We start from the raw sequence: 141802 nt of genomic DNA, 5'->3' as shown, positions 1-141802 counted from the left end.
TACGGAAGAACTCATCAACTTCCGATCCATTATGATAACGAATACGATGAACACATTACCGATGACACCGGAACAGATTATGCTCAGAAAAACAAGTCCGAATACAATGAAATAAAGTTTTGGATGACATGAGAAGCAATGAAGTGGTGATGCATCAGAATCGAGGGTGCTCATCAGAGTCGTGGTTTGTTCCAAAATATCGCCCGTCAAATTGGTAGCCAGAACCGAGTTTAGCATCTCAGCAGACTTCTCAATAACTGCTGACACGTTGTTAGGATCGGTAATCATTTTCTCTAAAATGACCATTTGAGTACTCTGTAATGAGTTATACTGAATGTATCAACATTGCTTGATGAAAAAGAGTGCGAAGACGGAAGTTGGTTAAGAAAAAGTAGAAAAAACATACAAAAAGCAGAATAAGATTAAATTATTTTAACGATAATTGAGAAGATTGAACAAGAATTTTCAAAAATATGAAGAAACCTTATCCCAAAAACCAGAAAAAGTAATTTAGAGAATGTATGTGAGTTTGATAAATTAAAAAGTTCAAATGTGAAAATGAAGAGATTTCATTCACAATAACACTTTACTAAGAAAAATAGGCGAAGAGGATGGGAAGGCGGAGCCTTCAATGGAGAGCATGGCGTTTGTGCATTCGGAAAAACGAAGCGGTTTACGCGGAGCAGCAAAAAAAGAAACGTGCATCAGGAATTGGGAAAGAGACGATGGGCCAGAAAAGAAATGAAGAAGAATTTCGGAAATTTGCTGCGATCATCTCATCTGCCACTTTTGATGAACGTTTGTACCAAAAAGAAAAATTGAAAAAGATGAACAGAACAAGAGAAAATAGAAATCCGAGCAGTTCAACACTTTTAGTATATCTAGTAACAATGGAAACTCACCCACAGAAACTCATCTCTTTTGACTGTTTTTCATAGAATTTGATTTGCCTTTTAGTGTTTTGGGTAGGCGGCCCTAAGTGTCCTAAGGGAAACTACACCAAATTGCATTAAAAACCGAAATAGGGGGATAGAAGGATATGTGACTATAGTGATTAATACAGCTGAACATGTATCCAAAAAACTAAAATAGAATTTTAGTCATGCAAGACTGCATTTTGAAAAACCAGTGAAAAAGAAAATTTTGAACCTTTATCTTTATTATTTTGAACAAAAACTTTTGCTTTTTTACACAAAAATCAACTTTTCACACTCGATGGATTATTTTCGGTAAATTTTTTCACTGTGAAATTTGATACATGAAATTATCAAGATTGGCAGTTGGCTTTTATTTTTTGGCAAACAGGAACAAAAATAATGTATGGTTGCTTTTTTTTTGTTCCGTAATCTTAGTCTTTGCAACACAAATTTTCGCTGGTCGAGCGTCATACAGAACGAGTGGAATAAATTGGGATACGTGTAGAAACTGATGAGGTTTTTTCTTGGAACGTTTTTTTTGCTGATGTTCAAGACGAAATAAGCGAAATGAAATCACCAGTTTCCTATCCAACGAACTTTTTTCTTGCTTGCTCTTTGCCTTGCCTCTCAATTTTCTCCCTCCCTGAGGATGAGAAAAGCATGTGTTTTGCTTCACTTTATCAGAACAAAAAAAGTGTGAACAAGTTTATGAGCCCTCAGAGATTTTCACTTCGCACGTTCTAGGTTCAGAAACAATCGGAAAAAGTCATACTGTAATATGGTTTTAAAATTAGGAGCTTGTTCCTAAAAATTAGGAAAAACGACTACTACATATGACGTGTATGACGCAAGTGGTTTTCGGTCAATTTTCCAGAATTACTAAGGACCAGTGTTCTTTTTTCTACTGCCCTTCTATCTGCAAATTGAGAAGAAGCTGCTCCAAATGAAGCGCATCTTTCTTCAACTTCACTCCAAAAAACATTTTGTTTGTTTTTTTCGGTCCGTGTGTCAAACTCGGTGAGGTAGATAGACTAAATAGGTTTTTCTTTGAAAACGCAAGTAACAAATATCTAGTGCACCAGAGAAACTTGTTGGAGGTACGCAGAGCTGGCTGTCTGTCCCCATTGGGAATTGCAGTCGCGTGAAATCATTTTTCAACCTTTTTGTAGACTTTACGACCAAAGAATGGTGGTATTGAGTTTTTGAAGAGAAGTTTAGAGTCTTTCAAGAAAAACTCTGGAAAAGCTTAGCGTGAGAGGGGTCTTATGTTATTTTCTGGATATATGTATGGCAGAGACAAAAGGATAAAAAGTAAACAATTTTAGAAAACTGTTTTTTATACAAACAAAATTTCAAGTTATGTTAAGAAGTGAGAGAAAACATAAAAAGGAAAATCACTCAAAACCGTCGTTAAAAACGTGGGAACCTTTCAAAACAAAGTCTGGCTTCCTCTGTTTTCAATATTCAGCTCGTGCCCACTTCTCCCGGTATCCGACTCACCGACGCGTCATAATTATTGTCGTGTCTCGCATATCCTGTCACAAAAACGTGGCCCTTCCAAAGTGTGATTGAAAGAGGGATGAATTGTCAGAAGAAAAAATAATATGAAAACATAAACTTAATTTTAAATTAACATGTTCTGATTTAGTTCGCAGTCAAAAATAAATGAGAACTTATTAGTTTAGATAGCTCTGGTTTTGTTTTTATTCACGCAGATTTTTAATTTAGTTTTCCCACAGTCCAGTTTTCCTAGACAGACGCTTTTTTTGAAATTTCTACCGCTTTCACAAGAAATTTGAATCTCCCATGAACACTGATTATCTAGCTCCAAATTCATTCAGTGTAAAAGAAATGAAGGGAGCAAGAGAATAGAATAAATACCAATAACAAAAACTGTATCAGTGTATCTAGTTTGTTTTAATAACCAGATACACGATTCTGGTTCTCTTAGGTTTGCAGCCACTGTAATAAATGATCAATAAATGATAAATGATCAATCAAAATTAATTTCATTTTTGAGAATTCTAATTTCCCCTTGAACTTCGAACGAAAAATTGTCTCAAGTACTTTGATTTCTCCGAACAATCTACCGAATTAAATTCTATTCTAGTTCTATTTGTTTTCATGAAATATGAAAATCTGAGAAAATGATGACAGTGAGAGATATTTCAAGCATATTTTTATTCTTAGAACAAAAAGTCTATGACAATTCATATAACGCATTCTCTGTAAGACTCGATCATGGTCACTGTAGGTAGGGGCGTAGGGCGGCTAAGTTAGCTACAGCTTTGAAACTTTCAAAGAACGTATATGAGTAAATGTGCAACACATATACACAATATTGGGTCGCAGCTCCGGGTTACTGTAGTACGGTAGGTGCTCATAGGTCAAAAAATGAACTTTTTGAGAATTGATCGGGAAAAGCTGAAATTTTCAGCATTTATTGGATAGAAATAGAGTATTTATTTCACAAAGTTTCAAAGTTTAAAAAAAAAATTTAACCGAGTTATGGCCAAAACACACACTTTTTTGACCGATTTTTTGAAAAAATCTGAAATTAGGATCCTTAATCGGAATTTCCGTATTTCAAAACTATTTTTTTAACGTTTGTTATTATTTTTCCTATCGATCAAAAAAAAATTCATAAAAAAAAACCTCGGCTGAAGGGTTCAAATTTGATCTAGAAAAACCAAAAAAATTTTTTTTTTGAAATTTTAAAAATTTTATTTTAGAAATGCGTAGTCCTTGTGATTTGCAACATTTTTTGTATTGACACTTATGTTTTAACTCTTCATCATCATATAGAAATTTTGAATTTAGTGGAAATCTTCAATTGAGCGGCGTGTGATTTCCAGCTGTCGCGTAAGAGCGGAATACACAAAATAAATGTTTTTGTTTGAGTAGTTTTACGATTGTGCTTTGTTTGACAATAAACTGCTTACTGTAGAAGACAATTCGGTACGTTTTTCATTCACAAAGTTGTGTATCAATTCAATTAATATCTTACATGAGAATCTCTTGCGTTGGGAACCGCAGATCTTGATATTTTTTTGGTAAAAGACATTTCTTGGTCTTACTAAAAAACTCCGAAAGTAGTAGCGGCGTTCTCCCAAGTTTTGCCAAAAAAAATCGATTTTTCGTTTTTTTGGAAAATTTTTTAGTCGACTCACTTTGGCTCTTCATAACTTCTCGCATTTTTAATATTTTTAGAAGATTTTTTTTGCAGATGATTGGTAAAGACATGTTCTTTATTTTTGCTTATTAAACTATAAAGCTACTACCTTGTCGGAATGAGATAATTTAGGAACTATTTTTATTTTGGAAACACGTTCCCAAGAGACCGAGTCCATTTGATCATTTGACGGATAATGCAAGTTCACACACTCAAATGTAGATCAAACCAAAAAATGAGATTTACTTTAAGTTTTAGACTTCTTTACAGGTTATTTAAGTACTACTACCCTACAACCAATTTTTTCGGAATTTTTCATTTTTAGGTCACGTGATGGGAAAAAGAACACTGTGGCCTGATTTCCATTTTAATTTAAAACACTTTTTATGTTCACATCTTTTTCTGAAAAATGACCCAAATCTAAATTTTGGAAAAAAACAGAGGGTCGAACGATTCTTCTGTTCAGTAGAGTATATGTAGGGTAGTAGTACTTAAATAACCTGTAAAGAAGTCTAAAACTTAAAGTAAATCTCATTTTTTGGTTTGATCTACATTTGAGTGTGTGAACTTGCATTATCCGTCAAATGATCAAATGGACTCGGTCTCTTGGGAACGTGTTTCCAAAATAAAAATAGTTCCTAAATTATCTCATTCCGACAAGGTAGTAGCTTTATAGTTTAATAAGCAAAAATAAAGAACATGTCTTTACCAATCATCTGCAAAAAAAATCTTCTAAAAATATTAAAAATGCGAGAAGTTATGAAGAGCCAAAGTGAGTCGACTAAAAAATTTTCCAAAAAAACAAAAAATCTATTTTTTTAGCAAAACTTTGAGAACGCCGCTACTACTTTCGGAGTTTTTTAGTAAGACCAAGAAATGTCTTTTGGCAAAAAAATATCAAGATCTACGGTTCCCAACGCAAGAGATTCTCATGTGAGATATTAATTGAATTGATGCACAACTTTGTGAATAAAAAACGTACCGAATTGTTTTCTACAGTAAGCAGAGTATTGTCAAACAAAGCACAATCTTAAAATTACTCAAACAAAAACATTTATTTTGTGTATTCCGCTCTTACGCGACAGCTGGAAATCACACGCCGCTCAATTGATAATTTCCACTTAATTCAAGATTTCTATGTGATGATGAAGAGTTAAAACATAAGTGTCAATACAAAAAATGTTGCAAATTATAAGGACTATGCATTTCTAAAATAAAATTTCCAAAACTTCAAAATAAAATTTTTTTGGTTTTTTCTAGATCAAATTTGAACCTTTCAGCCGAGGTTTTTTTCAATGAATTTTTTTTTGATCAATAGAAAAAATAATAACAAACGTTAAAAAAATAGTTTTGGAATACGGAAATTCCGATTAAGGATCCTAATTTTAGATTTTTTCAAAAAATCGGTCAAAAAAGTGTGTGTTTTGGCCATAACTCTGCTAAAAAATTTTTTTAAACTTTGAAACTTTGTGAAATAAATACTCTATTTCTATCCAATAAATGCTGAAAATTTCAGCTTTTCCCGATCAATTCTCAAAAAGTTCATTTTTTGACCTATGAGCACCTACCGTACTACAGTAACCCGGAGCTGCGACCCAATATTGTGTATATGTGTTACCGAAGACTCAGAGTACATGTTTATATAACTAACTTTCCCTAGTACCTCTGTTGCTCGAGTCTTACAGAGAACGCGTTATATGTCATATATTCCAACATGACCAGGAACTATCGTCCATTGAGGTGATGAATAGAATAAAGATGTTCTCATTTTCTGGTCTAGAATTCTTATTTATTCTAGATATTGGTTGATGGTGACTTCTGATTCCAGAGAATGAATGAAAATGAAACGCAATCTGTGAGTAAAAAAGCAAAAACGAGAAACAAGAAAAAGAAAACGTTAATGAAAAACCCAAAAACTTTTTTGACAAAGCAGGAAAAAGTGATGAGTGTTTTCATCAAAATAATTTTCTTTTTCAAAAAGTAAATCAGAAATCAAAGACGGATATAAAACGAGCCAATTGGTAATTTCACACATACAAATGTAGAAGTTGGTTTTTTTTTCGGGGAGAAGCAAGAAGCAAAAAAAAATCAAGAAAACATACGCCAGCATATTTTTAGTTGCTCTGTTCATAACGTATTCCCCCTCCGCGTAGCCAAAAAAGGAATCGCGGAAGAAAAACGGATATGATGAGAAGGGACAAGGCAGTATATCCCCAAAAAAAACATAATTAATGTTTCAAAGTGTGAAGACGATTCAACAAAAAAGAAGATTGGTTTGTGACGTTCTCGAAAATGAGATCAAATGGGAAGTATAGAATAGAATAGGAAAAAAGAAGATGTATGAGAGAAGAGATCTAGTCCGACACATTGAAACTTTAAAATTCAATTTTTTTCTCTTTATCAAGTTTATGGTTTGGACAACTAGTTAGATACCTATCACAGTGAGGGGGTGTTGGTCAGTTAGGAATACTGTAACTTGTTAGGTTTCTAGGTCGGCGTTATAAGAATACGGTACCTAGTAACATAAGTGAACATTTTATATGTATATCAGGTTCTGATGTTCACTCAATTCATATAATCTTCACAAAATCGCTTTTTCTTTCTTCTTTATCCACATATGAATACACACTCATTTTTTCTTCTTTTTTTTTGTTCTCCCGATATTGTTGTTTTCAACACAAAAAAACTCCAAAATGTATTTTTGTATTCCGGATGAGCCGATTCACATGGGGTGCTGGAAGTGGAATACAAAAAATAGATCATATGGGTTCAAAATGAATGAGGAAACAAGAATGCAAATAAAGCAATTTTCTCTGAATTTTTATTTAGTTATGAATACTAATTGCACTTAAAGAGTGTTCCATTTAGATTACCTATTAGCATTTATGATGTATAAAGGTATGACCAATACTCGCTTCCGTTGGAGAGCAAAATATTGGAATTGGAAAGGGTACGAGTAGACTAAAGTTTTCTCTTTTTTGCTAAGATATGTAGTCACACAGAAAAGTTATGTTCCAGAAGGTCAATTAGCATCGTCAGGAAGAATGTTTGTGTCCGGATAAAACAGAGAATCACACAGCTTGTTATGTCTGCATTTAGGCGTTTGCACGATTACCCTTGATTCACAGTAGCGTTAAAAAATTTTGAGTATACTCAGAAATTGGGGGAAACTGAAAAGCAGACTGCAAGAATGGATGAACCACTAAAAGTTGTACATTCCCAGAGCAACGAGTTTTCAGAAATAGATAAAAACTGTCTAGTCCAATTTGAGCTTAGCTGGAACATGTTTTGGAATTTGCTCAATATGGCACACACAGAACACGTAGTTCTCCATACTAGTGTTTAATTTTCTACGTGGGACTATCTGACACCAAAATTCATCACAACAAGGGTAAACATCAATACTGTTTTCTTCATAGTTGTCAAGGCCCGGCCCGGCCCGAAGGCCCGGCCCGGCCCGAAGGCCCGGGCAAACTGGCGCGAAAGTCAATTTTTCAAATTTCTTCAATTTTTTTCGAATTTTTTGAATTTTTTCGCGAAAAAGTCAAATTTTCGACTATGATTCAGAATTAGAAGAAAATCTGAAAAATAGTAAAAATGGTCACATTTTCGATAAAAAATTGAAAAAATTTCGAAAAAACATTAGGAAAAAAAAAGGTCATTTTTTGAAGCCGGGCCTTCGGGCCGGGCCGGGCCTTGAAAATTTTCTACCGGCCCGGTCCGGGCCGGTAGAAAATCGGGAGACTCCTTCTCATAGCACAAAGTTACTCAATTCGTGTCGATGCACACGGAAAAACAAATTAAACCAATGAATAGAAATTCTCTTTTCACTTGTTCCTTCTTTTCTAGTCCGAAAATAAAAGTGAACAATTGAATTCCGAAAAAGAAAACACTTCATGCAAAAGAAAAATAAAAAGGAAGAAAGTAAGAGGATGAACCCTTTGATCAAAGAGGTCCCGTCTAATTTTTTGTTTACTTGAGTTGTCTTTCTGAGAATGACAGAAAGCTCGATGGTAATATTGTTGTCGGGAGAGGAAAGGACAGTTATCTTACCATTGTTAACTAAAGATGCTTTCCAAGAAAATAGTTCAAAGAATGAATTCACCCACTTTTCGAACAGAATGGGTGAAACTTCCTCTCAATACAAAGATAGGAGCGCACATCAATCAAACGGTTTTAAAGCAAAAAGGTCATTTGAGGATTCGAAAGCAGAACTAAAAGTTTTCTGAGTAACCCCTAAAATGGGGGCGTGGTGAGATGAGTATAAGTAGTAAAAGTACAGAATATGTTTTTGAGTCGAGCTTAGCACGTGAGAGCATTGCAATTGTTTGATGCTGGATTTGAATAAATTAAACAAGGATGAGAAAGTGTTTGGAATCAGATAGCCACAATGTTTTCGCGCAACTTCGAGAAAGTGCGATTTACTTTGTTTTTCGTGGTTCATTTCATTCCACACGTGACATTGAGTCATACACGAATTTTTTGCAAACACAAACACAATTGCAAATGAAACATGACAGATTTCAGAAGATGCTCCTCGTAGTACTATCATATGTGCTCCGCCCACTGGTGGTTCAAGACGACGTAGTGAAATCTAAAGATGGAAAACAAATCGTAGCATTCATAAAATATGATATGATGACACAGAAAACTGTGAACATCTTTTGAGTGGGCTGTGTGGAGATTCCATGGGAATATAAAAATATTATAGGAATCGAAACTATACGACAAAACATTCGTCATATTTTTGACTCTTTTCTCAGAAACCATAAGGAAGTGTTGAAGTTGTCCTCGAAAGCAGATCAAATCTTTCTAATAAAACCATAAAAAATTAATATGCCCACGCAACGTAGACACTTAATAATGAGGTATCCTATTCACAGAATACATGATTTTTTCCATCCGGTTTTGGGTAATTCAACACCCAAGTCTCACTTGTCCACTAGAATAGGTAAGAGGGATCAAGAAAAGAAAAGAAACGTGCTACACTTCTCAAAACCAAAAATGAACGCTTCAGACAAGGAAGAAGACGTTCTCTTGGCAACTCTAGAACGATTCAGTGATTGGATTAGGGATGAAAAGAAGGGGGCGGAGACACGGGTAGGTGGAAAATAAGGAGAAGAAGAACATCCACACGTGTTTATCGGACACGGAAAACACCGATTATTTTTTGCTCTCCACTTCTGGAACGTCAAGTGTTCCGGAGGCGTCATCACTGACTGACAGGAACATGGGAGGTCTCAAGTGGTGCTGTATATGAAGAAGTTTTTGACAAAGTTACTTGGATACTTTTTGGGTAAGGGGGTGGGACCCATGTTTTATATCGATAGAGACCCGATGACCAAGTTCTAAATTGAGCTGGGCCTTTCATAAAACGGTTCTCATGTCATAAAACTTCCGTGGGCGGTAATGAAAAATTGGCTCATATCTAAGAATCTTCTTACCATTTTAATTAATTGAATATGCACCAAAACGTTTTCGAATATGAAACGAATGAAAAGTAATGAAAATGGTTTTTACTTTAAAAGTATAAATTTAAATTTAGACCTTTCACCCACATGGGTTACAGTAATTTCTGTGTGAAGAAGTGAGTAATTTTTAGCAAAAATGTATACCATAGAAACGTTCAGAATCACATCATTTTTTGTCTGATCGAGTTTATGTCTAAAACACCTGATCGCTTGGCTTGACACACATCCTTGATTCTGTTGCAATGCAAACGGAAAAAATAAATCAGAGAAGAGCATAGCCAAAAAAAAGTCTGGAGAAACACGAAGAAAAGAAGAAAAAAGAACGCTGCCCACCAGTGGCGAATGAATTTCCGGAGCACATTTACATTTTTTTCAAGACATGCTATGGGAAATGCAATTATGTAGGCTCACATCATTTTTGATTGAGCCTCCGACAAGCTAGAGGGTCCAATAAATCTGAAAGTTTAAGAGTGAGAGCAAAAATATGAAAAAGAGAAGAAAAATAAGGAAATGGTTGCTTGTTACGTTGTATTTATATGAGGAATTCTTTGAAGTGCGTAGAAGGTAAAAATAAATTCCATGATGCTATTTTAAGTACAATGAGAGTCTTTTTCGGGAAGCCTAATAACCGCAAAACATACTTATGAAGAGAGATTTGATCATAACTTTCCCACGCCCTCTGTTTTGAAGTCGTCGTATGTTTGGAGTGAACTTTGAAAAGGGGTAAATGAAGTCTATTGAAAAAAATAACTAGCTCATCAAATGAAACCGGAATAGGGTTTGCATGCTAGCTGTGAGGCTAGTAGCTGACACTATTTTCATTAGAAGAAATTCGAAGACAATGAAGAATAAGAAAAAGCAATCAAGTGTCTAGGAACCAAACGTGAGAAAGCTTTCTAGTTTTTTTTAGTCTGACAAAGATCTAGGTCCTACCTTGTCTAGTAATCTGAAATCAGTTCAAATTCCTTGTTAGGTACAAATGAGCAATAGAACGAAGGATCACTGGGACCACTTCTTTCGTTCAGTCTAGGTTATGGGAAGAATACCAATTTCTGATGGATCACTAAAAAAGTGGAAAAAAATCCACCCGACTACTGGTAGGCCAAGTTTTTTGTTGACGAATATACGAATACAAAGGGTATTTACGGGAGTTTTGTCAAAATGATACATTGGTTATTGATGCTCGGATCACAAAAGAAAATGAGAAAAAAATTGAATAGAGCAAAAATACATATACAGTTTGATGTTTTTCATGTCGGACATCCATCAAGTGTCAGCCTAATTCCAGGCACCAAGAACAGGGTAATTCCATTAGAGCACTTTTTCGAAAATAAGAAATTTGGTAGACAGACGACATCTCGATATTCACAGACACAGACACTCACAAATAAGCGTTCATGGATAGAAAAAGTTGTCTGGGATAAAATATGCAATTTAGTTAGTTTTGAAACTCAAAAAGTATATTCACAGAAAATATGAAGTGGTCAAAAACCATAAATTTAGAAATTCTAAGCCTGATGATAATGAGAATACAGAAAACACTTGAGAATGTTGGTTTTTGATGTCTTTTGATTTTTATTCTGTCTGTCTTTGTTCTCCAAACAAGTATTCATAAGTTCTGAATTTGGTTTGAGAAATCTAATTCTCAAATCTTATTTCATTTCCAAATGAAAAGTGAAACATGATGGAATGAAACGAATAAAAAGTAATTTTAGCAGGAAGAAAATGTTAAAAACATTGCAAGAGGGTAAGTGCGAACGAATGTCAGTTAAGTTCACAAAGTCTTTGCTTTAGATAATTGCCTTCTTGAGCTGACGACTTCTCGAACCTAGGCGATGTAAAAAAAGAAAAAAGAACGCGCAAATGGCATACTGTCATTAACAGGAGAAGACTCGGAGAGTGACATTTGAATGAAAAATTGGCGAAATTGCTCCGCCGCTTTTTTTGTTCTTCTTCTCTTTTTTTTTGCTTGGAACGCATTGATGACAGCTATCTTCTTCTAGTTCTCAAAGTACAAATGAAGTATTTCTTGATAAACGAAGTGAATTGCAAAACTGGAAAACTAGTTCATTCATTTTCCTAAAAAATAATACTTTAGTACCAGATATATCTTCATCAAGAAATACGAATTCCTTCAATGAAATCTAAGAAACTGAAAATCTAACATTGTTGACTAGTCTTCCCGCTTATAATTTTTTGCACTTCACAGACTGACCTCTGAAATTCACAGACGATCCTATAGATAAACAACAAGCCATAAAACATTATCGAGAATTTCGGCATTTTTAAATGTACTCAGAATTGCTCAGCAGACAAAAATTTATCATCTTTGCACATCCGTTCCAGAATCAAGAATGAATGGGAGTAATACCAAGTATGATAAATATTCATTGAAATTCGATGCATCTGTCTATAGAAAACTCACATCTTCATTTTTCTTTTTTGATCTTCAATGTTTAGAGATCCAAATGAGAAAAAATAGATGAAAGTCAAGAAAAAGGGTAAACGAAGAACTTAGGGTGGACAGTTATGGATAGAAGTACGTCCGGTGGTAAAACAATGGGTAATATCAAAAATTGTAGATACTTTGCTGTTCACTTTTCTTTTTTTAACTTTGATTCTTCTGAACAATAGAAGAGCGTCTGTATTTGAAGGATCCCTGATCATTTTTTTTACAATTGAAGGCATGCCCTTTTAATATAGGTTTCACACTATTCCGAAAACCTTAATCCACCGTAATATCCCAAATCAAAAGTATTGTTTCAAGGCTTGTGGTTTTAGATCAGCTGGACTTAAGGGATTTTTCTATTATTGTCTCACACTCTCATTTTTATTCCTATTCACCGTGTTTCTGTTTTCATTAACAATGTTGCCATTTCCTGTTTCTTCATCAATCCTCATCTCGTTTACATTTCTCTTTCACTTTCGCCATGAAAGATATGTTTACCTAGTCGACAAACCTGTGCCTACTTCTTCGGAACTGCAACTAAAAAACGTTGAAGAAAAAAGGGAGGAGGACAACGTCATCGTTCGAGCGAACCTCATAACTCTTCGTCCCATAATATCGTCACCAACGATCTATTCTCCACATCTCATTTTACACTTCGGTTTCTTTTCTCTTTTTCTCCTTCCAGTCATTCTCACTTCTCTTTTGAAGATATCCGATACCAAGTACAATACCTCCTTTCCCTCTTATTCTATCTTCTTTGATTCTTCATTTTAATTCAACCCCGCCCTTTTAATTCGCTTATTGTCAAGGCAATACGGTTTCACTCGAGAAAGAATACTTAAACGCAAGTATTCCTACTTTTTCATTTAGTTTTAAAGTTCAAAGATCCCGTTCTTTAATTTTAACTTAGTTGTTTTTTGTTTTATTTCAGTTTCTTTTGAAACTTGGAGTCGTAGATTATCTAATGAGTTTGTAGAAACGCTGAAAAGAACGTTGCTTTTTTTAGAGGAAAAATTCATGAAAAATACTGCAAGGGGGTTAAAAATTGAATCATAGTCATAAGAAGCTAACTAATTTTTATGCAGAAAGTCAAAAACTCTTTGTTTGTGTATAATTTGTCCTCAAAAAAAATAAAATGAAAAGGTCGAAAATTAATGAAAAATATATCGAATCAATTACGTCAGCGTGTGCCCTTGTTATTATATTACATATTCTTTATTCTTCTCATGTTGTGTATATCAATAGAGATAAAGCTAGTTTGATTGTATGGCATGTGTCTACATGTGTGAATCTACCCTTGGGTGAGGCAACAGGCCCTCTCATCTTTCCACTTTCCCCCCACAAAATCCTTCAAACATGTCAGTTTTTTGTCTCAACTGTACTTCAACAATTTCTTTGAATCGGAATACGTTATTGTATTTTTTGTTTTGAAGGTGAATTTTCCATGGAAACAAATTAAATTTTATTCTTCGGTTTACAACATCCTTCTTTTCATCAATGTCTTTTCAGTTCTCTCCTTTTGGTTTTTAGTTACTTCTTAAGACCGGATAATCCTTCGCTTAAAATCAGAAAATCAGACTTGTTTCGAAGAAAACAGTCGGCGCACATGTTTTTGGGCAGAAGTTTTCCGAAGCGAAAGGACGGAAGTTTGACTTTCACTCAAGCTTTCACCACCGCTTTTTGTTGTGTCTTGGCACGCCTGATCTGGCTTCTGAACACGGTCGGAGATAAGAAAAAAGTGTATTCATTAAACATTGTGATTGTAGATTCACATTCACTTTTTAAACTTCTATTTTTTATCATCTCGTCACTTTCACGCTCTCATTCACCTGACCCCTTACACTTTTCTACTTTTCCATCGTTCCACACCTATTATCAACATGTTTTTAGAAGCTATGCGGAGGATAGCTATTCTAGTCAGCATTCTGATAGGGCTGGCATTGTGTCAGATGCCATATGGACCATCTCAATTAGATTTATACTTCCGCTTGTTGAGGAATCAAAACCTTGGTGGTTTCGGTAACCTTGCAAATGCAGAAAGCAGAATACTCACTGCCGAAAGGCAACAATTCCTTTCTGGTTTACCACCACTTCCAATGACTCACGATGAAGGTATGTATTTATAAAAGCTATGCTTATTTGGCAAATGTGTCATGATCAAGCTTGTAATTACACAACCTTTTTTAATCTCTAAAATATGGTTCTTGTGTCGATGGGTATACAATTAAGTTCTCTGTGATTATAATGAACACTTTAGTTATCCGAGTGCTCACAACTGAATCTCCAACTTCCACCATCAAACCAACTGCTCGACCAACTACTCCACCTCCACCAGTCGCTGACCCTTTCGCAGTTAACAACACTCCAGAAGGTCCGCCTGTTCCAGAAGAAAGGTATTTTTCATTTATATTAATATATTTTCTACGAAATCAATTTTCAGAATTGGAGGAACCTATGACGAGGATGGGAATTTCGTGTCAGCTACCAATTTGGTGACAGAAAGAAAACGTAATTTGGTACGTTGTCTTTTTTTTCAAAAAATCATGCAAATCGAAACATTACAGGCTAGAGGAGCTCGTAACTACCAACTCAGTGACACTGCCACAACTAGACAGTATGGATATGTTGCTCAATTCCATCAACCAGTTCACGTAAGTATTGTAGCGGGTTCTATTGTAATACTTTCTGTTTTCAGCATCCACAAAATCGTGTTATCAGACAACATACTACACCACGTCCATTCACTTTCCCACCACTTGTGTTCAGGTGAGTAGAGAAATATGAAAAAACTAAATCATATATTTTTATTCAGAGCCAAACCACAGCCAACAAATCGAGACACATATCTGAATAACTTGTTGTTGGAAATTGAAGAATACGATGATTTCTTGGTGAGTTAAAAAAATGTATTCTGAAATTGAAATCTGAGAAAGTTTTTACGACTGTAAATTGTTATATTTTAGGACCAAGTGAACCAATACAAAACCCGCTACCCCGGTGCACAAGTTCCAAACCCATACCGTTCACTACCAGAAGGAAAACTCCCTGCTCTTGCACAGTACAAAAAGAAAAAGTAGACTCACTCAACCGCTTGTTGCCAATATCTGTATATTACGGCTTGTCTATGCATTTTATGGTATAATTCTCACTTGACCGTTCAAAGCTTTCAGGCAATTGTTAACACTTTTTTGAAATAAAACATAATTTATTTATTAATCACAGCTATTTCAATCTGTTTTGTCAGATTTGAATATTACAAAAAAGGAAATGGTGATGTACAAACGAGAAATATAGTAAAGCATAATCCCATGGAAAAATTAGAATCTTACAAAGATTAGAAAGGAGATAATAAATTAATGAAATCAATATTAAAACCGATTTGTACAGATAAACATAGTGATAAAGTTGAACAAGCTTAATAAGATGGTGTTTCAGAGAATCATATCACAGTGACTTGCTATTCATCATGATGGCTATATTGCATACAAAATAGAAATAGACTAGAATTGAACTGTCTGGATAGACGGGAATACACAGAGAAATTTTTTGGTTAGTATTGGAATGCTATTAATTGTGATCATGTTTGAGTGGTATCAACATAGTTAACATGAGTATCTTATTGTGCTGCAGCCGTTCGGAGTTCCTCCATGTGAAGAGCTGCTAGGACATGGTTTCTTTCAATGGTAGAGCTCATACTACTGGCAATATTCATCAGCATGTCTTGAGGACTCATTGGTTTCGGAACTGCTACAATTGGTTTAATAGGTGTTAGCAAATGTTGAACGGTTGGAACTTCGGAACCATCTTCCAGCTGAATATTATTTATAAAGAACTATCATATAAATAGGAATTGTATCTATGAACTTACCATTGAAGTAGTAATTGATGGCCGTTTTGGTTGTGGCTGACCAATAAGATCTGCAATATCGAGCGACCTTTTCCTCCCAGGAATTTCATCTTCCAGTGAGGAATAGTCAGAAGACAGTCGGTGTACTTGAGCTTGTCCTTTGATTAAAAGTTGCTCTTCTTTTGCGATTTCCGCTTGCATGCTGTCAACAGCCTGGATTGCATTGCAGAATGTGTCCGCTGCGTTCAAACTGCACAACATTTTGAGAAGAACTGAAAATTAAAAAGTTAAAGAAGTCAATTAAAAATAAAAACTCACTGTTTGGGCATGTTGAGATTCCCTTGAGTTTATCCCTCATATTGTTCATTTTATTGATGATCATGTCAATAATGTTATCCCCAAGTCCTGTGTTGATCATTTCTGCCATTAATTCTTGAGGATTCTGTTCCATTTTCCCCTGATAACTGTTCTCAGAATTCCAAAATGTTGTAGGTTGTGGTGGAACTGTTTGCAGCAGGGAACTTGTTGCAGCAACACGTTGTTGTTGCTGTTGTTGGAATAACTGCGTAGTCACGTCATCTACATTTATTGGTTCTTCTTTTATTGTATTTGTCGTAAAGAATGGAAGTTGCGGTTGTGTGGTTGATGGAGTTGAGAAATTGTTGTTTTTCATGTTCTGACTGATAGCCACAAATCGAGAGAACGTCGGATTTTTGAATAGTGTACCTAAAAATAGTAATTGGTTCACCAGTTGAGTATAGTCTTTTGTGGGACAAATGTTTGCTTCATTTGTTGCTCACAAAAAGGGTTTCAAATGTCACGTGACTCACCTAATGTTGGTTGTCCATCTGATAATTGTGTTTCTTTCTTTGGTACTGTGAACAAACTTGTCGACGCGGTTGGGAACCCAGTGGCCAAATGGGAGAACATATTTTGAGGAATTAGTTTGGTTGTGCTAGACCGTCGTCGACCGCTAAATAAACGGAACGTTAGTTTATTGAAGTCGTGAGCATTAAAAACCTACGATGGATCAGTAGTTGGGTCTTTCGGAGTGATGTAATTTCTACTTTGACATTTAGCTGAGCATTGGTTCGGGTGGTCATGGAAATCAAGCGATCTCATTTCCATGAGAGTTCGAAGGTTGGATTTTCCTATTCTGATGCTTCCCTTCCAGTCTTTTTGCTTATCCTTGCTAGCTCGGACTGTGAATTCCTTTGGACTGATATACTCTGTCTCTCCGTCTATCAAAATGCAGTTTTGGTGAATTCCAGGACATGTGAAAAGCTTTGTTACCATTTTTGCAGTGAGGGTTCCACATTTTACCTGCAACAAATTCATGTTTTTTTTGAATGTTCATTTTCCTTAGCCTAGGAAAAAGTGTTCAAGATCTGTGTATTGTTTAACGTGTTTTTATAAGTGCAGAACACTATTCCTCCAATAACGGTTTAGCGGTGAACAAATTGACACGAGAATATCATGATGTTCTCGCGCTCGTGCACTATTTGCGTCTGGCGGCGCGGTGCGTGACCGTTCTCGTTAGGGGTGGTCGCCGAGCGCCACTATTTTCACGCTGATCGCCGCTGCGGCCGCAGCCGGCGATCAGCGCTTTCCGCACCACCATACAAATCCATACAATTGCGCACCTCTGCCCCGGTGAAAAGGAGTCCAGTTTCAATGCACGTTTTATGCGTTCGAAAGCCACACCCCAGAATAGAAGCAACGTTCCGTCGGGAGGAGAGACTATTTTGATGGCAAACAAATACATGAGCCAATGTCAGCATCATGAGTACGCGTTATTTGGCGCGCTGGCGCACGCCGCGTCCGTTGCGCAAAGAGCGTGTGGCTCGTTTTATTGAAAAGCAGACTAACCGAAATAGCTTGACCATTCGAACTTTGGGTGTACTTTAAATGGAAGTCATTTTTGGATTTTAAGAATGACTGAGGAAGTGGTAAAAACCTGATTGAACATTAATATTACTCAAGATTACCGTTCACCTGGTTGTTCGATTATAATTATGTTTCACTACCTCAAAATAAAATTTCAAGTTTAATGAAAACAAACAGCTAGAAATATTCAACTCGTTTCAGTCTGCCATCCTGCGAAAACATAAAGCATTGAAATTACAGTTTTGCATATGTCCAATTCAATCTATCGCCCTTACTACTAATAGCCAGACTGTTTTGAGCATGCGCCCCTCTCTGGCTGGATAGAATTATCAAAAACACAATAAAAAAGCATGAGAGAGTAGGTGCGCGGACGCGCGAGCGGGAAAGTCTCTTTGCAAATTTGCGTGTTACTATTTTTGGCTCCCCGTTCTTCTCCGCAACCTCTTTCCCGCCAATGCTCGTACCGTCCGTGGCTGACCGTCGCCGTGCTGGACAAATAGTCTCGGGCTCTCGTGTCTCCGAAATCCACATGATTTCTCACGTTTGACTCATTTCAAATTTAGCTGAGAGCTTCTCATCTACTGATTAAAAAAACAATCAATGTTATTTTAAGGAATAGTGGCATCAAAAATAAACTTAATGAATCACTGGCTTATTTTGATAAGAGAAAACAACATACCGTAATAATTGGTGGAAGAGCTACGGTTGGTTCTTTAGCCATAATGTTGACATTTACAGCCATATCAGTTGCCACTTGAATATCTGATTCTTCATCGGTTGTTTCTTGGGGAGAACTATTCAGAGGGGATACATTTTCAGTTTCTCGTGGTGTCGTCTTCAGGATCAGATCTTTCGGGCCATCCGTGACCTTCTCTTCTGACACATCTTTTTTGTGTTCCAGAGGCATCAATAATCCACATTCAGTCATGATTCCTGAAAAAAGAAAACTTTAAAAAATATCTGCACAAAAATTAGGGAAAAAAGATGACGTTACGAGGCGATTGTCAAAAAAACAGAAAACACGTCAATGCAAAAAGAGCAGCTCCCAATAAAAACTGCTCCAATCTAAAATTGAGAAATGAGAATAGTGGGGGCTAAAAGTGGAGGCAAGAAAATGACGTATAGTTGGTTGAGGTTAGAGGAGAGAGTCAACGAAGAAAGGCAACACTGTGTTTGTAAGCGCAAAAACACAAGGCGCACAGTGAGCAACGCACTATCCGAGCCACGCCTCCAAGTCGCAAGCGCCCCCCGCGCAAGAGCTCTCGTTCCACGAAGACGGCCGGCGTTGGCGAGAAAAAGTCTACAACAGCTGGGCAGGAGAAGAAAACGAGAAATCAAGGGGTCATAGGGAATGAGCAAACAGTTCACATGGAAAATTGAAAAGAGGTGTGAACTCAATATCAGGTAGAATTGATCAGAAAGAAAAAAGAAAAAAAAATCATAAATTCTGAAACAAAACTTGAAAACCCTCAAACTACACAAACGGATGAATAATTTTTTTTTAAGTTCACAATTGAAATAAACATATTTTTATGATTTAATAATTCCAGATGCCGAAGTAATCACAATAGTCAGATATTTCAGTGAAGATAATAGTAGTTAGCAATCAGTCATCACAAAGCAACTCGACTAAAAAACTAACATCCGGCACGTGCTCGTTTGTCTGCAACACGATACGTAACACTCTGTGCCACGTATCCATGGACCACCACCCAATTTATCTCACGTTTGACCGACAACTGACGCGTGTGTTTTGTTTTTTTCCTGTCGTCTTCTTCTTCTTCTCCACTTCTCACTTTCACTTAGCGCCGCGGACGTTCGGCATCAAGCTCTCCTTCCGAAAGCGTAAAGAAGGAGGTGTAGAGAAAAACGGAACGGTGAGAAACAAGAAACACACGGAACGGTCTTCACACGCGTGTGTATATGTATGTGTGTGTGTCACGGCGTCGTTGGTGGCGTCGTTGAGGGTGTCTCTACCCCCTTTCCGAAGTAATCGTCAAATCACTGGTTTTGTATTGGACCCCCTGGCTTGTCGGCTTGCGGGAAGCCTCTTCCCGTCAGCATGGGGGCAGTTTTGTCCGACGACCAGTCAGTTCGTATTATTGCGTGCGTGAATGTTTGCGTGTGCGTGCGTGTGGTTCGTGAGTGTGAGATGATGCGAAATTTTGTGTATGTGGTCGAAATGTGGTATGCGGGGTCGAACAAGCCATTCTCTAAACTTGGTTGTTGCCGCGTTATCGTCTCATTGCGTGCTAACGGATTCGAACAGGAACACGAGATGGATGTACTACTGTGCCCTTCCAACTTTTTCCATAAAAATATCATAAAAATAGAATACGTGTAACTCAGAAGTTCTTGCAAAACCGGGGAAACTAATAGCGTGAAAAGTTGCAAAATAATTGCGAATCGGGAAAAGTGTGAAAAGATGTACACGCAACAAGTCACGTGAAAGTTGCGTGTGGATTGAGAAAAAACAAACAGAAAATGATAGAGAAAGGAAGAGTATAAGGGAAAGGGGACAATTGAGAAAAACGTGCTCAAGATCTGATGAAATACACGTTTTCCGTAAAGAGGAAATACTGCAAAACTTATTAGCCAGCTTCGTTATACGGAGGTAATCCTAATTTGGATTGAAATTCATAGTTTACGGGAGTTACTATAGTAACCAAATGATAGAAATCATATCATCCGATAAAATAATTTTTCGTCCATAGAATTGTTAAGAAAATCCACTGCATTGGTAAAAAAGAATTTTGTAATCAATCTTTTTCTCTTTCACAAAAGTTCAAAATATTCCTTTTGGCTATAATACAAAATCAAAATAAGGGGTCTGAAGCTGGAAGACCTTTGATTTCTTGGAAATCTATTCTGACTTCTATAACGACTTGTAGTGTCTCGGCTAGTCAAATTAGTTAAATCTATGAAAAGATTTACAATTTCTGTAACTTTTGTCTTGTACTTTTGATACATTCTTGTAAAATTCATCTTCTTCATAAAAATCTCGTAACTTGAATTAATACTTTTTACAAATCTTTCAGTAATGATTTCAGCAAGAAATTGCCATTGAAATATTTTAAATTTCATGTGAGTTATACAATTTCATGTATTTGATTTTCATATGGCAGATATAGATCTACACAAAGTTGAATAAAATGAAAGTGTATGTCCAGACAAAGTTTAGAAAAACATATTGTTGGCCATAGACACCTCGAACATGAATCTTTATCCACGTATCCATGCGTTTTTTCTGTTCGTCACACCTTCGTTTGCTAATATTTTGTAAAGATGTCACGGAAAGGGTCGAGATAGATATAGAAGACTGTATTAACCATTCCATATAGCTTTGTCGGAAGAAGAACATGAAAATTAAAAAAGAAAACTTAGAGGGGCAAAATCGGATAGATTGAAACGTCAAAGATTAACGTGAAGGAAAACGGTGGAAAGTGAAGAAAAAAGATGAAGGGAGGAAGAAGGCTGATGACTGAACGTCACCAAAACTGCGGGATTGAAGTCGACAAAACGTGTAACCTTTTCTCATTTCGACGGTTTCGTCATTGACGGACCGGACCGACCTGCGTGTGTCCTTTTCATCCTGCAGTTATCGAACTACTGTAGCTGTAGATGCCTGCCGTTGTCGTCATCACAGAGGGGTCCACTTCACTTTTTGTCACCCATACACTATCTAGTCGTCGTTTGTTGTTACCAGGAAAGCAAAAACAGCAATAGAAAAAACACCAATGCAAGAAACACGTACAGAACGTGTGACGTGACTTGTTGTGTTTTGTTGTTAGCTGTTGATGCGTGTTCATTTACCACAAGAGGAAACTACCAGTTGTAATTAAGAATATGTAGAAGGACAAGCAAGAAAACAAGGGACAAATGAAGCACTAGTGAGGACACACGTACGGTTGCATATTTGTAATCAAAGAGAGTGAAGCTAAAGGTACTTGAAGAGATTTTGTAAAATGGAGAAGGTAAGAGTTCTTATGTCTTGATGTTAGAAACATATGAACTGAAACGGAAAGTGTATACATTGACATTTTGAGGAATTCAGAAAAAACGAGCGTCGGAACAGAAAGAAACAAAAGGGTAATTGTGAGCGGATAAGGGCCCCGCTAACATAAAAAAAGAAGATGAAGGACGTGCACAAAATGGAAAAGAGCCGAACACGCGTGGACGAAAGGACGTGTGTTTGCTTATCACGTTTCGCATCGCCCCCCAACGCGTGAACCCCACCCCCTTGCTTCTCATCGTCCATCCTTCTCGTTCTCTCAACCACACGCTCCTCTTTTGTAAGCCTATATTTATTTTATGGAATGTCAAACCAGCGACTGTACACCTACACCTGTTTGAACTATAATCGTCCATCAAAATGACTGAATTTTCAAAAGATGAGAAGGAGAATACAGTTGGAGACGCCGGGGAGAAACTTAGAAGTGGGTGGAAAACTGTCATTGATCACTGCTCAAGGACTTCGATAGAGGGAAAATGAAAAATGGTGATCTACCCCAAAAATAATAGAACGATGTGAACCCTACCGACAATGAGGGACAGTACTAAAATATGAAAAATATCAGCGTTCATCCGGTAATCTCTTGGATACTGAACTGTTTTTAAAATGTTTGAGTTAGGATATTCTTTCACAAAATGTTTTCTCGGAAAATCAAAGCGTTCTTCTGAGATTGTGTTGTAGTCTTTTCTGTTCATTTTCATGTAGTTTGTAACGGTTTATCTTACAAAGGAAATCATATGTAATACCAGAGCTGACCTGTTTTTCGTGAGCTGTTTGATGAATTGGAAACTTGATAACCTCAACGTTTTTATGTTGGAGTTTTTTTGTACTTTATTTTGATTAATAATGATTGGAACATATCATATAGAACTACTTTTCATCTTGTGTGAAAAGCAACGTGATCTTTTTGTATCTCATCTTCAGACCACCCAATCTGTTTCTGTTTTTTTTGTTCACTGTCACCTACATCGTCTGACGTTGAGAACCCGATGTTTATCACACCAGTTCATTTCTTCCACCGTCCAAACCATTTTTTAGCTGGGTATTTCCGTGAAAAGCCACTTTTAAGGAATGTCGGTTTCCAATCGGAACTCTATACGTCTTCCCATGATTAGATGATAAATTACGACCCTGCGTGAGAAGACAGAGAATGAATGATAGTATAGGTCATTGATGTAGTTCGTTGTGATTAGGTGATTTATTAGGGCAATAAGCAAAGAAGCTACATGAGATATGAAAAAGAAGCAAAATTACAGTATTAGGTCAAAAAAGATGACTCATCGACATGCAGGTACCACCGGGATGCAAAAGAGGTAAACACAATAACTTTAAAGAAATGGCAATATGTTATTTGAAAAAAAAACCTCCAATTATTCCTTGCGCTTTTTCTTCATGGACAGACAGCTCCATTGCAAGTTCGGCTTGTCATCGAGCAGGTGTTTTCCCGGATGTGCCAATGTGTGCTGCAGGATTTCGTTGAAGGTCACCGGCTTCTCACATTCAGGTTGCTCTCCTTGTAGAATCACTGTGCCTCGGAGGGACTCGAACAACTGAATGATAGCGTTGTAATAGATTCCACTCTTGAGCCAAGAGATTCTGCTCATCCGAACAGCAAGTCTGCCATTTCTTTCACGTCCAAACTTTGCTGTCCCTTTTTCAGCAAACAGGTCTGGGGTGAGTTTGCTCAACAGCTTGATATGATTCTGGCTGAGATCCATGTTGCGATGCAGCCCATAGCAGCCTGAAAATCATGAAGATTTTAATCCAAAACCCGTAGAAAAGCATAATTGGAAGTTCTTGATAAGTTGTACTGAAACAAATATTCATAATTATTGATGATTATTTTCGGTACTACACAAAAACCGGCGGATACTTTAACACACTCCCAGATAGACTTGTTTTTTACTATGTGTTCCATCAAAAGACTTTAAAAAATATTATAGCAACCCACCTTCAAATGCATATTCGATATCATAATTCTTGAAAGAGAACAAAAGTTTGGTGTAATCTGCTAGAAGAGTTGCAGGCTCCTTCATATCCTCAGTAAATGGGACGGTTATCAGTCGGCCTCTTCCAACACATAATGAAAACTCGTCTTTTTTGATTGAAAATTTGTTCTTTCTTGATTTGTTGTCAGCATGAGCAACTATAAACTTCATCAATTCCGGACAACGCATCAAGTGACTGTCGGTAAAGTCGGCAAGAGATTCTAAACAAATTATTTGATTTTGAATTTTCAATACTGAAAGAAGTTACTCACTTCCTTTGACCAACGGTTTGATTCCATCGTAGAATTCGGAAAAATCTCCGTTTTTGAAAAGCCATTTGATGCACAAACAAAGGAGTGTATCTGGCTCTCCAGGATCAGCATCTCGGAAGTATGCTCGAAACTGTTTGCTGGAGGCAGATGATAGTCCAACAATGGAATTGATTAGGTAACTGATGACTTCTTCAGCTTGGGTCATTTATATTCTAGGGACCTAAATTAGAAGTTGTGAAGAAAAAAAAGAGGCTATTGAGAAAAAGAGAGAGACCGAAGTAAGAGGGAGCATTAAGAGAAATAGAAGTTGACAGAAAATGAGAAGCAGTGAGAAATGTATGGGAATGGAACGAAAGCAGACTTAGAGCATTACTACGAGAGATTTCTGAAAAGCCGGATAAAGAAAAAGACAGATCGGAAAATAAGGAGGCTGTTTTTGAGAAAAAAAGAAAGAGAGAGAAAGAGAGAGAAATAATGCTTCCGTTGAATTATGCAGACGCATTTTTTGTTATGGTATAACAGAAAACATAAAATGAATTATAATTTGCACAAAAGAACAATAACTTTGTCACTCTCAATTAGGTTCTGGTAAAGATCTAAAACAGAGTCAGTACATTTGCTAAAGTACATGGTGAACTGCTCTACATCGTGGGTGATGAAAAAAGCAATATCCTTTTAATTGTGTTTTAGTCGGCGACAAGACACATTAGTGTCCTAATAGACTCTGAATTGGTCCCAGCTGCACATTCGAGAAGACGTGTCTTCTAAACCAAAGCAGACATTTTGAACAAATTAGGAACATTTAGAGGTTGGAATGATAGCACTTGCAGACTACTTGAGGATTAAATGAGGTAGGGGTGTGGAAAATACCAAATTTGGATTTGGTTTGGAAGCTTCTTCTTATATTACAGTTTAGACGTCACAAGAATGGTCAGAAGTCTCTAGTTTATTGAAAGTTGAATGGTATCACATGGACAAGTCTCGGAAAGTGTGTATCCGTTTTGAGTAAAAATATGTAAATTTTACAAAAGTTGCTCGAAATCACTACATTAAAACTCCATTGGTTTTCAGGTTTTAAAAGGTTAATAAAGGTTTTTACTGATAATTCGAAAGTTAATACTTTTTATTGCAAAATCTTCTCTTGAATCAATTTAATTTTCAGAAATAAAAAAGATGTCGTGGTATCATTTTAGAACAATTACGCCTGTCAAAGAGGAGTAATTTTAAACAATAAAGTAAATGACGCTAAAAAGGATACGATTTTCTTCTTTCTTTCGACAAAGGAACTCAAAGAGTTTATCGAAGGTTAGATTTTTTTTGTTTCCAAGAATCAGTGTTTCAACAAAGTGAACAACGACTACTGGCTACAGGCCACAAAATTGAAGAAATAAGAACGCTTCTTTTCCCATTGTTCAACATTTGATCTTTCTCACCTCAATCACTTTCTCTCTTCTTTCCGCTGACACAGAACATACTGTCATCTTTTTTTTAAATCTCAAAAATGTATAGTTTCTCACTGAAAAATATCACCATGCAAGTATCTTTGTCGCACTGAAACTGAATCTTACTAATAGTTTTTCACAATAGTTTTCAATTTGTTTTTCTGCAAGCTTCTTCTTATCAGTGTCTGATTTTTTTCTAATTATGTTAAAATTGAACGTATCTCAATAATCAGCTGAAAGTAAGCCAAATGGAATACTAAATCATTCAAACTACAAGCTTTGCTCTGAATAAAAACCGGTTGATCTGCATAGCAACTACAACAAGGCCAAAACTCAAAAACCTTGAAAAACTACCTGTTAATCTCCAAAAAAGTTTGCGCCAACAAAAAATGAAACAGGCTGACTGATAGAAACAAGACAAAAAGTGAAAGCAAAAAGAGAACTGATGCTAGAACGGAGGAGAGTGAAAAGAAGTGCCAAATATCTTTTTGAAGACATTTAAAAATAGTGTGAAGGCGGTGAGGAATGAGACAAAGTAGGAGGGTCAGACGAAACAACGTTGAAACAACTGAATTGGTTGTACATGTCAGATAATGGAAGTCAATTACTCAGAATTTAAAAAAACGGTTTATGTGGAAATTAAGAACAATTGTTCTCGAAATTTAAAAATCTAGTATGAAAAGCGTGAAAAGTGACAGAGATTCTATAACCACAGATTCTTCACCGTAACTCTCCATCTCGACAGGTTTTTTTGAATTAAATTCACGTGGTAAATAGACGATTTAATATGAATCTCACCTGAAACCTGAAAATTTTCGATTATTACTCTATTAAATAAGCAGTAAAAAGTTTTTAAAGACACGCCCCTCTCCTTCTCTTGTTAGTTGTGCAGTAGAGCGTGTTTGCACTGCAAATGGGAAGCAACCATTTTTCTCGCTTTTTTTCGTATTTTTGTTGCGTTTTCTTGTGAAATCATGTATTTTCTAACAGTTTTGATCAAATAAATATTGTTTTACATGCCGAAATTCTTAATTCTCGTTCAAAAACTCGGAAGATCTGTTCACATTATTTTATTTGTTCTGTTCTGGGTGACCCCCCCCCCCCCCCCCCCAGTCTCCTCTCCGTTGACCCTTTTCCCCGCAAACGACGTTCAATTTATTGATTTCTAACGTGCCGTTTAATTAAATAGTCCATCTAGCTTGTTTCGTTAAATTTCATTATGTGGGAAGTCTTTTTAATTTTATTTCTCGTTGGTCATTACAATTTTTATATTTACAGGAAAAATGACCGAACCCGATGTGATCACTCTAGATGACTCCGATGACGACGATGACGAACTGGAGAGGGACGACAAGGAATACGAACCTACAGATGATGAATATGAGAATCCAGAGTTTATCGAGCTCAGTGATGATGACATGGACACGATTAGCGCATCGATCAATAGAAGATCAACCACTTCGTCTAGTTCCGAACGAGATTCCACACCGGAGAGCAGCTCCGGATCAAAAAAACGACGGGAATTCGGAGGTCTTTGCGATGACAATGATTCCGGGAAATTCCAAAAAAGAATGGCGCAATTGGATATTCTCAATCTCAACCCGGAATATATAATCACCAGAATGGTAACGTCGGAAGAGTTTGGCGACTCGGAAGAGCCCTGGAAAGTTGACAAATCAGTGTGGAACCGACTCCATGAGTAAGTTTTAAGAAAATTATTTTTTCGTGCATGTGAACACAATTGTGTTTTAGCTTCCAAAAAGAAGGCGTTATTTGGCTCCAGAAGAAGACTGATCACCGGAGTGGAGGTATTCTGGCGGACGAAATGGGACTTGGAAAGACAATTCAAGCGGTTGTATATCTTCGATCTATTGCTGAAACTAATCGAGTTCATTACAAGTAAGAATTTAATACAAATTATTCCGATCAACAACAACTGTTTACAGATGTACAGGCCTCGATACAGCTCTTATTGTGTGCAACGTCTCTATTCTATCTCAATGGATCGAAGTTCTCAATGAATGGTTTCCAAAAGTCCGTGTATTCCTTCTCCATAAACATAGCTCAACGGGTCGGAATGAGAATTACGAAAGCGATGTGTTTGAGAAGTTGAAAAGACGGGACCAAGAGTTTCCACATGGGGCAGTTGTGCTGACCACCTACTCCCTCTTCACTCGCTTACAAAAACCTCTAGTAAAACAGTTCTGGCAAGTTGTGATTCTGGACGAAGGTCATCACATTCGGAATGAGGATACAAAGTGTTCGAAGGCTATGCGTCAACTGATGACTACACAGAGGTTTATCCTCACTGGAACTCCATTTCAAAATCGACTTGCCGAGTTTTGGAAACTTGTCGACTTCGTACACCCGGGAAGATTGTCGGACTCGTCAACGTTTCATCGTAACTTTACCCATATCATCAACGCAGGAGCCAATTTGAAGTGTTCACCACAGGCTGCAGCTAAAGCCTATGAATGTCTTGTTGCTCTCCACAGAGCTGTGAAACCACTCATTCTCAGACGTCTCCAAGTGGACCACAAGGATATCCTCAACTTGCCCGAGAAGAATGAGCTTGTGAGTGGTACTAATTAAATTTTTATTTTCCAGTTTCTGTTTTCCAGGTACTCAGCTGCGAGTTATCTCACAGACAACGTCGTCTTTATGAAGAATACGGAAATTCGAGAGAAGTGGCTGAAATTCTTGAGAGACGTCTGAAGCCATTCATTGGGTTCAACAAGATTGGTGATATTTGCAATCATCCGGGCCTCTACAGAGGTGCAATTCCTGGTAGCTCCAAGTTCGGGGAGATCAAACACAGTGGAAAAGTTGCAATGACTTTCAAGTTATTCGACGAATGGTTCAAGGATCCAAAGAATCGAGTCATCTTTTTCACTCAACGACGCAAGGTTGTCTCAATGATGGAGTACTTTTTAGATCAGAATAGGTAGCAATTGGTTACTTACTTTCGACGAATGACGAAAAATTCCAGAATTCGTCATGCATCCCTTACTGGGTCCACCACCGCGGCTGCTCGTCCGAAAATAATCAAGAAATTTGAAGAAGACCCTGACATCAAAGTCTTTCTGATGACTACACGTGCCGGTGGCCTTGGACTCAACCTGACATGTGCCAACAAGGTTATCATCTTCGATCCGGATTGGAACCCACAAGCAGATAATCAAGCGAAAAACAGAATCTATCGTATGGGTCAAGAAAATGACGTGTCTATTGTGCGACTTATTTCAAATGGCACTTTGGAGGACCGAAAATTTTTCAAGTGAGTTCTTATATGCATGATTTGTTAGAAACTGAAAGGATTCCTTTTTTCAGGCAAGTCCAGAAAGAGATGCTTGCCGCCCAACTCCTTCACAATGCCGACGTTGAGCATGTTATTCCGAACAACACGTTACACGATCTGTTCCGATTGAAACCAAAAGGACTTGATGGATCAGAAATTGGTGTTTACATGTCAGGAGAAATTGCTCCAGATAGTTCACTGAGGAGGAACAGCGAAAACAAAAAAGAGCGAAAGGCAGAAAGAAAGATTGCTAAGAAGAAAATGGTATAAATTAATAGTTTTTAATAAGCATAATAAACGTATCACTTTTACAGAAAAACAAGTTGGAGGGATTTGAAGATAAGCAACTGCTGTTGTCTCTTTTTGACGATAAGAAATTGGTGGCAATGCGAGAGCATTCAATCACAGTTCAAAACTCGGCCACAATGAATCGAATCGAGAAACAAAAGATGCGAAAAGCGGTGGATGACGCAGTTGGGAGCTTACTCCACACGTGAGTAATACATTTTTATTCACTTCAAATTTCTTCTTTAACACGATTCATTTTCAGGGAAGGTCGTCTTGCACACACTTGGAAGCAAGAGTTCCACAAACAACTTCGGTGTTCCAAAAATCCAATCAAAAGTGACTACTTTGTGGAAAAAGAACAACTGGATTCGTACTGGGAAACTGTCCATTCCCAATTCCGTGCTAATGATGACCAAAGAGAGGTTGGTATTGACTCTCACACCACTTCTAACCAATAACTGTTTTGTTTCAGCTTGACCGGCTTGTAGTTCTCGCGAAGAAAATGTTAGTCTACTTAAATGGTGTTCCGGAAGCTCGTGAAGATGCCATCCATCGCATGTTCGTAATTGAAGCCGATCGTTCAAATCCCACCCAGCTGTACTTCTTCAAGGAAATACTTTCCACCTTAGCTCGCTACAATCCAGAAACTAAACTATGGAAAATTCGATCCACATACCGGAACGTGGAAGTGGTGGAACCAAAAATAAGGTTGTCGGAGGAACACCGTTTTGTCGAACGAAAGAAGATTAAACTGGCACCTTCACAAAAAGATCCACATTCTTCAAATGGTCCAAACACCTCGTCGGTCTAAAAATTGTTCAAAGTGTTCTATGTTTTCTAAGTTTTATAATTAATTTTGATCAAGTTCTCGGCCCCGTATACATACTTTTGTCACCGTATTTGTAATTCCCGTAATATTTACATTTCTAGCCAAATTCAAATCCCTTTGCACATATTAGCATGTTATATGATTGTTACATCCTGGTGTTTACTGGGTTCTATTGTTTTTAAGATCTCTCTATGATCTCTTGACTTTTTACTTGTTACCGCTGATCTGGTTTAATGTTATGATATCAATAACAACTATGCAGTTTGATTTATCAAAATCGAATTTTCTCCAGTCTTATTTAAAATAATATCATTTAGATAAGGTACAAATTTGCGAAGCGAGTTGCAGGAAAGATGATGAAAACAAGGCGCTACAAATCTTTGACTCACCAATAAATACACATTTTTTGGGCTATTAAAGTTTCTCTAGATGCATTTGGTTTGTCAATTGCAGATTCAGGTAAACAGTTTCTAAAAAATAATTAAACATTGCTTTATTTCGCAATAAAGGACATAAAATAGTGGCGAAACATTTTGGCACAGAGAACTGGATGTGATGGGAATGCAAAACTGTCAAATAATCAAAGGTACTCGGGAAACAAAACTATAAAACAAAAGCTAGCGGCAAGAATTAACAATTGGGTTCTAAAACGGAATTCGCCTATTAACGGTTCAAGTTAGCGGCCTCGTTGTCGAGTTTTTCACGATGAGCCTGCATGATTTGACGGCAGTGTGCGGAGAGCTCGTCGACGGTTTCGAATTTGGCGCTGTCCACTTCGGGGAGAATATCGATGATGCATCGTCCGCCAGTCAGTTTCAACTCAGACTGATTGTAGAAGTACTTGTGTGTGGAGAAGACGCAAGGGACAATTGGGATCTGAAAATAAAAAAATTAGCAAATAATTACGTAATGTGAATAAGTACCTTGGCTTGTTTAGCAAGAATGAAGGCACCCTTTTTGAATGGAAGCAGAGTGGATTCCGGGTTACGAGTTCCCTCTGGGTAGATCCACACTTTTCTCTGGAAATTAAAAAGTTATTTTTGTAGATAAACCACAAAACTCTTACCTTCTTCTCAACAATCTCGGCGAGTGTGCTGTCAACAGTCTTGTGAGCCTTTTCCTTGCTGAATCGATTAATGTAGACGGATTCACAGAGATAAGCACACAGGTTGAAGCCGGGAAAGTATCTCAGACTTGATTTCAGCATGACGATGCAGTTGACTGGCCAAGCGTATGACATTCCTGCAAAAAAATCACTTAGTTAAGAAGATTTTGGTAAAAATACTTACCAAGAACGTCCAATGCACTCTGATGATTGGCGATGATGATGTATGGCTTCTCATCGTTCAGAATTTCACTGTTTCGGATCTCAAACTTGATGCCCATCGGCCATGTCATCGCTTGAAAGATTTTGAACATACGACTGGAAAATAAGGGTGGCTTCTCAGGTTTTATACTTCATTACAAAAACTCACAAGTGGTTATTGGTAGATTTTCCAAATGGAATAGAAGCGATTCCACCGGCCAATCCTCCAATCATCAGACACAATCCATAGTAGACGGCACGAATGTAGAATCCGATGACGGGAACCTGCGCGAGCAGTATAAGGGCGGCGACGATGAATATAATGGCTGTTATAGTCATGATACCTGCAAAAACATATTTTTTGTTAGAGATATATTAATTCTTCATAAATTGACATGTAAAAGAGGGTATTTTCAAAGAAAATGATGTTAAGAGGCCTAATATATCGATTTTGACACTTGTACATAAACGTTTTCATTTGCCCTTTAACGTACCTTCATGCGCTATTCAAAGTGTTTTTTTTTAATTTTATGTCTTTTTCTACTATAATAATTCCTTTCAGATAGTTTTCTTCAACATCTCTCACATTGAAAATGTGACTGGCCCGTAAATCGACACTAAAGATGGCCTAGGTTTTTCAACCGTTTTTCTGAGAGAAATTCTACACCGTAGAACAAAACTGGGCGAAAAAATCTTAACAAACAAAATAGAGGAAAAAATGCCCAAGAACGCAAGGCAAAACAAAATGAGAAATGACCGAGCGAACGGACCAAAAACGTCTGAAAGAGTTTTTGCGTGTTGGCTAAACAATGCTCGGGCGGGATGACGGAGGGTCGTTTAGATTAAACCTTCCCTTATATCTGCGCACACTATTTTTCTCAATGAACACGGAAAACAAATCTTTTTCGATTATTCAATAAAAATGTTGAAGGAACAAACAATTGTATGTTATTTTTCCAGATTGTGGATTTTCAAAAACATTTTTGTGCTCGTTTAAATTAGAAACCGGTTTCTAATAGTTAACGGTTCACCTAACTTTCCGTTACGTAATTTTCTTAGGGAACATTCCAATAGATACACTGAGAGTAGTGATTGATGTATTCGTTTTGACAACTGATTGATACTATTCGATCACAAATATGAAAACGTTACTTTTGTCGAATTTTCCTAGTTTTTGAATTATCAACGTTTCTAACATAAGCTTCAGTATAAAAAGTTTGCAAAATACATATATAAACTACTAAAGGAATGCAAGAATAGATAAGATGGGCACTGATACAAATGACTTTTGAGATGAGAGAGAAAACGAGAGCGATAAAGTACGTACCCCACTGGAAAACACGTGATGATAGTTGAGGTGATTGATCAGTTTACAACGCAAAATGCAAAGTCTACATGAGGATTTCCGGATATCTTCTTGTTTCTTTTCAGTTGAATTTTGAGTTTTTGGATTTTGATATTTCAAAAAACAAAACAAAAACGATGACTCATTCCTATCTTGTTGACACTTGAAAATTTTTTACTCCAATGTTCAGAGATTGGTCTTTTTCTCACTCTTACTATTTTCATTCTTTCAACCAATTTTCACATCGATACTGTTATTTTCAGAGTTCCTTATGCGATGGAAACAAAATGGTACTGTTTCCTGTTTTGGTTCAGCTACCGGTTCACTTTGGCATGTCTAGCGCACTTCAATTGGTGAGATTAAATTTGAAATGATAAGCTTATCAATGATTCATAGGTGCATGTCAATCTACACCAACTGCGTGTACTTTACGCTATGGAAGAGTTATGATTTGTTGTGGTTTTGGATGCATTTGATCCTCTGCAGTTGCTTCCCACAACTCAGGTGAGGAAAACGGCAATAAAAACAGAACAAAACCCAAAATCTCAGTTCTGACTGAGATATTAGAAAAATTGAAAAATGATTTTTCTGATGAAAGAAATAGAACCACTTTCGAACAATCGACCCATTAATATCACGTGATTTTAGGCCGGAGAACTACCTGATTGTATGGTCAAACTTGATCATCAAAAAGCTCACCAAATATCCAGACTATACTTTCAAGGTATTGCAAACATCAAAACTTCTACTTGAATTGAAATTCTGAGTTTCAGCAACTCTACTATGCTCTCTACACCAGTAATAGGTCGGCCCACTTTACAAAACGGTTGATGTCACGGAAAGAAAAGAAAGGAGTTATTGAGTTGGGTAAGCAGAAAAAAGAATAGACTAGAAACTAAAATAGAGTAACTTCGTTTCAGACTCCAATAGTGATGAAGACGAGAAAAACGAACCAACAACGAGTAGAAGGTGAGTAGAAACTGCGAAATGTGTTATCAGTGTCAAATAAAGCTTCGTGTGTCCTTGTTTTATCAGCAGGAAATTGAAGCGGAAAGGAATTTCAGACAAGTTTGACAATAGTCCTGTTTCAGTGCGGCAAATGTGGATCCGGAAGCTCCAATCCCTTTGAGAACCATCAATCCGGAAAGATCAGCAAAGGCCATACCAACTCCAGTCGTACAGATTGCTGAGGTTGAAGAAGGTTAGTTTTTTTTGAAACTCGGGAAACAATTATCTTCATTTTTCTTTGGGAGCATGATTATATGTCCAATTTTCCAATATTTTTTCTTCTATCAGTTTCGGTCTTCTCTATCTTTCAGACGATGCCGATGAGAACGACGAGCACAACGCCACGGAAACAACACCGCTCCGCCCACCGAGACCATCTCGTCCAAAGTTCGAAGAGCCAGAAGAGGATGACGATGAAGTGATTGAAGTGGTCACTGACGCTGTAGCAGAAGACGGTTGGTGATATGAGACTTCTATGCATTTTTCTGTACCTGTGCTAATCTATCTTTCTTGTTTTGGGGTATTTAATCAGCGGTTGAGTTCAAAATACGCTAATATCAATTGGAATATTTCAGAATCACCAAAAGAGAGCCCAACATCCGAGAAAAAGGATAGCCCAACATCAGAGCAGCCGAAATGGAAATCATACGTACCAAATTCGGTGATGAAGTGAGTTTTTTTGAAAGGAACTTGTTTTTCAAGTGTATCTTTAAGATTTCTACCACGGCAAGAAAGTTCCACACCATCTGTTCAATCCAAAGCATCTACCAATAAGGACATGAGCAAGGAGGTGAATAACAAAGATGGTACCAACTCGACATCTGCAATCGGACGATTCTACGACAGAATCAAGTTCAATAGAACAAATTCGAATTCCTCTACAAACACCAGTCGACCAAATGGTAATTTGATTTGGAACCCCTTTTTATGAACTGAATCTCTATTTCAGAGATAGAAATACTGCGACCTGACTACTCAAATCGCTATGATTGTCATGACAAATCAAAACAAGAATCACAAGAAAAACGCGATAGAAAAGCTCTTCGACACCGTATTCGACACGAACTGAGGATGGCGATGAAGGCAGATGCAGCAAAGGAAAGAGAGTTAGTTTTTTATTTTGAAAGCAGAATACTGAAAAAGATTTTTTAGTCGTAAGAAGGTGACCGACGCAATTGAGCTCTTACTTCAACTTCTTCGAATGATGTCGTCGTTTGCAATGCTCATTGGCACAATCAGGAAAACCTTCATCCCAGCATCATTCAAGTATCTGAAACCAGGCCAGCACGCTTATGACAACTATGAGCTCATAATTTTGTTCCGGTAGACTCAAAAGCCTGTCTTACTGTTCACAAAACAACTTTCAGATGTACTGCCTTTCTCGATATTGCTATGTTCTGGATGAATGTCACCTACGCTTATTGCTTGCAATGGCAACTATGTTGTCGACTTGGTTTCACTCGTTTTGTCTTCTGGGCAATGATTCTTGGCGTGGTAAGTCCTTTTTGACAGGTTCGATGTGTCTTCTTCCAATCTGTCCATCTCTCGAGATATTTAGATAGACATCTTGATACTAAGCAAAGTGCAAAAATGACACATTGAAAAAGAGCAACCCTTTTTTAATTGGCACATGACAATCTGTGTCGTCTTATCAATCTGCAACAATGTGGTAAAATTGTCCTGTTTTAGGTGTCAACGACAGTTATGTTCATCCCAATGACGTACGTTATGAATGATTTGGATTTGAGTTGGTGCCGATTGATGCCCAACACTACCTTCGCGAAGTATCAACCGAGTTGGTGATTGAAAGAGTCCACGAGCTCTTTAATGGTTTCTTAGCAGCTGTCTTGGTTCATTGGCGTCTAGTTTTTCTTTTTTTATCCTCACTCTTTCTCAGTTTTGTTCGCTTAGCGATTCGATTTGTCTCCCTCCTGCCTTTTTGCCTTTCTTCCCAAATATTTCACACAACGAAATGATCAAACATGTTTTTCTTTCTGTTTTTCTCCCGTCAACGGGTCTATGACACCAAATAAATGCGTTTATTTCATGAACATGTGTGGGTTTCGGTTTTTTATTTTGACAAATGCGTTTGAAGGGACAGAAATGAATGGGAGAACTACTGAATCGCACTAGCGAGGTGTATATCACAATTTATAAAAGAAAAGATGATGCGAGAGGTGACAAGTTTTTGTTCGGTGTGGGTCCGAAGACATTCTACAATAAATCAAGGGGAGGAAGACCAGTATCACATAAAATTAGATTGGAAGGAAGAAGACGTTCCTTTCGGCGGCATTTTGACAAATTACCATCCCATCTTGACGTAACGGATGATCTCGAAGACAGCTGAAAAGACACACGGTTTTTGACTAGAAACTACATTATGAGTACTATCTAAGCTAACGATCAGAACTAAAAAAAAACACTAACCAGATCCGCAGACAACAAAGACGAAGAGTCCGATGAGCCATGGGGCGGCTGGGTACTTGTCCTCGGCTGGCTTCAAACTCTTGGCGACGTTTCCACGGTTGTTCACATTCTTAGAGAATTGCTTGTTAGCAAGAGCCATACGTTGCTTTGGGGCCATGTTGAGAAGTTTGTGGAGTAGTTGGTTCTGAAAGAAAATAATGTTTAGAAAGAATCTTTGAAAATGAAGAGACACGCGGAACGTGATAACAACGTGCACAAAGTGAAAAGTTCAATAGAGAAAAGAGAAAAGAGCTGAGCGGCGGTCAGGTCGCGTCGAGAAGATAGAATGGGAGGGAGAAACAATGAATGTAGGGCGAACAGAGGCCACGCGATGCGATGCAGCTGTGGAACCGACCGACGCATCACACCCCGACAGACAAGCATACGGTAAACGACGAAGCGGGGCGTCGATGTGCGTCGAACTGCAAATACGCTTGCCGGACAACGCCCAATTCTCCGAAAGCGAAAGATAGAAGAGTGAATGAAGAGATGTTGCATTAGAGAAGGACGTAGATGTAGAGACGCAGAAAAAAAGGATGGATAAACAGAGAAAGTCAAACACATATGATGTTTTTTCGGTGACCGAACGAGGAAGTGGAAGAGATGAGAAAGTTAGATAACTGTAGTGAGGAGATTAGGTTTAGTTGCGATGAAAACCGGTGAATGGAATGGGAAGGAAGTAGTTATTTGGAAAAGCGTTTGTATCAAAGACGAAAAAAGAATGTTGTAAAATGTCAACTTTTCAACATCTATGCAATCTAAAAACATTGAAGAAACTGCGTTGACAGAAAAATCTGAGAACTAAGAACAATTGAAAAAAGTAATTATTTAGTCCGCAGCAAGATCCATACTCTATGTCCTATCAACACAAAGCATGTTTTTTCAAAAATATCTGGAACATCACACCGGTACAATTTTTCACTCTACCCAAATCAATGCTTTCTAAAAATAACACTGAATTTAGTAGTATTTACAGGTACCCAAATGTCAATTTTTCTATTCCAGATGCCCAAATTGCATAATCAATGCCTCCACTGTAGTCAAATCCAGTTTAATCATTCGATTTCTCTGCGTCTTCTGTTTTTCCTACGTCTTCTAGTGATAACGTACAACAAAAATGTCAAACGACTACATAGTCACGTTCACGTTTGTGAAAATGATTTGTTTTTCCGGAAATCCTACATACTTTTTGAATATATGTGATTCGTTTTGCAGCAAAGTATACTACATACCGCACACCATAGTTTTCTGATATGCTTGTTAAGACAGTTCATATATGTTGAATCGTAGTGTAGTCCAACTATCAAATGCTATCACTTCAGTTCTCCCCCTCCGCTTGTTGTTATCATTTTCCTTGGTTAACACGTACCGTCTAATGTAGTCAAAATTCTTCAAACACTATTTATTAGCACTTTTCAGTATTCAATCCTTCACATTTCGAAAGTTTTTGTTTAGGTTTATTTTTGAAAATAGTTTATGTATCGTATTTTTTCTTTTCGTTTTATATAACCTTAATTTTTTCAGATTCTATAATGAGTCGTTGGATACAAGAAGGTGACAATGTGGATATTACGAATGAGCGTAAGAAAGGAACGTTTGATACAGAGAGACTATCTGCGTGGATTCATGGAGGAACTGATGTTTTGAAAGTGAGATTATTTTGAAATTTTCCTAATTCATTTATCTTTCGATCAAAAATAATTTTCCGTTATAGCGTCGTCGTGAAATCTTGGAGTTTGTGAAATCAGTTGATGACTTCAAAGATCCAGTGCCAATCGAGTTCTTGTCTCGTGAAGAACGAATTCTCAATAATGCTCGGAAAGTTGTAGCAATGACGGATAACACCGACCAGATTGATGGATCTGACTTTTTTGGAGAAGGAATGTATTATCAAGCGTGAGTTTTCAAGAACCTCCTCTGAAATTCGTAAATAATTTTAACTTTTGTTTTCAGATTGACAATGGGACGTGATTTACACGCTATGTCTCTTCACTACGTCATGTTTATTCCAACTCTGCAAGGTGAGACCTCATTCTTTTGCCAATACGTTTTCTTTTCAATTGTCTAGGACAAACTGATGATGAGCAACTGGACGAATGGCTGACCAAAGCGATTTCACGTGCAGTTGTGGGAACTTATGCCCAAACTGAATTAGGACATGGTACCAATCTGTCAAAACTTGAGACCACTGCCACTTATGATCCGGCTACAGAGGAGTTTGTTTTGAATTCTCCAACAATCACCGCCGCAAAGTAAGAGTATTGAAATTGATAAGAGACTAGTGTAGTTTTGTTTAAGATGGTGGCCAGGTGGCTTGGGAAAGTCGTCTAACTACGCTGTGGTCGTCGCACAACTTTACACAAAAGGAGAATGCAAAGGACCGCATCCGTTTATTGTACAGCTTCGTGAAGATGATACCCATCTTCCATTGAAGGGGATTCGTTTGGGAGACATCGGGCCAAAACTTGGAATTAATGGAAATGATAATGGGTTCTTGTTGTTTGACAAAGTCAGAATTCCAAGAAAGCATCTTCTCATGAGATATGCCAAAGTGAAGCCAGATGGTACTTATGTGGCCCCAGCTCATTCCAAGCTTGGATATGGAACAATGGTGTTTGTCCGTTCCATCATGATCAAGGATCAATCTACCCAACTTGCTGCTGCTGCGACTATTGCCACAAGATATGCATCGGTTAGAAGGCAAGGAGAGATTACTCCAGGGTAAATAACATTGAATAAGTCTTTATATTAAAGTTGTATGCTTTTAGAAAAGGAGAAGTCCAAATCCTGGACTATCAAACTCAACAATTCCGTGTCTTCCCACAATTGGCTCGTGCATTCGCATTCATGGCTGCAGCTACTGAAATCCGTGATTTGTACATGACTGTCACGGAGCAACTAACTCATGGAAATACTGAACTTCTTGCTGAGCTTCACGTTTTGTCGTCTGGACTGAAGTCTGTGGTCTCTTGGGATACTGCTCAAGGAATTGAGCAGTGCAGATTGGCTTGTGGTGGTCATGGATATTCCCAAGCTTCTGGTTTTCCAGAAATTTACGGATATGCTGTCGGAGGTTGTACATATGAAGGAGAGAATCTTGTTATGCTTCTTCAAGTTGCAAGGTAAGAAATATGAGAAATTGTTTTTTTTTTCAAGCAGTTAAATTTACAGATTCCTTATGCGTGCTGCTGAAGAAGTTAGAAAAGGAACTGCTAAATTAGCTGATATTGGAGCGTATATTGGTAGAACTGGAGCGAAATCTTCTCGACTGACCACTCATCACCATTATACTGATGCTCAACTTGTTGAAGACTTGGAACATGCTGCCAGAAAACAAGTCTTCCGTGCCTATGATCGTTTGAAGAAAGCACAACAACATTTGAATCCAGAAGATGCTTGGAATTCAGTTTCAGTGGAACTCGCTAAGGCTTCTAGATGGCATGTCCGTGTTTACCTTGTCAAGAATTTCTTGCATAAGGTCTCATTGGCTCCACAAGACCTGAAATTTGTTCTGGTAGATGTTGCGAGACTCTATGCTTATGATATTATCACTTCTTCAATTGGAGCATTTTTGGAGGACGGATACATGACATCTAATCAGATGAATGAGATCAAAGAGGGAATTTATGAGTATGATAAACTTAGATAATGCGAGGACACTGAAATTAATTTTCAGATGCTTGGCTAAGATCCGTCCAAATGCAGTTAGTCTGGTGGACAGTTGGGATTACGACGACAAGGAGTTGAAGTCAGTTCTAGGAAGACGTGATGGAAATGTGTATCCAGCACTTCTCGAATGGGCTCAAAACAGTCAACTCAACAAGGCCGAAGTATTACCATCACACACAAAGTATCTTGGTCCAATGATGAAAGATGCTCGTTCGAAGTTGTAAATACACGTTATAATCTTTTTTTGAAAAATGTAAAGGTTGAATCAAATAAATATTAAATATAGCAGTTGGAAGTTTTAAAAAGTTCAAAAAAACTAACACGTAATTTCAAAAAATAGAACACTGTCAGATCTGAACATCAATTATGAAAAATTAGCTACAGATTTTACAGTATCTTAGATGAAGCAGTCTCAAGAAAAAATAATTTTGCTGTCCAGAACAGGAATACGGTGTTAGGTGCAAGAATGTATCACATACTACTGTTTTACTGCGACTAACTCGTAGTAAACAGCAAAAAGAAAAAAATATAAGAGAACGGAAGTTTCAATTTACGAATGAAACTGAGAAAAACGTATTCCCACACTTGAAAGTGATAATTCTGAAGAAGAAAAAACAAAACACTGACGGATTAATAAGGCCGCAGTCAAATGATACGATGCACTCCAAGGATGATGAAAATGCCTATTGTTTTGGTATCACGTTCATTTTACGTTGGAGTTGTGAAGGTGGCAGTATCTTTTTTTAATACTCGTGGTTTGTTGTCTTTTCGCTTATACTCTAATTCTAACATAAAATTTCATGTATTTTTCCTGTTTCCAGCATGGGAACATAAAGATGGTCAAAGTTTTGAAAACATTACTAACTCAGATTACTTGCTTGATAACTTGAAATGAACATCAAGCAAAAATTTTTGGCTATGTTGGGTGGGTGGTTCAAGTATTCTTAGAAATTTTTCTCTCTGGCGTTCTGCCAACAAATAAAACAATAATCTTGATTTGACCATGTGTAGCGTATTAAAAGGAATTACAGGTTGGCACGATTGACCTTTTTAGAAAAAAACACGCCAGTTTTTCTTCTGAGTTGTTAGTATTGTGTTCTGCGTCCACTACATATTCCGCAATTCAAACAACACCTATTTTTCAGGTCCAAACAAAATTTTTTTTTCTTTATACCGAATTGTGAATCATGCAGAAAATAGTACTATAGGTGGAACCGAGTATTACCTTTTCTGCTTTTATACATTTCTGTCCGCCTAAAATCCATATTGTTGGAAACCAAGTAGAGTCTAAATAGTTTTAGGTACTTTTTACTTCTGCCAAAGTATACTCTGTTGCAACAACTGCTAGAAGGCAAACATTTGTCTGTGATCAGTAAAATTGTACTGTATGTTGGGAGAAAGTAGATCAGAAAATGAGACGATACACTTACGCATTTCTGTGTATGGTGTGCTACTATCTGAATTTCAAGGCCAAACGGAAAAGCTTTAACAGCAAATAAACATGGTTGTAGATCCATTGAAAAGCATAAACATGTCCCCGATTCTTTTTCTTTTCCTAATGTCGTATTCTACCGTATTTGCGCATGAATAAAGAAAATCAACAAAATTTTCTTCCTCTTCTCCCTATTTTCCTCAACAATTCAATATAGACCTCAATTCATAAACAACTCACCTTCTGAAAAGAACTATTAGACTTTTCGTTGCTTACTTTTCTCTTTTTCCTCGAAGTGATTTCGATTACTCATTGACAAAACTACTTCCTTGCAATTTTTGTTGATGTTGACCTCATAGTCTTTTCGTCTCATTCATTGGTCAGCATCATGTATTTACACAAACTGACCACAGACTTTGTTCTGCTCCCGTTTTTATTCCTTGCTCCATCGTGTACTGCTTCTGTGTGTGCTTTTCCATTTTGCGATTTCCGCAAAAACCTAATTCAGTCTTCCGCCTATTCTCATTTGTTAAAACGTGAATACTGTTAGGAGTTACTTTTTTGTCCAAGTGAGTTCTAAACTTCCTTTATAAATCTTTCCTATTCTCAAGTTTTGGGGAAATGTTCCCAAATCTTTCTATTCGCACTCTCACAGTTTTGAGACACTTGCTACTGTATCCATCAAGAATCATATTGATATGTTGAGCTATACTAAGAAACTCTGAGATTTTAATTAAGTAAGATCTAAATAAGATTTGTTCCCAAACAGCCTACTTCCCCATCAACTGAAACATCCCAGATGTTATACATATAAGTTTTGTTTTCAGTGCCAAAATTAAAACTTAAAACATACTTTCTGTCTATGTGTGTCTTTACTTCCCTTGTAACGGTTATTTATTTTCTTCATTTTTTTGTTCGATTTCCATGATCTTCGACTTCCAAATCAAAACTTCATACAGCAAACTCTATAAATGGGTTTGAACAATACTACGACAAATAGAAATGTGTTGTGCCCTACCAAAAACTGTGTGGTAAAAGTCAATTTTATTTCTGAGTCAATCCGAACAACTCTATCTTCTAAAACTTCTGTACATATTGACACTGATGCGGGCGGTGGCAACGTGAGTGTAGCGTGGTAGGGCACATTTCGGATGAAATCAAAAAGTGAATCGAGAGCATTTGTTAGTTCAAAGTTTAAAACATCAACCGCATGCTGATAACATGTTCGCGATGTTTATGCTCCTGACCCGCCAGACAAAAACGATCTGAAAATCTGAATCATCGTCATCATTTCGATGAGAATCTTGAAAAAACGAAAGAAAAAGTAACACGTTGTCCATTAGAACCACACCCTTTCTCAAGACAGCGTAGGTGGGTGGTCTGGTCTATGTATATCGCGGTTTGCATATTCTGGACAATTGCGGAACAGTTCAAAATGATGTATGCATTTGTAAGGTATTCGAGTGGGAGGAGATGAGAAAGCAATATGAACAAAAAATGTAAAGATGACATCCTCGTTTCAAATCATCACAAGATGGTGGAGTATAGGTATAAATGGTAGTTCAATCGAGTTCAGATTCAGATTCTGTTCTAGACACACCAAAAAGACAAACTTCTTTTCCTACTGAAAGGAAAATTTATATTATTCAATGCAACTTTTGAATTCGTTCATTCTTTGCACTTTCTCTTTTCTGTTCCTGATGAATGAGTCTGCATAATTTTTGAAAAGGGGGCACTACTTCTTATGGTAATTTTTATTCCAAACCTATTCAGCATGGAACATCAACATTTTGGGCAATACGTCATTCCGCTTATCGTTGCAAGTTTTCTGTCATGGGCTTCTCACTAACTGGTAGCTGCACAAAAACCATACGAGCTATGCTATATTTTGGACACCTGTTTCCGTGAGTCATGAAAGCATTGTTCTCGAAAAAGAAAGCTCAGTTATTGAAAACTGGTAAATGACGTGCGCATGAGCACAAGCATCATTCGCCTCCTTGAGTACATATATTTCTACCGTACCATGCTACTATAAAAGAAAAACGTTACGTGTCGTTTACTATATTACTTTCTAATCCTTATTCTACTTTGTTTCCTACCTTCAGTTTTTCCTACAGTTTCACCATCAGCTTCCATTTCCGCAATTAGATCGAAAATCTTAAGAACAAACATTGCGGATTACATAATCCCGATGTCTCACTCGATTCAGTAGTGAAAGTGTTTCTTTTGAATGAATGTGTAGAAGGGAAGGGGGTAAGAAAATGAGACTATTTGTATCTAGTTACAGTCTACCATATACATATTCTCACACTTTTTTGAAATAAAAGCATTGAGATGGGAGAGGTGTCCAGATACTTCGTGACTGATGTCTACTGACTCACCTCTTCTCCACTTTGTAATGCATCTAGATTATTTAAAACGCAGGTAACTGTTCTTTTGGTCTATAACTGGCGGTCAAATATGAAATTGTACGCAGACAGAACCGCGTGTATTATTATTTCAAAGTTCACTTTCAAATTCACTTTTATTAGAATTACGGAATCTTCTTATTTAAATTCTGTCTTTTGATTTTTCGGTGTTGATTCAGAATTAAAATATCTAAACCTCAGGTGACCTTCTTCTAAACTTGCCCAAGTATATCCTCCCACTCTGTTTGCCCCCGTTCCCCCACACTCACCTGATTTCCCGCGATATGTCATCTCAATTTGAACAATTATGAATTTTAACACTCTCCCCCTCCTTCCTCTAATTGAACTTTTTTTCTTATCATCTAGTTCCAGAAGTACAGTTTATTAATAACATATCTGTCATGTGTTGAAAAGAAGGAGGGCAGAGGAGTGGAGGGCAGAGAATAAACAGTTATCGATACAGTACGCTGACGATGGGGGCTGGAGGGGTCTGAGGGCCTACGCCATAGTCAACAAATGGCGTCGGTGTCTCCTCCTAGCCAAATCAGCCATCAATCTTGTCTCCCCGGGTGTTCATCACATGAACAAGTAGACCCGTGAAAATCAAAAAGAGATATTCTACTAAAACCTTTTTCTGATTTGATCTCGTTTTAATATAGTGCAAACCTTTCTAATAACTTTCTCTCTTTTTTTTTCGAGAATTATTTTTCTTCACCAAACATACATCGAAAACACTTGAATTTTTGTACAAATACCAATATGTACTACTCCTTCTTTTTTTCTCTATTTCCTAAGTTGTAATGTTCCAGACGTCATTTTTGAAACTTCAAATGTCTCATTTTCTGTTTTTCCACGTCTTCATCATTCCAATGGTTTCAGACAATGGATGCGCAAAAAGAATGCGTATTCGTGTCGGAGAAATCCAAAATATTCCCCTCGACTCGACTTTTCTTCTCGTTCCTATTATGCCTATGCTTTGTGGCACTGGCTATTGGAACATCGAACATATCACAGTCAATGGTTTGTATGGTCAAAAAACCTGATAGCAATTATTCGTGTCCCCTTGCTGAGCCAGAAGTTGAAGCTGTGCCATGCAATCATCCGAAACAGTTTGGCTGGAGCTCTATCCAACAAGGTAAGTCAGAAAAAATTGACTGTAAAAAATTAAAAGTTTCAATGAGTAGAAACTGAAATATTTGTTGCAGTGCTAAACTATTTTGTGTAAAAATCTCCTAATTTGGTTCCAAATTGATATTATAAAATAAATACGAAGTTAGTATTTAGTATCTTTCACTTCCTATTTTTACTAATTTCATACTTTCTTACTGAATGTGATCGCAATACCAAACCAGGTGACAGCATGTTTTTGGAATTCAAAATTCTTCAATTCTATCATCTTTTTTCTTTTCAGTTTTTCAATTTTTTTCTCAAATTCGTAATTTTTCAAGGTTTAATCTACTCGGGTCAAAATTTCGGATCCCTGTTTATGTTTGTCACCGGATGGCAAGCCGATCGTTTGAATGGAAAGTGGACAATCGTGGCAGCAATGGTGTTCATCATCGTTTCTAACGCTCTTCTACCAGTGTCAGCTGGCGTCTCTTTTGCCCTTGTCTTTTTTCTGAGGTTTGTCATTGATGCCACTTATGTATACAACTTTATCTTCTAGAAAAGATCACACTGTTTTTCTTTTTTCTTATCAAAGATTAGGAAACAGAAAGTGAGATTTCTCGTTTTTCGTTTTTCGTTCAACGTGTTCGTTTCTATATAGATTTGATCAGCAGTTCATTTGTACAATTTCTATGTTTAGTTACTGGGTTAGGTTTAGAAATTGAGAGATACAAGAAAAAATGAAAGGAATGATAAAGATTTATGGGAACATATGATTATTCGGTTATTTGTGACCAAGATAGATAAATAGATAAACAGTTTAGAAGAGAATAACATAGATCAAAAACAATATGTTATAGAACTGATAATGATGTCATAATATCAAAAATATGGTGTTAACTGAAAGGGGAGGTATCCGATAGTTCCAGATACCGAATATTGCAAATATTAATAGATTTATTTGATCTCACTCATACTTTTTATATTTCAGGTTTCTCACTGGAGTAGGTGATGCATTATTATCCCCTGCGTCCTCTTCTATGATCACTAGATGGTTTCCTCCGAAAGAACGACCGAGTGCACTTGGAATTGTGACCGGAGGTCGTCAAATCGGTTAGTTTCATTTTTATTTATCTTTTCTCCTATCTAGTCTTCTTCACTACACTCACGTTTTCTCTACTTCCTGACCTCTAATTCATTGAGTAACATGATAGTGAGTATAGTAAAGTAAATGAAACGGAAAATCGCATAATTAACAAACACAAACAAAAACAATCGTTTTTCTTCAGGAACCCTGATTATCTTACCGGTCGGTGGATGGTTATGTGGAAGTGATGGCAGCAAATTTCTTGGTGGTTGGCCAGCAATTTTCTATCTGTCTTCAGTGGTTGCTGCCGCTGTTTTGGTCATTTGGGTGGTATTCTCAGCTGATAAACCATCGAAACATTTATGTATTTCTCATGTGAGGATTTGGTGCAAACATTGAGTATAAGCAAAAACTAGTTACAGAACGAAGAAGCATACATTACACGAAAAATTGAAGAAGAGAACATTGGAAAGAGAAAACAACGAAAAAGTACCCCATGGAGAGCGATTCTTACCTCTAAACAAGTTTGGGTTGCGGTAGCTGCTCTTGTCTGTCACGAATTTCCATTAGTCATTATGCTCCAATTCTTACCAAAATTCTTTTCGGATGTTCTTGGATTGTCAAACACAGTGAACGGTCTAGTGTCGGCACTTCCAATGGGAATTCTTTTCCTTTCCAAGTGCTTGTCGTCTAGTCTAGCATCTTATCTCACTGCCAATGGGTATATGAGTGAGTTTCAGAAAAATAATTACAGTGTTTTAAGTTTCTGATTTGTAGGGAAAACTCAATCTTGCAAGATATTCAATTTCATCGCGTCCCTCGGTCTTGGAATATGTATCGCTGCTACTCCATTGTTCGGAGCCCTTCAACAATCTGTTTGGGCAATTATCATCCTATGTTTGGCAAACGCATTTGCAGGTACATCTTATCTTAGTCTACGTTTGTTATTATCGAAAGTATTTCAGGACTTCACACTCCTGGTGTACAAACAGCTCTGGTCCAACTTGCGCCAGCTTTCTCCGGAGTTATCACCGGAATTGCTTTTACAGTGGCAGCGTGTTTTTCAATTTTCAACAAACTTTTGATCAGTCAAATTCTAACGTGAGTTTTGAAATACTTCATTTCATTCAGCATTCCCTTATCTTTCAGGACCGGCTCTAAACAAGAATGGACGATTGTTTTCGAGATTTCAGCATTTGTAGCTATCCTACCAGTATTTTTCTTCTCCTTGTGGGGATCTGCTGAGAGAACGGTAAGTATATTCACTCAACTTTTAAAACAATGTTCAATTCGATAATTTTTCAGGAATGGGCCTCCAACCGAGTATCCATCCCAAAGGATGCCGATCAGAAATCCAATGATTCTGACTCCTCTACGTCTTCCACGATACAAGCCTTCGCCAAATATAGCATGTTCCTATCTCATGATCTCACGATTTCTGCCTAGTCCAACTGAAAATTAGCTTTATTTGTTCAAATCCATTTTTAGATCATTTTCTATTGCCAGCTTTAGTAGTAAATCTCGAATCGACGGGCGAAAAAATCTATTTGGTAATATATAAACGATATCATTTTCTGGCTAGTTCCGTTTCATTCAAACCAAAGTCCCAACCTTCTTTCTTTTCTGTGAATACGAATCATTTTTTGATGTCCCCCCTTCTCTCCGCCTGAAATCCGGGTCATGGATCAGATCACTGCATTTCTTCTCTAATTATGGACAATTGTAATTTATCTCAAAGTATGTTTGTGACTTTATGATACACAGCTTTATTAAGAAATTTATTGTGTTTTAAATAAAATTAGAAATTATTCATGGCCGGGCATGATAGGCATAAAAACAGGTGAAAATGGAAATATCGAAAAAAAAAACGTATTTCACCTGTCAGAAAGGGAAATGGCCTCTAGCCTCATGATACAGCTTGCCAAAAAAATTCATTTCGACACAAGTTTTGTTGTGACACTTTTCTTTTTTATCAACATTCTTTTTTGAGCTCCTAGTATGAAATGAACTGATAATGATACCTATGCTTATTTGGTTCATTGCGATTGTGCTGGTAGCACTACTTGCATGTCTGGCAATCAAATTCTTGGCTCTTCGTATCGTTTTGGCGCTAATACTAACACTTCCGATTTTGATCTCAATTGCGTTTTGTGTTCTTCGCAGAAGTCCAGTCACCGAAAGCACTGTAAGTTAAAAAATCAGCTTCATTTTTCCAAATATAAATCATTAAGAGCGTTGTATTCTTCAACAAAACCAGCGTCATTTCTGAGCGCGGAGAAGCTCATGGTGCTGTTCATGAGAACACAATTGCTGCTTTCCGTCAGGTGACTAGTTCAAGTAAGATCTATTCTCAATCTTTCGTTTTTAAGGCTAAAGCAAATGGAGCAGATACTATCAAAATGGATGTTCGGATGACCAAAGATGGAATGTTGATAATTCTTCATCCCGACAGTGTTATTACTGACAATGCGACTTATGTTGTCAGTGAAACACATTGGATCCAGATGAGCCTGCTCAATGTTTACGGGTAACACTTTTGCATTTGCGGCGTTCAAAGTTTATTTCTACTTCAGAGGTTCTAATGGAACCATTTTGACATTCGACGAAGCTGTATCCTGGTGTGAGGCAAACAAAATGAACATGATCTGGCATCTTCCAGAGTTTTGTGGCGACGTGAGAAATCAATCATACGCGCTACAAATTTTATGTTATCTCGAAAAAGTTTCAGCTGCTCACATACCTCCGTAACAAAATCATGCAAGACAACTTGTATGGGAAGGTTGCCGTGACAACCTACAACCTTCTGGCGGCTGGAAGAATGAGATGTACTGACTCGCAGTTGTTGATAGGTGAAAGCTTGAAAGAGCTGTTGATCATGTGAAATTTTGTTATTTCAGGAATGATTTGGAAGAGCACCGAATATTCGATTTCTGATGGAACAGCTGTAGGAAGCATGTACACCTCTTGGTACTTCTCCATGATGGACACATTCACCTATTGGAGCATTAGGTCCCTACTTCTACCAAAATTCCTTGGAGTGGATTTCTTGGCTACAAGTGTCGATGACGCAGACAGGTACCGAAAATGATCAGGCTCTTGATTTTTACGGAATTTTTCAGAGCCCTCATTGTGGAATCCGCTGCATCAAGCATCAAAACCTTCATCTACGATATCAAAACTATCGAAGAACGTAATTATTTTGCTCGTCAAATGGGACTTCCAAATCTCGTTAATTACCTTGTTGCCCTTGGAACTTCTTCCTCTTCTTCGTCATCCGGAAATTCGTCCAATTCTAGTCGGAAATCTAACTGATTTCGTATTTGATTTTTTGTTCTTTTCTGAATAAAAATCACAGTTGAAATTTAACAAGAGAAAACATGTCTAACATATTTATTTTATCTCAAAAACAAAGGGCAGTAAATGGGTAAACAAGGGAAATCAGAGTATCGTTTGGTATTCGATGGAACCGTAAGAAGTCACAGCATTTTAATGCTATTTTTGATCAGCTGTGTAAATAAATACAAGCTTTCAAAGTTTCAAAATCTACATTTAGTCCTACAATTAACTTTTATGAAGTTAGCTAACAATGTTGATTGCGTTTAGAGTCCATCGTTCAATGTCATAGACCGCTTTTGATGCTTCATGAAGCTCACTGTGAAAGTTCAGCATTGCATGGAATCCATTTTCATAGTTGATCGTCGTAGTTGGCACTCCAGCAGTCTGAAATCATTTGTTTTTAATTCAAAACAGGTTATGCTAAGATAATTATTAAACACTTACCTCAAGTCGATGCGCATAAATGAGTCCTTCATCCCGAAGCACATCGAATTCACAAGTAACAACCATTGTTTGTGGTAAGTTAGACAGGTCTTTTCTCATTAGTGGAGAGAAATCTGGGTTGGTGAGGAATGGTTCCATTAGCTGTTGAGCTTCCAGGTTCTTTCGCACTGCCCAACGTTGTGGGATACTGCTGTTTTTGTAACGCCGTGTGAGCTCAATCGTTTTTTCAAACACCATAATCTAAAACATTGAAATTTAAAGCAGTCGCCACTTTCAAATCATACGATTTACCTCATCAATTTTCTGCTTGAGATGATCAGCAACATGTCCATTCGACATTACACTTGGCACCAAATACGCCTTTTCGTCCATATTAATTCCTGCGTAGAACATGTAGTAGTAGGCGACTGACTCGGGATCTACCAAGGCATAACCATCGAGACGGGAATGGAAATATCGGTATGAGACTGTTTGCAAGTCTGCCATTTGAAGAAGTGGGTAGATCAAAACTTGTCCAGCCAACTTTGGAGATGCATTACGAGCAGCTCTACGTTGTGCAATGACTGTAGCCAAGTTTGCTCCAGCTGAGTCTCCCATAATTACCATTTTTGAAGTGTCAATTCCAAATTGAGCAGGTCCAAATTCCACAAAGTGTTCAATTGCAGCTTCACAATCCATAATCCCTCCAGGAAAAACGGTTTCAGGCGAGAGTCGGTACTCGATAGAAATGAAAAGGGTCCTTGTCTCATAAGCCATTCTTCTAACCAATGAATCATACATCTCCACGTTTCCAAGAGCAAAACCACCACCATGAATGAATAAAACAGCTCCATCAGTAGAAGTTTGGTTGTTGATTGGTCGGTAGACTTTCACAGGTGTCCCATTCCACTTTTGCCACTTGATTTCTATTTCTCCGTGTGTGTTGACAAGAAGTCCAAGAGATTTCGATAAGAAGTTGAGAGCTCCGCGAGTCCATTGAACCATACTGCTGGCTTTCGAGAACATGTGACTCTGAAATTTTGTTGGCGGATTATTATGTTAGCAGACTTGAGTTCGAGTAAATTCTTTTCTGCTATTACAAAATCACATGGTAACAAGATAGGTTAGATTGCAAAACTTGGTGGTTGACAAATCAATGAGATGGAAAAAAACTCGTTTGAAATGCAGTTTACATAATTTTGATCATCTCTTGCATACCCACAATTCGAATTTTTCAAAGAAACATCATACTGTTTTATTGAGAACAATAGAAATACTCACCGGATAATAGTAGGCAACTCGTAAAGCTGGCTCCACAATATGCATTACTGCCCGATCCCATGCACTGACAGTGAATCCATCGGGAAGTGGCTTGTATAAAGAGTAGCAGGTTGCCCATATGGTTACTGTGGCAATACCGATAATAAGATATCTCATTCTTTTTGACTCTTCCTCTTTTTTTGACATTGTATGTAAAGCAAATTCACAGAAAACTATTCACAGATATTAGGTTGAACCTGGAAAACTGAATTCGGTTAAAATAAAAAAGTGTGAGAAGAAGAAGGCAGAAAAAAGAAAAAGGTCTCGCTGTAAAGAAAATAACCAAACAACATTCTAAACGCTATAAGCCTCATCACCTTTTCGAAAATCGGACCATAGAAGAAACAAAAATATGTGTAGATGTCTAGTGAGATTTAGAGAGAGAGGGTGAAGGTCACTAGGTCAGTAGCAACGGTAGATTTACAATGGTCCGGTTGAGGAGAGAGGGACATATGTATTGATCTAAGATCTCCCTCTGCAAACAGTATATACACGTAAGGCGAGGTAATTCACGTTGTGACAAAAGATGAGAACGAGGGATACACATATGGCATAATGTGAGAAAATTGGCACATGCCTAACTCAATGTGGTCAACTTCTGTCAACAATTTGTAAAGTCAAACTATACCCAATTGAAGAAAAAACTATAAATGATCCTAAACGAATTAAATTTAAAAAATAATGTTTACAAAGTTTTTCCTAACAGTATCACTGATATCATGTGGAAATGTTTCGATAACAATACGGAAGTGAACTGAAAATTACAATCACACTTTCAGAAAAATGAAATCAAGATTTTTGAGAATAACATGTACCAGAAATAAGAAAGAATCGTATTTCAATGATACCGGTTGATACAATATAGACATCACGACCGAACACCAACATACATATATTTGCTGTCATGAAAGTTTTGGAGAAACGTAAATTAAAGTTTACCTTGATTTTTAGTGAAATTTTGGTAGCAAGGTCAGACCAAGAATACACGAAAAAAATTTGTAGAAAATAGACCGAAAAATGTTCAGAAGATAGGATTAGTTGAAGTCACATACGTGGAACGACATCAGATTATTTTTTCTCCTTTCAGGTTTTTCCAAAAAAAGTGAAAAGGTAACCATCCTGGATGTATCAGAAAAAAAGAAAAAGTGAGAAAGTTGAAGAAAAACAAGCGAATAAAAAAACTGAATTCATTCGAAAGAAACATTCTGAAATGTCTTATCATTAGAAGAAATCTCAATTTATTACAACACGGGGAATTCTCAGAATTTTCTAGAAAACGTCAAATGGCGGAACAACTAACTTTACAAACTGCGGTCAACAATGGTACTAGCTTCATTCTTACCTAAACTGTTTCAAGGTAGCTGACCGGTAAAAACCAAAGAAAAAGTGTAAAAACTTTGAAGGTGATGAAAAAAGAAAGTTTCTATTGGACATAGAGAGGTCAAACTGCTATTTCTAAACTAGAGAAGTGTAAAAAACAAAGGAAGAAGCAGAGAAAACCAGAAGTTTACTACGATTCACAGTTTTTCTGTTTTCAGATAACATTCACGACAATTTCTCATTATTCTTCGTCATAAATTTTGTATTCAGAACAAACTAATTGGACCTACAATAATCAAGTTCATTTTTTCATCACTGATTTCAACTGCTCGAGTGTTAAGTTTTGAAATAATTATTCGAATTTATAGAAATAATTTTTCTGAAAGAAACTGTATTTTTAGAAGTTAAGATTCTATCTAAAAACACCTTTAATAATAATGAAATGAAAATAAAAAGGAATCTGTGAATCAGATGTCTTGTTGTAAAATTAGAAGCAGGTTCGATTCATTAACGTCATGACAAAACAACTGATGGGCAGCTTCTGCGTGTCCAACAGCATCAATTTTCTAGAATTGATTTGCTGATTTTAATTCCCAATTTCAGAAAATAGAGGATTGGAATGTATAGAAAAAAGATAGTAATTTTCGATTCATGTCATATGCATATTTTGAATCCGGTTCTGCCAATTTATCATCAAAACTTTGAATTGTGTTTTGATTGTTTTTTTTTTCAATTTGGGTTCTATTTTCAGATAAAAATTGAGACAGAACACGGAATGTCACAGGAAACTGTAGTTTACGTTTGAAACTACAAGTATTGTTTTCTTCTAGACTACATACATACTACCAAAGAAAATACTTGATCTGCTATTTTAATTCTTCGACTTGTGCGGATTACGAAACAAAAGATATCTCTAAGCATTTATGACATTTCTCTTTTTTTTTACATCAAATGCAAATGACTCATGCGACACAACTTCCTCCCGCCCCCTCCTTTCGTTTTTATCCCATTTCTCCTTTCTTCTCCTACCCATCCGTCAAAGAATAATTCTTCCGTTTTTTGGTTCTTTGCCTCGTTTTCAATTCAACAGTAACCAATTCATTGAAATGCATTTATTTATAGTTACAAACACAGAAAAAATGATAATAAAAAATAATGGTCACCCAGAGGGAATTGCAGTAAAAAAACGTGAAATGACAGGTTGCAGTAAGAATTATTTATAAGCAGGTAGTGGTATCAACAAAGATAAATAGGGCGTGTCAAAATAACTTGCAGAGAAATTGTGTTTGAAAACTTTGGAAGTTTGAAAAAAAAACACCGAAAAAAGTTTCTAGAATGGATACTGACCAACATTGATAAGAATAAGGAAATTCGTTTCTTTTGGAGCGTTGAGTTCGTTGGTTGCATGATCGGAATGAGCTCGAACACGAACTTGACGATGGTCTCCAGCTGCCAGAACTCTATTGGTCCAAACTTGAGCATGTCCACTCTTCACTTCACGGATGTTGAATGGTCCGGAGCTCATTCTTCCTGAATGAAAATTTTTGGCTTTAGCAGATGTTATTGAATTGTTGCTAGTTTACCTCTAGTGAGTGGTCCTTCCTTGTCAGAAATGGCATATGTGGTGTCATTGAGTACCTTTCCACTCTTATCGTAAGCAGTAAGTGTAGCAATGTGAGAAACTGAAATTATTACATATTTTCAAATATATTTTACCTTGAATTTACCTGGAAGTCCACTTGGAATAGCCAACATGTGCACTTGAATCGGAGTCTCTGTGCAATTCTCACATTCCGGTTCACAATAGCGGTCATCAACAAGTGTATAGTTAGCTGGACATGGATCATCAATACACTCATAACCTCCGAGTTGATTGAAACACGCTTTTCCATCCTCACATCTTACTGACTCACATTCGTTGACATCTGAAACAAACTTCTGATTTTCTTGAGTTATCTGTGCTATCTATGTACCATAACATCCATCTTCTGCAAGTTCGTATCCTGGTGGACATCTGCATTGATATCCTCCGTCGGTGTTGATGCATTCGAAATCACAAGGCAAATGGAATTCACATTCATCAATATCCTCACAGATGTTACTGCGTGGGTTGAATGCGTATCCATCTGGACAAGCGTTTTCTCCGGCAAGAATCTTTAAGCGATGGGTATTTCCGTCTTTGTCTACAAAAAATTGTTATCATTCAATTTAATGCGTCATATTACATACCAATACAGTCTCCATTCTCATTGATAGTTCCAGAACAGTCAGGTGTGTCAATCACAGCTGATTCAGAGTGAAGTTTCTGCTGGTGTTCAATCAACATATCATGTGTTGTTGGCCCGAATTCTGGATACATGGCACTGCCATCATACATATCTTCCATTGGGTTTGCTGGATATGGAAGCAGAGCTGAAGCGATATAAAATGAACTAAAAAAGTTATTCACTGTTACAAACCGTCTGATTCAGAAGTTTGTGGATACTCAGGTGTCGAAGTAGTTGTTGGTATCTCCTCTTCCAGCTCTTTCATTGCTTGTCGTCGTGCCGGACTTCCTACATTTGAAGAGTCAGCAATTTCAATGCCACTTCCTTCGAATCCGGTCAGAGGCTTGACGTCACCGTCTAGAAACGCTGTTAGGTCCCACGTTTGGAGACACCCCACCGACCGGACCCCGCGGAATAGTTTTTTAGTGTGTGGACGCATGAACCGAGGAATTATCACAAGTATGAATAAGTATAGAGAGAGAGAGTTACGGTCAGTGAGGGATATGCGGGGGTGTATGTGTTTGTATGTACATTGTGTAGTGAAAAATCAAACGTGTTGGTTAAATGAACTAATTACGAACTAAGAACAAACTAACCGTAGACAGTCAACTTGGTATCGTCGAATGCTTTTCCGATGGAATTTGATGCCACACATTTGTACACTCCTTCGTCGTATTTCTCAACTGATAACAACACCAAACTGTTGTTAGGAAGGGTGTAGATAGCATCATCGTCTAACATTTTCTGGTCATTCTTAGTCCATACAACGTTCGTTGTCAATGGGTCACTGCTGACTTCACAATCCAAAATAACAGAGTCACCGTGATCAACTCCGACAGAATCTTCTGTTTTAACAGATGGTACTTCTTCGAAAACTGTTTTCATGTGAGGAATTGAGTAACGTCTTCTGTTTCTGACTTTGCAAGTGTACAGCTCGAGATCTCCTTCCTTCAAACTGCTAGTATCCAGAATAACCAACGATCCGTTGTTCATGAAATGAATACCAGCCAAGTTCTTCGGCATTGGAACTCCATTGTACTCCCAGGTGACTCCTCGACTGTACGCCTGGTTCTTCTCGTAGCAAGTAATAATGGCAACATTCTTCTTTACATTAGTCGGTCCAGGAGTTGGGAGAATGATGTTGTCCACGTTGATAAATGCAGACACAGTACTTGTTCCAACACTATTCTGAGCCATACAAGAGTACTCTCCAGAATCCATAGTACTGTTCAATGGAACCTTTAGGTACGAGTAAGCAACTTCAGTTTTTCCGGTTTCAATAAGTTTTCCGTCCTTGGCCCAAGTGATGATTGGGTTTGGTGGACCAGCTGCAGAGCAACGAAGCTCTATTACTGCTCCTACTGCAGCAGTAGTGTTTTTGGGTTTGACGATGAATTGTGGTGCAGCATGAAGAAGAACAGTTCTAGAAGATCTTGGTCCAGGCATACAACGATACGCAATCGATCCATTGAGAGAAGAATCTTCAACATCCTTCCATGGAAGAAGTTGTGGATTGTCATCTGGAGTGTCTCCTCTATCGATCATGTACTCTGTTTTCTTTGGTTTCCCCTTCTCGTCACATTCGACCCAAATTGGTGCTGGTCTATCAGATGGCTCTGAAAACAATCAATGAAAAAGTGTTATTAGCTTCGGAACCTACTGTTGACAATTAACTTTCTCGTGGCAATCTTTTGACCGGCATCTGACTTTGCAATACAGTAATAAAATCCGTCATCGTCTGGGAGAACATTTCTGATGGCCAATGTGGTTCCAAGAATTTGGTATTCTGAAGGTATAATGTTATCACTGAACAGGTTCAAATAACGATGACTCACTCTCATTGTTTTGAATGGCAATGTTTGAATCTCTCATCCAACTGATAACTGGTTCTGGAATTCCCGTTGCATTACAAGAGAGGAATACAGTTTGCCGTGGGTTGGTGGAAACATTCATTCTCTCTGGGACGACTTCCGGAGCAACTGAAAAAAGCATCAATATTGGCATCGTATTCAATTTCTGTAAAACTTACTCATCACAATCAAGTCAACATCCTCTTCAGCAGTACCAACCCAGTTTTCAGCTTTGCAGGTGTAGACACCAGCTTGTGAAGGTGAGATGGAAGAGAAGATCACTGATTTCTTTTTAGTGGTAGCTGTCTCGTCAACACCGGCTGAAACAGTTATTAGTTGTAAATGTTTTGAACGGAACGACTCACTGTTAGTCAAGAGCTCATCATCCTTGTACCAAGAAATTGCTGGTTGTGGAACTCCAGAGGCCTCACACCAAAGTGTCACTTGCTCTCCCTTGTGTACCACTTGAGTTCTTGGTCTTTCCAGAATTTTTGGAGCCACTCCAACATTCAGATGAGTGACTTGAGTTGCATTTCCTGCTTTGTTTGCAACAGTACAACTGTATTCTCCTTGATCGGTAAGTCTGGTTGACGGAATAACAATGAGTGCCTTCTTCTCTTGGAATTCAATGTTGTTAGATGGAAGTAGTGTAACACCATTTTTAGTCCAAGTGATTTCAGATAAATCTGCTTCAATGTCACATTTGATTTTTGTTTGTTCTCCTTCGGAACCATTGAGGGAACGAACACCGGAGCTGCTGATCTTTGGAGCCACTGAAAATGATTTGGTTTTCAAAGATAATTTTTTTGTTTTGATGTGACTCACTGATCGTTTGCACCTTATACTCTAAGGTGTCAGTTCCAGCATCGTTCTTCGCAGTGCACTCAAAGCTCATTGAACGTTGTTCTGCTTTTTCGACATGTAAAGTTCCATCGTCATCTGAAAACCAAATACAGTTTCAATGAAAAGTTAAAATTTCAGAACATACGAATTGTGTATCCATTTTCACCACTCTTGATCTGTTTTCCATTAACTGTCCAACTGATAGCTGGTTCTGGATATCCACGTACTGCACAGGGCATCGAGAACTCCGAGTTTGAAGAAGGTGTCAGAGATTCTGGAGCAACTGAAACAATTTTCGGGAACACCAACACTTCGAGAGTGTAGGCTTGTTGTGCGGACCCGGCTTCGTTAGTAGCTGAGCACAAGTAGATTCCAGAATCCAAGCTTCTTGCTTCAATAATTGTCAGTTTTCTTCCATCAGCCATGTATCTGACTCCTTGGACACCGGTTTCGACACGGTTTCCGTTTCTGAGCCAAGAGACTTGAGGAGCTGGATATCCTTCAACAAGACATTCAATGACAGCGAGTTCTCCTTCAATCACTTGTTTGGTTCCTCCGTTTGAGATGATTGGTGCTTCTAAAATAGTTATGGATTTTATAGATTTCGGCAAATCAAAAAGTTCACTTACGGACTACATCCACATTGTACATCACACTATCCTTTCCAGCAACATTTTCAGCATAACAAGTGTAGACGCCCTTGTCGGTCAACGAGATGTTATTGATTTGAAGGAAAGAGTTATCTGATGCAAAAGTGATTCCAGGTGTTCCGCGAGAAATTTCCTTATCTCCAAGTGTCCAACGCATTTTTGGTTTCGGCTTTCCTTCAGCAAGACATTGGAGTGTGAGACTTTGTGATGCTGGCAGTCTTGGCGACATGTCTATCCCATCTCTGTTAATTTCTGGTGGAACTAACACATCAACTGAAATACTCGACTCAGATGTTCCTGCAGCATTCATAGCTTGACAAGTGTAGTCTCCGACGTCTGTTTTCTTCAGATGTGGGATGTCGAGACGTGTTCCTTTCAATGAAATTCTTGGTCCATCTGGAGAGTCAAAGATAATAGAGCCGCCCTTCATCCATTTCAGTTGTGCAGGTGGGTTTCCGCTGGCATTGCAGAAGAGTGTGATGGTCTCTCCGATGGCTTTGATCGCGTTGTCAGATCTTGTTGAAACGACAGGTGGAGCTGAATTTTTTTTGAAAATGTTTCTCGTATCAAGAAAAGCGTAAATGCAAACTTACTGAATACATCAAGAAGCATTTCTAATTCTTTCACTCCTGCATCATTTTCAGCTACACAACTCCATTTTCCGGCATGATCGGAGTCAGTTGACAAAATCTGAAGAGTTTGTCCTTGCTCCACTATTCTGATGTTTTCGTCATCTTAAGTTTCAATTTGTTAAGTAAAGTAAATTATTTATAGTTCTACCTTTCACTTCAACACCATTCTTTAACCACTTGATAGTTGGGAATGGATGTCCTGTGACTGGACATCTCATAATAGTCGGTTGATTGATGGCCACTTGCGGTTGAGCTTCATTTTTGGTGGTATCAATGACAGGTGGTGCTGCAAGTAGTTACGACTTTGGTAAAAGTCAGTTTTGTAAACATTTCGCAACGATATCACATCATATCACACTACACAACACATCACAACAATTTTGAATCACAACAAGCTTTATTATTCACTCGAGAAAATGAAAATGAAAAATTGCACAAATATGAACAAAGATCAGGATTATACGAAACAATAGAACAAACACAATGCACAGCAAAATGGTATTAGTTTCGAAAAAAAGACAAAGGACAAGCCAGAGTCGCGAGTAATCATGAAAATAGTTCCTGGAAAATGAACAGATCAAGTGAAAATTAAGTCAGATGCATGAAAGAAATTAATAAATTATGGCTATATACAAGTGTAGTGGGAGACTCAGAGACGCTTCAATCTCCTATTATTGAGGGGATACTTAAGAAACCCTTTTCTATTTGGTGGCAAGGACTCAGCACTTTTTTCACGGAGGAAGACGTGTCTAAAGGGGTCATACAAGAAACATCGAAGGACTGGTCGAATTCTTTTCAAACGAAAGTTTCTAGTGGGGTGTTGAACAGTAGCCTTGACATTCATGGTTCCACTAGCTCCGGGAGGATGGCCAAGTTGAGGATTATAGATCCAGGGAAGTGGTAATCTAGTGGTTGTGGTAGTAGTAGTAACGGAAGTAGTGGTAGTTGGTCTAGGAGTGGTAGTGGTAGTAGTAGAAGGTCTAGTTATGACAGCTCTAACAGTTTGTTTTCTTTGTCTTCTTTCCCAATACTCCTTCTGTCTCCTTATACTCTCATCTCTCTGTCTCTGAAGTCCTTCCTCGTACTCCTTCAGATACTCCTCATACTTTCGCATATGCTCACGATACGTGGCATCTGCCTGCGATTCTCTGGTTTTAGTTACATCATGCGGCATATGGCGAGCAATATAGTTATTTTCGAGCTCACGGCACTTTAGAGTTGCAAGATTCGTACACAAAATTTCCACTTTGAACTCCAGAGTTGCTTCTCCGGCGCGATTCAAAGCAATGCAAGTGTACATTCCGGCGTTGTCCAGAGTTGCTTTGTTGATTGTGAGTTTTCTTCCGTCATCAGCAATCTGAACAATAGTTAAATTAGTTATTTGATATTATTTAGTTAATCTCACATGAACATTATCGGTATCAATACCGTCCAATGCAACACTGTCTTTAGTCCAAGAGACATCCATGACTTGGTCAGCGACATCATCAGCTACTCTAATTGGACAAGTCAAAGTGATTGTATCACCTTCCCGCTTGATTGTTGGCGTTGTTCCAGTGATATCGAAAGCAGGTGGAGCTGAAAACAAGTATTTTAGAAATTGTGAATAGAGAATTTCAACTCACAAAGAACATCAAGATTGAAATCGTGGGACATCTGTCCTCCGCGGTTGATAGCAGTACATGTGTATCTTCCTTGATCTGATACCTTGACTTTTTCAATTCCAAAAGTCTCATTGTTTTGAGCAAGAATTATTCTACTATCGGTTGTATTGATGTCTTTGCCATCCTTTGTCCAGATCACATCTGGTTGTGGAATTCCAGTGACCGGGCACTCCAAGTAGATATTTCTAGCAACAATAGCCAATGGATTACCAATGATATTCGACTTGTCAATTCTTGGTGGAACGAGAACTCGGACAATCATATCAATATCAGAAGATCCTGCTTCATTGGATGCGCGACAAGTAAACTTTCCTCCATCAGAGAGTTGAGCCTTGTGAATAGTGACTCTTGTTCCATCTTCCGAAATAGTATAGTGAGGTGGAATATACATTGGGGAACCACCACGGAACCATGAAATGTCGGGCATCGGACGAGAAACAACACCGCACTCGATGGTGACTTCTGTATCTTCCACAACGTGGTAAATGTTATCTCCTTTTTTACGCTCAAATACTGGTTTTCCAATGATATCGACGGAGTACTTGGTAGTAAGGTTTCCAGCCTCATTTTCAGCGTAACATGTGTATGATCCACCGTCAGCTTCGGTAGCGGAACGAATACGGAGAAAATCATCTTCCACTGTGTAGCGACCCACATTCGGTGTAATAACTTGATCTCCTCTCTTCCAGACAACCGTTGGTTTTGGGTATGCATATACTGGACATTTCAGTTCAACCGTTTCACCAACAATATATCTTGGAGTTTGGTCGATAGGCTCATCAATATACGGTTTAGTGTGAATATTGACCTTGAAATCGAGTTCACTTTTACCGTAAGCGTTGGTAGCGACACAAGTATAAGAGCCTCCATCATATCGTTTTGTGTCCAGAAGCATTAAAACATCTCCTCTTGGTGATAAAATGATGTTTTCCATATTAATTGGTCGCCCTCCTCTAAGCCAAGTGATTGTGGGTTTTGGATGTCCTTCAGCAATGCACTCAATCCTTCCATAGTCACCTTCAACAACATTGTATTCAGTTTTGGATGGATCAATCACTGGTTTTGTGAGAACGTCGAGTATGAAATCAGCGGTCGTAGTTCCTGCTTCATTGGTAGCCGTACAAGTGAATTTTCCTTGGTCGTTCTTTGAGGCATTCTCAACCAGTAGAATATGATTATTATGAATGGTCTCATATTCATTTCCAATATCTTTTCCATTTTTCTTCCATGTTACTGTTGGCTCAGGGTGTCCCGATACCCGGCAGTGAACCGACAAAGTGTTGTTCTCTTTTCCTGACACAATTCGTTCATCATCCTCAATTCTTGGAGCAACTGAAAACATATGATAGTTATCAGAATGTGTTACGTATTCAGTATCATCTAAGATATAGCGTGCTACACGCGAATGAATAATCAAATATCTGTTATTCGCGTTCCAGACTCACTTAAAATCTCAACTTCAGTGCTTGTTCGCGATTCTCCGGCTCTGTTAGTTGCAATGCAAGTGTATCTGAAAATCAAAAATAAGTAAACGTTCTGAAGAAAATATTTCTTACTTTCCACCGTCCTGTAGGATTGCTTCTCTCAGATGTAAATAAGAGAGTTTGGTTGAATGTTGGAGAAGATCTGATGTGAATGGTTCATCATTCTTCAGCCATGTCACTTTCGGTTCTGGGTCTCCGAATACCTGAAATTTCACTTTTTCATATATAACTCCATCACAAAAAAATTAACAAAAAAGTTTCTGGAGGTATGGGGAATTGAACCCCAGCCCTCTCCCATGCTAAGGGAGCGCTCTACCACTGAGCTATACCCCCGCACGACACTGTCTCCGCATGATGGCAAATACTTGCTAGGCGCCCGCGACAGTATTGAATTGAAAATTCAGGAGAAAAAAACAAAAAATATTTCTGGAGGTATGGGGAATCGAACCCCAGACTTCTCGCATGCAAAGCGAGCGCTCTACCCCTGAGCTATACCCCCGCACAGAGGAGATGGAGTGTGTGGTGGTTATGTGAAGAGAACATGCGGGCAGTTGTCGGAAAACGGCCAGTGTGTAAAGGCGAGAGGAGAAAAAGAACGACTGCGTAAATGTAAGTGTAGTGTTGAATTAGTGGGCAGCAGAACATATCACACACAAAACGTTGAGATATAATTGTTTTCATATCAAAAGCTAGTGAGATTTCTAAATTCTTCTTCTAAATATATTACTAATGTTCATCACAATCTGACCAACATAATTCATCTACTTATTAGTTTGTTTTGTCGTTCCCTCCCTCGTTCATAAAATTTCTTGCTTTAGAAACTCTAACAAACCTCGCAGCGAATTGTTGCCTGACGTCCATAAACTACTTTCATCCTCTCTGAAGCCATAACAGCTTTTGGTGGCTCTGAAATCTCATTAGACATTATTTTAATAATAATTTTCCTCTCTCACCTGATATCTCAACATATGTATCTTGCTCTGCACGTCCTAGCTTATTTTCAGCTCTGCATGTGTATCTTCCCTCTTGGCTTGGTTTGATGTTATCGATGTATAGATTGGATGAATTAACAATCTGTAGCTTGTAACTGTTAGTTTTCTGTAATAAAAGGAAATAAGCAGTTACCCTAACTCCTGGCATTCCGTCGATTGGTAAACCATCAAGTAGCCAAGAAATGTCTGGGTGTGGACTTCCTTGAGCTTGACACTTGAGAGCAAGTGTAGTGTTTGCAACAACTTCTGTGGTGCTGAATGCTTCTCCGGAAATCGATGGTGGATCTGAAAAAATGGAATTTTCAAAGAATAATTCAAACGATATGCTTACAAGTGACTATCACTTCAAATTCAGCCTCGTCGTAACCAGCTTCATTTCTCGCAATGCAACTGTATTGGTCTTGATCAGATAATTGTGCTTGAGCTTGGAACATTTTGAGTTTATCACCCGAGAGCTGAATGAATGTGTTTGACTTTTTGCCGCATTGCAATCAATATTACCTGACGACTATTTTGAGGAATCGGTCCCCTACTATGTTTGTGCCACTCGACGACAACTCCCTTGGTGTCCTGAAAATTTGTTTTATTGAATTCTGTGCATCATATTTTTATTTTTCGGTCAATTCCATAATAATCATCACGATCCCAGAATATTACTATCATGTCTACTGGGTTTCCAAAGAATTTCCAAAGTGACTAACAATCCCTTAGCCTCTCAAAGCTTTCAAAGTGCACTTAAATATTTCATGTGGGCCTACTGCCGGCTCCCGCCATTTCGCAGGGGCTATTTCTCCAACCATTCCTTTTGCTTCAAAAAAGGAAAAAAGGGAGAATAAGAAAAACGACGGTGCCCCATCTTTTTCTAGTCCTATTGTTTAACCCCTTTTTTTGTTTGGCCCGGCTTTCTCCATTTTCGTATTGGTCTCCGTTTTTATATAGAGCTGCTTTTTGAACCCAAAGAAACCGGTGAATGACTAAAACGACGAGATAGAGAGTTTAAGAATTTCAAAAGAAAACTAAAGACGTCGGAAGACAATTGAGATGGTCGAAAGTTGGAAACAATGAAAATCTCGTTGCTTATTCTGTTCATAGAAACACAAATCATAACGGTTCAAAGTACTTTACCTCAACTGGACATTCCAGAGCCAATGGTTCGCCTTCCACAACTTCGACTACTTGATGAGTCTTCGTCATTTTAGGTGGTACTGAAAATAAATAAGTTTATTGTTTAAGGAAAGCGTTGTTAAAATTTACCTTGAACCTCAACAACGATATCCTTTTCCGATCTTCCTGCTTTGTTCTCCGCAATGCATGTATACCGTCCAGCAGCATCGGCCTGTAGCAAAAAATGTTTATTTCACAACCACAGTTATATTTCTTACTGTCGGTGAATCGATGATCAGTTTGTTGTCACTGATTTCCACTTCTTCACTATCATTGAGTCGTTTGCCATCCTGGAAAAAAATAAAATTAATGGGCGTGACCACCTATTGAAACATTGCATGTGTGTTCATTTTGCGGAAAAGATTCCGACATGTTTTTTGTTATCCCACACACACAATCATTCTCCGAGACAGCGGCGATCAGAAAGACGAGGCTTGTCACTTTACAATTTGGAAAAATGTAACACATTTAAACATATGTATTTTTGTGTTCGTTTCTTCTTCCTCCTCATCCCGCCCTCGCCTAGAAATTGTCTGACGGCACTATTTTTGTTGCTCAAACTCTTTCATTCTTCCTGATTATGCTCTTCTGCAGTCTTGTCATTCCAAATTTTCATCAATCCACCGCCCAGTTACACTTCCCCTCTTCTTTTTGGCTTGCATCAGAGCAGTTTCTTTTACAAATAATTGAATTTAAAAACAGAATTCCTACTATTTTGACACCAACAACAAGGAGGGGGGGGGGGGGGCTGGGACACAGAAAAAGAAAACTAAGCGTTTCGTTAGTCGTTTCTTTGGAACCAGGCGTCGAGGTGCGATTTGGAACAGAACTGGATTTGAGAAATTGAATAACTGGTCGGACAAAAGGGGAAACGAGGAGGAGTTGTTAGTTCTAGTATGTCTAGTAGCTACACAATTTTTACTGATCACATTCTTTTTCTATAGTAGTACTGTATGTGACATTAATTCTACAGGTACACTAATCAAATCTAATTATTGGTATCATTATAACACTGTCAAGAGTTGATATATCTATCTAATAATTTTCGTGAACCGTAATCGATCAGAAATCATGTTTATGATAAATAACATATATTGTCATCTGATGTGACAATGAAAAATAGATGTTGAAGCAAAAGAGCGAGAAAGAGCGCGTTTTAACTTTTATGATTCATCAATCTCGCTTCCCTCACGCCTTTCTTGTGCCCTCATTTATTGGAGGCGACGGGTTGGAAGCCCGACCACCGGCCTCTCGACTCATGTATGAAATTTTCCATTTTTCGCTTCTCTTTTTTCTTCTACTGTTCCGGAGATTTTGTTTATTGAAGAAGGAAAGCAAGTTCAAAGTGTTCCCTTCCGATTTTCTCGGTGCCATCTCAATATCCAATCTCAATTCTGGAAACAGAGAAAAAGAAAGAGAAAGAAACACGAAACCAATAACAATACCTTTTTGAATGTATTGTGAATTATATGTGTGTTTCTATTCTCTTCCTATTTTTTCCCCTTTTCTTCGTTTTTGCTGCTTTTTTCCTATTCGATCTGCTCTTTTGCCCATTTTTCTTGTTTAGTCCCTTTTAGCCTCTCTTGAATGAACTTAAAACTAATCGAGTTTCTTGATGCCGCTCTTGTACTCCTACAAGGACATCTTATAGTGATGAAAAGAATGAAATATGCAAAAAAAGAAGGAGGGATGAAAACAAAAGCTAGTGTAGACACGTGTTTTCAGAAACAGAAAGAGATAATCCAAGATTAGGTTAATCTTGGGCACACCAAGGGCAAAAACGAAGACTATGCAACAATTTCATTGTTTCTTGTTCTCACATTCCTTGTTCTGTTTCTTTCACTTCTTCAGTCACCAAGTCTTCAATGATTGTCGGTGGTGATGGAGCTGTTAGATAAGAAAAAGAGCAAGAGTGGGGTGAAAACGAAAAACGATTACCAGTGGGAGAGTTTCTAGATGCTTCCTCGATTCAAAAGGTCAAAACCATTTAGAGACTACGTAGTGCATCGAGTCATTATGTGAGTAGCTTTCACTATAAAAGTTATAGCTAGATCCTTCCACCTAAAGTCGAGTGCACTTGTCTGATCAAACGGGTTCAAAAATTTTGAAGCTATGACACATTTTTGATAATCTTTTGATACAAAACTTCGTCCAAATTTGGCCGAATTTCTGTTCTAAATTTCCAGGATTTTACGTTTTACTAACGCAAACTGTTTTCAATATTTCTGAATTCCTAAATGGGCCCTCGCTAGTCAAAATTCTCTCATTTTTGGTTCATGGCTTTCTAAAAAATAAACCTTGTGAACCATTGATTATTCAAGCTTGTCCTATCCTTAATATTCCCGTGTACTGCAATTTACCAATTCCCTCTCTCTCTCTCTATCGCTTTCTCTATTCCTCTTCCTTTCCACAAATGCGTGAAGGATTGGGGCGTGTCACTTGCGTTTGTCACTCTGAGTCTCGCCCCCTTTCTCGATCTCCCAGCGCTTCTCTGTTGCCGGCGAGAACCCCCCCCCCCCACATCAGCCATCCTCTCCCCCACCACACATACACCCGTGCAGGCAGCGCCTTCTTCAAGCCATCTCCATTTTTTCTTGTCCCCCTTGCTTCCAGTTCATTCCCGCCCCGCGACGACGCCCGTTCAAGATTTTGCTCATGCTTTTGTTGTGCGATATCTGCACTCTTAATCACGTCCTTCTCACTTGATCCATCTAAAATTCTACTAATCAGTCCTGGAGGCTCCAGTATGATGATACGATGGAAGAACCGCGGCGGCAATCTACCTCTCATCTTCCTGCTCATCACACTTGTGGCGGTATGCACTGGCACGGAACACGAACATCGGACCCACATGTGCTCAACAGAAGGAAACATTTGCTCCGAGAACGCCGCTACCGTATGCAGAAATAACACGTAAGTCCATTTCCAAAACGCATAATGTTTCTTTTTATGGCGGTTCAAACGAGCTCATCGCCTAGTCAGGAAAAGTTCAAAAATTGTTGGTGCACTATTACTTAGAGTTTGAGTTAACAAGGTCTCACTAGAAAAAGTGAGAAACCAATGAATACATAAAAGTACATGTACTATGCTATGCGATTGGTTATATGTAGAGTATGTATGTAAAGGACTCCATTCTCACTGGGACAAAAGAGCGAGAAGGAGCAAGAAGGAAAGTGTAAGTCAAATCCAATCTATTCTATTCAAAAGACTGAGAAAAAAAGTCATAAAATCACAACCATGACCACAATTTTTTCCTGCAATCCTTGGTTTCTTCTGATTCCTTTTTTCAAATTCAAAAAGTCACTTGTTGTAAGAATAGTTTACAAAAATGCCATTTTCCAAACAATTTTCAAAACTAAACAAAAAAGGATCGGTGCTTTTCGAACCTTAGAAAACTTGATTTCTGTTCTATTTCTAGAAAAAATGAACTGAAGGACTTTTTTCAATTCTTGCCCAGATTTCCATGGTCAACCGAAAAAAAAAGACAAGAGAGAAGAATCCAGAGGAGATGAGTGATTGAGATAGATACTAACACTTGTCATGTCAAACTTGTCAAGTTGCCCTCAAGTTGTGCTCTATAATCGGCACTGCGATTTTTGAATTTTGCACAGCCAGGACACAGCTATTCAAAGGTTTTCTCAAGAATCCATTGTCCGACGTGCGATTCCATTCTTCTGTCGACGGCGTTGAGCAACACTTTAAAAGAAATAGTGAAGTGCATTTGGCGCTTTCTTTTTTTCTTCGCCTTCCCACAGCTTCCGCCGCAATTAGCTTCAGCAGGGATTTTTCAGAGCAAAAAAGGGTTTTTTGTCTTTTCTGTTCACTCGGCGGTTGATTCTAACCGATAGTGACAATGAAAATAAGCAGATATGTTCCTTGCATTGCATGAAGTGCGTGGACGAGAAGAAAAAAGAAGAAGATACCTTGAATAGAGAAATAAATGGGTAAGCGGTTGTCAGATACTGCCGCTAAGTTTTTCCCCTCTTTACCCCCCGTCTGACACGAGTTAATGTGCTCGGAATTTCACGCATGGATAAAACTCGCATGTCACGAAAGGGGGGTTAGACTTGGAGACCCCACCCAATGAAACATTGATCATCCAAGCAGTTTTCTGAAATGAACGCCCAGACGAGACCTCTGCTCCAGACTACTGCAAAAAACGACTTGAAAAATGAGCGGAACGTGTTCGTGACACTTTCTTTAGCGGTCTCATCGTTTACAATGAATCGTATAGAAAAGAAAAAACCCATCATTTTGGCTTGACTCTTTCCATTCTTTTTTCGCTGTAGCCCCAACCAGTTCCCTATACTCTCCCAAGGGCATATCAAAACGCAGGGCGCTCGGAGAGCCGATCATGAATGATAATTCTTCTTCTTTTAGGCACACACACACATACTTCAATAGGAAGAAGGACCCTTCTACACACTCTCAGTTACTTCCACTAACCTCATATACACGCTCACTTACACTGAGTCACTGAGAAAAAAGAAGGGGGAGTAACCTTAAGGAGAATATCCCCTGGGAACATTTTGCCGTTTTTTCGAAAGCTTGATGGGTCCTGCTAGGAAGGAAGAACAAGAAGACATTGTAAAAGAAATTATGATTTTGCGAATTATTGCTTTGCTAAACTTTCATTCACAACAACATCTGGAAATAGAAAAACAAACATTGCAGTTTTCGAGAGAAGGGTCCGCTACCAACATCTCCTCTTAAAAACGCTTTTTTTGGTATTAAATTACACTGAGACCCTCGTAGCCATTATCATTGGGCAGAAGTTCCATTCCGGTTTTGGTCCAACAGGTGCTATTGATACAACGCGGTATGTTAGTTAGAAATTGAGTGGGCACTTGGTGACACATGACGCCTGGAGATCTAACAAAAGTGGGAGATATATAACTTCAATTAATCTTTGACAACAAGAAAGTGTTGTTGGACAAGATAAGACAAGATTTCTGTGTGTGTGTTCCAGATGCAAAGTTAATGATGGTTGTGAAAGTGGAGGGAAGGATTAATTGAATTCAGCTTTACTTGTTTTCAGTTTTCCACTATCCATTCATTTATATCTATGCCACCGTATCCTTCATCGGTATTCTGACAGAGTGAGTGACTCGACTCAACTTTACATAAGCAGTTGAAAAAACTTCATATCGAATTCAGTATATGCCATAATATTTTCTAGATGAGCTTTTCATCTCTCGGAGCAAAAAATGGGACCCGTCATAGAGAAAAGTGTATTTTTAATTGGCAGTCTCCTCCCATCCATTAATCGTATTTTAAATTCGACCGAATGAATTGCTCTCCTTTTCTTCTCCTTTCTCTGCTTTTATTTTTGCCTTTTCCTCCATTCATCACAAGACAAATGAGGATTGGCAAGCAGAAAAAGAGTGGCTTTGAAAAGAAAAACGAAGAGGAAAGTTATAGTAAAGAAGAAAAAGGGGAGGTCGAAGACCGAAATTGGTTTTTTCGTTTAGTTTGCTCAGTTTTTCGTTCTCAAAACTAACCCAAAAAACATATACCAAAAACACCTGGGTTTGTGTTAGTCACGCTAATACTAATCTATGTAAACACACAAAATATGGCACATAGTATCAGAAACATGCATAAATGAAATCATCATTTCGAAAAGTCAAGTCACACCTATCCGTCTTCTGAAAATATCTAGATAGCCTTCTCCCTCTCGCATCAATCTTCTTAATGAGAAGTTTTCTAATGAAACGAGCCATGGGCGCCTTTCGTAATGGAATTGGAATTGGCTGGCTCCGGGAGAGGTGCCATTCTATTGGAAGAGATGTGCCTCTTGCTATTTCCACATTATAAAAGACGGCCTCGATGACTTATCCTTCTTCTTCTTCTCCTTCTCCATTACACCAAACAGCTTGCATGCGGGAAAACCGGGGACTATGTAAATTTCCTGGTGCACTCAATGGGAAGATGGATCGGGTGAAAGAGAGGGGGTGAAATGAGAAACTAAAAAATGGCTTCTTCCATTTAATAAGATTACTTTTTTTCTTCTAGGTGTGTCTCGGCGTGTTCATTACGAGGGATGCAGGAATGTGAATGTGATGCAGAAGAGGACAATTATTGCTATCTATGCTGTGGAAACTCGGAACATCAGTGCATGGCGGCCCATCATCATAACATACTTCGGTTAGTCAGGTGGCAGTTCTCGTTTCCCACGAGTATCACTGTTGTGGATGTGTGTGTGTGTCTTCAATGACTCTCCAGACTATAGTATTCCAAACACAAAAACTCTTCGTTATTTATGTATAGGAGAGAAAGAGAAAGGCAGTTTGGAAAGAGCATAAAACTCATGTTGCATTACAGACCAAACGGTGAACGATGGGAACGCGAAGCATGTTCCAGATGCCGGATGCATGGCGCAGAACTGGAAGGGCTTCCGTGCGATGATACGGACTCTGCGAGACTTTGCATTGGTAGGTCACAATTTTTGATCATCAATGATCCACAATTTCTCTCAATTTCTCAGGAGGCCGCTGTTCAAATTCCGTTTGTCACACTAAATCGTCGGGTTCCGTTTGTGATCGAAAGTACGTTGTCTTCTTATCACGAGATATATCTTCTCAAAAACAATTTTCTCTTACAGAATGGAAAAGCTATGCGTGGATAACACCTGCGAGAACCCATGTGCAAGATATGCTCCTCATCTTATGGTATGCGATTGTCCTTCGATAGACCAAGATACAGGATTTGCATCGGAAGATAGGTGTCAACTATGTTGCTATGATTTTAACTTGGTGAGCTTTCTAATTTCAAGAATCTCGATTATTGAGAATTTTTCAATTTCCAGAAACCAACTAATCGACGATGTCAAAACGCTTATCGAAAATACAAAATAATGGATATGTTCCAAAAACCAATCTGGCGGGTGGGACTCGAATGTGCGGGTGGAAAAGTGTGCAATAAATACGGTGTCTGCTCATCATCCCATATTTCTTTCCTTCTTCCATTCATTCTTGTCATTCTTGTCTCCCTCATCTCTCTGTGCTAATCTTTCTTCTCCCCAACGTTCTCCTATTCCGATTACCGGTGTGATTATGAAAAATTACGTGGCCTTAAATTCCCTCTTCTCTATCCCTTCTTCCTATTAGCAGTTTATGTCATAGATATCTGTGATAACGAGTTTAAACTGCCAAGTGACTCACTTTCATCCATAGAACTGTTGGTTTAGGTGTTCCAATTGCTGAGCAATCGATTGCCATACGATTTCCAACAATAATCGGGTATTTTTCCTGAAGATCCAGGAAACGTGGAGGTTCTAAAAATCATATTATTGTTGTGTGGTCTTCCAAAATAAATTTGCTTATTTACCGATGACACTAATTTTGAAAGATTTCGATGTTGGTCCAGCATCATTCTCAACAGTACAGATGTACAAACCATCATCCGACAATTGAATGTTGGTCACATTCATCGTTTTGTCGGTTGTTGAATATTTGTAGTCTGTTGGATTCATCTCCAAATCAACGTTGTTAGCTGTCCATTGAACATTTGTTATTGGAGTCGTTGATTTGGCAAGACATTTGAGGAAAACAGAATCTCCAGTTTTAACCACATATGTTTCAAGCTGGGAATCAAAAGTTGGTGGAGCAGTGACTCTAACATAAAAGTCTTTTTTGGCTTCTCCAACCGAATTTTCAGCGGCACAAGTATAAGTTCCAGCATGTGATTCCTTTGAATCAATGATACGGAGAGATTCACCATTGTTCTTAAACTCATGATGCTCGCTAGCGTCGATTGGCTCGTTGTTGAAGAACCATGTAACCTGAAAAAAAAATCGTCACCTATAAAACTAACATTTTATAACAAACCTTTGGATGTGGAGATCCAGAAACAACACAATTGATTTCCAGCACTGCATTTGAAATCATAGTCAATACAGTGTTTGATGAGAGCTCGTCACTGATGGATGGTGGGTCATTCACTGTGAAATCGTACACTTTTCTTGCTTCTCCAGCAGGATTTCTCATAATACAAGTGTATTTTCCAGAGTCTGACTTTTTGGGAGAGAGGAAACTGATCTTTTTTCCAGAAGACGGAATTTGGATAAAACTATCGCCACGCAAAGATTCCTTGTTGATAGTCAATCCATCCTTTTGCCACTCAACTTCCACGTCGGTATGGTTGCTCTGGATTGTTTATGTGTGAGGTTTTGTCTGAGTTTTTTAATACTTACCTCGCAAAGAAGATCAGAAGCAAACCCTTCAATGACATTGATAGTTTCACGAGGGTCTCCCTTGATAACCGGTGGGATGATAACTTCCAGAGTGTTTTCTAAATCGTCAGATCCCACGGAGTTGGTAGCAATACAAGTGTATCTTCCTTGATCTGATCCTTCTGCTGAACTGATTTGGAGTTGTCTGCCGCTATCAAAGTACACATATCTTGAACTTGGTTCGATAGCGATACCGTCTTTGAGCCTGCAATATTTTTCATTACTTTTTTGTTGTTTATTTCTCTGTTTTTGTTTTTCTAGCTTTTCTCATTTGTCTTCTATTTAGAATTCCATTCGTCTTTGTTTCCTCTCTTTTCAATTCGGTTTGTTTGAGGTAATTTGTTTTCGTAGGATTTAGAAATTTTTGGGCGGATTGGAGAATTGAGAAGCAAATAAATTACCAATTCCACCTCGCCCTTTTCTTTTTTCAGAGGAAAAAATCCCATTTTTCTGCTCAGCGGACTCACCATGTAATTGTAGGGGTCGGACTTCCTCTGGCTGGGCAATGGAGAGTAGTATGAGTTCCAGCATTGACAGTGTTACGATGGACAATGTTTGGTTCATCGAACGAGGGAGCCACCAGCATGCTGACTTTGAAGTCTCTCTTATCAGATCCAGCGTCGTTTGTAGCCATACAAGTATACTTGCTGGAGTCGGATTCGCGAAGTTTGAACAAGTAGAGCTTTTGTCCATTAGCACTCGTCTTAACAAATTTGTCTGATTCCAATGGTTTTCCTGCTTTAAGCCACGTTATTTTGGCTTGTGGTTTTGCATATACTGGGCAGGAGATCACTACACGTTCGTTCTGTTTATAGTCATAGTCGGATGGAATTCCATACTTTTCGATTCGTGGAACAGCTGAAAATGTTTGTTTGCAAATACAAATTGATGATCAGGATTCTTACTCATAACATTAACGATAACATCCTGTTCAGCACTACCAGCGACATTGTCAGCTTCACAAGTGTATCTTCCGGCATCATCTTGTAAAATTCTGGTGATTTTGAGTTCATTTCCAATAAGTTCTCCATGTGGGATAATATTTTGGATATTATCTGCATGAATTGTCTCTCCATCCTTGAACCAAGTAATCTCAGGCTCTGGTTTTCCTGTAGCAGGACAAGAAAGAGTGACACTGTTGTTTTCAACAATTGTTCTATTCTTGTCCTTATCCAACATGACAATTTTAGGTGGCACATAGACAGCAAGTTTGAAATCGAAACTATTTTCTCCGGCATCATTCTTCACACGACAACTGTAAGCTCCTTCGTCACTTTCGGTAGAGCTGAAATAAAAAATTAAGTTCAATAACAAATGGAATTTTTTGTTACTTGTGAATAGCAATACGACGATCGTTGGACACATGAGTGATCCTTTCCCCAGTTTCCGCAAAATCGATCGGTATATAGTCATGCAACCAGATGATTTGTCCTTTAAAGTTTTTGTCATCATCAATAGGACATTTCAGCGTTGCTGTATTTCCTTTCACCACTGTGATAGTATTCTTAATACCCTTCTGGATCATTGGACGAGTAATGATATCAACATCAAAACTGATTTCAGCGGTTCCAACATCATTCTTAGCCATGCAGATGTATGATCCTTTGTGAGCTATTTCAGCGTGCACTATCTTGAATTGTTGTCCTTCAGAAAGTACTTGCACAGATTTCAAATCTCCTAACGGTTTTCCATCCTTAGTCCAAGTGACGACTGGATTCGGTTTTCCGGTAACTTCACAGGGAAGAACAAGTGAGTTGTTCTCAATAACTGTATATTCACCGCCTTCGTTCACAATAGTTGGTGGGACTTGAACGGCAAGATTGAAATTCTTTGTAGCAACTCCAGCGTCGTTGGTCACTGTACAAGCGTATGCTCCATGGTCTTCGACTTTAGCGGAAACGATATGAAGGAATCTTCCACCAGCCAACAACTGAATGCCCTCAGTTTCTGCCAAGAATGGTTTACCGTGTACAGTCCAGGTAATCACAATTCCGATCGCATCATCAGTATCACATTCCAAAGTGACAGATCTTGTCAGGTTGACAGTGGCATCTTCAGTATTCTGTCCAGACTCGAATCTCGGTTTGGTTTTGACATGAACATTAACTGTCTTTACAGCTTGGCCGATTTCGTTTGTAGCGTAGCACTTGTAAACTCCACTGTGATCTTTGGTTACTCCGGAAATCACGATTGAATGATTGCTGTTCACTTGAACTGCTGTTTCGGGAAGTTCCTTTTGGTTGAAGTCCCATCTTGCAGAAGGTTGTGGATTTCCTTCAGCTTCACAATTGATCAGAATATCGTCACCTTCATTTGGTTCCAAAGTTTGAAGCACGTTTCTGATCTTTGGAAGAACTTGGACAACAACATCGAATTCTTTGGAGACTTGACCAGCGGTGTTATTTGCAACACATGTGTACACATCTTCGTGGTAACGGGCAGCGTTGAGAATTGACAGACGAGTGTTTTCAAGGGTGAAGATAGCATCTTTTTCCTGAAACATAAAAATGGGTATTTTATTACTGTTATATATTGTTACCGTCAACTTTTCTCCTCGTTTCATCCAAGTGATTTCAAAATCTCCAAGAGACACTGGACAATCCAAAATGATGGTTTCGGTTTCACGGAACTAAATTTTAAATATATGAAATTGTTGAATACACAATTCACTTACTGTAGTGCTAACTTTCCGATCATCTTTGAATGTCGGCGCAGGAATATTCTGAATGAAGAAATCGCGAGAAGTGGTGCCTGCTTTGTTTTGTGCCAAGCATGTTATCTGAGCAGCCTTGCCAGTAAGCTTCTCGACTCTCAAATGAGATTCATCGCTGTAAAACAAATTATAAGAGAGTTAGTCTCGGTTGAGTAAAATCTCATTAAAAGATAGTATCTGTTCTAGGAAAACTCACAATTGCCAGTTTTTGTCCACTTCTTTTCCATCCATTTTCCATGTGATTTCTGGTTTCGGATTTCCTGTAGCTTCGCAACCAAGAATAATCGGGTTATCACCAATAAGTTTTAGGTTTCCATCATATTCAGATTCAACAAACACAGGTGGTTCCAAGACATCCAATGTTATGGTTTTCTCAGCTTTTCCAGCAGAATTCGTGACTGAAAAATACATGGAGTGAGGTTATTTAAGTGGAAGATGTTGTACGGGATTACCTCTGCAAGTGTACTCGGCACGATTTTCCGGTCTGGCGTTAGTAATGTAAAGACGATGTCCATCGGTCGGAACTCGGACATTTTCTGGGCGTTCATCTTCAACATTGTTCTGAAAGTTAGAATTTTTATTAAGAAACATCTTCAGACACGACAACGTACAATAGACCAGACAAAAGTAGTTTTGTCATCAGATTCCGTCAACAAGTCACAAGAAAGAGAGATATCCTTATCAAGTGAAACTTCCAATGATTCATCTTCTCCGACAATTGGTACAGCTAAAAAGGTTATTGCTCTACTGTTGCTAACTTGTGTACAACGCCTCAAAATATCAAAAGCAGTATGCAATAATTTTGTTTTTCCGATCCGTTCAGATTGCAATGAAAGATAGAAGAAGCATGTGTGAACCAGTGCATGTTTATTAAAAGCAAATATGGGTGCGGGAAAACAAGCTAACACAATAAATAGGGCGATGAAGAAACAAAGTGAACTAAGCAGGGGATGACATGTTATTAAAATAAAATTACCCTGTTCAAAAGCCTATTACAACTGAAATTCTCTACCAGAAAAAATAATTACCGGAACAAAAAAAGAGGGATAGCAATACATAGGAAGACAGACACTACGGAACACACCTCATGCAGACATCGGTATAGAAACATGCAAAGATCATACTAACAGGAAAAAATAATATGCATTCAGGTTTTTTTTCTATTGGGAATAGAAAAACTTATATTATTAGTTTAGGCGATTAGTCTCATAAATTGTTCATGAGGTTTATGAAATTGCTCATAGCGTTTGAAAAGGGATATCGAATGGTTATTAGTAAATGTCAGTAGTAACGCATTCCGGAAATAAAGGAAAAATACAGTAGCGAGCATAAGTGAGCACCCCTTCGTACTTTCATGTGTAACTCAGCTGAATCATGTCCGTTTTGCCTAAACTTTTTTTTGAAAGAAAGCCAAAATATTCAGCAATCAGGTAATGTGTTTTTTGAAAAACTTCCGTCACTGATTTTTTCGATAATCGATTTTTCCTGATATTGATTTGAAAATCCGAAAAAAAACTTTTTATTTTTCTCTTGAAGTTATTGAGTTTTTTGTTTCAAAATGTTGGAAAATGCTCAGATAAACAAAAAATTATGTTAAATCGGCTACTTAACTCATGAGCATCGTGTGAGAGCTTCAGAAGTCAAAAGTGGTGCCCTCGGAAAAACCTTCATAATTCATCGAAAAATGCTCCAAATTAGCCAAAACATCTACGAAAAGACGTGTCTTGTGTTTTTCTACAAATCAACATCAAAAAATAACAATTTCAGGAAAAATAATTTTTCTAATTTTTTCACTCAAAAAATATTTTATCCCCATTTTTTCTCAATTTCTGGTACTTTCTGGCTACAACACGAACAAGGAATACATAAATGTGTTTCATTACGTGTGATTAAGCAGGTTTTGTGCTTTTTTTGAAAGTTATGTTAGTTTTTTCATCCAGAAAGTACCAGAAATTGAGAAAAAATGGGGATAAAATATTTTTTGAGTGAAAAAATTAGAAAAATTATTTTTCCTGAAATTGTTATTTTTTGATGTTGATTTGTAGAAAAACACAAGACACGTCTTTTCGTAGATGTTTCGGCTAATTTGGAGCATTTTTCGATGAATTATGAAGGTTTTTCCGAGGGCACCACTTTTGACTTCTGGAGCTCTCACACGATGCTCATGAGTTAAGTAGCCGATTTAACATAATTTTTTGTTTATCTGAGCATTTTCCAACATTTTGAAACAAAAAACTCAATAACTTCAAGAGAAAAATAAAAAGTTTTTTTTCGGATTTTCAAATCAATATCAGGAAAAATCGATTATCGAAAAAATCAGTGACGGAAGTTTTTCAAAAAACACATTACCTGATTGCTGAATATTTTGGCTTTCTTTCAAAAAAAAGTTTAGGCAAAACGGACATGATTCAGCTGAGTTACACATGAAAGTACGAAGGGGTGCTCACTTATGCTCGCTACTGTACAATTCACTGTGCGAAAATCGCGATTTGACGTGGCGTCCAAACTTTCTTTTTTCTGTACTCTAGCACTTTTTCAGGCAGTTTAGCTGGCAGCAGTGGTGGAGCTGTAACAACATCCTCGAGCGTTAGATTGATGGAATATGGGGAGAAGCGGCTGGGCACTCTATCGTTTAGTTTAGGTGGTGGTAATGAGAGAAACTTAAGTTTGTCAACATTTGTCAACACTGGATCATCAAAAGAAAGATTAATTTCGTGTGGTAAGAAACTGGAAAATCTGGGTGGTTTGAGCCCAGAGTTAGATCTGAACGGATAAGATAAACGTTTAGGAGAAGCGTTGTACACAGAGCTGCGAAACAGAAAATTTTCAAAAGAAATACCCAAAACTGATAGCTCCACATCGACGTCCAAAGTGCTTCCTTTGCTCTGTGCAACACAATGGTAGTTGCCTTCATGTTTCACACTAACACCATCGAAATACAGCTGAAATTGCAGAAAAGGAGTTAGTAAATAAAAAACATGCGAGCTCACCGTTAGTCCATCATCCGACAATCTTGCTCCTTTGTACTCTTTTCCTGGCTTTACGATGGTTCCGTCAATAACCCAGTCAATCTTCGGAGTTGGGTATCCAGAGACTGGACAACCGAGAGTAACTGCCTCTCCTTCTTTGGCGAACACCTTCTTCTTGTATTTCGACTCGTCAATATTGAGTGGAACTGAAATACGCGAGAAAATTAATTAGTGAGGGGGCCGAAAACAACACAATTTTCTCACCAATAACTTCTACTTGGAACGACTTGCTTCCCTCACCGGCAGCGTTTCGAGCAACACATTTGTAGACTCCTGAGTCGGCGATCTTCGCCTGAAATAAGTTATTTAGTACGACTAAACCATAATCAGCCAGCAAAATCCAAACAAATGCTACACTCACTTTATACACATGAAGTTTACGTTTGTCATCCGAAACTTTTAATGAAGTGTTGTCGTTGCTGAGTGGTTTATCGTTCAGGTACCACGTAATCTGAAATTAAAATTTGAAATGCGGAATGTTGAGAATAGACATTCGCCTATGAAAATTTGACAAAACTAGATTTCCTTGCGCACATGGTGGACGGAAATTGAAGCAAATGTTAGAAAATTCAGATGCCCTTATTAGGTATTCTTTCAAAATGCTGCCCATTTCTTCGTATTCATCACATTTGTTTGAAATATATTCATGAACTAATTATCTAGAAAACGCAATTGTGCATAAACTCAGTTCTTCATGATCACTTTTTTCGAAAAAAGCTTATATGCTGTCTGACTGCAACTAACCTGTGGCAGTGGGTTGCTGAACACTGGACAATACAACGAGAATGGATGAGATTCCTTGACAGATTCCTGTGTAACCACATTTTGATCCTTGATATCCGGAGATGCAATGACAGTGACTTGAAGATTAGCTTCAGCTACTCCAGCAGGATTTGAGGCCTTGCAGGTGTAGATAGTTGCGTCCTCAACAGTTGCACTTTGGATAACAAGTGTTCCATCTGGTTCAACAGTATATCCTTTCGTTCCACTTCCAATTGCAATTCCTCTTCTGAACCAAGTGACTGTTGCTGCTGGTGACGCCTCCACATAACACTTCAGTTCGACACGGTCTCCCACGACAGCAGTGTTGTTGGTTTGAGTGCTAGGTGAAATGACTGGAGGTTCCTGGACATCTACATTAGTAGTCATCTCGCTTTTTCCAGCTTGGTTAGTGACTACGCAATTGTAATTTCCAATATCTTCTCTGGTGGCTTCAGAAATTCTCAAAGTTCCATGATTATCCACTGAAATTTTCTTTCCGTCTATGTTCAAATCGATGCCATCCTTATTCCAAGTTCTGATCACTTCTGGAACTCCAGTTGCTCTGCATGGAATCTCAATTGTAAATCCTTTGACAACATCAACAAATCCTGGAACTTCCGAGATAATCTTTGGTTTCTCATGAACCGAAAGAGTGTATGATAGTGAATCTTCTCCAGCAAGATTGGAAACTTGGCAAGAGAATACTCCGGTGTTTTCCAGTTTAACATTGTGAAGGACCAATGCTCCATCTTCACGGACTGTGTGCTAAAATACGAAATATTAGTTTTATAAAGTAATGTTCGACAAGAAAAGAACATACTGGAATCAACAAGGCATCAATCTTCTCTCCTTCATATGTCCAAAGTCTGACAGGTGGCGGAAGTGCTTGGGCTGGACATTCTAATACGACTGTCTCATTTTGGAGAGCCGTCTTTTCTGAATTCTGAAAAAAATTTGATGTACAGTTCCGTTCTGAGAGTGTATGTTACCTCTGCACTTATAGTTGGTGTGGTGTGAATGGTAAGTGTGACTGTGCGAGTATCATTTCCAGCTGCATTTTCAGCATGACAAGAGAATGTTCCTCGATGTTCTTCAAGAACTCTTTCAATAGTCAGTGATCCATCTTCATTGACATATCCGTCAGTAAATGGTTTGTCATCTAAAAGCCATGTGATCTTTGGTTTTGGATCTCCATACACATCACACGGAATGATGATTTGATCGTCGACAACCATGTTGAATGAACTTTGTCCCGGTGAGATGACTGGTGTGCTCATGATTCGGATAGTTGTCTTCTGCTCGTTTTCTCCAGCGCTGTTGGTTGCTTGGCACGTGTACACTCCCGAGTACGACTTATCCGCTTTTCGAACGATCAGAGTGTTGTCAGGCTGAAAACAATCAATATTAGGAACATGAGAAGTATATACATTTGTGTGTACCATCACGGAGAAATCTTTGTTGTTTGGTGTAATTGGTCTTCCATCCAAGTACCAAGTAATGGTCGGTGGTGGTGTACCGGAAGCGGCACATGGGATTGCAAAACTGTCTCCATCAAGCACATCATGAGTGGTATTGACAGTTGCCACATGTTTGTCGTCCAATCCCGGGATAGTCGGCTTCTTCACGTTTCCTTGGTCCAAGTTGAACACGAACTCTGGCTTTCCTGTACGGAAGAACAACACATCATGCAATAAAGACAAAATGAGAAAAAAAGAGTTGGGGGAGTAGGTCAAAAATGTTGGGCAGAAAGAATAGGAGTAGAAGAACTCACTCATCATAGTGTTTCATCTTTCACCCATGCATCATGCGGTTTTCACTTACTTATTAATTGAACGTTGATGTTCAGGGTACTATTTCCTGCTGGTGAGACGGCGATGCAAGTATATTTTCCTTCATCTTTCGGGTTTCCACCACGCAAACGGAGCAACGAGCCACCACCCTCAACCTGCAAGAACGAATAAAAAAATGTTCATGATTGGTACTAACTTACAATTACGGAAGATCCTTCTTGAATTGGTTGGTTATCCTTCAACCATACAATTGACGGTTTTGGTGTTCCCAACACAACGACACAAGAAAGAGTCAAATCTTGTCCTTCAATCAACTGCTCTTCTGGTGGAACATGTCCTAAAACTGGTGATACCAATCCGGTGACCATCAAAGTAGTAGTTTGAGATTGTTGTCCGTAGGTGTTCTTTGCCACACAAGTGAATTGTCCTTGATCTTCAATTTGAGCTTCAGCAATATGAAGATTTCCATCAGCTAGTTGGGTGTATCTTGAATTGCTCTCTGGTCCGATGGTGATTCCAGATCGCTGCCATTCGATTTCCGGCGGTGGGATTCCAACAGCAAGACATTGTAGGGTTACTGGTCTTTCGATGTTGACTCGGACGGTATGTGGGGATTCAATGATAGTTGGGACTCTTCCAACAGACAAGTTAGCAACTTGCACATCTTTTCCGGCAATGTTCTCTCCGACACATGAATATGCACCAGCATCTTCATCCTTGGCTCCCAAAATGTGCAATTGTCCGTCGTTCACTCGGATAAAGTCATCAGTCTTAATGAGATCTCTTCCATTCTTGAACCATCTGATTTTTGGTGTTGGTTTTCCACTAAGAGTCTTGCATTCAAACGAAACTCGATCTCCGCGTCCAACCATCATTTTGTTTTGAATGATTTCAACTTTTGGTGTTGTTGCGAGAATCAAATCGGCGGTATCCCAGGCTTGTCCAGCAGGACTCATCGCACGACATTCATATGATCCTTGATCTTGTGGTACAGCTTCTCGGATGTATAGGAAGTCTGAAAATCAAATGTTTCCGTTTTTCTTCGAAATATATTAAAATTCACTTGTCAACGAGTCGGCCTCGGTTCTGTGGTCAGTAGTGACTCGGTAATCTCTAAAGTACCAATATATTTCTGGTTTTGGGTCTCCGAATCCTTCACAAGTGATGTTAACATTGTCTCCAATCACGTAATACGTTTCTTTCTGATGGATTTTGACTGATGGCGGCTCCATGATCTTCAATATTTTCTTTAACTGAATACTCTGAAAAAATAACTCACTTCTAACATTATTTTTTGTGTGCTCATTCCTCCCGCATTTCTAGCCAAACACTCGTAAATTCCAGAATCCGAACGTGTCACATGATGGATTTTCAGTGTTCCATTTGCCAATTTTTCCGTGTTTGGCCCATTGAAAACAGTAGAGCCAAATCTGGTCCATCTAATTTCTACTTCTCCAGCTGAACGGGTTGGACAATGCAAGAATGCTGTATTTCCGAGTGGAACGGTTTCATTACGAGCTCCGACGATTTGTGGAGGGGATTCACGGACTTCTACACGTGTTTTGACGGTGTAATTTCCATTGTCAGAAGTGACACGACATTGATATTCTCCGGCATCTTTTAAAGAAAGTTCAGGAATAGTCCAGACAGAGGTATCGGTGTTGCTGAAAATGAAAAAAGTTATTCCCGCCGTATAAAAAAGAATAGAGAAGTGAAAAGTGGTGCAAACACCGTCACGACAGATTGCGACCGGCAAAGGGGGATTTGCACATTTCTCAGCCGGCTACGCTCTCATACTTTAGTTTTGGGTGTGTATTTAGATATCTTCTCGATTTTCATTTTCTAAAATCTGGAAAAATGACGTAATTGTAACTCACTGATAGAAAAGTGGTCCTCCGAGAATTTCCTCTTCTCCTTTAACCCAATGAATAGTGTAAGGTGATGCACTTTCAACAGTACACGACAAATTTAGATCTTTTCCAACGAATTCCTGATGGATTGGAGCTAGGAAAGCGCGAGGCCCTCCGACAATCACACTTCCGATAGCCGTTGGTGCAATACGGAGGAATTCGAAGTTGTCCTCGTCGTATCCCTTGACTCTCACGAAGAACAATCCTTTTGGTGGAATGAATGGTCCGGCAAAATACATGTGAGGATTGGAGCGATGAGGAGATGCAACTGCTTTGTACAGACTGTGACCATGATAATCAACAAGATCGATTTCCCCAACAGTTCCTGGTGGCAGAAGTCCGGTCATGTTCACCAACAAGTACGAATTTTGATTCAAGATTGGTCTAGGACGAGCCTGAAAATTACAAATAAGTTGATAATCTTAACTTATCAGAGAGTGTTACTAACCAACTCAATGCGATCTAGTGGGCGAGAAGCGAATCCATATTTAAAGTCTACAGCACCATGTCCAAACACACGAATTGTATGCTTCAGTCTTGAATTGGTAGTCACTGTCCATACTCCTGGAGTTGGTTCTTTCAGACGAATCAGCTTGACGTTCTTCAAATCAATCGTTCCCCCTTCTTTGCTGTACATCCGTTTGTCCAGTGTTCTACCTTCCGGGTCTTTCAACACAATATCTAAGTTGTCCGAGTCATCTTTATCTCCAGAAAGTGAAATAGTGAGTTCTGAGAGATGTTTGTCGACTGGGATCGTTCTCACTGTTACTCCTCCACGTTCACGTGCTTCATACATCATGTGAACTTTCTTCTGTTTCACAGCATGCCTCACGTATTCCAAAACTGTGCTGACGTCACTTTTCTCCAAATGGAAAACTTGTCCAAAAGAAGCGGCGGCAATTCGTTCATAGGTACGGAATCCTGGATGAGTTCGGTTACCACAATCTCCCGTCATCACGAATACCACAGAAGATTGCTTTTCTTGAATGATATTAAGAACTTCATCTTCCAAGTGATAATCCTTTGAGCGAGCATCAGTGAAAACGTAGATAAAAGATGATGGCAACGATATTTCCAGAGCTTTCAGAATTCCTGGAAAATAATTTATAGTTTTGTTTTTTGATGCTTGTTTTTCCCCATTTTCTATTTCAAAACGGGAAGATGTGTTGCGCAACTAATATTCGAAACGCAGTTGTAAAATGGGCAAATATTATTGCGGTAGACGGATTTACAACCATGTTCTTTTGATGTCCCACTTTTCCTTCTCAAAATTTTATTCTTTTCCTTCGTCTTCTCTTGAAACCTCTTCTCAAGTTTCGAAAAAGTTACACCACATTTCTACAAAGTTCGCAACTCGAAATTCAGTCTAATTTCTCTCTTGGAGACGATCAGTTACATCTGTGAATGTTCATGGTGTCATATTTCAATGAGGAAGAGGAGGAATGCGATTCGTTTCCGATTCGTCAGTAATAACTACAATATGTGAATAAGAAGATATGTGAAAATAAGAGAATTCGAGAAACTGGGAGTCAGAAAGTTCGCAAGTTCAAGATTTGTCTTACCATCTGGTTTGAATTGAAATAGTGGGGATGGTTGAAGAGAATAAAAATGTGAATAAATTCAACAAGTATTCAGAAAAATAAAGTAATCTAATTGAAACCAGGTGGATAGTTGTGATAAAAAGGAATTCGGCAGATTAGAATATGATTGGAATAGCGAAAATAAATATAATTCATTCAGGGAAGGTAAAAATGGTATTCAGTTATTGCTTGAGGATAGTAGGCGTACCATAGTATAACCAGAGAGAAAACTTTGGAAACATCAAAAAAATGAGATGAGCACCTACGAAAAGAACAAAAAGTGAATGCATGGCTACTATGAAATCGGCCCCTCACAGACACACACTTACTCCCTCCCATTCAAATGTGTACTAGTAATTTCAACTTCTTTTTTTCCGAATCCTTATGACTATGACAAATCACGGCCCTCTCACCAAGAAAATATGCTCTTACAAAGCCTAGCAATTAACACTTCCATTCACTCTCTTCCAATCCCGCTGACTCAACACCCCTTTTTCTAAGACCGTTTTCGGTAGTGGCCAGGTGTCGTGGCCCATTGCTTCAGACCGCTTACCGCGCTTTCTATTGGAAAAGGGCAATTGCGCGAAACCGTCGCGTTTTCACACACAATTCAGTAGAAAGTTTGTCAAAACTTTTGGCAACATTTTCGAAAAGATAGGATCTTCTGAAGAAAAAACACCAAGTAAAAAGTTTCTTCACGTACCTGTCAACGTCTTCTCAGGACAGTCACCACCTCCGTGAACGTATACTTTGCTGAGTTGTCGCATAAAGTATGTCGAGTCGGTGGTATTGATGATTTCTCCCAAGTCTGCAATAAAACATTTCAATTAATCTCCAATTACTCTTCCCGAGGTGTTCCAAATGACGAAACATCATCAGGGTCAAACTCCAATTGCTGTCCCCCTGTTTTGTTGTAATATGGTTAGGTAGAGGACCTAGAGAGAATATCACGGGTGTCACTTTTTTCGCCGTTTTTTTTATTTGGCAGTGTGTGTCTCGACTGATAAACTGATGCACAGTTGTTGTGGCCCCGCAATATTTCAAGCGGTGAAATTGATGAGTTCTCCTGTTCCGAGAAAAAAGAACAATTGGTTTCGAATGTTTCTTCATTCCGCTTTTGAGCTCAAGTTTTGGCTTCTGGTCGACTGGCATCTTCCCACTTTAATTCCAATCAAACTTCAATGTTTGTGTATAGATTATTGCGATAACGTGATTAGATGAGGGACCACATTGCAAAATGATAGTAGGAGGAGTGCAAGATTAATTGCAATCGGATCACATGAATCACACTAGTGTAAAATTTTCATTTTTTTTTCCCCTCCTGCTATCTCCCCCTCTACTATGCCAGGTGGACCACAATATAAAAACATAACATGAAACTTACATGGATCGTGGAATGGAACCATAATGTAGTTGTAAATCAGTTTCTCTCTTTGGGCCATCACGGTTTTGAAGATTTTGGCAGCTCCTTCTCTGACCTGTACCAAGTCGTCAAACATGGATCCAGTGATGTCAAAGACGAAGGCGAGTGAAGATTTTCCAGTTGGGTCATTCTTGTCTTGTACGTTAGCTCCAATTAGATGAGCAGACATCAGAAGAAGAGTCATGACCCATAAGAGCCATATCGGACTCCTCCTCATTTTGAATATTTTTTGATGCTTTGTGGCTTGTTCGAAGACTGCTGTGATGTCTGAAAATAAAACAATGAATATTAATCAAGAGGTCATAAAAAAATTAAATAAAATTCAAAAGAGAAAAGGAGAGAAAGTGATTGGTTTCGAATGTTTGATTGCGAACTGAAGTATCCGAATGAATGTGTCTAACAGGGGGCGGGGTGTCGAGAGGGGGTTGTGTTTTGTATGCAGTGGTGATGGAAGAGGTGTGGCCTATCGGAGGCGCCCGCGGTCCAGCCTGTCTGTGGAGCAACTGGAGAATCGGATGGATAAGAGCGAAAAAATTGAAACGACAGCAAGCATTTGATAATAAGAGAGACTTGGGCTGATAACATTGAAGAGAGTCTCGACAACGTTGCATTGCGAGAAAACCGAACTCATTAATTACCATTCGCCTTTCTTCACACATTCTATCTCTCAACATAAATTCTCTTTTTTCTTCCTGAGTCGCGGCGGGCCCAATGGTCCCACAAACGATACCTCGCCACCGACTCCAACCTGGATGATTCATGACCCACGTCTTCGTAAGACATCTTGCGAAAAAAAATTATTTGATGATGGGAGGAAAAGATTTGTGAGAGAATTGGGGAATGTGACTTACTATCCCAATGGGATAAGAATGATGAATGAAGTTTTAATAATTGGAGGTTACTGGAGGGAAAAAAGAAGAACGAACCTCTTTCTCTGTATCCGTTGGAAGAAACCAAGAAAGGTTAAAGTCCAACACAGCTGTGATACATCTGGCAATTTCTATTATAGGGAAAGTTCAGCTATAAATGAGAAAGCGAGTGAAATCGAGAGAAATTTTATTTTTAATCTTTTTATCGAGCTAGATGTATATTAATATAGTCGAAGTGACCCCAAAAGAAAATTTATGAGCTTTGAAATGAAATTTTATCTTTTCAATGATGATGTTATACATATAGACAAAATAAGATCCTTTAAAAAGAGTGCACAGTAACTGAATTACGGTATTAACTTAAATTATTTTGTCGACTGCTCCTGGATAAAAACAGAAACATTTGAGTCAAGAAGAATCAAAAAACAAAACAAAGAGCAGTCGAAAATAAGTCGGATACTGGTCAGTGTCTAAGATAACATTACCTAGGAAGATAGGGTGAAAAGTTAGAGGAAAGTGGAGGAGGAAACTTGAGATGAATCGGCCAGAAGACGAAGAGAAGCAACATCGACGACCGTTTTGTCGTTGGGATTGAAAAGCGACACGAGCATTTACGACCACTTACCGCCAATCATTAGATTTGTCGATTAGCCGCAGGATTTTCCGGAATTTGTGAAGTTCGAAAAAGTACTGATGGGCGAAGATCAAGAAGGCATGGAAAATTCAAATTAAGGAACAAAATTTGCAAAATTCCCACGAAGTATTGAAAATGACTCTGAAATCATGAACACATCTCAAAAGAATATTCGGATAAAATCATAATTTTTTTCCTCACTCTTCTGAGTTTTAATTGCGCTTGTTACTCTTGTGTTATTACTCTTTCAATTTGGACCCACCAATTAATTTATTGCAGACCCAGTCACAAGTCATTTTAACCTTTTTCTAGCTTTCCCCCCGTCGCCTCACAAATCTTTTCCTGAATTGCTCCAATAGATCTTATCAACGACGTGTTTTGTCTTTTTTTCTTTTTTTACGAACGAGATTTGTCCTCCACCTAGTGCTTGGCGGTGCCCCAAGTTTCCGACTAAAAGAGCAGCTGTCAAATGTTTTTCGAGCTAAATCCAATTCAGCCGTCCAATTTCCAATCGAACATTCTCTTTCAATTGACGCATCAATTACATCAAAGAGCTCGTCGTGCAAAATCCAGGCGATATGATAAATATGATTTGATTTCAAGTCTACGTATGACGAGTAGTGAAAAAAACAAAACGTTCGAAAAAAAAAATTTTTTGCCATGGACTGGTTTGAAAATGGAAGACAAATAAATGACTTGAATGGTTCTATAATTTCTAGTTTTATTGATTGAGTACATATGCCACAATTTCCCTGAAAATAGTTTTGTATACTGTCTACAAAAACATACCGGATTACATGAATGATTTTTAACACAGATCAAATGGAACAACCAAATTATACATACACATTTTGTTAGTTTTTAAATGTTTTTGATAGCAGAGTAAGACTTGCTGTGGACAATTTAAGTTTTAGTTCCGCATTAGGGGGAACAACTCTCCATTTGTATTAAAATTGAAATACAACAACATTGATTCTTTATTTGTATGCAAACAATCATTATCACTCTGCTTGAAGCTCTTTCTCAGCAAGGAGACAACAAACCCGAGACAGTGTTTTACTCGCATTTTTTTCAATTCTAAAACTGATTTAATAGTATCATCCATGTTTCTAACGTCGGACAACCTCGCTTAGTTTACATCAGTGTCTGGTGGTCTTTCTTGCACTTTTGAGATCAACGTTTCTGAGTTTAAATGATAGTTTTTTTTCGAAGACAACTGTGTGCACTGAATTCCTTGCTTTTTGATTAATGACTGAGACGGTTTTTTGTTAGACACAATTTTTATCAAACATTGAGAAGATATACGAAACATAAATTGTATCATCAAGATTCTATCTGGTTTCTTGTCTTTCACAATGTTATCGTCTCTTAAGATTTTTACTGTGAATGAGCTATTTACTTCAATATGATATCATGAATTGAGCTAAAATGAACTCACCGAGGTTTAATGAGAGGTTTTGTTCTGACCTCAATCATTTTATGATCTTACTGCAAGCAGATCGAACATAATGTAGGTGCACTTTCGAAAGATATGAAGACCTCCACATGTATTATAGGAAAACGTGAGTCACACGAAGCAAGTTTCACTAATCCTCAGGGAACCTTGTTGCACTGTATACCTAACACAGGCATACCTGACCGGGGACACATTGTCCCTCAATCTACATTTCCTGCTCATGAGACATACATGTTATTTTTGTACCGGGGTGGGACACCAATCAGATCATCCCATTTTTCCGATCAGGAAGGTCAAAGTTCCGCACGTAAATCTTCTTGAAATCAATTGTGTAATTTATGTTTGTTTCATACATTCTATGAGACAATTGTTCGATTTGTGGTGGTTTAAAAAATAGCTTTCTTCTTTCAAAGTGACAAGGGAAAAGAGCCATCCTGAAGGATCAGATTGAGAGATAGTGGTATGGTAGGTGGGATGAAGTCAGAAAGCGGTGATTGGATGAATGGACCCACCCAACATACAATCAGAAACAGGAAGCATTTTTTAATTTAATTCAAAAAGTTTTCTGATGTAGCAGTTGTTTTCAAAACTGAATATGCCGAACCGGAAGTATGGGCTTATGCATCCAACGAGTGAAACCACATCTGACTCCACTTTTCACGTTTTTCTACATCATGGAATTTCCGAGCTCTTTGTTGAATTTAACTAAGATCGAGGATTCTGACGGAGACACCAGACGAAATTCAGAATGTTTCACTGAGCGTTCCAGGGTTCGTTGACCTCATATGTTTCTCATTTTAATCACACTTCTGTTTAGAAAAGTCAACCGAAACCGCAGTTAACCAGATGGTCTTCCGAAAGTGATTTGACCAAAGCTTGTTCGTACGATGTGTCTGTTGAAACGATGAGAAGAAATTCTTTAGAAGAGGTTTTATGACAATATTTAGTACTATGTTCAATTTTTGATTCCAGGTATCACAATGTATGCAAACTCGACTGGATGCAGAAACTGCAAGTATTCTTGAAAATGGTAAAGTGACTGACGAAAATTCTCTGAAAAAGTGAGTGAGTCCAATCTTAAATTCCTTACTTCGTTTACTTTTCAGAAAGACTTTCTTGATGAACATGTTCCGAACAGCTGTTTTGAAAGTGATGACCGAACCAGCTGGTGATGAATGTGAGGGTGAGTATGAATGTGTTCGTTTTTCCAATAAGCACGTTTACTCAGTCACCGTGAACTTTCTTTATGAAAGGTTGTCTGAAGTTGGATATGAACATTTAAATGTCTGAAAAATGATATTGTTTTTGATTTATTCATAACGGTTGCTAAAAAAAAGAAAAGAAAAGAAGAGCGACAGAAATTTTGATTCAAACGTTTGCGGATACCGAAATAGATAGAACACTAGATTGAGAAGTAGTCGTATGAGGATATACATATCTACTCGATTGATTTTTGGCAAAAGAAGTATTTTCGACAACGGAAATGGAGCTTTAATTAGCTGCGAGAAGAAAGGAGAGTTACAAAAAAAGTTGACTATAGAGGTGAATGTGTTTGAAAATAACATAGGAGTGAAGCGTCGTAATAAATACAATACAAATTTGGAAAACTTGGAGAACTTGTTATACAGAACATTCAATTATGTTCGGAGAGTGAAGATTGTCTCGTCTTCCTGGTCAGACTTCTCTCCTCCGCTGCACCAGGCGAACAAACGGACCCAAACGCTCATGCGGTTGCGTACATCGGTACGCGTGACAAGACGACGATCGCGGATGTACTTTTGGCGGGCGACCTGAAAATTGCAAGTTAGGCGTGCGAATGTATCTCAAAGTCAGGTTCTAACTCACATATGCGCAGTTTGGACTGATCGAACTGGTGGTGGTCGTTGAAATTGAAGATTTGGTTCCACTGGCGGAGACTCCTGGGGAGGAGAACTTTACAATCTTGGAGAGTCCAGACATTGCTGAAAACTATTAGTTAGCTTGATTTACGCAACGGGCTCAAATCTCAATGTTAAGAAAACCTGATCCCAAGTTTAGAACATAAAAAACTCATGCATATAGGAAAAGAGTAAAATAAATCTTACGTTGTAAATGTATCTTTAAGAAAAATAAAAATCTCGATAAAATTCGCACTCGTTCTAAAAAAATATTATCAAATGATCTAATAAAGTTGCTACAGTTCCTCTCACTTTTTCAAATAAAAAATGTGCAGGGTAAGACAAATGTTATGAAAAATCAATAAATAAAATGTGGACTGTTATTAACTGAAAATTCTCAATCCCTCATCAGGTGTATCATATTATCACAGGTCCTGTTGCTCCATTACCAAACGATCCATTCACTAACCTCACACTACTACCCACTCAAAAAACCAAAGCTATCTACCTTTCTCAGGTGTTCAAGGTATAACGACTTCCGAAAAAAAAGTAAATAATACTTATTAAAAGTTTTCAGTATGCAGTCAAACAGACTATCATACATCAGCGTCAGGAGAAGTCAAGTGGCGACCCATGGGACGAGTTTTTCTATAGGATATACAGGTGAATGTACTTCTATATATAAAGAGATGTCGAAACCAAAAAAAGTTCAGTGCAGAGAAGCCAAGAATGGATAATGCTAGACAATGTCATAGTGCAGGAGTGAAATTGAATATAAATAAAGGTGAGAATGGGTCAGAACCGGACGATGTTATAAAAAATTTAATCGTAGGTCATGAAAATCATGAGACTATACTAGTATTGTATTCTGAAGCACAAGAAACATGTTTTTAAACTGTCAGAATATAACAGAAAGACTAAAAAAAGAAAGCTTAGCACAGCCGGAAAAATCAAAACGTTTTAGAGCTTCAAGACAAACTGGTGTTCACGGACTACGATAGCAGTATAAAAGACAAGCTGACACCGTATGTAAGTCTAACCCATTTATCCATCACACCCACCACCCAAATCTTAAAATTGGTACCTTCTTTTGTCAATCTACCAAAGAAAACATTTTACATGACGTGGTATTTGACCCATTCCAGGTTTCTTCACTATATCTGTCACGTCAACTCTGATTCCTTATTTTCAAATTAAATCCAATTTTAGAAGTCAAGCTCATCAGATCGAGGTAAACGAGCATTTGACAATCTGAGTCGAATATCAAGCAATATTTCGAAACGGCGACAACAAGAGATTAGCGAAAAAGGAGGTTCGTTAAACTTTTCGGTCCCTCCTTCGCTATTCAGAGAAGACAAAAAAAGATTTAAAAAAGGAGTGCAAACTTTCAGGCGCCGAGCACTTGTCTCAACATGCGACTCTTCCGAAATTGCCACCCCGACAACGAGAAATGGAACGGACCGATGAGCGCGGCCGTCGGTTTCGAGTTGAGAAAGTGAGGAGTCATGTCTTTTTGTGTTTCGAACCCTTTATATCGCCCACTCAACAATTTTTTTGAGAATTTTTAACTAGAGATATTCTGGGGATGGTGGTGACATTCAAGTAAGCCTATAAAGAGAATGCCCTTTCAAAAAACTGGACAGGCGACCAAGAAATGAACCCGTTTATGTTTCTGATCCAGTATGCACTTTTTATTTCAATACCCTCCCCTCCAAACATCATCCATTCATTTTGAGGAGCTTTCGGTGGTTCCACCCTCATTTTGTGCTTCTTCATCGCATAAAAAACAAATGAGGGTGTAGATAGAAAAGGAGCCAAATCGGAAAAGACTCCTTGAAAGCGTTGTGCTTTCCAAGAGTAAAGAAGATGTGCATTGAACTATGAATGAACAGTTGAGCAGGAGAGTGAGGGTATTAAAAAAAAAAGACCTCGGAGTTGCTCAAAAATTTTTTGACGCCGAGATCATGTTCTGGTGATTCAGTCATTCCTAACAAATCTTGTAACTTTTTCTGGTAGTAGTTTTTCAAGACTGTAACTAGGCGTGAATCTCCCCATATGACATACCTGTGACTTTCTGTGCCAAGCTGTGCAAGAAAGCAGAGCAGTTGAATTTCTGAGTGTCGGAAGCTTCGGACATTTTCGTGTCGTTTCGAATTAGGGAGTCGGACGATGAAATGGCAAGATTGAGCAGCTCAAAACGGCTTGTTTTAGTTCTGAAACTGAGAATGATTCTGTATCAAGGTGTGTATAAAGGAAAAAGTAGAAAAGAATGAACTTGAAAAACACGAGAATCCAATATTATTCAGAAGAAAAATCATGATAACTAGAAAAACTAAACAAAACGGAAGAGTCTAAAAATACTATGCAGAACAGAAAGGTACAAAACCACGTGTCTTCAAAAATGTAAATGGAAGAACATTATTCTCAATTGAGTAAGTCGGTGTTCTTCCTCTTGAACTCAGTCAAAACCAGAGGCCAAGAGCCGTTTTTGGTAGTGTGAGGAAGCAAGAAGGAAAGGAACGACTGGCAAGAAAATGGGTGGAAGGATGAGAAGGAAAGTGTAACGGGTTCCGCCCATTTTCTCAACGTGGCACTTTTTTGTAGGCAAAGGGAAAAATGATTTGTAGTGATGTCTTGTCATAGTCTTTCTGTTTAGTCTCCCAATTTTGTACATGGAGATTATGACGTGGTTTCGTCTTCCGAAAAGACAAGAAGAAAACAATAAATTGTAGCGTTTGGGAAGAACAGAACTTGTCACACGTTCTGCGTTAACGTCCGTAGGCCAAAAGTTCTATTTGAGCAAACTAAGAGATAAAGAAGATATCCTCTGTCGGAAACGAAGAGAAAATAGTTCACAGTACTCAAGTTGCCAATGGTATCCTATCTTATCTCATACTATCTACTGTGTGCTTTTATCCACTTGAGCAGTGCTCCTTGATCTTATTTTATATATTTTTCTGCTTTCTTTAACTTTCGGTTAGCAAGAAACAGAAAAAATTTAGCATAAAAGCAATTATTGGTCTTAAACAGAAAGGGTTGGGTAGAAGCAGTCGAAATGACAAGTCTAGAGCAGAATAAATCTTTATGAGAGAAAGAGCAGTAGACTAAAATTGCTCATTAGACGGATTTCATAAACTCTAATGCCATTAATATCATCAAATTTACCTTTTCACTCTTTTCTTTTTTCAAAATTTTCTATTGGGAACTGAGAGATATTAGTCAGGAAAAAAGAAAAGAATTAAAAAAAGAGTGAACATGCCAAAAAACAGAAGAAAACCGATGTGAGCATCCGTTCCTTGTGGGAGGTAGCTCGGAGGTTAATTTTCACCCCGAAAAATTGGTTCTCTCAAATTTTATGACGAATTTCTCATCAATCATCGTCTTTCGTCTTATACCTTAAAAAAGAAGAGCTGTCCTTTTTATGTGACCCAATTTGTACATTGAGCCTAGGCAAAGCACTTTTTACAGTACATTGGAAACAGCGAAAATGGACAAATAAGAACTGAAAGCAAGAAATATTTGTAACAGAGGTCACGACTTTTTGGTACGTTCGAGTAACCGAGTAAGATAAGCCCTATTTAAAATATGCAAGATTGTACTTGGACTATTCTAAACACCAGAAGATAAACTCAAAACTAGAAAACTTCAAAATCGTGATTTGACGTAGATGACTCGCCAATATCCTCTTCGAAAAATGTCCTCTGCAAAACATAGGAAGGTTTTTTTCTCGGAAGCTAGTTCAACATGACACTAAGTGAAGCTAATTTACCTTGGCACAATAAGTATAAGAGTACACTAACAAGCGACTCACTTCTTTTTTCTATTTATTAACCAAAAGAAATTGATTTTCAGGTTCGTCATTCCCCAGACGGAAGGTCACCATTGAGTCGACTTTTTTATCTGCCACACATACCTTCACAACCGGGATCATCAAGCTAATTTTTCTAGAAAGTTCGATATTGAAAAAAAAACTTTATTGACATTCTCAAAAAAGTGATTTATGTTACAGAAAAAGTAATGAAATAAACATTATGAAATATAAATTTGTGGTTAATTATTAAAGCAAGAATTTATAAAACCAATGAGAAGGCGCTTAAGCAAAGTTGTGGGTCGACACCTTTCCGACGTTGGATGTAGCACCGTACTCGGTCTTGTAGGAGTCATCAGACTTCTTCGACTCGTCGACAACACCGGTGTTGAAACGAGCGATCAAATCGCTAACGCGTTCTGAAAACAATTGTTTCATGAGTGTGTAAAAATAAATTATATTTCTAGAACAAACACATTAGCGCTACGGTTGTTTTTTTTATGGAAGTTCCGAAAAATTCTCCGAAAAACATTCTCCGAAAAAATTATGAATTTTTTGTTTTACCACTGTCTTTTTCACTTTATTTTTCAAAGCATATGCTGGCTTTAACTTTATATCGGTTTAAGCATCAACTTACTCTTCGGAAGGATCTCCGCATCTCCAGCGTCCTTCTTGACATCGCACGACTTTGGTGGCCATGGGATTCCTCCGAGCTTCTGCAAATGAGCATTGTTCTTCATTCTAACTTCAGCTGTAGTTACCTTAGCGTTGAGCACAGTTGGGCTCGGAGTGCGGTTCTCCGCCTCGTTTCCGTTCTCCTGTCCGAACGTCTCCGTGGCGAAGGTGACCTTTGTTGGCGAAGCGATTGGAGAAGCAATCGGCGAAGCAACTGGAGAAGCCTCACGAATTTGAGTGCTAGAAGCAAGAAGCTCCTGAGCCTTGCGAAGCTCTTCCTCGTCCTCATCGTCCTCATCGACTTCAGAAGCAAGAGTCAATTTGACCTCCTCGATCTCGTTTGGCTTATCAGCCTCCTCCTCCTCAACAAAGTCCGAGATTTGGCTCTCTTGAAGAACCTCCTGTGGAGCATCGACAACCTCAATCGTTGGAGTAGTTGGAGTCTTGGCTGAAAATGGTAACATAAAAGGCATCAGTCTTCTATGATTACCAGAAATAAGTATTTTTATTGGTAAATTAACTCACCGTCATAAGAGAGCTCCTCGATCTCGTCTTTGGCGATTGGGGCAGCGGTGTAGTCCTCCATTTCTGAAATGAATCATATTGAGGGTTATCTAAAATATTTCAAAGCAAAATTGAACAAAAAAAAGCGGAAAGAAGAAGAAGTAGCACCCGGAAAAGTAAAACAAAGGAGGATTCCTTACTGTCTGTTGATTTTCCAAGATCGGTAGAGTACTTGGATGCATAGCTTGAATATTTGGGTCTTGAAGAGTAACGAGAAGATGAGTAGGTACTATCTCTATCTCTATAACTACTATCTCGGTCACGGCTACTACTGTATGAGCTGGTACCATAATCACGGGCACCACCGTACCGTGAGGTGTACGAAGACGTGTATCGAGAAGACATTTTGAAGGGAAATAACGTCTCGAAATAGAGAAACAACAATAACCACAGAAAGCTTTTATGCTGTTTGGAAGGCGGGCCGTTTGAAGCTCTGACTCATTTTATTGTTTTTTATTCTGGAACAATTCGGGCCGCCCCAACACTATTGATCGAACGGCGCGCACGGGAAGAAATTCTAATTCTGACTCACAATTTTTCATGTGTCGGAAACAAACTTGGCATGAGAGAAAACAAAAACCACATCAAAAAGCGGGGGAAAAGGCTATTCTGAACTTTCCGTGATTTTGGAATGCGCGAATTAGCACCCCTTCACTTTCTCATATTACCTATTATGTTACAAGGGACCCTGCTTACCACTTGGAAGACGGAGAGGGGTTGTATCCAATTTCAATTAATCAACAATGAATGAAAGCGAAAGGAAACTAATAATGGAATTGTTCATGAGCTGTACTATTCGTCGCATAAGGATATCTATGGAATGTTATCCGACTAGCAAATATTGTTACTACAATTGTTACTAATAAAAGTGTTTGTGGTTTCTGTACAGCGAAGTGAGAAAAAATATGAAAACCTACGTTTATGGCCAGTTTTTTGACGGCGTAGCTTTGCAAATAGTTTCGCAGTGTTGAAATGTTTGGAAGAGATGCTACCGTGCGAATGAAGAAGTTGGGAACTACGTTCCATTGTTTTCCGTCAAAATGAAGTCGGAAAAGGGAAAAGTGAGGGCAACTACTACTCGTTAGTTATTCATAAAATCTCTCCGATCGAGAAAGTGAAATTTATCAGGTTTCTGGACCCTAAATTTCCAATTTGATGTTAGAAAAGGTGTGACAGAACATTGAAACACAATAAACCGAATCTATTTGTCATAAAATATATGTACGCAGGAAGCCTAACCTAATATTTCGCAACTGACAGAGACCTATTGAGGATTGGAAAAATGAATGCGAGCTATTCAAAAGAAACGTAAGCTGGCCGGAATCACGCGCTCTCTGTGAATGGCAAAGCCAACTTGTATTTCGTAACCTTCATCGCTGGTCGTCGTCTGGGAGGAGACGGACTCTCCTCCTCCTTTTTTCGAATTTTTGTCTTTTCGCGCAAAACAACAGGACTCCTACTGTGACTCACGACATCTGTCGAAATGAATAAAATAGAACGATTGACACGAGGATAGTGTATCTTACTGTTGGTGTCAAAAGAGAAGAACTGATTGACTAGATCAGAAATCAAGTATCAGTTAGATTGATATGATAATGAATTGGAATGACGGTGTGGGAAAAAGAGAGGAACACCTCACTGATAACAACACAAAGGTGACACATCGCTATCAACAGAGAAGGGAAGAAGAAGAAAGGAACTATCTATAGATTATCAGGTTAAAAGATTGGTTGGACAAATATGTACCTATTTGTGAGAAAAAGAATAATATTAATTTAAAGTAGTCCGGAGAAATTTTCAATAATACATAGGTGAAGAAAACCGGGCGAAATTTTTTCTGGTAACTTTGAAGACACAAGATTTTGTCTCCGTACATTCAGAACAATTTTTTAAGACCCGAAAGGCAAAACTTGCTCTAAAATTTAAAGCATTCTTATCCGAACGGTTAATTCTTAGGATAAGTCGAGCGTTAGCCAAGCTCATCTTGGCACTATGCTAATTATTTCAGTTTTTGCAGAATTTCATTTTTTCAATAATTTTTTACAAAGATTTAAAATCCTTCAAATATAATTTCGCAACTAAATTTCAAAAGTTGTCTATCAGACCAAACACTACTTCCACCACACTTTGGATTACCTACGTCAAAAAAGTAGCGAAGACTACTTTGTACATCGTTTTTTCAGCCATAATTATTGCTTTATATGATTGTTATGACGGAGGTACGATGAAAGTGGAGGCGAAAGATTTGGTATTTAGGGAAATGAGGACCGGAAAGATGTATGTTGTGTTGTGACAAATAGACGATTAAGTCCGAGTCTACAACATTAGATTGGCATGAAGAAAAGAAGGCTTCGATGGGTGGCCGGAGAGGGTGAAATGGCATGAAAATAAGAGTGACCAATTGTGTGAAGAAAAGGAATGGAAGAGACAAGGGGTTCAAAACGGAGACATAGAGGAGGCGAAGAAGGGCAAGTCTCGGTTTCTGAAGACGAGAACGGAGGGAGGCCTATTGAAGTGGTGGGTGGTCGATTGTGGGAGAGAAGGCAACATGCATCAAGCATTTTCCTCCGACAATCGTTCGGGAAATGGGCTCGCTTCTTCTCTCTGTCATCATTTCTTATTCCGTCTTTGGCTCCTTCCACATTTGCATTTCCATTCATTTGTTTCGCTTCAATGATGCTGGGTTGAAGAATAATCGAAAGCTTTCAAAGAACTGAAGAAACTGAAGCAACGCTAAAACAGAGAGATTCAAAAAAGGTCAGAATTCTAAAAAAAAAGAAAACAAAGAAGGTTGTTTCTGCAAGGCTGCGAAGCTGAGAAAGGGGTGTTTAGCTGATGGTCAAATAGAACCGAATTGGGTTAGATGTTGGGAAGAGTGTGCACTAACAAGAGCATTTTTTAGGTTGAAATGTTGGGACAAGCTGGATTGTGCATTGTGAGCAACATTCTCTCAAAACTGGACGGATGGGAAAATGTATTCCATCCAATTTATTACAACAAAAAACCATTAGGCACATTTAAAACAATTCTATTGATAGAGAAGAGGGACGAATGGAGAAATAATATGACTAATGGCAAACAATTTCACAATCGACCTGGTAAGTGACCCGAAATTGAATTTTTTTGTTTTTTCTTGAAGACGGAAATAAATTGAAATAAGAAACAGAAATATGCATAAACAAATTTTAAGGAATCAAACATCAGATGAAATCATATTTTCAAATAGTAAGAGAACTCCCAGAAACTAGAAATGAGATGGATGGGCCAGATACCTGAAGTTAAAAAAATGAAAGAAACGTTTTTCAAGCTAGTTATGCTGGTGAGCTCCTCAAGGCGGAAGGAATTTTCCAACGTGGCACTTTGGATTACACTTGAGATACAAATTTTTAGTTTTTTCACCGTTTTTCGCACGGATTTGCTGACTTTCCCACTTTGACGTCTTAAAACGAATAACTCAAACACTGCGTCAGAAAATGAGTAGAGAGAAAAAGGACCCTGTGAAGAAATAATAATAGTTCCATATTATGTAGATTTCCAGTTTTATGTTTCAGTAAATAAGAGCTAATTCACCAAAACTAATATGGCGAAATCAAAAATCTATAGAGGAAAAAATTTGAAAAGGAAACGAAAAAAAAGATAAACTGAAAGAAGAATTTCCCGATTTTCAGTTTTTTCCTGAAATTTTTACGATCTGAGAATTTTTGCATTTTCTCGGCGTTTTCTTTGAAATGTTTTTTCATCTTTCATATTTCTGTGAACAGAAAAGAGAAAGAATCATACAGCAAAAGCCAGATATCAAACAGCTCTGAGAAATAGAATAACATTCTAAATATGGGTTTGAAATTTATGATGTTTCCAGCAGATTTAGTTCAAAAATACGGAAGTCCAGTATGAAATGGAGTAGTCGATACTGGCTAGCCGGAATAGATTGGTCCTGGTCCGTGTTCATGACAACAACATCAATCTTGAGAAACGAAAGGACGGATGGTTGGTGGCGGGAGAGATGGGGGTAGTACAAGTACGGGCACGCTCAAGTGACAGATGGCCGAAATTGGTTTCTCCTCACTTTGTGATGTGCACCAAATTTCGACTTGGCGCCATTCCGTCCCTTCTGTCCTCTCGATTTAGTTATCTCGGATTGGCAGGCGAAAGGAAGAAGGAGATGAGATGAGATGGGAGAGTAAAATGAGAGAAGAATGAAATAAATGGGAAGAAAGTAAATGGCAATGGAACACCAAGAGGGAATTGTAATTATCATAATGTGTGGGAGGAATAGGCGACGGATTTCTAGCGTTCAAACAATAGAAGAAGAATGGGTAAAGAAAAAAGAAGACACTTGAGAGAGCGGGCAATGCTTTTTCTACTTGGAATGGACGGTTTTCTGAAGGCAAAAAGACCACGAAGAGGTACACACTACCGCCATGCATATTTCATCGCTGTCCACTTTTTTAGGTGGTCGGAAGGAGGCAAGAAGATTAGTTGTGAGAAGTGGGAGGAATAACGTCAAGGACGCGCTCGAAAGTAGGCACCACCAAAACTGTGAGTGTGAGGAATGCTTCTAATCTGTCGAATTGAAGGCGTTCTAATATAATAATACCGAAAAAAAGAAGGAAAGCGAAAGTTTTTGGGAAGGTGGCGGAGGAAAGAGATGTCTTCAATATAACAATCAAGAAGTACTCCAATTACAAAATGACCTCATTTCTGATAGATGTTCTTTTCATTTCCTATTCAGTCACTTATAATTCAACTTAATTTTTTAAAATTTCTCTCATAAAACAAATGAGATGAAAAACTGAATCATGTTTACTACATGTTCAATTTTTCCGAGGTTTTTCTTATACCACATCTTATCATAAACAATTGATGACTCGACTACTTTTACTGATATATGAGTCATAGCCGCTTTTTTGATGAAGAACTATTTGTTCAATTCATTTATTCGTGAAAATTTCATAATTTTGAAAGCAAAACCACTTGGCGGTAATCAAAAATGAGATTAATAATTTTTTGAGGAGTTAAACTGCGAGAGGGGCAAAATGAAAAAGAATGAATAGGAAATAGTGACATAAAAACGTAATTGTGAATGTCTAGTATAAACGATCAAAAATGAGATAACATGCCTGAGGAAATAAGGAGAACGAGAAATTACGACAAGATGGGATGACTCATTATATGAGGAAGCTGATGAGACATTCATGTAAAAAATCGGTCTCCTTAAATCAAACTAATCTGATTTCGACAATCAATTGGAGAACAGTAAAATGAAATGAGAAAAGCAACGATATTGAAATGAGGGAACGGATAGATAGGAAGAAAATCAAAGGAAGAATGTTCCTATTGCGGAATGGGGTAAACAAAAAATGACCGTGTGCTGTGTATCAGGATGTGAAAGAAATGGAGGGTGTATATGAGTACGATAGGAATAATTAATTGGAGTACGGTATTTCATCGGTACAGACTGTCGACGGTGGCGTTATACGCGGATCTCTGATAATGTGAGTAGGTGACGGGCATGCTGACAGTCGGGTTGGAGAAGGCGGACATCATATCGAAGGAGTCTTTCTGAAAAACATTCTTTTCTTCGTATAAACCTCGCTCTGTCAATTAAAAAACCAACCTTCTTGATATTTTTCAGTTTGATTCCGAAATAAATTGCAGCTCCGGCAGATATAAGTAGTAGTGTTGCTAGTGTCCCCATGATAGCAAGTGGGACAAATCCGAAACCAGATGTTTTTGGGCACAAATCTCTTCTTTGCTCACTTGGCGCATTTGCAACAGAAGGAATTGGTCCTGGTACAGCGATGGTGGCTACTGGTATTGTTAGGGGTAAGAATTTAGTCATTCATTTCTATATGTCACTTACGTTCTGCTGATTCAGTTCGACTAACCACAGTCAAGGAATTGGTGAGGTCTAGAGACCCATTATCATCGGTTGGAGCAGACCGAGTAGTTCTCACTGGTAAGGCGGCAATACTACGCTTGTGACGGAAACGCAAACGTTCTGCAGTAAGATTCGAGTCGCTCACTTTTTTGTAGCACGTCTGAAAATAAGAAGTATTTGGATGACGCATCTTGTAACATATATTGATGATTCACCTTCGAGCATTCTTCCTTTTGAAGACACACTTGTACCTGACAATGAACAAAAACGGTGCTTTGGTTGCCGAAGCGGAAAGTGCGGAACTTGGAGAAGTAGATCTGAACATTATAAATTACTCTTTCCGATTTACGATTGACTTGACTTGAGAGCCTTATTTCGCTTATATTGAGAGCGAGTGAAGCTCCGTCGAGCTAAAGAACATAAATCCAACTCACTTGGTCGTTCACGTTTGCCAATGGGTCAATTATGTCGTTCATGCCATTCACTGGACACCTGCCAAATTTGCACCAAATTTTTATGAGGTTCACCACATATTGGGTTCTCCGGATAGGGAGAGGTGGGACAAGCAGCACAGCTTGCGCGCAAATTTAATAGCGTTCAGTATCACTAGGGGAGGGGGAGAAGGCTACAATGTCGAAATTAATGACACGTGTTCGAATTGCGCGAAATTCTGCGCGGAGGTCATAAATTCGAAGCGGTTTCACTCACCCTCCTTGCACAAATGTGATCTTCTTAGCATCTGGGGCACTGATATCTTCACGGTCGCTGAATGTACATTCCTTTGGAGAAATTCCATGGTAGGCGGCTAAAAAGGAATATCAGAATTTGGAGTGAAAACGTTAAGCTTACAATCTGGGGAAAGGGCGATGAAGAATTCGACATATTCATTCTCTCTGGCCGCCTGCAAAGTCTTTCCACTATCTGTGCTCCGGAATAACATCTCAACTTTTGGCTTCGGTTTTCCACCAGTTGACACCATCACTTCATGACCACTAAAAGATTAAATATGTACAACTGATAAAACAAAACAGAACTTACTTCGAGACATCACTGAAACGAATAGTCTTTACACTTCTCGTATACAGACAAAAAACATGGTTCAATCTTGTGGTTTTTCCAAACGAAAGATCCGCGTTATCCTCCAATACAACAGTGGTTTCAGCGTATCGATGGAATGGCTGAAGTTTTGAAAATTATCACATTTTCAACTAGTTGTTTTATTGGCTTACCAAGTCTGTAAGTGTAACATCGCATTCACTCCCATACGGAATTGTCAAGTTGTAATTAGTCAGTCCTTTTTCATCTTTCATTGAGGTTCCACATGGGTGACGAGTTTTGTGACCGTAGACATATACCTAAAATCAAGAATATGTAGTTGGAAGGGTTGATGAAAAGTACATTATGCTCTAGCTAAGACACTTTGAATTTATCTAAAAGTATTCTAGATTGACTTACCACTGGCTGTGACTTTGGATTGGAAATCATTCTCATGACTTCTGGGTCCGACTTGTTTAGAACAACAGTGAAACTGTCAGCAATACAATCCACCCTTTCCACTGAAAACATTCTAACATTAAGTTTTTAGGTCGAACTTTCAACTTACCGAATCTTTCTTTCTCTTTTGCCTGGTTCTGATGCATCAATAGAAATGTTATCAGCACTTGGAGACATGAAGCTCTCCACAATTTGTTCATGATTGAAGTTTATTCTGTAACCGAAATTTTTTGAACAAATAAGCAATATTTTCCCATCAGAAAAACAAAAGAGAACAGGGTGGTCTTCACAAAGGTTGCTATGGTATCTTGAGAATAGGAGGAGAGGGGGAAGCTCGTTAAGCCCTCAGGTTGGTAGGAAGGTGCACCAAATTGGCTGGTCGTGCCTACCACCCAATTAATCGTGGAGCGTCCATTGTCTCAAGCTTCGGCGGATTTAGGGGGAAAGAAAAGAAACCCATTTTTGGAAGGAATATTTTAGACGAGAACACAGAGATGTTTGGATAAAAAGGGAAGGATGCACATATATTTTGATGCATTCCTCGTGTGCGTGTATAGTTGCAACAAGGTGGAAAAGATGAAACCCAAAATGATGATCATTGGAACTTGATGGAAACATCAGTCAATACAAAAGTATTTCCGCTGGAATCATTAAGAAGTCTAGAGTAAAACATTTGGTTCCACAATTATCTTCATCATGAAATTATGTGCATGAATGCACAGACTCTTTTTTGATGCTACTAACAGTAAATTACAATCAACAGAAAACAATGAATTTCTTACAAAAATTGGACATTCTTATCCAAACAAAACGATCTGAAAGCGTCTTAAATTGAGAGAAATTTTTCTTTCGCAAAAAACAGTTTCTCCTTCTGACAGGACATATATCAGATTGGTGCTCCATTTTTGGTCCACAACCGGCTTACCCCTTCTTAAGGGGCGGAGTATGAAAGGTGAGCAATCCAGCGTTTCACCCGTCTTCCCGGACAAAGGCACCTGCCACGGAAGTGGCGTATGCCAACAGATGGTCGGTATGGTGTGGGCGAGAAAAAAGAGAAGAAGGTTGAATGAGGGCCAAGAAAATGAATAAGTGAGGTGTTCGTCATTATGAAAAACATGACAAACGGAAAGTGGAGCAAAACGAGAGCGGACTGCGGACAGAAATGATAGATGACCAAGACTCACCTCCCCCTCTACCTTAACTGACCTACCTTCAACAAGTTTCTATGGCGTGCCAAGGGGCGTGGTCCCATTGCGGGCAAGGGATATAAATAATTAGTAAGAGTACACGATAAGTGTTTATCACAAGCACCACACCGATCTACTCACTTAATTAGAATGCGACCTACTGGTTAGCATATTCAGGTGGCTACTCATAAATTCGGCAATGTCAAAGCAAAGTTGTATTTCAGGAATACAACCGAACGATAATGAGCACCACCTGGAAAACCTTGGGGGTGCACGAGCGGCACCGTAAAGCCGGATCATCTCCTCACCTTAATTAGCACCGTGAATGCTCGCTTATTTCTCCAAAATACCAGATGGCTGGAAAGAGAGAGGGGAAAGATATGTTGCAACGAAGGGTTGGGTGGTGGATTAGTTACGAAACAATTCCATTTAAATCGTATTTATTCGAATAGGAAGAAAAAAGCAAGAATACAAGAATTATACATCTCAAAGCAAATGAGAAATACCTTTGACATCAGAACATGAGATCATTTCAATAAGTTATTCAATAAATTGGCTTCTGGATTTTACAACAGAAATTCTAGAGAACATATTGTCCAAATAAAAAATGAAAGTCAACTGATTAAAGCATTATGAAGCATTGAAATTTTTAAGATTGAAAAGCCGGCAATGTGAAAATACAAGAAGGGAACAACTGGGATGTGAAATTATGCAAGTAGAAATATGGTTTACAAAACTACAGATTCTGTGTCCGGAGTAATCCAATTGAAGATGTCGTTGTCATCAACAGCTGCTGACATTGGCACAGGTACAACAGTCGATGCATCCTGAGTGACAAAATATTCAACATAGACCAAAAAGTTTAGAAGAAGCATACATTAGGAAGCGTGAAGAGTGAGACAAACGAGCAACTGGGTGATTGTGAAGTCAAAGTGCTATGTGATTGAGAAAAGCAGTTAGAAAATTAGCCAGAATAGACGCAGAAAATGAAAACACAAAACGTGATGAGACGAAAAGACATGAGACAAGAAAATCTTCAAAAGAAATAGATTCAAACTTTGTTGGGAGCGGCCGGTGTAGACAGGTTTGGAGCTAGTGGGACATGCTCCGTATTATTGTTGTTGGAATGGTTCATTGCAGAGACACGGGAATCCGGGCGGACGTTCGATGCTAGAAATACACATTTGGGGAACTTACTTCTATATCACAAATTCATCACTTACGAATCGTTACGAGCTCGCTATATTCTGGTCTGGTGTGAGTCGTGATGGCTTGGGACGGTTGACGACCGAGTGGTCCGTTTCTAGTAAACTTTCGTTCCGGTGCATTGTGCAGCTAAAATTGTTTGAACTCAGCCTGCTTTTATATTGGTACTGGGATGATATACCTGACGGTTCAAAAGTCCATAAAGTATGAAATTGGAGGCAGAGTTGATGTATGGCAGTGCGTGTACCCCGTACATGAAATAAATAAATGCATATGTTGGTGGGGCTCCCGAACTTTTCTCATCTTGATATAACTCCTCATAAAGAGAGTACAAAATGGAGATCCAGTAAGGTGTCCTGAATATATATATATTTTTTAATCGATACTGAGTTTCTCATGTTATACCAGCAAATAAAATGAAAAGAACAGATTGCAAGGGTGTATATCGCAATGTGTCCGACAGGGATAGTCAATTTCTTATCTTCCCCATTTCTTCGTCCGTTCAGAGTTAGTTTGATAGCATTTGCTTGCTTGAACAATCTGATTAGCATTTCATAGTAGAAGTAAATCATGAAGAGAAGCGGCATTAGATACGCCTGAAGAATTTTAATTTTCGTATGTTCAGTTCTTTTTTTAGTTCCACCCACCAATACAAAAGAGTACAAGGTGAATACAACGAACAACTCGCGGCCAAGATCATCAACACATTTGTAGAGATGCATTCGAGTGATGACTTCTTGATCCAAGTCGAACTTTTCATGCATGACAAGTTCCTGTAATCAGCAGAATGTGACAGGTTCTGTTGAGTAGCGTAAATACGCATAATTAAAAAGGAGAATGGTTTCTAACCTTAGAATGAGCATAGAGCAAGATTGGCGAGAGCATTCCACAAGTGACCAGAAACATTATAGTGAGGAATAAGAAGACAGTGCGTTGATTGCGGACACGGACCTGAATTCAATAATTGTTTTGTTCAAGTTTTGATAAATTTTGATAATTACATGCAAAGGATGACAGACTGCGCAGTAACGATCAATCGAGAAAGCAACCAGAATAAATGTGCTGAAAATCTTTCCTATATGCTCCAGAAGGCGGAATAGTTTACAAGCAAAGGTATCGAACATCCAAAATCCAAGAATCTGTAATTATTGTTGCTTCATTTCTTTAATTCCATATTACTCCTTATTACCTGGTCAATGATAGTCATTGGAATGGGCAACATGGACAAGAAATCGACAATGCTTAAAATGCAGATGTAGGTCAAAGTTGTATTATGGCGGGATCTTGGGTCTTGACCTTTCACATGGTGGACAACAGCGAGAATGGCTGCGTTTCCACACGTTCCAAACATAAAAAGCAAGGCATAGAAGCCAGCAATGAGCATCAACGAGGAATTGTCATGATTGGAGAGTGGGAGAGCATAGACTAAGGTGAACTGAAATAATTTTATATTGTGAAACGGATTCTTAATTTTAACGTGTTTCCTTTTTGATACTACCTTGTAAATTTTGTCTTCAGTTTTATTCTGATCCATTATATTAGTGCTTGAAAACAAAATCTACTTCACTGGAGTTAGCATAAACTAGACTAAAGAGTCTTCACAATATACTTTTTAAAACTTTGGACCAATCTTTTCATTTATTTCTTTTTTATTCCACCCCAACCACGTCATCTTAATCAGCCCACTCGTGATTCGGTACACCATTATTTGCAAAAAGAATGAAGTGGCCGCGCGTTGGATTTTCCCATCATATCGTATTCATATCTCAAGTTGCTGTGCCCCCTCCCCCATCCCCCTCAAACTTTTTATCCTACTTGACCATAGCTCAACATCAGAGGATTACAGGAGAAGTGACTTCAACTATGTCGTACTTTAGACGATTTTTAATAAAAAGATTATACGAAAGAGAGATAATGAAGATTACGGCAGCAGAAAACTGCGAGGGGTGACTATGAAGAACAAATGAAAAATGGTATGAAGAAATTTGAGAATCAACTCGAGGACTATTTGCCGCTTTTTTATCGTTCAACCAGATAGAACCACGTTTCACAGTTTTTAATCAGATTTGAATTAAAAAATCAAATCTTATACCTAATTTTGAACTATTAATAATTTTTCCTTATTAACTCAATCGTTTTTAAACCAAAAAATTTCAAGTTAAATGCTTTGTACACTTATTAGCCATGCTTTATATCTAGTCTGCGACTTTTTCCAAAAGTTCTTCACGTTCAACAAACTTTGTTCTAATTCGAAGATTTCCACCTGTTCCATTTTATAAAAAATCTCGTGCAATATGTAGCAACGACAACACGTGATAAGTCTAAATAGTCTTCAATCTTCTATAAGATTATCCCAAAAATCTTCTTATATTCTTCCGGATTCAGTTTTTTTCACTACATCGTTCTTTAATAAATTGCTTCTTCTTTTGATTTTTTGAGATTGACAGGTGATATGAACTGGGTCCTATTTTTCTTCCATCGGATTCCAAGAGTTTTGCAGACTATTTGAACATCCATCATTTTTCCAACCTAGTTTTCATAGTGTTCAGTGTTTTTGGAACTTGTAGAAACAAAAAATACAGTAACCCTGCTTCCCTAATAGGCAGTTCATAAAATTCAAAATTGTGCGTGACAGCTACTCTTTTCTCTTTCGCAATGATTCCTCGAATCGACTCTGTCAGATATTCATTAATTTGAAGACTCTTCTCTGTCCAATTTGTGTCGTCCGTCTCGTCAGAACAATTCAGAAGGAAGGAAACGGAAACGGAGCAAACACCCACGGTACAACACACTTTTGAAAGAAAATTTTCAGATTGAAGAGAAGAATGAAGACTCCAATGAAACAGAAACCAAAAAAGGAAAAGAAGTGAAATCTCTACTGAAGTGCTTCTTGATTCATTTTCAAAAAACAAAAAAAGTTATTTTTCCTTTATAATTCTGAAACTCTGAAACAAGGACTCACATTCTCGTAAATGGTACCCCTGAATGATTCCGTTTGTTGCATGGTTTTACGACCTACTGCATACGTATCGATCCTGAAAAATAAAGAAATTGTATTAGAAATTCATATCAAAATTTTACTGCTCTCATAAAAAAGACAATGAACTAAAATAATATTCTTAGGGGTACGTACTCAAGGAGGGCATGAAAAGAGTATGAATGAGTATTTTGTTGGATTAGTTTCTATATAAGTGTGTCAGACATGTGGGTCAGACGTCCAGATGTTTTTTCATGATTCTAATTTATTTGAATGTCGTAGAGAAAACGTCAAATTGTTACTTTTCAGATGTTCTGATCCAAAGATAATACTTTTTTACAATATTCTCTTAAATTTAGTTTTTGTGAAAACCAGTCATCACAATGTGAATCCGTAAGCAAAACACATAGTACTTCAAAAATGGAATGAAAAACGATAATGAGGTTTATGGAGGGAGGAAAGCCGTTTTTTCACACAAAAATTTCCGAAATCACGCGAAAAGTGCAGTGAAAAGAAGAACGAGAACGAAAACCACCTGAATTATTTACGATTGCGGAGCGCCTATTCTAACCCGAGTAAGACCAAGGATGCCCTCTATGACTTAGCTTACCTCATTTTCTCCCCGTCAGAAATTAGGAATTTTGCCTCATTGTAAAAATTGGACATATTAGATGGTAATTGAAATATAACCGTTGTGTCGGTGCCCAAGTTGGGATAGAACGAACTAATGAGACTGGGTCGAAGCGACTCCTTGATAGGGGCGGAGCCCGAAAGAGCGGCCGATTTTTTTGCCGCAAAAGAGCGCTTGAAACATCACGAGGGATAAAGGAAGACTGGCTAGAGTGCAGGTGGGTGATGAGAAAAAGGGCTTATCTTCAGCTTCATGAACCATTCAAACAGATAAGGACCTTTCCCCTATGAAAATTTGAAAAAGAAGATATGACTTGATATCATTTTTGACTAGGTTGCTTTTATCAATCCAGAATTCGGAAATGAATAAATACTTATTTGAAAGTTCAGACCGGAATCGGATATAATACCTAGGCTGCGCACGTATTTCCTATTTGGGTCTCTGTTTTTTTAGTGATCAGAAACTATGAAAACTTGGAGTCCTATTTGAAATGACTATTTTTTCATAGGGAAGACTAGCTTAAAATAAATTGTGAAGAAGAGAACAAATTTTCAACTGTTCAGATCACAAAACACAATGATCATGAATGATTCTCCAAAAATGACAGCAAGCAACAAATAATTAACCAAAATGGGTTGCTCCAACTAAAGACCTGCGTATTAAAACCTGCATACCTTATGGGATAGGTCATTTATCTATACTTCTCTAGCTATCATGTTATTACCATAAGATATGCTCTCCAGGCGTCACTAATTGCCAGGGGAGTATTCTAAACCGATACTAGATTTGATGATAGCATGTGATCACTTAAAGTCCAAAAGCCTCCACAATCATATTTAGTTTATTTGAACGTCAATGATCAATTTGATCCTAGACATGGAATAAATGCGAAACAGTGGAAATGGGTATGGATTATATGAGAAAACTGTAATTAGAAAAAAAAACATCGAGATTAGTAACAGTGGTAATCCACAAGGGTTTGAATATGTCTCCACATTGAGAAAAAAAACACAACAATGTTTATTTTTAAATTTCGTGTTTTAATTTTAAATTTTGTTAGAATTCTGAACTCTATAAAACAATCGAATGTGTTTTTCTTCCAAAAAGTGAGGAAGGAAGTGAAACGGAGACGTTTTAAAGGTTTTCTAAGTGGGTCTCATAAGTAGTAAAAGTGAAGAGTTTTTTGGAAAAATAAGAGAAAAATATGACCAACACTAAAAATGTGGGAACTTCTGGAGATCTTAGGATCTGAGGCAACGACCTCAACTAAGAAAAAAAATAGATCGGTTTTCGGTAAGCATCTTCTTCCGTTGACTCATAAACACAGACACCATTTTAAATATGCTCGCGTCCATCACCATTCTCAGTCAGCCAATTTGGAAACCAAACCAATAACAATGACGGACAAAAAAGAAAAGAAAAACAGCAATGCAATCCATTAGAATAAAAAACAGGCTCGACGAAGAATCTGGGCTGATTCATCATTTGATCTACTTATGCTCAGAATTCTAATTTTTGCGTTGCCACCACTGCAATTTTCCTCCAATTGTCACATACCCATATCACATCTCTTTACTCAACTGACATCATTTTTTCTCTTGGAATGAAGTTTGAAGATTTTGTTTTGAATGAGAAATTGGAATGAAAACTTCTCATTAGTTTGATTTTTATGCATCACCAAATTTCTTAGTTTTCAATCTTTAGGTGTGCTGAACAGGACAGGATAGACATTGTTTAAAATTTCCTCGTTTCTCATAACACCGTAAAAATGTGTCGTCAAGCAGAATAAGTTGGAAGTGTCAAATTCATAATCATCAATGAGTAATAAGTATCAAGGAAATTTCTAGACTTATCACTGTGACCTATTCATTAGACTTTTCATCAGATTTTCAAATCTAGTAGATGGTGAAAAAGTACATTTTCAAAATGTGCAAAAAATATAGAAGTGAGTCTCTGAAAATAGGGGAACCTGTAAATCGTTGAATACGGAATGAGGAACAAGAAACCTGAAATACTATGAAATTCCTAGAAGAGGAGAAATGAAAACAAAAAGTATATACCGAAATAGGGTAGATGGGTGTACTAACCAAATTTTGTGGATTTCCCATTCATCCAGCTCGCCATGCTATTTCCTTTTTTCATCATTCACAACCGCACTGAAAAAATGGGCGGGTGAAAGATGGATGGTGTAGAAAAAACTGGCGAACAACGACGGTTAGGTAACAAGTCATAACAAGAAAAAAAGCCCCCGCGTTTTTTTCTCATTCTTGTGCATATTCAGTTTCTGAGCATCTTCATTTTTCACACTCTATTAGTTTCATGTTCTGATGAGAAAGGCGGAACAAAATACTGAACATTTAAGACGCACTCTCGGAGTCGATCGAGCATCGGTCAACAGGCCATAGGCACACGAAAAAAGTTGACCATCTCCGATTTGCCTATAATTTTGATCAAAGATAGTATCAAGTGTTCTCAGCAAATTGGGGTACTTTTTGACCGGGTCCGTCACCTGGGTACCTAGGAAAATCAAAAAATCGATATTTTTCGAAAATTTTTCCTAAAGTAGTTAGGTATGAAATCTCAACGGGAAGTTATTGTAGACACTATTTTAAGCATTTTTTGTGTTAAGAAGAAAATTCCAGCTCAACACCTTCATTGTGAAAATTTTAAAAATTCATGAAATTTTCTGGTTTTTTTCATGAAATCGTTTTTATCTCGGCAGTGACACGAGAAGACAGCGTTTTTTATTTAAAATTCTAAATCTACATAAAATTTGGTATTGGATCCATGTTGTCCCTACTGGCATCTCTATCCCCAAAGAACACTTTTTTGGGGAAGTATGTGAAAAAGTGCGATTTCAATTTCCGGTAAATCATTTTTGATGTTTCAAATTGATGGTTTTTTATAATTTTTAATTTAAGCATGTCTTTTTTTTCATTCCCGACACAATTTTAGATCATATCAGTAAAAAATTTCAGAAAAATTGAATTTTTTGATTTTTTGAAATTTTTTCCTGAACTGAATCATTCGAACTGAAATATTAAGGATAGCATTATAAAATTAAGAGAATATGACTGAAACATAATCTAGGTTTACAAAACAATCAATTTCCACCATCGGATCATCTGTTACTTACGCTTTAATGATGAAATTCAGCCCAAGGTTCTACTTGGGAGGTTGGTGCTAAGGTCCTTCACACTTGCAACGTTATTTGGTTGATGACTGTGTTGAAAGTGACAGGAAAAGAAAGAAAACTACAAAAACTCATTAATTTATCAAGATTTTAAAAGAAAAATTTGAAAAAAATAAGACTCATACGTGTTCAATGGACTGGTCTTTTGTGGAAATCAGAACAATAATTTTCTTTTTTTTTCTTGAAAATCTTTCTTTTTGTATCGATTTTTGTAGTTTTCTTTTTTTTTCTGTCACTTTCAACACAGTCATCAGCCAAATAACGTTGCAAGTGTGAAGGACCTTAGCACCAACCTCCCAAGTAGAACCTTTCGCTGAATTTCATCATTAAAGCGTAAGTAACAGATGATCCGATGGTGGAAATTAGTTATTTTGTAAACTTAGATCATGTTCCAGTAATATTCTCCCAATTTTATAATGCCATCCTCAATATTTCAGTTCGAATGATTCAGTTCAGGAAAAAATTTCAAAAAATCAAAAAATTCAATTTTTTCTGAAATTTTTTTCTGGTATGATCGAAAATTGTGTTGGGAATGAAAAAAAAAGACATGATTGAATTAAAAATTATAAAAAACCATCAATTTGAAACATCAAAAATGATTTACCGGAAGGCCTCGAAAATTGAAATCGCACTTTTTCACATACTTCCCCAAAAAAGTGTTCTTTGGGGATAGAGATACCAGTAGGAACAACATGGATCCAATACTAAATTTTATGTAAATTTAGAATTTTGAATAAAAAACGCTGTCTTCTCGTGTCACTGCCGAGATAAAAACGATTTCATGAAGAAAACCCGAAAATTTCATGAATTTTTAAAATTTTCACTATGAAGGTGTTGAGCTGGAATTTTCTTCTAAACACAAAAAATGCTAAAAATAGTGTCTACAATAACTTCCCGTTGAGATTTCATACCTAACTACTTTAGGAAAAATTTTCGAAAAATATCGATTTTTCGATTTTCCTAGGTACCCAGGTGACGGACCCGGTCAAAAAGTACCCCAATTTGCTGAGAACACTTGATACTATCTTTGATAAAAATTATAGGCAAATCGGAGATGATCAACTTTTTTCGTGTGCCTATGGGTGATCGAACGAGTCAGAGAGTGCGTCTTAAAATTCAGTTCATGGTTTCAGAGCACAATCAGAAGAAAATGTGTGAAAATGAGACATCGCCGTCTAAGACATTAATTTGTCAAAGATGAGCAAAAAATGAAGATAGAGAGACGAGAAATATAAATATTGTGTGTACATTGTTTATATGTATGTATATATTTGAATAGTATTTTGATAGTTGAGAATTTACAAGGGTTGACTTATCGAAACAACAGTAAAAAATTCAGTTCATAACGGAACTTCTACTTCTGAGAGATTTCTGTAACTACGTCTCATATTTTTGAAAAGGGTTCGTAAATTATGATTGCGACCTGCAAACGTTTCAAAACACGTTGGGAAAAACGCCAGGAAGTATTTTTTCTTCAGAACAACTACTTACTCTTCAATATCAAAAAATGAGTTGAAAAATAATATCACCTCTTTTTATACTCAAATAATGAGAACATTTGGCCATGTACCAAACTGTAAGCGGAATAAAGTGATGACGTCAGTTTTAGACGGAAACAAAATTTCAAGACGAATACGACGACGAAACACTGAGTACATTCATGACTTACCAGTTCATAGAAAAAGACCACATTTTGAACGTCTTCTAAGCAGGGCAGCAGAAATAGGATTGAGCTTGCACAAGAAGGTTTATGCAAAAAAGAAGAATGAAAAACGGACACTTTGAACTGCGAAAGCTCATCAAAACCATGACATTTTGGTGACTGAGAGAAATAACCCCCTCGTGATCTTTTCGTTAATGAAGAATAAATCCTTTTCTGCTTTTCGAAAGAGTGGAAGGAGTCATTATAGTTCCGCTTCGTTAAACGGATTTTGAAAGCGAATATAAAGGGTGCTGACTATACGAATGTTGATGAAAAAAAGAATCAAGGATGAACTAATTTGTAGATTTCATATTTTAGGCAGCACTATACATAAGATTTGGAGATTGAACTACATTCAAGGCTAAAACAAAAATTGATTGAAGGCCTCAAATGTCATTTTCGTACTAGAAAAAAGTCTTCAGAGAGAACAAAAGTCTTATTTGGAAATTAGATGGCAGAAGGTTCAGTGTTCTAATTCTTCATCCCATTGCACGAGGAATACAACTAGAATTAAATAGGATGAAGACTAGAAAAAAACGATGGGAAGAATTGAAATAAGAAAAAAACATTTTGACATGAGTTACTTTCTCAGTGTCTTACTTTGCCATAAGACTTTTATGGTGAAATGAAATTTTTTTTTGAATTTAAAATTGTTTGAAGTCATGCGTCGAGTCGTGGGGAATTTGCGAACATAAACTTAATTCGAATTTAAGTATTCAACATTGAGCCACTTCCCATACCGAACTCTTGTTTTTTTTCTTTTGTTCTTTTGTCTTCATTTCATGCCGTTTCCAGTATTGCTAATTGAATTTTTGACGAATTCATTCGAAGAGGAAGAAGAATAAACGGGACGCACTTTCTAGAAAATGAATAAATTTTGGAATTCGTTGTTTGACAGAAACGAATAGTGACGTCAAAAACAAAACTGAAAAAACGGAAGGAATCGGAAAGAATTCCCATCCATTTGTTCATGTCGACCTCTTCCACTTTATACCACTCTTGTTTATTTTAGGTTTTGGGTTCCTTTTTGGTGGGAAAACAAATCTCAGAAATCATCAGATTTAACGAAAAAAACGCTGTTGAAGATTCATTCGGTGCAAAAGTTCATTCACATTTTTTTGGAATTTCAAAATTTTTCAACTCAAACATAGAGTAATGAAAACAAAACTTGACCCATTTAAAATAGTGGAATCAACATTTATTAAACCATAATTATGTCAGTTTTATTGGTGTAGTAATTTCGACTCAATTTGAAAAGGTTTGCAAAAGATTTTTAAGAAATATGAAAAATTATAGCTTTCAAATTCAGTGGGAACAAGATCAACAGATCATCTATATCTGAAACATGAGAACAACAATATGTTCATAAATATAATCATGCAAAGAACAATGGTTATTCTGTTCACATTTCTGAACTCGCTGAAAAAAATTTAGTTCAGTTCATAAACTACGAATAAACAATGCAAAGTTTCAATCTTTATACTAAATGGATGCTTGACAACTTTTCTCTTAAAACCCGGAAACTGAAATTTCTGGCACCCAAAATCGTTTTGAGAAATGAATACTCTACCTTTTTGTCCCAATAATGAAAAATTAATGAAGCGATCTTATAGGAGGAATGTACTTGTTATTGTTGTTATTGCTAGCTAAGTTTTGAGGATTCCCTGTTGTCTAGTACCGAGGCTCTAAGAAGATAAATATGTAGATATGCGGACAGGTTTATTTCTGAGTTAGATCAAAATTTTGTGTATACTCACATTAGTTTCAAAATAGGCACGGTTACTCGTGTAATGCATTTTCGATGAATTGTCGGAAGAATTCATTTGGGAAAAATAAATGTGGTATCTAAATTAGATGATCTGAGAAATGACGCATAATGCATCGTCTTCTAAGTTTTTGTTCTAAATTTAGGTACTGAATTAACTTCTTTCCTCACACGGAACAAAGGATGGTATGAGTTATTTGAAATTCACCGGAACTCATTGGAATGCGGATCAGTCTTGCGGTGTTTAAAGTCAAGTCCAAACAACTAGAGGAAGCGGAATCCACTCTACACACAGAAAACATGGGAGCACACTCAGAACCCTTTCAAGGCAATCCGATGCTTTTATTGTGTTGTTATCCTTGGTTGTATTATCCATTGGACGTACACATACACACTAACAGGCATGGCAAAACAAGTAAGCGCTCCTAACAGGTGTGGTATCAACTTTCAGAAATTGATAGCCTTGTTAAAAATGTTTTGGTTTTTCAGCAGAGATTTGAATTTAGCTCAGATTCTGGAACAGAAAAAAATGAGGGAGTGAGTGTATAACGATGGAGAAAAGGAAAATGACACTGTCAAATATTTGACTGATTGAATGAAATGAATGTTTTTTCTCTTATTTTTTTTGCCCCAAGCCACTCTTATAAGCCAAAGACAAATAAAAAGTGGGGTCATTTATGTATTTTGTATTCGATACTCCATGAGGTAAAAAGTGTGAAGCGCCAAAAAAAAGAATTATCTGAAATTAAATGGAAGCAAGTGAAGGATGTTCTAGATCTAGAAACTTTTTGGAAGCAAGTGACAGATCCGAAAAATATGCTAACTGAAAATAAGACCAGAACCAAACCAATTGTAGTCGGCGAAGAATACTAATTTTAGTTCTTTCAAAGCATGTTATGCGGGCCGTCATTGCTGATGATGAACGATGGAGTTGTCGGAAAGCAAAATAAAGAGTCTTATTAGCGAGTTGCCATGGAGGCATCGATGAAATGTACTTTTTTTTGCTTCCGTGTCCTTCGGGAATGGGTACTAACAATTGACGATCACTCGCGTCGTTGTTTATTTAAGAAGAAGTTGATTACAGTTGTAGAAGTGAGTGGAGAGATTTGGAATAATGAAGGAAATGGTTATGGAAGGACAGTATACCAGAATGAATTGAATGACAAATCTTTAGTAAATATAAGACTTTGAACTTGTCAATGTAAAAAACTGATTTGTCAGATATAAACAGGTGGTGATTTCAAAATATGGAGATTTTCAGTAAACAGATAATTTCTCGTAACGGAAATGAATTTGGAATCAGAATTGAACTTTTATGAAGCTTTTTTTGGAGCTTTCAGTGAACAGTATAGCGTCAAATCACTATAATTTGTATTTCATGTCTTCATACTACCGGATTGGAACTTACTAAAATGGAACTGCTCATCGAATACAATCCAACCCCATAATTACTGATGCATTGTAAAAATTTAGTTTTCCATTAATTGTTTATAAGCAAAAATTAACTCAATAAACTTGTCATTTTACTCAAAAAGCAACACCGAAGCATTTTTTCCTGACTCACAATTTGCAAGTCCCATGATTCATCCTCTCCACCTACTTACATAGCAACATGAGCATATTCTATACAGTTTGATTGTTTCCACGTCTATACTCTATAATCAGCCCCCAACTACTATATTTGTCTCTTCCATTCACTCACTCTCACTTCTAAACACCTTCTTTCTCGCTCTCCATTTCCTCTTCTTTATTTTAATAGTGATAAGAAACGTGCTAAAGTACCGCCATCCGAGTGAAACATACTCACAAACATTCTTCACCTCTTTTACTATCAGAATGGCATGCCATCAAAATTGTAAGAGCCGATTTGGTTTTCTCCTGTCATCACACTTTTAAAACTTTTTCACGGCTTTTCACCTCACGCCTCTCACATTTTTTTGTTCTCACCTTTACAATCCTGATAAGAACTTTTCCATTCATTTTGCATAGGTTTGCCCTTTCTCGTCGAACTTATTTTCAGCATCTGATCTTGTAGTACTTCTCTGTCACTTCAGCGATTTTCAATTCTTGCAATGTTACAGAACCTGATGAATTCCGCAAACGCCAGGGATTGCCTCTTACATCTGTCGAGGGCTAAGCTCTCAGAGCGTGAAGATCTAGTACAACTCAATGACAAGTTTGTGGATATTATTGAACATGTAAGTTTGATATGAAAATTCGAGAAATAATTACAAAATAATCAACTTTCCAGGTCCACTACATGGAAGCAGAACATGCTGCATTGGAACATGACTACAACTTGCTCAAAAGCGGAGTTCAATCTGATAGTAGTGGAATCAATGAGATCTATGAGTTAGAGATTAGAGTAAGTCAACCTTATAATTCCAGTACTCTTAAGTTCCCATCATTCTTTCGTTCCTTATCACCTCAATATTACTCTCTGTGTGGGCAATCTTCACTTTTGGTCAACAAAACTTTTAATGCCCATGAACATGTTTATACTTCAAAAAGAGACAAAAGGAGAACAATAGAACTACACATTTTAATAGTTTTCCAAATGTACGTGATAACTTTTGCTCCTTCGTAGAGTACTTCTTGCAGCTCTCTGTCAAACAACACCGCCCGCGTACACACGTCGCTTTTATGACACACAATAATCTTTATGATCAATTGTTTCCAGTGTGAAATACATTTCTATAATTATCATTAGTGCAAGGGAGTGGCGATTTTTAGACTTTCATACTAACTACTGATATCAAAAAATATATACACATCTGTAGTGGTCACTTGAAACATTGTCAAAAAAAGTGATAACGAAAACGTTGATTTACAAATTCAAGAAACAAGTAGGATTGAAACCGAAATTGTATTTCAGAACGTCAGAAGTGGGATTGAAGACATCAACAGAAACCGTCAACAACTTTTGAATGAGCAAAGTCATTTGTCGCAACAAGTGAAAGAAGCCGAACAGCAATGGAGACATACAGCAAAAGCGGCATTGGGTGTTCCAAAAGAAGTCGATGATGACTTTGCCCGCATCTGCCAAATCAAGTATGAAGATTGTTTGACAAAGCGAAGAATCAAGTACATGGAGGATAAGAACAGATTGCTCAAGCAAAACAGTGGACGCATTTTCGAGCAAATCAACTTGATGAGAATGAGAACCGACCAGGCGGTTAGTCTCCAACAAGAATATCTTGTTCGCAAAAACGAACTTCTGAACAGTATCCGCAATATGGAAGAGGACAACAAGAGAATCATCATGAATGAGCACAAGTATTTCACCCGTGACCGTAACGCCGATCGTCACGTCTTCCGTGACCAACTCCGCCAATCAATCGCCGACATCCGTAATGACTACGAGTTTAAGCGTGTGAGAAACGAAGAAGAGATTCGTGTCCGTTTGGAAAGAGAAATTGCTCGTATCAATGTTAGTCAACCGATCACCTTCACTACGGACAAACTGAAGGGAGAACTTACAATCGTCAAGACTAATTGTCATGAATTGCAGCAACAAGTTTCGAATATTGAAATTAGAGTAAGTTAAACACAAAATACCACCGTCCGTTACACTTTTTTGTTTAGAATTCTACTCTGAGTCAACAAATCGAGCTTCTTCGTCTGGAGATAGGCGAGAATTATCAATCATTTGATATTAGCTTGGATTCAAAGACCAAGGAAATCGAAAAACTGAGAGAACAATGCACATCAATCAGTGTCGAGTTGGAGAAACTTTGTGATCTGAACATTGTAAGATGTCCAACATCAGTAACTATAATACATTTTGAAAATTTCAGGATCTCGAGAAAGAAATTGCAGTCTACCGAAGACTTTTGGATCAATCTGGAAATCCAACAGCTCACACTGGAAGCACTCAAGTTATCGCTCGAGCTCTCAACCGCAACAACACGGAATTTACATCTCATCGGAGCAGTGTTCGCTCTGAGAGCACCGTAGAAAGCGTTGTGGACAGAACACGCCACCGTGTGGATTATATCTACCAAGCGCCACCTTCACATCAGGCACCTACTCAGCCAATTCAACCAATTTTGGCTCCAATTCCACCAGTTCAACCAATCCAGCCGAACCAGTACATTCGCGAAACGAATGTTGATTCCAGCAGAGACAGATCTTACTCTCCATATCGCTCTGATTCTCGTTCTCACAGCCACAGTCGCAATTCTGTCATTGACACTTATACTTCTCCATCCTACGCATACCCAGCGGTACCAATCACTCAAGCTCCTCCTACCCCACAACCACTTCCACCAGTCCCAACTATCCCACTGCCACCGATCCCAACTACTGACTACCCCGCTGATCGCTCTCGTTTGACTACCTACGAGTCTCAAACCATTCGATCTCGCGATGGATCCATGCACAGAACTCCATCTCCAGGTCTCAGAAGAACCTATGATACGATTGCATCTTATGAGCCATACACACGTACTGACATTGACACTTCACGCCCAGTTGTTGGTACTATTGGTCAAACCCATACCAGTGCTACTGGAGCAAGTGTTACCGGTTCCCAAACAGGTATCGGACATGGAACTACCATTAGAGATGAGCGTGTAACTACTAACTTCCCGCCAATCCGCCCGATATCTGAAACTATTGGATACGACTCTATCTATAACAGAGGAACCGAGCACAGAAGCCATTATGGTCATCATCACCAGGCTTCTAATTCCGTGAGCAGCAGTGCAGTTGACACTCGTGTAGATATCAACCATTACTCCCCAACACCAAGAACTGTGAGACCAGAAGCCGCTCGACCATATCAAAATGGCCAAATTGAGGATGTCAGCAGTAAGTTGATTTATGGCTCTTGAACGAAACACTTTTTTAAACCTGCTGGAACAGTTTAAAAATGTCTTTGTCTCAGATTGCCTCAAACAACATTAAGCTCCCTAAAACCCATTTTCCAACAATTGCCGCTTTGCATTTCGTTTTGTGAAAGAGTTTCCAGATTAGTTGGAAAAATACTTGCTGATAAGGCGAGAGTACACAAAATGAGCGCACGGGAAAAACGTACAAAATTTTTTGTGATTAGGCTTTTCAACATTTTTATGAGTTTTACGGCTTTAATGCAAAAACTGAAAAAATGACAACCGATATGAAACTAAACATCAACTTAACCAGGAGGGAATGACAGAAAGTTTTTACAGGCTTTGACAGTGTTGACGAGGACAACTTCCAGAGATTCACTAGATGGTACAAAGGCAGAGTGAAGATTTCGGTATCAGCTCTCTGTTTGGGGGTACTTGAATTAAAAATGAAATATTTTAGGATGTGACCCCAGACTTCGTTCAACTTGTCAACAGAAGCTCCAAGAAATCCGCAGATATTGGCGGATTCAAACTCATTCATGAATTCGGACAGAAGAGTGTTTACGTTGACCTTCCAGCTTCATTGATCCTTGCTCCCAAGGAAAGCTTGAAGGTACTGTAATCACCGTATCACTCAAATTTTATCTCTTTGTGTTCCAGATCTACGCTCGTAGTGCGACTCATGAGCGAGGAGCAGTTGTTGCTGAAATCGACTTGTTTGACACCACCATTCATACCAACACTTCAATCAGAAACACTAATAATGAGGTATAGTGGTTTTTGATTTATAATCTCACACACCTGTGATTGACACCTGGTCCTCTTCAGCATCCAAACTCAATTATTTATATTTCAGGTAAAATCGTGGTTTGTTTACACCAGCAATACAGAGATTGGCGACCCAGAGCACCACCATCATTAACTCTCTCTCTTTCACTAAACTTCATATTCTAAATTTATACTTTGTAATTCTCATTAATTCTTTTATTTTTCACTTTCCATTCACTTATCCTATAATATTATCAGATATTATCGTGATTACCAAATGTCCCTCTTCTCTCCCCTCCTTTTTTGTCTATTCACTGAAAAAGAAAATATCTTTCAACCCCAACTCTCCACTTCCCCCTTTCTCTTTCATATTCTGAATTAAAAATAAACCTATTACTCGGAAAATGCTCACTTTCGAAAAACAATTCAATTATAAACATCTGCGAAAGAGAAGTGTCACATCTTTTTTGCAACAATTTGAAAATATAATCCTCTGGGACAAATGTGAATGAAACAGATGTAGATAGACACATTGCAAATACACCTGGCTGATGTGGAACATTTTTTGAAGTAATGTTTTCCTTAGTTTTACGATTCTAAAAACCTCAAAAAAGTTTATTGGTCATATGCGATGCCCATATCAGTATTCATTTCAGGAACTAGAAAAAAAGACTATAACCCCAAAAACTGAATTTCAATTCTTTCTCTCTCCCAAAACTGTGCCTGTCATTCAAATTGCCCAACCATATCAGTTTTTATCGAGAAAAAAGAATTATCCATATATATTGTGTGGGTGTATGTGTGTATGCGGGGTGAAGAGAAATAGGCAACTCGTATCATAACTCATCATCATAAAACATTTCGGCGCCTCTCTCCCGTTTTTCAAACAGTGACACCTTCCTCTTTCAACCATTTGGATATTCACATCTGGCACTGCTAAGTGACCAATTCATATCCGATTCTTTTTCCTCCATGTTTTTCTCTTTCTCAATGGTTTTTCTCCATTCTTTTTTTTTGTCCCCTTGGATACACGCTTCAAAATTCTTTTTGTCTTTCTCCATTTCATTTTTTATTTTTCTGCTCATTTCTTGTCATTGTAACTTAGCAATTCACTAGAGTCAATTGTTTTCGCCCGTCGTCTTTATTAATTAAAAACTGAATCTAATTTTTTATTCAAGCCAAATTTTCATTTACGGAGTGGCAGACAATAATAAATAACATTCATTATCAAAAACAAAAAAAACGAGTGTGGGTGTGAGAATGAAGGATTGTGAGAAAAGTGAATAAGAGAAGTGAGATTTTTGTGCAATACTCATATTGAAACTTTTTAAAATAAATTATTGTTATCACGATTTTTGTTTTTTTTTCAGATTCACCACAGCAAGGAAAACAATGTCTGACAAAATGGTGACCATTGAAGAATTTCTCTCAAAACTTGGCTACTCAAAGTATGTTACCTAATAAAATCTTATCATGGGTGCATGGTAAAATCGAATCTATGCATTTCCAAATACCTATGCCAATCGTCAATTATTTTTTTTCCATGCGGTGCGACAACACCAATTATCACCGCTTTTTCTTCATATTAATTATTTCCGCAGACACGCTCTGGAGTCCGAGATTGTTACGGAAGACCTCCTGGACGAGATGTGCTTTCAAAGACAGACCGCATATTGCGCCGACCCGAATGATCTGTTTGAGGATGAAAACGGAAACGGTCTCTGCAGAATGATGCAAGGTACGTGTTCTTTCTCACTCTTCGTGGCAGATGTTTTAGATGCTAATCCTGGTTTTCAGCAGATGGCAAACCGTTTGACAGCAAGCCGACACTTGTCAAGACGTGCAACTGAATTATGTGGAACACGCACTCCTAATAAGTCGGGGCAGATGTGGTTTGCGATAAGAAACAAGACCAGCATAATACGTGTTTCAATTTTTGTCAACAAAATTTTTTGTAAATAAATTTGGTGACCGTGGCAATTTTCACACTACTTATCATTTTTTTCACTATCTTAGTGTTTTATTTTCTTGGAGAACTATATTGGAGTAAGAGGTTATTACAACATTTACGTGAACAAAAAGACCCTGTTGTTTCCCAGAAAACTCTTATATAAAAAAATCCAATGGTATCCAGTAAACGAGAAAAAAATAAAAAATTAGATTAACATCTGCAATGTTTTCGATTTGACTTTTCAGATTCTTAATTGAATTAGCTATCTGATATTCTCAATGTAAGAATTTCTGCCAATCATTCAAATACATGCCAACTCAACCGTGTCATCTTCCCATGTCATGGAACAGGCCATTCATTTTTTGCAAGCGTCGCACAAAATAATCTTTCATTTTCTGGAAAGTTGAAACATTACGTCAAAGACTGGTTCACGAATCACTTCATTTAGTATTTACTCATCACAGTTTCACGAAAAGTTTCATCGGAACCGTTCAATATTATTGAAATTGTTTGTGTATCTGTTTGGAGTTCGCAACTTCTCGATTTTTTTTGAGAGTTAAAAAAATAGTATGAAAAACGACTAGGGTGCTGCGTAATGTTTATTCAGTCAGTCGAGAGTTGTGCTCCCACTTTTCCTTTTTTTTTCGTTGACTCTAAACATCTTTCGCCCCTCACACCACACCCCTTTTTTGCCAGCACCTGCTCCTCGCGCCCCGTAAAAAAGTTTTTGTATGGGAGCAAGGGTCCTTACGAGAGACGGCTTCCTAAACTCTCCATTCTTTTAATGGTGTTTTGCTAGGCACCCTGATGTATTATTTATTTTGAGCGCCGGCTCGGATATCTTATAGAAGTTTTGAAATGTGAGTCACAGCTTCTAGCTTCGAGGCTATAATTTAGAATTCTTGAAAGATGGCAATTGAAACAGCAACTTTGTTAATGTTTGCTCGATACCTATAATCTCTTGAATTTTGTCAATATCAACATTTCTTGATTTATGTTTTATCAACTTTTCGCAAAATGTCTTCTAGTGCCTATCATTACTATGGTAGTTCGTTTTTCGCTGAACTGCAACTTCTTATCTTATTTGCTGACGAAGCGGAGCTCATCTTGCCATTGTCGACGTTCAGTTCTTTCGTGTTTCAACAAATTGCAACCGTCATCATTTTCAATTCCAGTTTCTCCGTTTTTCTATTCTAATCCGATTATTCATCTCAATATACTTCACCATATCCATTTTTCATCTTTTTAATACTTATATTTCTTTTGATAATGCTAAATGACTCAACTTCACTGATCCCTCTCCTTTGTTATTTGATCCGTTTTCCCAGGCCCTTCAATTCCCGTCTTTAATCTCATTTTGTGACTCTTTTGAAATGGCAACTGTCTTACTATCAACCAACTGCTCAAAGCTGCTCGTGAGACGTAATGGTTGGAGCAGATGTCATTTTGAAGAAAACCGGAAAGATTACCATCCTTCAACGTATACTATATCGTGGGCGAACAACTGCCTCACCCTCGTTTGCCATGTGTAATCCATTAGACTAGTGGTCACTTTCATCTTTCATGCTTTTTTCCTCTATTTTTTCTCGATTAGCATTAAGCACGCCAGCAGTTGTTGACAAAATTACTCGTTTTCTGTGTTTCACGCAACTGAGCACCATGACTCCTGCTCGTGTGGTCTTAGAACAGCAACATACGAGAAAGCAGAAAAAAGAAAAAGATACTACGATATTACACTGAATTCGGTGTCCAGTGGCAGGCAAAGGCCAAGGGTTCGGTTTCACAAGTGTAAAAAAGAGACAACAACGACTTGATGAGAAGAATAGATATCGTAAACTTCCTTCGAATTGTTTTTGGAGAATTTGTAAACGAATTGAGGTCAAGGGTTGGTGGCTCAGCGTAAAAAAGAGATCAACAACTCGGAAAAAAGGCGTAAACGTTTCACAAATAACGGATTTCCTCCACATAAACAAAGTAATCGGAACCAGAAGTTGCAAGATTCATGGATTCACAGTGTCGTTGTTTGCTCAGAAACTGCAACAACAAGTCAAGAAAAAGTTTCGTCTCGTAAAACTTTTCTCGAGTATCTTTTTTATTGGAAAAATATGACCAAGGGCCCATTATGAAAATAACGACATTACTCGAGAGAGGATGCTCTGTTATTTATTTCTCCATACGGACTTCTTTCTTTCGCACAAACAGCAAGTCCTGAAGTCAGTGTTATAACATTCGGATTTCCTGGTTGTTGTTTTCCTGAAAAAAGCGAAAACAACTCCTAGAAAGCCTCACGACTCCTTCTGAATTTCTTATGAGCTGATGACGTATTTAGGCAGAAAAGAGACGTATTTAGGCAGAAAAGAGAAAAGGAGTGAGAGAAAATCAGCTCCAGAAATATGGCCATGTTTTCACATTCTGGACAAACTTAGGAGGCCACTTGAGAAACTGACACCATACTTATCGATCTAACATAAGTGCTTGAAATCATCATTTGAACTCTACAGTAATCCTGAAACTCCAGGAGGTCTCACAGAGCTAGTTTTGTATCTCAAAACTCAAAACATGCTTAACATTGATTATCTGAATGAGATCTCCAATTCATTTCTAATAGCTTAAATGAAATTCTGATGAACGCTCTTTCACGTCATACCGTTAGTGACACCGTGTCATATTCTCAGTGAATAATATTCAAGGCTCATTAGTATCCTTCATGTTCTACTAATCTTTTCACCTGAATGCCCACCAATGACTTTGATGTATTCATTCTACGTCTTCGGCTCTCTTACTTCTTCTTGTTTGGTCAAACCCATACGCTTTTTTTTCAATTTCCGTTTCTGAGAGCATGTTGCATGAGCTTCTTGTTTACCCGCCTTTAGCTCCTCCTCTTTTAGCTTCGAATTCCTCATTTTATTGGCTTGAACGACTCGAGCTGGTGGTGTCTCTTAAGGTAAGTGAAGCATGTGAGTGTTTGTGCCTGGTTCCGCTAATTTATATTTTCCAAATAATTTTTGTTTCAGAATGAAACTTTTTGCAATTTGCTTCTAATTATAGGGCAAGGTTTAGATTTTTAATGCATACGTTCTCTTTTTTCATGTTAATGATTGGTTACAAAAAAATTTATGGTCGGGGACACGACAACTACTGAGAACTTGTTTTCTTGTAATCTAAAACCTTCTATTTCAGTTTCTCATTTCTCATAAACCATTCTCATATTCTGCTTCTCATCTCATCTTATTTCATCTCTTGGATATTTTTCTTCTAACTTACACAACAACTCTTTCTATCTTTTTTCTAGTAATTTGATGCATCCCTCTTTTCTATGAAAACTAACTTAATTGTTTACAAACTTCTTTTTCCATTTGTTCCAGTTTAGAGAAGTTTCCTATTTCATGACGACACTTCCTATCTCTGTCAATCATCTCCCTCTTGAAGTGTTGCGGTTTGACCTCGAAACCAGTCAACAATCGACTCGAATTTCTCATTATCATAATTAAAATCAGACAGGTGTCGCATGTTTCTGACCAAAAGGTTTTGTTTTTCGGTTTCTGCAGTCTTGTGTCTTCTCTTCTCAGGTATATAATCAGATAATGAGGAGAGGGGTTGTTTTTCACCTCTCATTTTCATCTCGAATCTCTATCTAACCTTGTATCCGCGTCACTTGTTTACAACCGGAGCCTTTCGGATCCGATATCTCTTCTTTGAGATGAGCGTGTCTAAATTTGAGACCACGCCCATTTTCGCTTCGATCTACGCTCTCTTACGCCGGCATCGTATCTCCGGGAAAGAAGGGTCCCCTCCGCTCTTCTTTGTTTACGCGGGTCTCGTCGTCGGCCGCTTGGACCAGCACGACTGAGACCCGTCCTTCCTTCTCCTCTTCCTCCTGCTTCCCTATTTGAGCTAACATTCTCGAATTTTTCTGCTCGCGTGCCGTCGACAACAATTGAATGTAGAAGAATGGTAAGTCGTCTTCTGTTTCATTAGTGCCCACAATTGAATTTAGTTATTTTCAAGGTGAAATTGTTCGGTAATTAAGTGACCATTTGGCTAAACCCATTAATCTTTCAACATACCAGTTGTCTCTCCTCTCATCAATTATCTAAAAACTGTTATCCTATTTTGTCTCATTTAAATGTCACATGTCACTTCCAATTGCAATTATTTTTTATTCCTTCCGAAACTAATCTTATCACTGACCATCTCTGCTGTCCGATAACTATATAGTTGTTGACAAGAAGGAAGAAGACGTGAATTCCAAAAACATCTTGTTATTCGGTGGCTTTTCCTATTTCCGTTATCCGTTCCTTTACGTCTTCTAAGCCGGCATTTTGTTTTCAACTCCGTGCCATGGAGTACCGAGGGTGGCACCTTGATGAGATTAAATATATCTTGTCATACTTGAAAAACAATTTCAGAGGATTCTTAATAATATCCATTGAATAACAAGTGACGAACGCTGTGGATGAAATATAATGGAACGATTAGAGAATCCAGATATCTTATGATCACAGCTCAGAGTCTCACTTCTGGAAAACAAGTGTTGAAGAGATTCTTCTGATAATCTGAATGATTATTACAAAAGTTTTGTAGCTGATTGTGCAGTAGTCTTTACAGAACATTCCGATGTCATTTTGTTGTATGTATAAGTCATCAAAGTCAGAAAAAAACCTTGTTCCGTGTTATGATGGTTTGTTCTGTTTTTTCTGGATTTTCTTCCTGTTATTCACAGAAACTCGCAATATGACGCCGTCAGCTCTCATTACCAATGTCTCACTACTCTCTCCACTTCACTATTGTCGTTATTCCTCTTTTGCCACTCATGGAGTGTGTAGTAGTAATCCTTTTTTCTCTCAATTCATTCTCTTTTTTCACAACAATTTTACTTCATTTTGTTCCATCCTCTTCTCTCAACTATTCGATGTCACTGCGCAGACAGTTGTAAACAAGTATCCAATACCGTTTTCGTTTTTAACAAACTGACCGTCTCTGTCTATTTTCATATAGGCCTTAGGTGACAAAAAATACGGATATCTCAATCTTCAATCTCATCTTTTCTTTTTTCTATGTTCTATTCTTTCTCTATGTTTCTCATACAAACCTGGCCGAACATGTTGGAACGGTATGAAACTGTGTGCGGCGACGGTTTCGATACATTCCATCGGAAGACTAAAAATGATAGATTGTATCGCTATTAGCAAGTAAATAAATCAAGGCCGCCTCAAGTTTTGCGCATCAATCGCCATTCCTGTCTCCCTGCCATCCTCACGGGTGACCGGGTCTTCCTTCCTTCTCTTCCTATACTATGCTATTCTATAACCAATGTATGTTACTTCTCACAAATTTTATAATTGTACCGGAGTAGTTAGTTTCGAACCACAACAACCACGTTATGACATACCGAAATCAACTGAAAGGTCATGAATTTACATTTACTTTTTCAGAGCATGGTTAGCCACAAGAAGCGGCCAACCAATGAAGATGATGAACCTTCTGTAAAACGTCACCGGGACGTAGAGCAGGTGGCTGCAGTGGTTGTGCAGGAAGAGGAGAAGGAGCCCGTGTCAGAAGCATTCCAACCAATACCACTTCTGGAATCGAATGATCTTGCTTCTGACATGGAGAATGATGGTCGTGAACCGGTAGCTCAACATCAAAAAGAGCCGGACGAAGGAGTTCGTTTTGGAAATGTGCATCAAGTCGAAGATTCCTATGAAATGGTTCCAAGAAATGTTGATCAAGTGGAAGACTCAGAAATCGAACAAGACCGTTTCTCCGATTATGCTGAGTCGGAATCTGACTCCGATGATGAAATGGAACCAGGTTTGTTGTGGAATAGTGATGCATTTTTGAGATCCAATTGCAAGATTTCATAAGTCTATCTGAACATCATGTGTTTTTTGTTGTTTTCAATAATCTTTTGTCCAATTTTCCATAGTTTCGTTGTAAAGAATTGAAGAAGTGCCATGAAATCAGAATGAGTAATCGGATTATCTCTATATCTCGAAGATTGAAAAATTAGAAATCTGACTTTCACGACTATAACAACTGTTTCTGAACAAAATGATACTTTCAGAATTGGAAGAAGAGAACGAAGTGCTGGATTTAACTGCTCCCGTGGACAACCGCGCCAGTTTTTACTATGACGATCATCGCTGCAATGTGTGGCCCCCGTTGTACGAAATCATCCGGCATCTCAAACGTACTGAAAATATGCAGGAGGAATTATTGGTCAATCAATTCAAGTTCAAACCCGATTTCATGGAACTATACGAGACTTCAATTGACTACTTGATTGGAATGAATAAACCAGCTGAACCAAACACTGAGGAAGAAACACAAAACTTTAAAAAATGTAAGATCAATCGGCACTTTTGCATTAACCAATTGTCTTGTTCAGATTGGTACAAACGAGAAAAGCTAATTCTTTATTTTGCCAAAAAGTTTCACATGCACAGCGAAACTCGTCCAGGATGTGAACATCACTATGGATACCTGTTCCCAGCAAAATTCAGCTACAATATGATTGAATACTTGATAACCAATGTTCCACAATTAGGCTACCGTGTGCCATTCAGAACTTCTATTGGAGATGTCGATTATCCAGAGTTCCACGAAATCCGAGATAATATTCGAGTTATGATGGACGGCTGTATCATGTCTGATCGCAGAGAAAATGCTCGTAATACCATGGTTGGAATGGTTAAGAAATGTGGAAAAATGGACGAAGAAAATCTCGATGCCCTCGACTCAATCATCAGTAAGTCTCCATCTGAACGTCTCCTATTCCCAAATTAAATTTTCAGACGAAATGAACTTTTTGTTCTCTACCAATTTCGAGTTTTACATCATCAACAAAGCAGTGCTATATCAAAAGAAACATCGAGCATATGCAGTTCCTTTTGAGTCATTCAACCGCAAAATTCGTTTCCGTGACTCGAGATATCAAGCTTTCTTGAAATCCAGAAATAATGAAAACTTGGTTCATTTGCCCATACAACAAAATCAGTTCGAACTTCCCAAGAACATTGAAATCGTTGAAGTGATGGATGACGGTGTCGACGAAACCCATGCAAGATTCCAAGCCCGTCACGGAGCCCGACTAGCCTGGAATTGATCTCCCTTTCTTCCTCCTTGTTATTTTTAGGTAGTGGTTGTAATCACCTATTTATTTGTAGAGTAGCATCTTTTTTTCAGTAGACATTTTCCTACCTCAAAACTATCCATGTGATCTTTAAATCACCCCTACCTCCCAGTTCCCCCCTTTTGACCTCATAGACCCTCTCTATCTACCTCATCCTCCATTTCTAGTGATACAACCTCCACCTACAACCAAAGCTACCTCTATAGCCCTTTATCTCGTGATTTACCCTTTCTTATCTCAAAATACCCCATCTACCTCTATTTCTATCCAGATATCTCAAGAAAACACACCTACTACCTCAAATAATTAAACCCCTCATAATCCCTTCACTGTTCATCAATTTTGTCCAACATCATTCTTCGCACCAATGTGTCATATTGCGTAATCAAGTGGCTGCACCCTAGATTGGACGCGTTTTTAAACGTAAGTTTAAAAACTCAACTTCCCCTTTCCTTCTCCCTATTGTATATTCATCCATTTTTATTTTGAAAGTTTGTCATATGAGCCTTGAAGGCTAGTTGTCATAGGAAGTGACGAATTATTCGGAGGTCACTCTTCCCTGATTATTTAGTTCATAACTTACAGTTTTCTTGAAATCATTTTATCCCATTCTGTGACCCGTCCCTAAAACTTCTTCTTTCTTCCTTTTTTCACAAATTTTCTTTTTCTTCTTCTAGCGAAATTGTTTATACCCGAGATTCAATCAAGCTCTGTGAGTTACAGTTAAAATTGAACTAATTTGAGAGCTTAATTGAATTTCTAAACTTACATATTAACTGAAAATGTAAAAAATCCTCAAAAAAAAACAATCCTCATCTCGCCCTACCTCAAATGTAACAGGTGGTGTTAGGCAGTTCGAACCAGCCGCTACATGCACAGGTAAACGCCTGAACACCCTTGTTAGTCATTATGCAATGCTTGTTCTCTTCTTTCTTCTTAATCTTCTATGTATTTTCTTCTTTTATCCCACCAAATTTTTAATATCATAACCCCCGTCTCCCACTTTCTTACCCTTTTGATTTTTGCTTACCGATTTCTTTTACCTGAGCTTATTTCTCTTTTTTTGATTTTTAAAAAAATGTTTTGGTCTCAAACTTCTATATTTTTGTCTTCCTGTTTTTTTTCTTCTCTTCCGCACTAAAATTTACGTTTGAAAACCCCAAAAAAACAACGGCACGTAACAGTTATTTTTTCTCTTCTTTTTGCTTCATACAATTATTTTTTTTTGATGTTCTTCAGTATTATGATCTTAATGTAGTATTGTGTTGTAAATTTCACTCATTCAATAAATTATTTTTGTGCCCAACACGGTTTTCATTCATTTGAACAACAAGAATAAATTTCAGATAGAAGAAGGAATAATTTTTGCAGAGTTGAAATGGAGAATAAGACAATCAAGTCAATCTTCTGACAAAAGTGACATGAAAAGCTTGACAGAGTATTACCACTTTGCAAACAAAAGCAAAACGAATAGATTTTAAAAGCACATTTTTTGAAGTTTGTTCCGCTTACCAGTGCATAACAGACTTCCAAAGTTTACACTTTCAAGCTATTAGTTTCGTCAAATAGTTTTTGTTCTACAAGCCTACCTACTGCACCAAAAATGATAATAGCTGTGTAATGTTGATTTTCTTTCTTCACGGTATTCTACGTCGATTCGTATGAAAAATTCAATGTTTCAAAAACAAAATAGTTCTCCTTTGAAACTCCAAAATGTGTTCTTGGCAGGCGTAAAACACTCGGACAAGAAGAGGATCACTGAAAAATGAAAAACGTGATGATCATAAGGTCAAATGAGGAATGTAAATTTGCAGGGAACTCAGATTGAAACATCATTGCGTGAATTTTTGATTTTCTAAATACGACGAAGCATTTCTTAAAAATCCTCACGATAGAAAATCATCACGATAGCATAGCCATTCTCAATTGTAAAATGGATTGATATATCTTTTAAAACAATTGCTCCAATTTAGTTTCATATCAAAAATGCATTGTATAATATAACAAAAAGCCGTATATTGAATTGAATAGCTGACCTTCCAAATAGAGTTTATTTCTGCTATACCAAATTCGTAGATCGTATATTGTACCTCAGAACCGGTTTGCTAAAGTAATTTGTCTGGGCTAGAACAAATTCGAAGATTTTAATTTTGATGATAAAGCAATGAAATTTTTTCCGCGTTGATAATCTTACTTATGTTATTGAATATGTCACCTCGTTTATTCAGATCATAGGTAAAACCACATCTCTAAACTTAAACTCAGATAACTCAAATTCTTTTCTCAAGAATATAATGGGGCTTTAATCATTTTAGGGGATAATAGTCACAATAATGGTTTACATTTTGAGTATTTTTGCAAAAAACCCTTTCGTTTCACAATATTCTATATTATTAGTTTGCTTTGCATTTACCAGATACGTTCAGAATTGTCAAAATTGATTTCTGAACACCTAAACATTTTTTATTTTATAAAGTTCTAGAGAAGCAAATGAATCAGATTTTGTTAAATTGTTTTTTTTAGTTAATCTCAAAATCTTTACGATCATTTCGTGAGAAATGATTGGATGTTGGGTTTTATAATGGTTATCATCCAAAAACTAAAATATTGTGATTACGATGTGCAGAAGTGATTTGAACTACAAACAACTAGAATTGAAATTTCAAGAGAAGCAAACCGTGTTTACAAAAAAGTGGTTTGCTGGAAAAAGTTTTAAACATGGTTTCGTAGACAATGGTTGCTTTATTCTTAATTTTTGGTTATTTCTCCATAACTCAAGAGAAAACCCCCTCAATTAGTTCCAGTCTATTGCACTTATGAATGAGCAATCACTAAAATGAACTTATTTCTTCAATATTTTGACCAAAGAACTCGGAGCTCATCTCACCCAAAAAAAGAAACCCCTTCTCTTATTTAGCCTGAGATCGGGGGAGTGCAGCTCACACTCCAAATGACGCCAATTGTTCAGTATTGTATTGTTCGACGGTGTGAATAGCCAGTTGAAAACGAGAAGCACGGCATAAAAGTTTCATTGGTTTGCTCTCAAAAATAGAGATGAGCTTGAGCCATCCTTCTCTTGTTCAGAAAGCCCACATTCAGCAGAAAAGACAAAAAAATGCACACATGCAAGCGGAACAAACGTTTTTGCGCCCCCGTGTGCCCATGTGCTTCTCGTTTTTTGTGCCATCGGAATTTACTCTTCATAGCGATGAAAAATCAGTTTGCATTTGATGTTGTTTGGCGTGCCACACTCTTGTAGGAATGAAATCTCGAATAGCCTCCTTCTCCGAGTCGTTCCTTTTTTCTTTAAGGAGAAGCAGTTACTTCTAAGAGTTCCAGATAGTAGTTTAGTGTTCCGTCGTTTCGAATTTTGTGTCTGTTTATCTGCATCGCGTTTTTTAAACAACGTTTACAAAAATGGAGACCACTAAACAGCAATTCTCCTAAAGTTTCTCAATGGCATTAAAGTGTCAATCTAGAATTTTTTTACTGTTGTCTTTATTTTTTATTTTTCACTCTGGTTCAAAATTTACACCGAAATATTAAAGATATCTTTGTGACAGGTGTCAGCTTGGTAGGAGCGTCATTTTTTTCAGCTGAAAACACTTCCAACCAACTTCTTTTCTAAAGGCATTAGAAATTCTAGTTTCTCGGTTTAAAAAAAAATTGGTATAGATGCACACGGAACTTGTAAATACTGTTTATGTTTTCAACAGTGGAATTGTGTTTGTTGCTTTTTGCTATAAACTGATTAGCACAGCAAAATATTACTCATTCACTTCCTATTATCAATTTACTTTGTTTCCTTCCTTTTTCAACATTTCATTCTGCAAAAATCATGGTGCGTGACAAAAACTAGACTATCACTCATTCCTGGTTTCGTGTTAACTCTTCTTCTTTCTCTCTTCTTTTCTCTTTTTGACAAAATATGAATGTGGTATTATGGTTAGGCACGAAAAAAAAGAGCACGCAACGTTTTGCACAGCGAGATTTCAAGAGATAGGATTGAAAGGATTCGCTTGTTGCAAGGAAGGCAAAAAGCCTCTCTCACGCACTTCTCCTGAGTGATATCTTCGAGTGGAAACTTATCTATTTTTGATGTGTGGGCCTGTCCAAAGAAGTCAATCTCAATGAACCTTAATTTTCACTTGATAGAAACCTTATTCTAGAATCTTCTAGAATATCTTTTCATGTCATTTTCAATTCCAACATTTATTCTTGTGAGAAAAGTACAAGAACACACTTTTTTTTTTTAAACTGATGTTTTTGTTTCTTTTTTTCAAACTTTTATGAGCTTCGTCAAGTTCCCGTTTCTCGCAAAAGATGGGTACCACAATTACAACAACACTGAATCTAGTTAAAAGCGAACAAAAACAAGCTGGAAACCCTCTAACTGAAATTCAGTTCGTTTTCAGTCTTCTTTTCAGTTAGGACAAGGAAGCCATTCGAATGATAAAGAACATCATAACATTTTTCGAAGACTTCTAGAATAGTTCGATAGTGTTATCAAGAAGTTTTGTTTTCCTTTTTATGTTGGCGTTCAGGCTCTCAGAAGGTGTCAGGGCGTCTGTAACTCAGTTTTCGCGAACAAAATGGGATCAGACTTTTCATTCATAAAGATTTGTCACACATGGAAAAAGTTATTTCTTTTTTTACGATCATGTTGAATTTCAAGAACAACAATTTGTTATGTCATTTTTCCAGTAGCTTTCTATTCCTGCCATCACTTTAATTTCATGTACATATAGACGAACCTATTTTTACTGGAACGTATAGACATGTCCCATCACTAGGAATGCACTTTTTTGTGCAAGTATTCACTTTATATATATTTTCTTTCAAGCGGATGAGACATACTTCTTTTTTCAATTGTTGGGTGAATCACGTGTACTGGATTAGCTTATTCTTTCCGAACGTTTAATCCAATCCGACCCGATTATTAATAACCGAATGTATATCAGTATAAAGCACGCGCGAGCAATAACATCAGAAAAAGAAAATTAGTTGGCGAAAACGGCAACATAGTGCATTGGCATGTGATGTTCCCACGATTAAAAAACAACATTTTCTTTTGCTAACTATTCATTTGTCACGGAGGACAAACCGAGAGTGAGTTCATTTTCTCACATTGGTGAATAATGACTTCCGAGATTCTATTTCTAGATTTATTTTTTGGATAGCTTGCTACGTCGGGTCTATAGAAACCAGTGAGAAAAAATGACGTAAGGATGACCCAAAAGTTATATAAACCTTTTCTGAATTCTCTCTTTGCTCAAAATTTATTACTGCACATTTTCAGATTTTGGTGCTTTGAAATTGTATTAGCTGAACAACTGTGATGTGCTGTTTTTTGAACCATCACAAGTAATTCCGCTCGCCTGAACTTTTAATTTGCGTTTACAAGTTGTGAGTTTCTTTTAGCAAACCTGAACTCTAGCTATTTTTTCTTTTCAATTTTTGCTCATTCCTCTACCCACTCTTATCCCGAATGTCAAGATCATTCTGTACGACGTCGTCATCCACTTGTATTACTTCAACACGCTTCAAAAATGTTAACCTCTTGAAGAAGCAATCGAAACCATTTTCAGTTTAATTTTAGCAGCTTTGGAAAACTGACTGAAATAGTCATCGAGCACTTGAACAAATGTGACAATGCTCTTAGCTCCTTTTTCCTTTCTTGCTACCCTTCCCTGGACATTATTGCCAATTCTCAATGTGTTTGACGTCGGAAACGGGCTCCGGGACGGGACGACAAGGGGCGGCTCATTCTCATTTCACCAAATATATCGTTGTATTGCTACCACTTCTGAGGTTGTCGTTAGTTTTGATTTTTGTCTGATCAGCTTGAACCGTGGTTCCTAACAGAGAAAAACTGAAACTGCTGCACATTTTTCTATGCTATTCTAGGTGGTCGGTATAACACACCTACACACTTTGAATGTGATCTTAGCATTAGCGATCCCGGATATATGAATCACTTATGAAAGCAACATTATAAATATATACAAAACTTTGTCAGATTCAAACCGGATGTGTGACAATGTCACATCATAACCTGTCTATTAGAGCTAGCGGACTTAGAGATTTAGATGAAGATGAAGATATCATCATTCTCTAATCCAGTGCGAATGCCATCTTATCACTAACATTTTCTATTTTCTTCTGATCTGCCTAAACAGAAAACTATCTAAATGTAAGACCTTTTGTGTCCTTTTTTTTCCAAAAATAGAAGATGACACGACACGGCTACGTAGAAATAGAAAACTTCTTCTATTTCAAAAACCTAGTGGCTGTTTATCCCTTCCCTGTCTGCGTGTCATTTTTGACCTCGACCTCCCATCCCCCGTTTTATTGCTATTGCTCAAGTAGAAGGCGTGAGCAGGAAGGGGAGAATAACAAACGCAAGGTCCGACCATCAGAAATTATAACTTTCAACTGTCGGAGATCAGATAAACAAGCCGGGGTTTTCACACCTTCTTAACAAAATTGTTCCACTCAAAAACTGTTGAAGGGGCCATGTCCGTCTAATTACGGGAAGTGGTCGTCTACTGAATCTGAATCTCTTGTCGCTGTCTGAATGGAAGACACTAATTGAATTTTTTCCTCCTCACTCATACTGATGATGTTTGATGGAGACTCCAGACTCTTTTTTTTTGCTTCTCATACACAGGTTTTCTTTACTTCCTGAGACATTTTTTGTTGAATAACAATGGCCATTCGTTTCATAATTTTGGAATTTCTACTACTGAACTTTTAGCTAAAACAATTTCTTATGCCCAATGATTGAAACATTTTTGAATAGCATTTCCGACACATATGGTTTTTCCCAAAATATCAAAGAAATATCGGTTGCCCATGGCATCTCATATATTGATACTAATTTCAATATTCTTAAATTAAAAGATGTGGGTGTATATTCCCTATGAAGGTTACGGTCTTCCCGCTATTTTCCAAAACAAGAATTTCAATTTCATTTGTGAAATGTCAATTTTCTGTATGTTTTTGTTCATCTGAATCATGGAAATTAGAATCAGAAGCAATCTAATTCATACGAATTGAATCTTTTTCTAAAAATGAATTTAGGAGCACACGCACATATACACAAAAAGCAAATTCCATTGACTATATTGTTATTCCAACCTCCGTCCGGACCACCGCCCCTTCATCAATGTATTTTTGTGATTGGTTTTTTCTTATTAGCTATTTTTCCTACCAGACTAATTTCCGTCAACCTACTCAGTTTTCCGTTTTCACGAATCTACAGTGAGATTGATTTTTTGGTACTGCTTTTAGTTTTAGATCTCTTATCCGTGTCAGGTTCTCACGCCCATACAAAACGAGGCTTTTTTCACACGATCTGGTGCGCCGGGCATATTTCTAATGAATAAGAATAATGCCAAAATAGATACTTGGCACTCGAAAAAAGGTTTCACATGACAGCGCTTATGACGGCTCGTCCCCCACACACATTTATACACACCCTTGTGTTTCTTATTTCATACTTTCTTATATCTGTGTTCAGTAATGTTGATCAAACCTTAATAATAATCTTCAGCTCATATACACCTTCCTCTTCGGATTTTCCTCATCTATCAATATGTTTATGTGGTTTGGTATAGATGGAAAGAAATACGGAGATTTCTTTCTTGCACACTACGGTCAGATCCGGATCAAATGGAAGAAAACAAGTGGAATTGAAATATAAATCCATCTGGTCGATGAAATTCGGAGAGCTTCGGAAATAACTTTATCCAAACAAATTTTGTCGAAGCTAAAGTCATTCAGGATGTGGTTTAGTTCGGATATTGAAATACATGTGGATAGATTTCAACAGAATATAAATCGACCCAAATTTAGTTTTGAGCAGTTTCCACTTCAAATTGATTTTGTTCTAGTTTGAGTGTATATCCACTAAAGTATTTTGAAGTATTATGTTGTTCTCAAGTCTTAATTTCTTTCAGAGAATCCAGAAGCAATTTTTTCCTCTTTTCACCAGCATGATTTCATGGCAAAAACGCTACTTTTAGAATGCTAAAAATGTATCCCTTAAGTTCCGATTCGGATTAGTATAACTTTAAATGATTTTCCAAAAAATCACGCATCCTCGCACTACTTTTCTTCCGTTTTGATCTGAAATATACTCTTTCTCCTCTGCATCTTATTAATCACCTATTTCTTTTCATTTTTCATTTTTCATCTTTTTCTCCTTCGTCTATTTTCAGCATAAAGTCCAATGTGTAGTCACCTTCCAATGGGAATAGAAAGAAGAAACAAGGTTCATTAACACACAATTCAATTCATCCCATTTTTTGCCTTACATACTTTTACTTGCTTACTCAATCTTATAATGACGAGCGGAGAATCCATGCCAAAGCAGATGAGCATAACCTTAGAAGACGTTTTTCGGAAGACGCACTGTGAAATTGGATTTTGGTTGAGTTTGTGAGACTTTTGACTTCTTTCTCACACAGCTCTTCGCAACTCTTCTATTCTAGTTCCTCGCCTAACCGCCCAGAAATAGAACTTGTGTTTTTTTGCTCTGATTTAAAAAAAAGGATTTAAAAAAAAACCAAAACAGCAATCTGAAATTAAAATGGATTTTAGCAATTTACTAGAATGGTTGCTTCTTGTTTTTGAAGGTATTTTTTCATGTTTTCATTTCCGCTTTGCAGCATTTTAGCGGAAATGAAATATATGACTTGTTAGTCCTTCTTCCCAGAATGTGTCATTGTTCCCATTTCCAACCGCTGTGAAAAAAATTCCAGGCTCACTCTAAATTCCTATACACGTCATCTCATTTAATTAGAATCCTGTTTTTCAGTCATTTGTTCACTTTTGCTTCACTCACTCCTATAATAGTGTTTTTTTCCAACATTTTATGGGGTAATTTGGATACGTTTACCTGCTGGACGAGTGTAATACTCTACCCACTATTTTCTGCAACTGTCTAACCCAGGATCTAAGAATTCCGTCATTTTCTGTCGAACCCAACCCGCCAACGCAGATTTTTTTATATTCTCGTTTGCATTCCTAATAGGATTCGTGGGCACACGGAGCACCGGCACGTATTGAGAGTCCGTCCTCGTTAATAAGAAAAGAAAAACGGAGAAAAACGCGAGAGTAGAGTAAATATGAAAGGGGATAGAATCATTGAGTTTTTTGTTCTTTCGAAAGGTTATTTTTATTTTTTCTTCATTAACAGCTATTACTATTCGTTAGTGCTCATTGGTGTTCTCAAATGACAAAACGCCATGTTTCAAAGTTTACGTTGTCTCTGAGCTACACTGGCTTTGGGCTACAATGAAATGCTCAGTTTAGACTAGAAGTCATGTCTGAATATGGGATTTCCTAGAGAAAAACTTAAATTTCATCTTATTTCATATTTCTACTCCTTCATCCATTCACCCCAACCTTCGTATATAACATCATTATATATTCTATTTCCAAAAATTCCTGAAAGATTTATTTGAAAACGTTTGAAAGTGTTTCTATGTGCACTCAAGACCATTTCATCCCACGTTTTTTCTTTTTCTTGGCTCTGCCTTTCCTGAGAAAACACAACAACAAATAAAATGTGCTCAGGGGGCCCAGAGCCACATGTCCCGAACGATTTCTTGTGCTCTTGAATCCAGACGATTCTAATTAGACATTTCGCTCACTCATTTCCCTCCATCACCACCCGTATTCCTTGGTCTGCCGCCATTTCAATAGATTCGTGAGAGATATGATGTTTCGGCTGGCTACTGGATCAAAAATAGGCTAAATTCCTAATTTTAGCAGTGGTACTTTTGGTAATATGTAGCCAAAGTGTTTGATGTCATATCATATTTCCAATTGGAGGAAAAACACATAACAATAGCTTATTGGATCTCAAAAATTCTATCCAACTTAGACTAATCTAACGCTTTCGCTTTCATCAAAAACCACGAAGGTGCAGCGAGAAAACAAATGATAGCATAAACGACGAGTCATCAGAAAATCCTGCACATCTATCCGCCCTCACAAATTAGTCTAATAATTCTCCTCCGGGTAAACTTTGAGGCGTTGGTCACCCTTAAAAAGTATTTTTTGTAGGGTGGAGGTGTCACGTGTTTGTGTATGTCCAGTAGCTGTGCAGATACAATTATAAAACATGCAAAAAAGAGTATCCACTAGATTTTTGCTCTGTATATGTATCTCTAGTCTTTTTTCATATTATCCGTGTAAGGGCACACAAAAAGTTGACCATTTTTCTCTTCCCCTTTTTTCTTTTATTTCTCATTCCCAACGCCAAAGCTCATGTTTCAATACTCATTTTTCTCACCTATTTCTGGAAAGACACACGTTTTGTAACATAAGTAGATCCAAATTGGCAATTGACGTAATGATGTCATATACCACTTTGTCCTGACATCGAATCGACTAGATAGCAGAGAGATGGATCTGGTTTAAAATTCAACAAGCCTATCAAAGTAATCCAATTCTTCCACCCCATCGTTCTCTCCTGTTTGTGACACTTTTTGCTTGTTTTTTTCCTTATTTCTTATGCTCACTTTTTTTGGACCTTTTTGTACTTTTTTTTCTTGTTCCCCGTTCCGCAAATAATTTAACTGTTAATGCATTTTAGAATGAATTCGACCGAGGCGGTGACAAATGTCACGCAGCCGTATATAGAGAACATCACAATAGGAGAAACGGCTTTTTACGTGACCTGTGGGATTGTCGGCACCATTTTTAACTCGATCGTTTTATGGATTGCTCTCAGATACATCAATACAGAGGACAAACCAAGACAAGTAAGTGTCAGGAAATGTCCGGAACCGGAAATAAATACAAATTAAAGCGATTTTTTTCTCTGTCAAAAAGAAAATAATTTTTTAGATTATCGTTATCAATATGACAGTGGCGGATCTTTTGATGTGTATCGTCTATATGAAAACTCGACCATGGCTTTCGTACTTTAATCCAGCACTTTGTCATCCCTACTATCTTATCATATGGACGTGTCAAATGTGCAGTTGTTTGAATCTCGTTTGGTAGGAGGGATTAACAAAATAGGAAATGATTGTATAGTTCTATTTTCAGGTTAAATGTCGACAAACTCATATATATCCAATTTCCGTTGCATTATTATCAGATTGTGAACCGGAAACGTCTTCTATGGGTATCTGCAGCCACATGGGGAGGGTTGATTGCACTGAACATTGCACTCGTCAGCTTTTTGCAAGTTAATGTGAGTAAGCGGATTACGCGGAAAAAAGTGAAAACACAAAGCACAAGATGAGCACGTAGAACTCGATACAATTCGTTTTTTTTTCAGGGAAGCTGCTTAATTATCACCTTGAACCCATATGTCTACGTTTTGAATCCAATATTCTACGTCGTTATGATCATCACATCTTTTTCATTATCTGCTTTGATCTACTGCATTGCTCATAATTTAACACACATGGAAGAACGACAACGATCGGTATTATCCCATTAGTTTTGGTAATAATCCCTAGAAATTGAATTTTCAGAAACTATTCCGCCGACTCTTCTTCTTGTTCTCAAGCACCCTTTGGACTTTTTTTACATGTCTTCCATATCGTCTTTTCTATCTTTTCGGTAACTTTTGCGGTGAAGATTGCCGAAACGCTGCTTACTCCTTTGCTACTACGTTATTCTTCCGACTTCTTATTGTTGGAATCATGATTAACCCAGTAATCACCATTTGGACACAGAGAGTATGTCTTTCTTCGGAGTCATTCATTCAGCTCATTCATCAATTTTCAGATTTATCGCCTTCGTCTCATGCGCATGTTTGGTCGGCTACGTGAGAATTCTTCTACTGAAGTATTGATGGTCAGTAACCGACGTGCTTCCGAAAGACCGCCAGAACATACTCCCCTTCGATGTGATCTGTAGATATCAGAAAATACCATTCTGATGTTGCATATATGTAAATCTCATCATTTAAGCACCCCATCGTCAATATAGTTTGACACGACTTCATCAACGGTTTTTTTTTTCGAAATTTGTCTCTTGTTTCTTCCCAAATGCCATACTGTCCAGTTCAGCATAATTTATTATTGCTCTCGGTGAACTTTCAAATGTACTCTGTGTTCTGATGATGCATTGTAATCTTATAATC

General features: G+C 37.8%; 23 protein-coding genes across 23 annotated transcripts in view; 12 read left to right on the top strand and 11 right to left on the bottom strand.

Annotated features, from left to right (window-relative positions):
• Positions 1–288, bottom strand: part of GCK72_023360 (uncharacterized protein) — a gene marked incomplete at both ends in the record, with an annotated part of 2205 nt that extends 1917 nt beyond the window's left edge. Inside the window, one exon of the mRNA XM_003106763.2 lies at positions 1–288. This exon is cut by the window's left edge and continues 168 nt beyond it. Coding sequence (XP_003106811.2) covers positions 1–288 — 288 coding nt within the window.
• Positions 289–13904: 13616 nt separating this feature from the next.
• Positions 13905–15086, top strand: GCK72_023359 (uncharacterized protein; the record flags this gene model as incomplete). The annotated part of the gene is made up of 7 exons (XM_003106609.2): positions 13905–14121; positions 14267–14402; positions 14450–14525; positions 14574–14660; positions 14705–14775; positions 14822–14900; positions 14973–15086. The coding sequence occupies 7 exons, from the start codon at positions 13905–13907 to the stop codon at positions 15084–15086; spliced, it is 780 nt and encodes a 259-aa protein (XP_003106657.2).
• A 539-nt stretch (positions 15087–15625) lies between these two features.
• On the bottom strand, positions 15626–18671 carry GCK72_023358 (uncharacterized protein; the record flags this gene model as incomplete). Its single annotated transcript, XM_003106610.2, has 6 exons — positions 15626–15820; positions 15878–16128; positions 16175–16582; positions 16687–16829; positions 16881–17179; positions 18423–18671. The coding sequence occupies 6 exons, from the start codon at positions 18669–18671 to the stop codon at positions 15626–15628; spliced, it is 1545 nt and encodes a 514-aa protein (XP_003106658.2).
• Positions 18672–23125: 4454 nt separating this feature from the next.
• Positions 23126–24220, bottom strand: GCK72_023357 (uncharacterized protein; the record flags this gene model as incomplete). The annotated part of the gene is made up of 3 exons (XM_003106710.2): positions 23126–23496; positions 23707–23964; positions 24016–24220. 3 exons carry the CDS (start codon positions 24218–24220, stop codon positions 23126–23128), a joined length of 834 nt encoding a protein of 277 aa, XP_003106758.2.
• A 2520-nt stretch (positions 24221–26740) lies between these two features.
• GCK72_023356 (uncharacterized protein) lies at positions 26741–29854 on the top strand (the record flags this gene model as incomplete). The annotated part of the gene is made up of 9 exons (XM_053735359.1): positions 26741–27156; positions 27210–27356; positions 27404–28031; positions 28079–28401; positions 28447–28734; positions 28788–29019; positions 29070–29248; positions 29306–29465; positions 29516–29854. 9 exons carry the CDS (start codon positions 26741–26743, stop codon positions 29852–29854), a joined length of 2712 nt encoding a protein of 903 aa, XP_053578925.1.
• Positions 29855–30535: 681 nt separating this feature from the next.
• GCK72_023355 (uncharacterized protein) lies at positions 30536–31517 on the bottom strand (the record flags this gene model as incomplete). The annotated part of the gene is made up of 5 exons (XM_003106659.2): positions 30536–30748; positions 30796–30891; positions 30939–31114; positions 31162–31295; positions 31348–31517. 5 exons carry the CDS (start codon positions 31515–31517, stop codon positions 30536–30538), a joined length of 789 nt encoding a protein of 262 aa, XP_003106707.2.
• Positions 31518–32923: 1406 nt separating this feature from the next.
• Positions 32924–35334, top strand: GCK72_023354 (uncharacterized protein; the record flags this gene model as incomplete). The annotated part of the gene is made up of 12 exons (XM_003106643.2): positions 32924–33027; positions 33172–33247; positions 33297–33390; positions 33444–33492; positions 33615–33724; positions 33843–33986; positions 34107–34200; positions 34246–34433; positions 34481–34637; positions 34684–34854; positions 34899–35025; positions 35221–35334. The coding sequence occupies 12 exons, from the start codon at positions 32924–32926 to the stop codon at positions 35332–35334; spliced, it is 1428 nt and encodes a 475-aa protein (XP_003106691.2).
• Positions 35335–35833: 499 nt separating this feature from the next.
• GCK72_023353 (uncharacterized protein) lies at positions 35834–39079 on the bottom strand (the record flags this gene model as incomplete). The annotated part of the gene is made up of 4 exons (XM_003106731.2): positions 35834–35874; positions 35959–36142; positions 36353–36419; positions 38901–39079. 4 exons carry the CDS (start codon positions 39077–39079, stop codon positions 35834–35836), a joined length of 471 nt encoding a protein of 156 aa, XP_003106779.2.
• On the top strand, positions 37530–39890 carry GCK72_023352 (uncharacterized protein; the record flags this gene model as incomplete). The annotated part of the gene is made up of 8 exons (XM_003106590.2): positions 37530–37646; positions 37712–37893; positions 37951–38018; positions 38066–38249; positions 38296–38718; positions 38766–39119; positions 39169–39627; positions 39674–39890. The coding sequence occupies 8 exons, from the start codon at positions 37530–37532 to the stop codon at positions 39888–39890; spliced, it is 2004 nt and encodes a 667-aa protein (XP_003106638.2).
• Positions 39891–44388: 4498 nt separating this feature from the next.
• On the top strand, positions 44389–47146 carry GCK72_023351 (uncharacterized protein; the record flags this gene model as incomplete). Its single annotated transcript, XM_003106728.2, has 9 exons — positions 44389–44641; positions 44955–45129; positions 45605–45726; positions 45903–46075; positions 46123–46429; positions 46478–46618; positions 46666–46801; positions 46850–46952; positions 47006–47146. 9 exons carry the CDS (start codon positions 44389–44391, stop codon positions 47144–47146), a joined length of 1551 nt encoding a protein of 516 aa, XP_003106776.2.
• A 577-nt stretch (positions 47147–47723) lies between these two features.
• Positions 47724–49012, top strand: GCK72_023350 (uncharacterized protein; the record flags this gene model as incomplete). The annotated part of the gene is made up of 7 exons (XM_003106678.2): positions 47724–47885; positions 47932–48024; positions 48070–48227; positions 48274–48373; positions 48429–48549; positions 48598–48775; positions 48820–49012. The coding sequence occupies 7 exons, from the start codon at positions 47724–47726 to the stop codon at positions 49010–49012; spliced, it is 1005 nt and encodes a 334-aa protein (XP_003106726.2).
• A 264-nt stretch (positions 49013–49276) lies between these two features.
• GCK72_023349 (uncharacterized protein) lies at positions 49277–50926 on the bottom strand (the record flags this gene model as incomplete). Its single annotated transcript, XM_053735358.1, has 4 exons — positions 49277–49420; positions 49481–49720; positions 49772–50491; positions 50741–50926. The coding sequence occupies 4 exons, from the start codon at positions 50924–50926 to the stop codon at positions 49277–49279; spliced, it is 1290 nt and encodes a 429-aa protein (XP_053578924.1).
• Positions 50927–66391: 15465 nt separating this feature from the next.
• Positions 66392–70338, top strand: GCK72_023348 (uncharacterized protein; the record flags this gene model as incomplete). Its single annotated transcript, XM_053735357.1, has 6 exons — positions 66392–66558; positions 66771–66820; positions 69661–69792; positions 69970–70079; positions 70133–70193; positions 70250–70338. The coding sequence occupies 6 exons, from the start codon at positions 66392–66394 to the stop codon at positions 70336–70338; spliced, it is 609 nt and encodes a 202-aa protein (XP_053578923.1).
• A 449-nt stretch (positions 70339–70787) lies between these two features.
• Positions 70788–85302, bottom strand: GCK72_023347 (uncharacterized protein; the record flags this gene model as incomplete). Its single annotated transcript, XM_053735356.1, has 28 exons — positions 70788–70921; positions 70975–71428; positions 71475–71792; positions 71840–72083; positions 72346–72736; positions 72784–73163; positions 73210–74372; positions 74418–74507; positions 74553–74706; positions 74788–74989; positions 75044–75152; positions 75203–75318; positions 77431–77533; positions 77582–77766; positions 77825–77912; positions 77982–78071; positions 78365–79147; positions 79203–79325; positions 79372–79770; positions 79822–80045; positions 80204–80327; positions 80373–81187; positions 81236–81407; positions 81452–81836; positions 82050–82477; positions 82531–83174; positions 84366–84470; positions 85047–85302. 28 exons carry the CDS (start codon positions 85300–85302, stop codon positions 70788–70790), a joined length of 8679 nt encoding a protein of 2892 aa, XP_053578922.1.
• A 3353-nt stretch (positions 85303–88655) lies between these two features.
• On the top strand, positions 88656–94856 carry GCK72_023345 (uncharacterized protein; the record flags this gene model as incomplete). The annotated part of the gene is made up of 11 exons (XM_053735355.1): positions 88656–88814; positions 88862–88972; positions 89017–89105; positions 89151–89227; positions 90353–90447; positions 90499–90584; positions 90635–90705; positions 90886–90950; positions 91131–91233; positions 91313–91416; positions 94356–94856. 11 exons carry the CDS (start codon positions 88656–88658, stop codon positions 94854–94856), a joined length of 1461 nt encoding a protein of 486 aa, XP_053578921.1.
• On the bottom strand, positions 89682–92058 carry GCK72_023346 (uncharacterized protein; the record flags this gene model as incomplete). The annotated part of the gene is made up of 3 exons (XM_003106782.2): positions 89682–89834; positions 89890–90005; positions 91986–92058. The coding sequence occupies 3 exons, from the start codon at positions 92056–92058 to the stop codon at positions 89682–89684; spliced, it is 342 nt and encodes a 113-aa protein (XP_003106830.2).
• On the bottom strand, positions 94015–95313 carry GCK72_023344 (uncharacterized protein; the record flags this gene model as incomplete). Its single annotated transcript, XM_003106679.2, has 5 exons — positions 94015–94148; positions 94367–94445; positions 94491–94852; positions 94930–94992; positions 95109–95313. The coding sequence occupies 5 exons, from the start codon at positions 95311–95313 to the stop codon at positions 94015–94017; spliced, it is 843 nt and encodes a 280-aa protein (XP_003106727.2).
• Positions 95314–100413: 5100 nt separating this feature from the next.
• Positions 100414–102543, bottom strand: GCK72_023343 (uncharacterized protein; the record flags this gene model as incomplete). Its single annotated transcript, XM_003106631.2, has 11 exons — positions 100414–100530; positions 100586–100779; positions 100832–101009; positions 101065–101166; positions 101284–101341; positions 101558–101654; positions 101699–101841; positions 101888–102027; positions 102079–102204; positions 102305–102405; positions 102453–102543. 11 exons carry the CDS (start codon positions 102541–102543, stop codon positions 100414–100416), a joined length of 1347 nt encoding a protein of 448 aa, XP_003106679.2.
• A 1715-nt stretch (positions 102544–104258) lies between these two features.
• GCK72_023342 (uncharacterized protein) lies at positions 104259–106270 on the bottom strand (the record flags this gene model as incomplete). The annotated part of the gene is made up of 10 exons (XM_053735354.1): positions 104259–104357; positions 104588–104700; positions 104754–104865; positions 104918–105092; positions 105142–105332; positions 105384–105509; positions 105586–105687; positions 105738–105875; positions 105926–106171; positions 106235–106270. 10 exons carry the CDS (start codon positions 106268–106270, stop codon positions 104259–104261), a joined length of 1338 nt encoding a protein of 445 aa, XP_053578920.1.
• Positions 106271–117076: 10806 nt separating this feature from the next.
• GCK72_023341 (uncharacterized protein) lies at positions 117077–120758 on the top strand (the record flags this gene model as incomplete). Its single annotated transcript, XM_003106638.2, has 9 exons — positions 117077–117202; positions 117256–117369; positions 117880–118542; positions 118590–118754; positions 118802–119816; positions 120176–120246; positions 120297–120449; positions 120497–120604; positions 120693–120758. The coding sequence occupies 9 exons, from the start codon at positions 117077–117079 to the stop codon at positions 120756–120758; spliced, it is 2481 nt and encodes an 826-aa protein (XP_003106686.2).
• A 1238-nt stretch (positions 120759–121996) lies between these two features.
• On the top strand, positions 121997–122454 carry GCK72_023340 (uncharacterized protein; the record flags this gene model as incomplete). The annotated part of the gene is made up of 3 exons (XM_053735353.1): positions 121997–122052; positions 122206–122342; positions 122402–122454. The coding sequence occupies 3 exons, from the start codon at positions 121997–121999 to the stop codon at positions 122452–122454; spliced, it is 246 nt and encodes an 81-aa protein (XP_053578919.1).
• Positions 122455–127993: 5539 nt separating this feature from the next.
• On the top strand, positions 127994–129663 carry GCK72_023339 (uncharacterized protein; the record flags this gene model as incomplete). Its single annotated transcript, XM_053735352.1, has 4 exons — positions 127994–128369; positions 128623–128901; positions 128947–129306; positions 129353–129663. The coding sequence occupies 4 exons, from the start codon at positions 127994–127996 to the stop codon at positions 129661–129663; spliced, it is 1326 nt and encodes a 441-aa protein (XP_053578918.1).
• Positions 129664–140297: 10634 nt separating this feature from the next.
• On the top strand, positions 140298–141576 carry GCK72_023338 (uncharacterized protein; the record flags this gene model as incomplete). The annotated part of the gene is made up of 6 exons (XM_003106672.2): positions 140298–140465; positions 140551–140705; positions 140755–140902; positions 140990–141139; positions 141189–141395; positions 141445–141576. 6 exons carry the CDS (start codon positions 140298–140300, stop codon positions 141574–141576), a joined length of 960 nt encoding a protein of 319 aa, XP_003106720.1.
• Between the last annotated feature and the right edge of the window lie 226 nt (positions 141577–141802).

The sequence above is a fragment of the Caenorhabditis remanei genome, chromosome X, assembly GCF_010183535.1.
Source record: "Caenorhabditis remanei strain PX506 chromosome X, whole genome shotgun sequence".
NCBI lineage: Eukaryota > Metazoa > Nematoda > Chromadorea > Rhabditida > Rhabditidae > Caenorhabditis > Caenorhabditis remanei.
This window is presented reverse-complemented; position numbering and strand designations above follow the sequence as displayed.